We start from the raw sequence: 141,032 nt of genomic DNA, 5'->3' as shown, positions 1-141,032 counted from the left end.
CCCAAAAAGGGATAAAAACTTAATATGGCTGTTAAAAAAATTAAGTTGCAAATATACAATTTACAGAAAAAATGCACATGAACCTCTAACTTAGTTTGGGAGTCAAGACTTCTGCATTGTTTTCTATACTAAATAGAAAAATGATCTTTCAGACCAACAGGGCGACCCTATTTTTTGTTTCTTTCAAATGTAATTGACTGAATAATTTCCTATACCCTTAGTTATTTGTCAGCTTGTTAATAAGTTGAACCCTGGAATTTGCAACAATTGTGTTCCCAACAAACGGGCAAATTTCCACATGCAAACCCGGCGCTTGGAGAAAATGAATCTACAGTATTTACTTTTTTATGTCAACATTAAGCTGAGATTTACTTTCTGTAATCATTAATCCTGAGTTATCACTTGGAACTGTGTTTTTCCAATCGCACAGGTATGAGTTGCCGTACCTCCACAGCACTGAGGTAAAGCTCCTCCTCCCTCCCTCTGAGCCAATCCTGAACTACGGCTTGTGAAGATTTGGAGAGGAATTTACTGTCAAAGCATTCTCACTCTCCCACATATATTCTTGATAATACACCTTCAACCATGGGAAAGGAATGGAGGGCAATGTAATTTATGGCACTCTTGAATGACGTGTTCGAGGCCTTGCATACTTCAGCGGACTTTAATGATAAATAAAATGGCAGGTTTTCAGCCTTTCTTTGGGCTTCGACTGAATTGGACTTTACAGAACAGTCCAGCTGATTAGCTTCACATGCCAGCTACTTTATAGAATACTCAGACTATGCTATCTATGGGTCATGTTTTTATTTTCGGAGCAAAACTTTAGCCGCTTTCAGCCCCTTAAGCTCTTAAAGACCCACTATGATCATCTTTTGATTTATTTTTCAAAGTATTCTCATTGGTCTTTTAATTACGATTTTGCAATTTTTTTGCCAAAATCCAAAAAACTGTTGCTTTCTAGGACAAAGTCTCTGCAGAGCGGCGGCGGTAGTTCAACTCAGTTTTTCTCTGAGTTGTGGGCGGAACTGTTGGCAAGAACCAACCCCGCCCCCTCTTTCCCTCCCCGTTACTGAGAGCTCTCCGTTTTGACGCTCCCGCTAGCTTATAGCCTCCAACACCCGCAACCTAAAATTACCAATGCAACAAAAATGGCGAGCAATACTGGAGCTATCCAGCCGTACAGTTTTAAGCCAGATGCCAGCTCAGATAAGGAAAACGAAGAGGTTTATGGATCTATTTGTCTACAAGTGGATGCATAGGAATAGAGCAGAGCAGGGAACTCTTGTCGCAAATCCAAGCTTCAGCAAGCGCCTTTTCTTTAAACCTTCTCCTGATTCACAACAATTTAAATAAAGGAATACTCAGAAATTCAATTTTTAGCTTAATTTTCTCTATCTATATATATAAATATGTCCTCCATCAGAAAAATGCAACATGTTAAAGACACAAAAAAACAAAATTTTCATTGGAGTGGGTATTTAAGTGAAGTTTACGTGCTCTTTATAATCATTTGGTTTAACAGTAATCATCAGTTATGACACCTTAATTGCTTCTTGTACTGAAAAAGTCTTGCAACAAATTAATGAGGAACTGACACGTTGCCCTGGAGCACTAAACATCCCCCTCTGAGGAAAATCCACGCACAGATCCAAAACAGCCGTTTTCCATAGTTTTTCTAAAAAACATATATAGTTTCTCAAAAATGTCAAAACAACATAAGATGATAGCCATCAGTTGTAATATACATGTCACTGCTGGTGTGAAAAATCTTGATGATCTTTAAGATTTATTGAGCGTCTTTTGGCTTCTGGTTGAAATAGAGGTGAACAAATCAGCGAGACAGCATTTTTCCAAAGCCGTTGTGCACCAGCTTGTAAAAAATGACAAACTCTCATTCCATTTCGTTATTTACAAAAATGTAATAACTTTGAATGCTCCGGGCCACGCAAGCATGACTTTTAAACATATGATAACTGAGAGGGATTAATGATTTTGTGCAGCGGAAAATATCAGCCTCTGAGATTTGGTTTGTACTGTCAATAAAGGGAGCACTAGTTGATTGCAATGGAAGTGGGGCAAATTGAGTTGGGTTTTATCAGAGAAACGAACACTCAGGTGAATAATAGGAGGTGCTTTGGCAGTAAATACCCTTTTTTTTTGCACATTTTGTCCGAAATAGCTAAGTGGCTGGATAGCTCAGTTGGTTAATCGCTGGACCGGCACATCGGAAATCAGTGCCTTGATTCCTAGGGGGCAGAATGAGTCCCACCCCGGGCAAGACACCCCCCAAGATCACTGCCACAAGGTGGCCCGCGCCTGGGTCCCCAATGCCCGAACTCTTCTCCAGCTATGACAAAGAAAATTCACTTCTGCTTTTGCTTTTAAGTAGATCCTACATTTATGTAGTTTTAGAGCCGAAGTGGTTTGTTTGCATATTTGCAACAACAGGCATTAAGGGTTAAAATGTGTCAGGAAAGGCATCCAGTGTAAAAATCTCTGCTAAACCACCTGTGCAGATCAGTGAAAGCTAACTCACTCTGGTGACCCCTTGAAGGGATCTGCCGAAAGGTGAACAACATTTGTCTTAAAAAGCTAAATGAACATCTAATTCAAAATGTAAAAATGGATATTTCAAGGAATTAAGCTTTATTTGTCATATGCAGACTCAATACGAGGGCAACTATATTGGGAAATGCTTAAATGAGAAGAATCGTTTAACTTGCTAAAAAATTGCCTAGTCAAGAGGAACTTGTAGCATGCAACAATAATACCTTTTAAAAATACAAAATTTTTTGAAAATAATAAGATATAATAGGATTCAAATGATAGGTATGATTAGAATACATGGTGCAGGCAGAATTAAATACAAATAATTCTGCGAGTGGCGTTGTATGGCTGACAAGTGCTAGCCGCCCCCGCGCTTATGGCTCCCTTTTTGATTGCCATCACTGGCAGAGCAGCTGCCACCTGGCCCCGCCCTCGCGGCTCACTTAAAGCCACACTGACTCCGTCTACTCTTCTGTTGATATTATCTCCATAGCAACCATTTTATGTTCTGTCGCCTGGGGCTGACGAACAAGTTTATGTAATTTTTAGAAGAATCGAAAAAAAGTAAACCTTTGAATTTCCTTGGCAAGGGAATTTTTTTGTTAGCCATGCCCACATTCCTATTATAGTCCTTTGATGTGTTATATCGTTTCGTTCAGCTTGAGTCAGGGATCTATGTATCACATTTTCACAATATTCCAGTAGAAAATGTGCGAGTAACAGGGAAACAGCACATTTTCGAGCTAGCCACATGTATAAAGGTAAACCCTTGTTTTTCGCGGGGGTTACGTTCCAAAAAGAACCCGTGATAGGCAAAATCCGTGAAGCAGAAACCTTAATTTTTTTTACAATTATTATACAATTAAATACTCTATTATACATTGAAAAGAAAGAACAAACCATTTTACAGGCTCAAGCATTTGTTTCACAAATAAAAGTACTTTAGAAACCTTTTTTCCAACAAATAACTTCTGTACTTTACTGTCAAATAATAATTTTAATCATCAATGTGAACAGAAAGCTTCAAATTGCGGAGATTAGCCCCGCCCACCGCAACCCGAGTAATTGGATTAAAGGGGAGAAAATTTAAAATGATCATGGAAAAAATACAAAGTACAGTCGGACAAATAGTGACTCAGGTGTATTTCACTGCTCTTCAGACTGAGCCGCTACATCCTGACTCCGCTCTGCAGTGTTTTCTTCTTTTGAAGCCCGCGGTGCAGCTGTGTTTTTGTTCGGGAGAAGAACATAGTGATAGGCAGTTGTTGTCGCTCTTTTTTCTATGGGTTTTAGAGAAACTCGAAATTGCAAGATTATTTGCATGTAAATTTGGCGAGCTGTTTTACGTACGTGAACATATTAAACTGCAACGTTATTGACGCACAGGTAGAGAAGAAGCGGAGTGACTTTTTAGCCAATCAGAATGCAGAACACAATGCACGATGCAAATCCGTGAAGTAGCGAAACCGTGAAAAGTAAACCGCGTTATAGCGAGGGATCACTGTGAGTAGTTTAAATCTACTAAAGACGATTATTTTTTAAATTCAAGATGGCGGCCTCTTGTCGAGGTCAAAGGTCAGCAAAACTTTATTTGTGGTTAAAGACTTAACCTGGTTCATTTTCCTACCACTGGAAAACAAAACCTTTCATTGATTAGGGTCATCTTGTTAAGTAATTTCGAGGCCAAATAAAAGTATTAATTTTCAGATTTTGTGGTTTTGGAAAACACAGATATTGCAGATTAAAACTTAAAAAAAACGTTATTAAACCAAGCACATACAGTAGAAGCCTGGTACTGAACAGTGTTGCAGTGGTTGTGTTTAAACTCTCCTTGTTAGAATGAATGACACTAATCAATTTAGCAGTTTCTTGTAAAAACTTGAAAGTCTTTTCACCTGTAAACAGTTGCTCCCTCAAACGCATGAGCGACTGCCAACAATGTCTGAGAACCTTTTTCCTCAAAGGTTTTTTGTTTGACTGGATCCGTTTTTTTTAACTGCGATGAATTTGCAACACAAACAATCAAACTGCCACTTGTTTATGCGCCTACCATTATCTCAGGCTGAGCTGCGGCCTGCCATCGCTCTGGCTATATATCATCCTCTGAGTCTATATGTAGTGTGCGGTTGCGGGGCGTTGGAGACGAAGCATGCAGGGAAATGAGAGGAGATCTGTTGCAGCCCACAGGCCCCTTCCAGCTCTCTGATGTGGCTTCAAGACTTCCCAGGAAATGCAAGGCCTTCTGGGATAGCACTTAAGTATTCTCTTGAGTTTTGCAAGTGAATACATGTGTCTGCATATGAGCGTTCTCTCAGGCACATTGCTCTTCAGCCCTTTCATGTGTATGGATACTGTTAACTAACCGTCTCAAATAGGTGATCTTTCTCAACAAAAGGTTGTGCTTTCTGGTGCGCATGCCTCCAAGCACAGTGACTTTTCCTCTGTTTTCTCATGATTTGCTATCAGTAATATTTAAATAGGGTGTTGGCTCATGACTTGAAGAATGAATCATTACTGTATCTTTGTCATCTGTTGTTGTATTAGCTGTACACTCATGACAGCCTTTACAGATAGCTTAGATGAATAGAAATGTTCTTGGTTTTTTTAAGCTTCCTCGCTTTTTGTTAAGTGAATAAGGCTGCGGAGAGGCCCGGCCTCCCTCATCTGCAGCCTGTTATGGCCCAGCAGGACGATGACATCATAGTGGTCTTGGAGCAGCGGCTTGTAATTGGCTCGCTGTCTTCCTCCAGCGGCACAGGCCAAACAGAACACACAAGTGGATCCAGGCAACGCAAGTCAGATGCACTGGGTTTTTCCAGCGATGGGGCCTTAGCCCAGACGGAGAGCCAAGAGGCCTCATAGAGGGGTGCACCCATCCAACTTTAAATGTCAGAAATGAATGAAGGGACTCAACTCAAAATGAAATCTGATATTAGGCGCCGCGGGCCAGGCGCTTTGATCTACAGCACAATCCACTTTTCAAGTTTTTTTGGATAACGGCGCCTTCTCTACCACAATATCACGCAGCAGAAGCGTTTTTCGTGAGGTTGGTCCACAAGAGCCAACTTCAGCGAGCTCTTCGGCCCACACAATGTTCCATTACTGGGAAATGACTACACCTCTGGGCTGCAGCGGAGCCCCAGCCAGGGACTGTTCGTAGAACTGGAATCAGTGAAGACTTTCTCAGCACTCAGGACATTCACATGTAATGCAGATGCAGCATCTTTAGTCTGAAACTTCCAATCAAATAGAATGATAGCCAGAGGAGGAAACATCTGGAAGGAAAGTGAAATCTCTAGGGGTTCAGACGTGCATCTCGTAGATGAAAAACTGAAAGGCAAAAACAACCAAAGGGATAAGAATGATAGTTTTAGCCTAGTTCATCAGCAATTCACCTCTGGTTTGTGGGCAGGACCTTTTGCGCAAAGCAACCCCCACCCCTTTCCCATCACCCATAACTGAGAGCTCTCTGTTTGCACTCTCCCACCAGCTCGGATGAGGAAAACTAAGACGTACATGGATCTATTTGTCTGCAAGTGGATAAATCAGCATGGAGCGGAGAAAAGACCACCCATTGCTTTTTTATGTCACAAATATGATCTTTTCCAAACATCATTTTTTCATCAGCCACTGATTCACAATGATTTGAGTGAAGAAATAGCAGAAATGCAATTTTAAGGTTAAATTTTTGTAAATATATGTCCTCCATCATCAAAATATCCTATTGAAACATGTTAAAAACACCACGAAACAAAATTTTCATCTGAGTGGGTCTTCAAAGACACACACTTTTCCTGATGATGGAGGACATGTATTAAGAAACTTAAGCTCAAATTTGCAATTCTGAGTATTTTTTTATTCAGATCGTAGTGAATGAAATAATGCTGTTTTAAAAGGTTAGGTGTGACGCAGGGCCTACAGCGTCAAGCCGCAAACTCTCTGCTCCATTCGAACACATCCACTTGTAGGCGACAAGATGTATGTGCGTCCTCATCTGAGCTGGCATCTGACTCAAAACTGTACGGTTGGATGGCTCATATATTGCTCATCATCACTGCTGCACCTGTAATATTAGGTTGGGATTGTTTGGGGCTGTAAGCTAGCGGGAAAGGGTGTCAACAAATGGATGATGGGAAGTAGTGGCAGGCTTAATACACACCAATTGTCCGACACAAAACGCAGAGGTAAATTTCTAATGAACTCCGGCTGCTCTGCAGAAATTATGTCCGAGAAAACGACAGATTTTTGTTTATTGCTAAAAAAAAAGGATAATCATAATTAAAAGACCACTGGGAACACTTTGAGAATAGATCAAAAAAGATTATCGGAGTGGGTCTTTAAACCTGCAGCACAATTGAGTGAGGCATGAGCGGTACAAACTATAGCCTGAACGTTGCATCTGGGTTTACCAGAATGGTTTGATAATCCTCTTCTAATGAAGCACAGTCGTTATCTTTTACAGATGCTGTTCAGTCATGCCACCATGTTTCCTGCTATGTGGCACATGTACACAATAACAGAAGGTACTGATGTTTTGATAACATAGTTAGAAGATCTTTGCCGTTTACTGCCAGTGTGGGAAAACACGCATGCTTTTGAAGACAGGGTGCAGTGCTCAGCGTGTTGGCGCGTGCCCATCCGCCCGCTTCTCTGCCCATTGTTGTTTAACCCTGGCAAATGGCGGAGCCCGACACTTGTGAAAGGTCACACACTGTCAAACATTGAGCTCGTAGGTGGCAAAAACATCACACTTTCAGTTGAGGACAAGATGCAACTCAGCATCTGTGGGCTAAAACAACTGAGTTAGCAGAAACTGTCAGACAAACAGCACTGCTGTCACTGGAAGAGTCTTCGAATGCTTTCGCTCTCAGTGCTCTGTCAGGTCTTGCACTGAGATGTAATGCTGTGCGCCGCAGTAACTCAGCGTAGGTGTTGTGTTACTATGATAAATGGAATGCAGTATTTGCATTATCTTTTGAGCTTTCCTTCCAACATTTCATAGCCTGGAATACAGAATCCCAGCAAGTGATTTAGCAAAGTGAGGAGTCTGCTGTCGTCATAGGGAAGCACATTTTAATTGTTTTCTAAACAGTTGACAAAATGTAAAAATCTACTTTAAGAATACATAAAGGAGAGTAGGTATTTTAAATGAATAAACATTTTTAAATAGGCCACAACACACTGTCAGTGTGACCAAAAGGTTTATCTATCATAAATATGTCTATAAATTGGGGTCTTTTGATGCTTTCTTCCCCAGATGAGAGGTCCACGAGCCCAGATGTTTCTGAAAATGGGCAAATATGAGGAACAAGCAACCTGTCAGCTCTTGGAACAAGCCCAGTCAGACTGCTGTGAGCTCAAAGCTTCGAGGATCTCATGTCCATCAAACATTTATGAGTCATTTCAATCTCAGATATCACGATTAGGTCCACAGCAGTCTCTTTCTAGTAAAGTTGAATTGGATATTAAATACAATCAAGGAATTTAGTTGATTTTTGCAGTTGAGTGTACAGAGTCTGATTTAGCTGAGCAACCAGCCACCTAGAGGTTACCTGCTGAAGTGTCTTTAATCCAGTTTCTTCCACTTCCAGACTATTTTTGAATAGGAAGTCAAAAAAATGTTGACTTCACATATCACAAATCCTCCTTAAAAGGAATTAAAGAATATTTTATAGAGAACAGAAAACAATTCATGCGAAAAGCAATTTAAAGAACTTTATAGACAAAAGACAAATTAAAAGCACAAGAACAAAAATTACAATAAAACACTAAAGTTATTCATTTTTATAAAAATCACTTAAAATTGTACGTGAAAACAGGGAAGAAAAAGCCTTTCTGTCACACACGGAGTTAAAACAATAGTATTTAGCCTGAATTTGAACAAAATCAAAGTAGGAGTTTGTCTAACAACAATGGTTTTTAGTGAAACTGAAATGCTGCTTTACTGTTTTGAGTCCTATATTTTGCCTATAATTCAAAAAAGCAACAACAAAAAAATAAAAATAAAATCAAAGTTAACTAAAAAACAACAAAAATTCTCATTTAAATCAGATGTTCCCTATATAATTAAAGCTTCAGTTTTTGCAATTATTGTTCCTAAACATCCTATTAAAACAGTTTCACCGGGTTACTTCGGCTGGTTTAATCTAATTTATCTGTTCTTTTTTTTTAAATACTGCATTAAAGGTTTTTTTTTTTGCTTTGAGTCTCAAGTGCGGAGTACCTTATGTCGTATTTATGTCCTATAAATGAAATAATCTTCATCAGATGTACTGATTTCGCCCAGTTTTAAGTAGTTTTCCAGCTTTTCCTGCTGTTTACGTATTTTCCGTGACATTCTGAATTGTGCAAGATGAAGTTATGACTTTCTGTTTTCAACATTTTCTTAGTTGGGTAAGCCCACCAGAAAAGACAGTGACAGATTGCCCTGCACCTCACCTCACGGTGTTTAGAGTTTGATTGGCATTAAGCGCAGTCCCTACATGACAACCTCAACATGTTTTTTTTCTTAACCAGTAGCCAGTAGCTAAATATTAATGGGTTCCTGTGTTTACTTAAAATTAAAAAGGAGCAAACATAGAAGCTGTATATAATCTAAATGGTGGAAAAAGGGTTTCTTCCATTATCAGCAGAAGGTTTTTGCTGCATGTTGCTACACTATTGTAAGCTGTGTATCATCAGAGCTACTGTTGATTTCTTTGAAGCATGTTTTTTTTTTAAATTCTATATCCTATATTATTGTTTTTTCCAAGCTCTGTGAAAAATATCATTATCATGTTGTATCCAGAAGTTACCAATTAATTCTTCCTTCAAGGACTGAGGAAAGATAATGTGTGATTAGGCCGACTCGGTTTGATTTTTTTTTAGGAGGTATTGTACTAAAATGGATCCAATTAAAAGAAAACTGGAGGCAGGTGACTAAAATGTAATAATTTAAACAGAAAAAAAATCTTGGCTTTACACCCCAAACACTTAAATGAAACAATAAATGGTAAATACTTATGTAGCGCTTCGCTACCTTTTAATGGCGGCTCAGCTGCTGGACACTGGCACCACCCTAAAACCAGCCTTGTAAGGTGTAGTGTCTTCCCTTAAACACTTCAACACATAGGACGAGAACTGAAACCGTGATATTCCCAGACGAGGTCGACCGCTCTCCCTCTCCACCTTACATTACTGAAGTAAACTGAACTGAAAGAAAAAGCAGAAACAATTGGTGACACAGAAATTGTCAATGAATGTTAAAAAAAACCAAAAACATTGGACCTAAATATGCAAACAACGATCATGGATATAGTTGTTTACAAGTGGATGCATCAGAATGCAGGGAGCTTGTGGCCCACACAGTTTTTCCACGTCACAAATGTAAACAATATTTATCGTCTGCTCGTGAGTCACAACAATTTAAATTAGGAAATGCGTTTATGACGTTCATTTTTATAATATATGCTCTCATCATCAGAGAACTCCCATTTTCAAAACGCCAAAAACCCAGTTTTCATCATAGTAGATTTGTCTTTTTTTTAAGTCTTTGCATGATTCCATTTTTTTTGTATAAACCCCCTCCCACCCTTCCCGCTATCTTTTTAATGATATTACTGACATTAACTAGTGGTAATTTTATTTTCTTTCTATCAAAGGCTACCGCACATGAGGATATAAAGTTCGTTTTGAAAAGGCAAGTGTCTACCTTGATTAGACCCTCAAAAAAAACCTGTTCTCATTAACTTTATTTGTTTCCGCATATTTTACATCCTCTTTTTCTCTCAGCTGATGAGCTAGCTGTCAGGACAGAGAACTTGCCGGAGGGAGGAAATGATCTTAGCGTAAGGGAATGTGTTATCACTTTCTCCTTCTTGTGTATTTTTCCTAATTCAGCTGAAAGTCGTGCATTCTTGCTTCTTATCTGCAAAGACGTGAAGCAAACAACATGGAAAAAAAAAACCTTCTGTTTTTCTGCACGTTTTACATTTACAGACTTCCGCGTGTCACATTAGGACGGTTAGTCCAGACCAGACATGTGCACTGAAATATCAAGTGACATGTCGGCTGTTGTGTGGCTGCGCAGCAAGGAAGCCTATATCATGTTCCACATCCATCAAACACTTCTCTCTGGAGGAAGTGGACCCAGCTGTTGTTGACCATTGATACCTTTGTTGTTCCTCTCTGTTGAACCACAGTAATCTGCTGTCACCGACTTCAGCTGCCAGTTTACTTACTGCCTTCATTCCCCTCAAAAAAAAATTTGTTTTCTTTTTAATTTACAGAATGCTAACCCTACTTATTTCCAGCTCATCCTATTTCACCCTAATGCTAATACTTGAAAGTTAAGTTTTGTGGGAACTACATCCCGAAGCAACTTAGTTGTCTAAGCAACAAACTGAAGTCAGGAAGTGCCACACAATACAAATACGCACAGAGCCTTGCACGTTTGTAACTACAAACGGTGAAGAGAAGGGCCGCACCTTGAAAGCCTCGGCAGCTTTTTATGTCTTGCAAACAGCCGCATGTGTCAGACTTCTCCTCCTACGCAACAAATTTCACACATTCCACAAGAATGTTTGCTTTTTTACCAGGTCAGGAGAATCCAATGCTGCATTGTGTGAAGGGTTTGCTAGCTTTGCTAGTTATCACCGAGACCTTTTTTTAAAATCTTGTGCAATTTGTTCTTGCCAAGTCATCTTTGTTATTTTTCACGCACTTTCATTAGAATGTCTCGCTTCCCCCCCTCTGATGCCTTCATGGACTAATCAAAAAGATTGCTGCCCTCTACCTTCGTTTCCTCCCTTACAGTGGAAATCCTGACCAAGGACTTAAACTCTGGCTGGTATCTCTGAAGATGTGCTTTGGGGTTTCCTGTTACCGATGATTACATAAGTTTGGGAAAGAAATTCTGTTTGTGAAGCAGTCGTCTCATTCTATCCTAAACTGAACAATACACTAAAACAAGCTTGTCTAAAGTGTACCGTCACAGTTTTGAAGTAAAAATCTTTCATTTTTAAAATTTTAGCTTGGGAAACAAATCAAGCACCCTAAAGATTCAATCAGATAAACATGTGGCATTTATTTTGATGATGGAGGACATATATTAATTCAATTAAGCTTTAAATTGCATTTCTGAGTATTTATTTATTCACATTGTTGTAAATCAGGAGGAAAGGAAAAAATTCTGTTGGAAAAGAAACTTAACTGTGACATAGAAACTATGCTTTCTGATGCATTCACTTGTAGAAAATAGTTATCTTCGTTTTTCTCATCCAAGCTGGCGTCTGGCTCCAATAATGTTCGCCATTTTTGTTGCACGAGGTTGGGGGTTTGAAGGGCTGTGAGCAAGCAGGAGAGCACGTAAACAGATAGATGATGGAGAGGGGGCAGGCTTACTTAACATCCAAGGTGAATTTCAGAGGTGAATCTCTGATGAACTACTGCCGCTCTGCAGAAACTCTCCTAGAAAACAACAGTTCCTTTGGCTAAAAACATGATTAAAAGACCTTTGGATCTTTGAAAACAAATCAAAATATGATCCAAGTGGGACTTTTAGTGTATTTTTTTGGGGGTGACACTATTAAACAATATACAGAGGTGTTTCTGTGTCAAGTATTATGTTTGCAAAACAGAATGTAGGTCAGTACAGTCGGATTCTGCTCAGTGCTGAGGTTGCAGACTGATACAGCCTCATCAGCCTTCCTTGGGGACAAGACCTCGGGCCTGGGAAGCAGTGGCCCAGGATCAAGAAGAGCATCGCAGCTTCAAGCAGTAGCAGCCGCACTGGGAACCTCCTTTTTTCCCAGCGTGGTCGCTGCATATGAACAACCGCTCGGATTAGCTCAGTTCCTCCCAGACCTCTGATGGGAAGAACTACATTTTTTTTTTCTAGAAAAAGATTTGTTTCTGGGCGGTGACTATTATTAACAAGCCCGATCGACTGCTAAACAAAGCAGCCCTCGTGGGAATGTTTAGTCAGATGAAATATTCAGTTTCCAGGGGTGTGAAATGATTTTGTCTCATTATATCATGTTGTATCAGGATCAGTCTGATCCACCTCTCATGGCTCGGAGGGGGAGGGAGGGGGGTCTTCTGTAACAAAGCCCTGGTATCTGGTTCTTTAAGCATGCTATTTGATTAAGTCTAATCTCTAGGGTTTGTTTTCAGCTGGCTTTGTTTTTTTCTTCTCTTCTTCTGTGTCTAAATCAACGTTAAGCCTGTTCAACTGGATTTTGATCTCTCTGACTTGAAAAGAGCTGCACCCAATGCGATGTGTAAAGTGAAAGAACAACAGCAAAATTCTTACGAAACGACTTTATCATGACTATTAAAGGCAAATATTATTTCTCAAGAGACTGTGTGACATTTTAGAGGAAGTGTTTCTTCCTCTCGTTTTCTAAATGGATAAGATCTAGGGTAGGGGTCTGCAATCTTTAGTGCTAAAAGAGCCATTTGGAGCAAGAGACGTAAAGTTCCACTTCATTTTTTGGAATAATACACTTTGCGATTGTTTTTGTGGCCATTTAGCTATTCTCTATAAAATGTTGCTTTTAAATATTTGCAATAATTACAATATAACAAGGTTATGTTTTTCTACAAATAACATATTTTACTTTTGACAGAAGCACATCCAAATTCCTTTCAAAATAAAAGCCACCCTGCGTCAAATAAGATTCTGCTGCAGCAGATTTTTTTCAAGGCCAAAGAGCCACAATGGAGGGATAAAGGAGCCACATGTGGCTACAGAGCCTCAGGTTGTAGACCCCTGATCTAGGGCATCACTTTGTCTTCCGTTTTATTTAGTTTAAATGTCTACTATGATAAAGATTGTGTTTTTTAAATATTTTTCTGATGATGGACAAGACATAAAGAACATCAAGCTTAAATTTTTCTTATTTTTTTATTCTTTATTTAAATCGTTAACCAGGAGCAGATGAAAAAAAATGTCAATTGTCAAATGTCAATTGAAAAAAGATTGCATCACCCTGTATTCCATTCTGATGCATTTGTTGTAGACAACTAGATCCACGCACTTCTTTGTTTACCTCGGCTGGAAGGCTCCAATTTTGCTCACTGTTTTTGTTGCTCTGGCCATTTTGTTACATTTCCATATCAGAACGTTTTTCAACCACTGCAGTAAGACCTAGTAACTTTCACTTTGCGTCAAAAATGTTTTTTTGCCACAATTGAAGGGAGATCAAACTGTCCCCACTTTAAAAACGGACTATTTTTCTAAAAACTTTTTTAGATGTTACTCCCTTTTCTTTCAATGGCTCCACATGTGCACGATTTGAACCCAAATTGGAGAGAGGGTTCATTCCAGCTGCCCGCTTTGTAAAATATGTTTCTCTCACAGCTAATCAAAGCTGAAGCTGTGATTACGTCAGATGACTGCAGAGCTATTTGAGTCTGGACTGAGTTCCTTTCCCTTTTTTTTCTTTGAAGACAAGAGCCAGATGTTTGTAGGTGAATGTTTTTTTTTTTGGCCCAGTGAGAAAAAAGGTTGAACATTTATGGGTAGTTGTCTCGAGCTCAAATGGCAGTAGATCTCCAGGGGGTTCAAACAAGTTTGTATTTCTGCTGCTAAAACTAATCGTTTGATCTAAAATCGTTATCTGTGGTCTTTTAACTGCAATTAAGTCGTTTTTAGTCAAATAAAAAAAAACTTGTCATTTTCTAAGACATCTGCAGAGCAATAGGAGTTCTTTCGAAATTCACCTCTGAGTTGTGGGCGGGACTGTTGGCACAGAGTAAGCCCACCCCTATTTCCCAACATCCATCTGTTTACACTCTCTCCCGCTAGCTTACAGCCCTTCACACCCTCAACGTAACCCAAGGCATGCGCGGATCTTGATGCATCAAAACATAAAAGCATTTTATTGTTTGCTCCTCATTCACAACAATTTGAGTACAAAAATACTCAGAAATTCAGTTTTTAGCTTAATTTTCCTAATATATGCACTCCATCATTAGAAAAATATCACAGGAAAAAGTTTAAACACCAACAAGATAATTTTTATTTGAGTGGGTCTTTTTTATAACACAAACTCTAAAAAAAAACAAAAAAAAAACAGTTTACCATGCATGCAAGTTTTGATCTTAACTCAAAGTGCATAAAACATCAGAACGCTTCCATTACCACCATCTTGATCTCCCGTATGAAGTTATCATTGTTGCTTCAACTTTAATGTGTTAGTGCATGTTTCAGCCCTTTTGTAGCAACACTAACTGCTGGGGTCAACCGGGTCAACTGTATTGGATTGTTTTTGCTATTTCATCACCAGCTCAACTGATTTTTGTTAAAAGGCTCCGAGCATGGGTGGTCAACTAAGCAAAAATATTCTGCCATTGAGCTTTAAGACCCACTCTGATGAAAATTGTGTTTTTGGTGTTTTTAGCATAAAAAAATCAAACTTAAATAGACATTTCTGAGTATTTCATTTTTTTAGAATCATGTTGTGCATCATTGAAAAAGACCTTATTTGTGACAACAAGGGATATGAATGGCGGGCCACAAGCTCCCTGCTCCAAGCTTTCAGCAAAGGGGAGGGGAAGGGGGGCGGGGTTGGTCCGCATCAATGGCCCGCCTACAACTCAAAAGGTAAATTTCTAATAAATACTGCCCCTCTGCAGAAAGTTTTCCTCGAAAACGACACAGGTTTTTTCAAATTTGGCTAAGAACAGCATAATTATAATTAAAAGACCACTGGGAACCCTTTAAAAATAGACCAAAAGATGATTGGAGTAAAACTTTAATGCAAAACGAAGGAAGCAAACTTGTCACTACTTGATACTTCACTGCAGATCTACAAACAGGAACATAAAAGCTGGACCTTCTGGTTCAAAAGCTAAAAAAGCAAAATACTTGTTCCAGTTTTCTGGATTTTGAAAAATTGTTAAATTCCATGAAAGTTGTGTGGGTGATCAGGTTTGTTTGAATTATGTAGTCATGTTAAATGGCCTGGCATGATAACAAACAGGAACACCCAGATGGATGCAAACCCTTGATAATGGTCTGGATGCAATCAAATAGGTTGGCTCTGAGCTCCGCTGGACCTCCACTGGACCCACCACCGGACCCACCACCCACTCTATGATCAAAGCTCAGCTGGCCATCAGGGGACCACAAGACAAAAATGCTGTCATCCACCCCTGACCACACCATCACCATGCTAATTCATGTCACAGCACTTCCTGCAGATAGGCATGGTATGCCAATGTTTGTCTTCTTTCTTTCATTCTTGATTCCTCTGGAATGCCAGATTACACAATGTGGAAGCGGAAATGTCGGATTTTAACAGAGTTTATTTGTTGTATTTGCTATGCAAACAGCTGTGGTGAGCTGAATGCCGGCGTCGAGAAAGGCCCAAACAATTGTTCTGTGGTTGCAATTGAAGCAGTCCTTTTGAAATCGTTTGGGCTAAACAAGCTTTGCTTTCTGCATTGCACACACTCTTTCCTTTGTCTTCCGTGCATAACTGGATGAATGTCTCTTCTTGGCCCAGTCAACCTTTATAGTCTCACCTCCATCATCTTTTGATCTATCATACAAGAGTTCCCAGCGGTCTTCTAACAATAATCAAGCTGTTTTTAGCTCACATGAAAACAACCTGTGTTGTTTTCTACGACATGCATTTTGCAGTGTGGCATTTCAATCAAAATTCACCTCTGCCCCGCCCCCTTTCCTTCCCTGGCCAGCATATTTTCTATGTCACAAATACAATCTTTTTCAAACTGCATTTTTTCACCTGCTCATGATTTGAAACATTTTAGATAAAAAACACTGCAATTTAAAGCTTACTTTTGTTTATATATGTCCATCATCAGAAAAATGGCACAACAACATGTTAAAAACACCAAAAACACGATTTTCATCTAGGTGGGACATTGAGTTGTAAGACAAATCTCTGCAGAAGGAAATACATGGCAGAAACAATGTTTCCCAACCACTTCAACTATTAAACTTCCCATTTGTTTTGGTGCCCTCCAACTACTTCACTTATAATGCAAAAAGGTATTAAAGACCCACTTTAATGAAAATTGTGTTTTCAACATGTGAAGTAGTTTTTTTGTGGGAAATGCATAAAGAATATTTAGCTCAAAATTGCATTTCTAAGTATTTCTTTATTCAAATTGTTGGGAGTTAGGAGCAGACAAAAAAGGATGTGTGGAAAAACTTGTAACAGCGACGTAGAAGCTACAATCGGCAGACCACAAGCTCCCTGCTTCCCTGCATCCATGTGCAGACAAATAGATCCATGTACGTCTTTGTTTTCCTCGTCTGAGGTAAATCTGGCTCAAAACTGTACGGCTGGATTGCTCAAATATTGTTCGCCATTTTTGTTCCACTGGTTGGGTTGGAGTTGTGAGAGGCTGTAAACTAACGCGGGAGAGAGTGTAAACAAAAGGATAACGGGAAAATTAGGACAGGATTACGGGATTATAGCATATCAGTGCAGCCTTACTCTGCACGCAACTCAGAGGTGAATTTCTGATGAACTGCCGCTCTGCAGAAACTATGCCCCTTAGAAGACCACTGGGAGCGCATTTAAAATAGATCAAAAGATGACTGGAGTGGGTCTTTAAAGGACATAGAAATCTAAAAGTTTCTCTCCTGTATAAACTGAGCAATAAGGTCAATGAGGTGAATAAAGACTGGATCTGAGGCAGCCTTACAGAGGCCTCTTTATGCCACTGTCAAAGTCAAGGGGGCCCGGAGTTAGCATGCATCACACACAGGAAAACACCAGGCAGCCCCCAGACAGTCCAGACCACAGCAGTCTGCCCCTGAATCACTCCCTGCTCCCTGTTTATAAGGAACATATCACCATGCCCGAACCACTTTCAAAGGGCTTTCCTCCACATTGTGAGGCCTCTCCATTTCCTCCTCTTTCTCAGGAGGGAAATCTAAGTTTGTGAGAGTGGAAAAGTTGCTGTGTTGAAGGGAAGTGAATGGACGAAGAAGGCAATGTTATTTGTGGAGCTGTGAGGCCCATGTTCTTAAAATTAACTCACTGGAAACTGCTCAGCCTTCTGCGACCCTTTAATGCCTAATTTTTCAGTGGGCACAGGGAGCTTTTGAAAGAGGGCAATACAAAGAAAAACTAAACTTTGTTTGATCCAAGGTCACTCAGTGGCCAGCTGCAAGGCTCTCTATCAACCGCTGGGATCTATCTTCCTATTGGACATCCTGTCTCTGATGAATTGTCACTCTTCGAATTTAAGATTGCACAGAGGAAGCTGGCCAATGCCAGGACACACCCAGTGTGATCACTCCAGTTGTCCAGCATCCTTTGCACTCTGCAGAGCTACAGCTGCCACCGGAACTCCTAAACTGGAATTTTTGTGTGTGTGTGTCCTTCCTTCCCTAATCTCTGACCACACACACTTGCTCACTTGTGACAGGCAGCCGCTGCCTTTTGGCTCAGTCCTCCCCTTTGTCTTCTGCACTGCCCTGAGACATCTGCTTGTTGTGAGGCAAATGGGTTGGAAATTTGGGGAACTTCAGAGTCAACTCTTGGAAGAGAACAAGCGGCTCCCTCAGCAGAGTTATGCAACAGGACTCTGAATGTATGCACATGTAAGAACATCAGTCTCTCTTTTGCAGATGCCGGCTGCTCTCTTATAGGCTGAACACTGACATCACTTTGCATACTTGCTCTGCTTTTTTCCTGCAAGGACACAGGAAATACGCAAATCTCCTCCTTTCCAGATATCCAAGTTAAGCTTTTTAGATGTTTGACTTTGAACTTTGGAGGATCTGACCTCATCCACTTAATATCCAAACTTTTTTACATGCAGCTTTAACATTCATTCAATCTTGCCATTTGTCCACCTTGCACATAAAAACATGCTCCTTAAGGATTTCTAGAAAAAAAAATGTTTTTAAATTAACAACCTAAGTTAAAAAAATAATGGAAATATAAATTAAGGTTTTTAACTAGAATAAATGTAAACTAACAGCATTTCTCACCTAACCATTCTGATTCCAATGTGCTGCTCCACTGCTATCACATTTATTATTATTTATTATTGCTAAAGCTGTTTGGATTAACCCTTGAACATTAAATTCAGTGTTAAAAATTCAAAACAGAGTAACCTCAGTAGTGTTTTATTTTGCCATTTCTTGGTAAAATGAAATAAAAAATGTTGTGCATCAAATTTTCTATCATAATTTCTGCTTTTTACTATGATTCTCGTGTTGCTTGATCTAAAAATGGTCAAAAATAAGTCTTTGGAAATATCTTAAAAATATTAAAGGAAAGTCATGGTCTGTTTAGTGCAGAGTTTAAAAGGTTTGTAGCTGCAAAAAAAGAAGCCCCAATTATTAACACTCCACCACCGTGCCTAATAGATAGTATAAGATGTTTATCTAAAAGGGATCTCTGGAAACCATTCTTATTAGCAGAGACGATGCTTTCTCATTTTAGTAAGTTTAAGCCAGGGGTGGGCAAACACTTGACTCATGGGCCACAAAGGGTTCTAAAAAGAGCCAGACCAGAAGCAAATGCATTGAGTGTTTTGGTTATCCACTATATAAGAAAAAGAAATAGAACCAAATCTGGATCAAAACATGAAAATTTTGATTAAAAATTTGTATACATCTTTTCGAACAGAACATTTGGGGGTTTTCATTTCAAAAGGTCTGGCCTTTGTTCTCCTTAAATTGCCAATTGCACCGATGGCTGGATGTCCCTCTGGGAAACATGCAAATTTAGAGAAATGCTGCATTTGTGTTGTATTTGGAACGATCAGAAAAATCACTTTTAGACTCCGAAAAACACACATGAACGTCAGAAAAATGACAAGTCTTCCAACATCATATGTAGGCAGAAAAACATTCTGCCCTTGAAAGGTCAGTATTTGTAGTGCACAAGAATTACAGGGAAATAAAACAATAATAAGGAATATCACAATAATTTATCCCAGTTTGGTGGGCCTCATTGAAAGTTTAACAGGTCGCATATGACCCCTGTGCCATAGTTTACTCACGCCTGGTCTCAGTCATGCATGCTTGTTTGGTCTGTGTTTCATCTATCACTTAACATACAAAGCAATAACTGAAATGTCTAATAAAGAGCTTGTGATTTTCTGGACATTGATAGTCTGACCTTCGAGTGAACTGCCTTCAGCACTTTCTATTTGGTAGAGAAATTCTGTGTAGTAAGGGACCCCAAATTGTGTAAAATTGTCCTTTAGCAATTACATTTCCAGAACATCATTGTGTCTTTTCAACTTTGTGTGTGTTGCATTTTATTTGTATATTCTGACTTTATGTATGTACTCAATTAATCTTTATGTAACTATGTACTCATCAAATCTTGACTTTAATCTTTAATCAGTTGATCTTGACTTTTCTGTTAATAGGGTTACTTTTGGTTTTACAGTAAGTCATACCTGGCAACTGTCCTCCATCACTTGCTACATTATTATTATCTGCGTCCTCTTTTAGCAAAACTGGGGTGACTGTACTGCATTTGAAAAATCATACAAAAACTACAATTTTTGAAATCATTGCTGAAAATAGGGACAAGTATTATGTTACGCAGTGTAACTAATAGATTCCATATGAAACCGATAGTGGTGCTTATATCTAGCTTTCTTCCACAGAGCATGAAATTATGACAGCCCCCTTAAAGTATTCTGTACGAAGCACAAGTATGAGTCTCTTGTTCTGGCACCTTATAGACCCTCTTTTGTTAGAAAGTGCCCTCTTCCCCTTCCCCTTTTCTGTCTGCTGTTTCTTCTAAGTTCATGCTGGAGAATGGGGTAATGTTTTCAGAGGCTCTGCTCGGAGTGAGGGATGCAAGCTGCCGGACGTCAGGCTTGTATATAGATATAATGGAGGGGGGGGGGGGGGTCAGCAGCGACTGAGGCACAAAGTGTTGAATAGAAACCCCCTTGTGCTCACGTCCCAAACCAGGTCCGGATGTCGCTATCTGTCTCGTCATTGTCTTCTCAAATGTTGGCATTTGAGTCTGAATGTTGGCTTTCAGTTTGGCCAAAACATTCCAAAGACACAGTGGGGGAAACACCCTCCTCTTCCTGTGCTGATTTAATGACGCTCCATTTGTTTTCTAATTTTCTGGCCGCATAGTTAAGAGCAAATTAACTCCAGCATTTCTAATCACATCTGATGGATTGATGGTGAGAGTTTCTTGGGGATTGAGGAAACAAGATTTACGCATCCAGAAAACCAGAATATAAAGAGTAAAATAATAGATAAATATTAAGAAAAAACCCACAGCAAGGTTTACAGACCCACCCCTATTGAAATTGTGTTTTTGGTGTTCTTAACCCTTGTGCTATTCTAGGCACTTTAACATTGGGAGTTGGGTCATCTAGACCAACTAGACAGTGCGCTGAACCTTTTTTCTTCGATGATTTGTGATCTTCACTGGTGTCCATGGATTACATGAAATCTTTCCACCTTTATCCACCTTTGTCATGGTAGGGAGAACACGTCAATGTAAGGGTGGGGTCATCTAAGATAGCACAAGGGTTTCCAACTGTGGGTGAGCCTGGTCGGGCCATGTTTACAACATCTCTTGTGGACCCCCTCTTCTCCTGTGTGCCCTCCTCCTGGGCCGGGGCGGCTGGCCCCTGCCTTGCTCCTTCCTGGACCAACCGTGGGCCGAGTGGGTGGCTGCCTGGAGCGTGGAGCGGGTCTTCCTTGGGGGGTCCTGACCCGTACCTGGGGTGGGGCGGGAGGATGCCCAGACCCCTTGGGTGGTGATGAGGCGCTCGTCTGGGGCTGCGGGCACTCTTCTCAGGTGGGGCCCGGCGCTGGGCCCTCCTGGGGGCTGGTCTCCTGGTTGGGCCAGTATTGTGTACATGTTGACATGTGGACATTTTTGCAGCCAACAGGTGAGTTAATAACATTTGAGTGTGTGTGGACAGGCCCCGCCCCTTCTAGATTTGTATTACATCTGAACTAGCTGCCCTAGCTGTCCTCAAAACGCAATTTCAATTTCTATGTATGTGTCAACATTGTAGATCTTGACAAATAAAGTTACTTGACTTGACTTGACATGAATCTGACCGTATTGATAAACATCCAGCAACTTGATTTATGCTGCTTCATGGTTTTACCCCCCCCCCCCCTTATAATCACCCTTCTACCCCCCCCTGTAACATCTCTCTCTCTTCTTCCCTCCTTTCCTTTTCCGTCTGGTCCAACACAAAAATCTTTAAATATGATTTAAATGAATAGAGTTTGGCCTCGATTACAAAAGGGGTTTATTCAGACATACCTCTGGTTTGTCAAAAAATTCAGAACCCCAGTTAAAGTAAAATATGTCCAACACAAGAGGCCTTCAGCTCTCATCTGTTTACTCAGGACAAGTTAAAAAAAAATAAAAAAATAAGATAGCACAAGAGTTAAAGCATCTTTCGGATGATTGAGGACATATAAAGACAATTAAACTCAAAATGGCATTTCTGAGTATTTATTTATTCAAGTCCCTGTGAATCAGAAGCAGAAAAAATGCAGTTTAAAAAAGCTTGTAGCTGTCATGTAGGTCCCACAAGCTCCATACTCTATTCCATTATGATGCATCCACTTGCAGACTACTAGATCCATGTACGTCTTTGTTTTCCTCTTCCGAGCTGGCATCTGGCTCAAATCTGTACGGCTGGATAGCTCTGACACTGCTTGTCATTTTCGTTGCACCGGGAATGTTTGGATGGCGTTGTGAGGGGCTGTAAGCTAGTGGGAGAGAGTGTAAACCAAAGGATAATGGCAAATTAGAACAGGATTACTCTGCAGCAACAGCCTTGCACAATATTAGGCACATTTCTAATGAACTCCTGCCACTCTGCAGAAACTATGTCCTAGAAAACGACACAGTTTTTTTAATTTTGGCTAAAAACCACATAATCATAATTAAAAGACCACTGGTTTAAATGCTTTGCTGGAGTTCTCCTAGAAAGAGTGTGCGTTCTCACTCCTCCGCCCTGCAGAGAGTGACAATGATAAGACAGCTTTGATGTGTGACACTCCAGATAGAGTCACGACCCACGTGGCCGATAACACGACTAGAATAGCACATGAAAGAGTAAGGATATCCAAGTCAACATTTACGTCGCTTACTTTTCGTGTTCGCAAGAGGGTGTTTGGCCTACTTCCAGTGTGGCGTAATCGTTTGGATGTGAGAGCACATATACTCTGCAAACATGTGGCAAACAGAAGCCGCTTTATCTCAGCTCCGGGCTGAGCAACACCAGCTATCAGTCAGTGCTGGGAGGAGTGTTCACCACTATTCACACCACAGCATTCCAGCCATAGCATCCTCTTCTCTACTGTCAGTAAACCCAAACAGCCAGCTTGACTCAGAGCACATGGGCAACCTGTAATCTAGCTTGGCTCTGAATGTGGCATGTAAGAGTAAATCCTTTGTTTACATCTGAGCAAGGCCTCCCTCATGGAGAGACTTACTTAATCTTGCACAGGAAATGCAAAAGATGATTTTGAGCTTGAAACCAAACTCTGGGATTAAAAATTTTAACTATCACCCTCCACCTTTTCTTTCTTCCCTTTGTATTTTCCTCTTGATCTGTTGCAGTCTGCCTGTCTGCGGGCCCCTGTCCTCTGGTGGGTTCAGTGGACTGGTATGCAGCAGGAATCTTTGGATCAAGGTGATTTCACGCTCCTCCACGTTTTCCCATGGCTTTGGGCACTCTCTGTTACCTCTGTGGAGCCCGCAGCGTATGATAGCGGCTGACATGTGTTATCATAAGACACATGCATAACCAGCATTAACAGTACAAGGTTGCTTTATCAATCTAACACCTCTGTTTCCCTCAAGTACCAATGATTTGACTGGCAAGAATTCCTAGTTTCTTTGGTCTCGTTCACACTGACCTTTCAACTTGACAAAATCTTTGCACCAGGGATTTGTCATCCTCTCCATGCACAGATAACGGGATAACCCGACATGAAATCTCAATTCTTCGATGAATCCTCTCAAACATACACCCTTTCCTTTGAAGCAGAACTAATCTTGCTAACCTTGACATTCCCTTAGACAGTTCCCACTCTCACTTCACAGTCTACTCTCACAATGGCTCCACAGTGCTCTTCTTTTTTTTCTTCTTTTTTTTCTCAATGAAACTCCATATCTCATTCAGCTATTTGGTGGCGGCACTGAAAAGAGGAAGTTTCTGAAGTGACTCATTTCAGACACCTTTCTTTAACCAAACTGAACATTTCCTCTGGCAGTAAAACAAAACACTTCTGAAGCTCTAAAGATTAAAAAAAAGTTTTATATCAGTTAGTTCTGTCAACACAGAAATAAAATGACCTTCGTGTATCAAAGACGATAGGAAGTTTGAAACGCTGTGACTTCCTCTCCCATTATAATCCTGTCACTCACAGGGACAAAATAACAAATCATTTAGATCTCTCTGCAGATTTACATTCTCTTCTTATGCATCCCATCATGCCAAAGAACTTCCTTTGTGGAAAACTTTACTCTGGAAAGTGTCATCCACATCCATCAGGATGTTAGCATGATCCTAATGGGTACTAAACGCTGTACCTGATTTTCAAAGTCTAATTTACAAAACACATTTTAGCAACCACATCAGGTAAATTTATTGATACTGTAACAGTAAGTGGAAAAATACTAAGCAAATTATGTTATGAGGCAAACAGTTAGATGTAAAGTTGTATGAAGACAGAACACATCTAATGCCTTAGGCACCACTTGGTGGATACAGGCTGTCCGCAGGGGAAAAATGGGCAAACTTGTACGGGGCACCCAGGTGGGATGCTCAAAATATTAAGATCATGGACCACTCGGTGAGCCCGTGGACTGAAAATGTTCATGCACATTTTTTCTACATGCATGCTGTGGCCGACAGATCATAGCAACACTCACACAACAGAAGAGTAAGTAAAGGTGAAGTAGGTAAGACGCACGCACGTTGTATAGATTTTTCCTTTCTTCAAACCCCCAAATCTTTTGCAAGGGGGTTCATTATTGCTGTTTAAGTGGTAAGTACTAGAAAGGCTACAAGTGAGGAAATTAGACAATCAGAGCCTCGTTTGTGTGGCTATCCTATGGCGTCTTACATGTGGGGTTTGTGTGACTCGTTTGTGTGGCTATCCTATGGCGTCTTACATGTGGGGTTACATGTTACATGTTTGGGTTTGCACAAGATGCAAACCCAACAGTTGCTGCGTTTGCACAAGCATCATTTAACCCCAAAAGGGATACAGTGAGTGCGGAAGATGGATGGATGTTTAGAAATAGGTGCAACATGGTGGTTTGGTGGATTGCACTCTTGAATACTAGTGATAATGTGCTGATTCAAATCCCACCTGAGTCCTTTCTATGTGACAGATATTTTATTTCTATGTTCTCCGCATGCATCAGTGAGTTTCTCTGGGAACTTCCCCTTCCTCCCACGGTCCAAAAACTTGTTTCACAGGTTGACTGATGACACAAAATTGTCCCTTAGCTGGGAGCACGTGTGGGTATGCAGCCCTGCAGTAGACTGACAGTCCGAGGTGTTCCCTTACCTTTCCCCCAAAGTAGCTGGGATAGGCTCCAGCAACTCCGTGACCCTGCAGAGGGTAAAGAGAGAGTAAAAGATAGATGGCTGGATGGATGTTCAGAGATTAAGCAGAAACACGAATTGGTATTGGTTTGGGTATCATATCTGGCACAGTTCTTTTCCTTATAGATACCCAACACGATTTTTTTTTCCTGGGCAGCCAATTTTAAAACCAACAAAAAAAAAAATTCAGAGTTCTTGCATGCCACTGAGATTTAATAAAATACTACATGACATCATATAATTTTTTGCATCAATTGTTATGGTTACCTCTGTTCTTACCCTATTTATTAAAATCTTCCTGTAACAAAATATTTCATTAAGCAAGAACATTTCTGAACACAGGTTTTTTCATATGGAGGATACCAAAAAGATGCTAACATGTAAACTTGACAGCTTTGATAGAGCATAGCTGAAATAATTAAATAAGGGGTTTAGTTTACAATGCAATTTCTCATTGTAATTATCAAAATGGAAACTATCTATAATGCCTTTGCTGCTAGATAGTTTACATTTTTATAGGTTTAATTGTTAAATGATTGTTAAATGATTTTTAAATGATGATTTAAATCATTAATTCATTTTTTAGAATTGTTTGTTCTGCTGCATGGCAACCAAAGACTATAGGTTATTTAAACAGCATATGTGACAGTCTAAAGGTAAATACTATATGGCACTTTCTTACCTTGATTAAGTGCTTTACAATCACAGCCCCATTCAACCATTTACACACTGATGGCGGCTCTGCTGCAAAGTGCCAACCTGTAACCTCCAGAAGCGATGTGGGGTTTAGCGTCTTGCCCAAAAACCCTTACTCACATGGGCAGACAAATTGGGTACCGAACCTGTCATCTACCGATCAGAGGTAGGCCACTCTGCCTCTGGATCACAGCTACCCATATAAATAAAGGTATTCTAAGAGTAACAATTGTATTTTCTAACCTAAGGAGAAGAAACTGTGAATATCTGAAGAATGTCAAATTAATGTATTTATAAAAATGTTGGAATCTCAATAAAACCCACAAATTATCAATGTAAATGGGTAAAAACATAGTTTTATGGAAGATTTTTAGAATAGAGTTGAATCGAACTATAATGCCACAAATGGCAAATTACATAGTTGTCAAAGCTCCATTAAAAACAGCAGATAAATAATAGATAACACTAAAAACACTTACAAAATCAATGAAAACAAAAGTTATTGTCCAGTGCATATGAAGCATTGTAGAGTGTAGTAGCTGACACAAGGAAAGATCTCTGAAAGGGCTCCTACCTGCAGCGAGGTGTTACAGGTGTTATACTGTATTAGTAAATAATAAATAAATTAACCTTTTAAAGGATGTGCAAAATTACCCGTACAGTTTCTCTTCAGAAAAAATAATAAGTAATAAAAGAAAACCCAATACTATACTGTCTACATTTGTAAGTCATATCAGTCATTTTCTTCTGTTTATTTTTAAGATATTTTTTCCACAGATCTCTAATTATCACCAATGTTGCACAAATTTCCTGCAAAGAAACCTGTTGTTTAAATAACATTTTGTTCTGACATTTTCTTTTAAAAAAGTTCAAATGTCATCTCATTTCTCCTGGTCGAACTCTGATTTACAGCCAGGTTTTCACTATGTTGAGACAACTGGAAATTTATATGCCTTACAGCAGATAGTCCCATAACTGATTTATTCCTCAAACTCTTCATAAAAGTCTAAATAATCCATAATTTGTGGTTAAAAATCTTTCATTGTTGTTTGTTTTCTCTATAATTCAAGAACGTTGTTGCACCTTTTAACTCAGCTAAAGCTTTTTTTTCATGTAATATCTGAGAATTTCCAAATGTCCAGCATATTTTGGATCCAGTTTTTATTACACGAGTATTTAAAGAAAACATTTCCTTTCTTTTTTTTTCACAGACAATTTTTGCTGTCATCAGCAAATTCAGTGGTTCCTTTGTTGAAAAATCTGGTTTTAACAAAAGTGTGTATGGCTGAAATCTGAGCTCACTTTTTGAAATTAAAATAAAAAACAAAATTCACAATTAAAGTCAATCAACATTTGGCATAGAAGGTCAGAACATTCCTTCTCACACAGTGGAGCGAATTTTAGATAATTGTTCGATAAAAGAGAAAATTAGCAAAACAAAGACTCATAAAAAAAAAACTAAAACCCTACAATAAAACAAGATTACATGGAGAAGTGTTGGCTTGAAGAAACACCTTCAAATGTCTGGATGACTCTATCCTTTCCGCGTTTTTTGTGAGGTAAAATTATCTTAAAGTAAATGTTTCTAAACAACTAATCAGTTTTCTTTCAATTTTAAATAAAATTGTTAGGATACAATTTAGGGAGCTTAACGTTTTTTTCTTTTCTTATATTAGATAAATGCCAAAGACTAAACTTAAATCTCACATTGAACCGTTTGAACACAGAAGAAGGCGACATCCCAGACTTACCTTCCTACAGCTTTTATATATGGTGGAGTAGTACTGCAACTGGGATTTTACTGCAAATGTGGAGAAATGTGATTGAAAACAATGGATACGCAAATGTATGATCAAGGCTATAAATGGCCTCACATTTACATTTTTTTGGGAGCTCTTAGCAAAAAGGAGTACACTTAAAGTTTATTTTATTAAGTATACCTGAGTATAAGTATACCAAGGGCCATGTAGGTATATGCCAACTGAATACTTCTTCTGACAAAATTTTATATTAAGCTTACAAAAGTACATAATAAAATAATATAATAAAATATCAAATTCAAGTATAATGCATTACTAAGTATACTTGTAGTACACTTAAATAGACTACTTTTTTAAAATTATAGAAAGTATACTATAGACAATGTATGTTTACTGTCGGAAGTGTAAGTGAATACTTCTTCAAACTAAATTGGAACATTTTAAGTTCACAATACATGGATAATATATTAAAAGTAGCCTTCAAGTAGATGAACTCACTCACTACTATTTATACATGCAGTACAGTTAAATAAGGTAGTACACTTAAAGTTTATTTTATTAAGGATAATTGATAAAAACTACAAGTTTAACAAGTACAGGGCTACTATTTATGAGTAGAGTAGGAACTGTAAGTAAATACTTCTTCTGACAAAGTTGGAGCATTTTAACTTTACAACATAAAGAAAGTACATAAAAAGTATACTGCCTACTCTTATAGGCTAAGTTTGTAGTACACTTATAAACTACTTTTGCTACGGTTGTGCTTGGTAAAAAAAACAGCCAATTTTTCTACAACTTAAAACATAAATAAAAAAGTTGGTAGACTTTTATTATTATTTAACAAAAGTGAATATTTACAAACAAACACGTGTGTTCAACTTTTAACTAAGTCTATGTTTGTGCTTATTTTGGAGAAGCTGAAGATTCAGACCGGATGTGTGCCTTTATTTTGAAGGGATCAGCGTCTGCTTTCAGGCAGTCTGGAGGAAGACGCAAGCCGACACGCAGCTGCACTGGAGCAGACTCTGTTGTCTCAGCCTCATGCTTCGCCTTGGGGACTTCTGCTCAATCTGTCCGCTTTGTGAACGGTCGTGACAGTATTTATGTTTTATTTTTAGTGACAAAAGAAGAGGAAAAAAGTGAGCAAGAAGGGGACCGAGTCATGGATCTTTACTGCTTGGAGTCGGATATAGTCGTGAAAGCCCAGCCTGACCCAAACATCCTTTATGATGAGAGAGTTTTGCAAAGTTTATTAACAATTGAGGACAGTTTTTTACCCCAATGCTCGTATTTTCAGCGGGTCCAGAAGGATATTCACCCTTATATGAGACGAATGGTTGCAGGTTGGATGCACGAGGTTTGTGGGGATTTGATCAATAAAAGGGCTAACTTACTTTTTCATTTTGCATATTCGCAAAATCAAGCTAGCTTTAGGTTTACAAATAATCATTTTTTAGTAGAGTTGTCATAAATTTTAAGCTGACAATTGAATGAGAATGACTCACTAAATACGTGGGCAGTCGGAAATTCCTCTACAACAAGAAAAACCGAGCTTCAAAGAAAATACCTAGCTAGCGATTTAGCTTCATTTGCAGCTCCAACATGGATATTTTTGCTTTTTAGCTAGCTCTGCGTATAAAGCGGACGTTTTTCTTAATTTACATGACCAAAAAACTGAGATTTTGGGTTCTCAATAATTATTATTAATTTTTGAAAATCCCTCATGCTCAAAGATAAAGCAGGCAACCGCGTGAATGCTAAGACACTTTCGCTTTTAAACTCAAAATGAGCAAAGTTAGCTAACTTTAGCTAATTTAAAGCGTCGGGAATTGTGTTTGCGACATTTATGAACAATTTTGATATTCTTTAGGTGGTATTTGGTTATTTTTAATCATTTATTTTTTCTTATATGAGGCAAATCCCAACAAGGAAGGGGCTTTGCAGTGAGAATGGGGGGGTGGGGGTTGCTGATCAACTTCCTTTATACTTATTTTCTTAAAGCTTGAAATTAAAACAGAAGGACGTGAAATGCGCTTTAACTCAACCTGAATAAACTTTTATTTGCTTTCTATGTCATTTCAAATATCTTTTCATTGTTTTCCTCTGTTTTTCTTTTTTAGGTGTGTGAGGGAGAGAAGACTAATGAAGATGTCTTTCCTTTAGCTATTAATTATTTGGACAGATTTTTAGCCGTGGTTCCCACAAGAAAGAACTTTTTGCAGCTTCTGGGAGCTGTGTGCATGTTCCTGGCCTCCAAGCTGAAGGACTGCAGGCCCATATCAGCAGAGACACTCTGCATGTACACTGACTTCTCCATTACACCAAGGGAACTGCTGGTAAGGACTTCAGAACTCACATTTGTTCATACGTTGGAGTTTTTGAAGCGGTTTACTATATTTGTGGTGGTGTTTATATCACCAAAGCTTAAGTTAGGCACACAGGAAGTTTTCCATTCTTCTTTTGAGGAACCCTGCTAGGCTACATCCATGCTTTGGATCCATGTGGACAGCAGAGGCACATGATGCCACCTAGTGTCAGTAATGCAGATATTATACAGTACTTACTTTTTTTTTTCTTTTTTTTTAATTCCAAAAAGTTTTTTTTCCTTTTTAAATGACAAAAGTACTTGTTAACTTAAACAGACATGAAACTGTAAAATCTCCTATTTACTTAAGAACAATAGGCAAGTTTCACCTCAAGGTTGTTTAAAGACACATTACTTAACCCTTGTGCTATCTTAGGCACTTTCACGTTAGGAGTTGGGTCATCTAGACCCACTAGACAGTGTTCTGAATCTTTTTTGTTCAATGATTTGTGATCTTCACTGGTGTTCATGGATTAAATGAAATCTTTCCACCTTTATCCACCTTTGTCATGGTAGGGAGAACACATCAATGTAAGGGTGGGGTCATCTAAGATAGCACAAGGGTTAAATGTAAGTTTTTCCTTTAAACTTCCAATTAGGTAATTAGTGATTGAGTGAGAATTTGATAAAACAAAAGATACCTAAACCCAGTTTGCCAGTCTGTAAATTCCACAAACATCTTTTAAGATCCTAACGCTATTACATCTCTTTTTATCAAAAATGTCCAAGTCATTCTGGAAATTCTGATGATTGTGATAAAAATAGACTTCAGGATATTCTCAAAACAATCATAACTCTTTCATCCCCCCTTATGTTATGGTTACTGTATAAAGATGCTTTGGTTTGCATGTATTGAAGACAACCACATTCTCCAATCTTAGATCTTTCTTTTGTTGGTCAACTGTGATTTATAAAATAAATCTGTGATTGAGAATCTGCAGATTACCCCCCCTCCCCCTCACCAGAGATTACATATTATGGATAAACTCATTTTTTGACTTAACAACTTCCTGGCTTCTGCATATGTCTCCTTGCTGCCTGAAGGTGAAGGAAGTAAATGGTTCCATTAAATAGTCCCACACTCCTGGATGTGCTCACAGGATACAGGGAGCAGATGGCAAGAAACAGACAAAACATTACCAGCCCTCCTTGTTTTGAATGTACTTCTGCCTGCTGGGGCTTCAGTTCTTTGGAGAAACCATTCAATGGGGGCGGGGTTCTTATCTTGTCTGGTACCAAATAATTCAAGTTTCAGCTGGTCCAGGTAGGAAAATTAAACTTTCAGTGATGGGTAGTAGCTTAAAATCATGATCAGAGGGCATTAACTCCATCCCATATCAGTTTAATACAAGACTATGCTTTTAAGATTGTTACTCTTCATGCATTTTATGTTTAAATTATTATTTTTTTAAGTTCCTGTGTCCCCAGGCACATTAGAACTTGGGTTTTTTTCCAACTTCCCATTAAAAAAAAACAAAAAAACCCGCCAAAACGTCATGTGAAAATGGAACTTCTGCTTCCCCTTTAGCATATAAATCATGGCAAATTGCTGATAGAGCACTATTAATCCATTAATAACTGCTTATAAGAATATCCTGTGAACAGCAAAGGAGAAATCAGGCCACAAGACTTTTGACTTCCCACTTCAGAGACAGAAGAGATTTGTGGGGGAATTTCTAACTGTAGGTTCAGGTGGAGCATGAAATGAGACCTGTGGATGGAGAACATTGGTGGGAGCAAACATATCTGCAGTGAAACTCCTTCACAGATGCTTCATTGCAAACTGCTAATTAGAAGAACTTGAAGAGTCCCTTCATTATAGGTGGTCCAAGCTTGTAAGACTGGTCCTCAAATCCAATATAAATATTTCCTTCTGCTGTCAAACCTATTTAGTAACCGAATGTGTGTTTGTGATATTAGTATCAAGCAAAATACACACTGGGCATGTGATGCACGTTCAAGAACCCGCCAAACAGGCATTCTTAAACGTGCTTTTAGCATATGTCATTCACACTGGACTGTCGGTTCCCAATACCAGCACATGTAGCCATGGTTGGAAGAGGTTCGGTGTGAAATGTCGAAATGTCGGTGCAAATCTCGCTAATCCTGCTCCGGGGATTCTCTTTCATAGCACAACCCGCAGTTATTAATTTCTCATTTGTTATGAATTGTAAAAATACTGGCACGGTTGGACGGTACCCATATGTCACTTTCAGGTCAGAGTCCTTAATTGGTCAAAGTTCAACTAGTTTTAATATTTCGGCACACATTCAATGGCTGCGCGTTTTGTGGGTAGACTTACCTTGTGGCGGCTGGGTAGCTTGGTTGGTAAGGTAGAAGGCTACGCAGGAATCCAGGGTTCGATTCCCGGAGGGTACTTGGGGGCAATTACCATATCAATGGCGATCAATTGACATCAGTAAGTGGGGGCCCCTGGGCAAGGCTATTAACGATACTGCCTACCAGCATGAATGAGATCCCGGTGATGGTCAGAGGGACCGTAGGCGCGAACTGGCAGCCACGCATTCATCACCAAGTATGAATGAAGAGTGAATGAATAATGGACACGATGGAAGCGCTTTGAGCGTCTGGAAAAGCGCAGATAAATCCAATCCATTATTATTATTATTATTATTTTTATTATTATTTTTAAAAACTGATTAAAAAACATGCATAGCAATGCGGGAACGCTTTTCAACAAGTGTTTATATAGACTTTTCAATGGAAGTGATCATCACTTGAGCCCTGTGTGTATGTAGCCTTAGGGTGTATTCAGACTGGACACATTTGGTCTGCTTAAATAGAACCAGAGTTCGTTTCCTCAGATAATCCGGAACACATTTTCAGTCTGAATACACCGGAACCAGGAACTGCTCTCGGACCCATCTTTTGAGGTGATCTCAGCTCGTTTCCAATTGCTTTCAAATTCCAACTGTAGCATTATGGTTGTAAACAGACTATTGGGGCAGCAATAAGACACAGCAACTTATTGAAATGTGGTAAGATGAACGCAAGCTCATTAAAACAACTTTTAAACGCAAGATTCAGGGCTCAATCCGGACCAAATTAAGTGGACACGGTCTTGACCAACAAACTTTTCCAGTCTGAATACACCCTAAAACCCACATACTTTTTGAATCTCAGCAGCGATGTGAACAAAGTCTTCAAACTGACCTTTCCTGTTCTTTTTTGTTTAGACTGTCTTTAACTGCCAGACCTGAATGTCCATAAAGTCAAGTTAGACATATGGTTTATGTCGATGCTTCTGGTTTGCATCACCTTTAGGCCGGTATTTGGACTCTTTACAGCTCTATGAGCTTGACTGGATTTTTGTATAAGTGCATTCTAACAAAACCTTGATGTTTCTTTACATTATTAATAGAATACGTAACTGCAGCATGTTTTTTTTTATCTGCTTGCAGGAGTTGTATATTTTTATAGCTGCTTTTTCCTCATGTAGTTTGATTCAAATGGTCTGCTGTATCACAGTACAGAAGGATGTCATAAAATTTAAAAAAGTGGTGTAAATGTAGGTTCAGATTAACTATGTTGATCCAGGTAACCAGCAGCAAGTCTGGTTAAAAAAAACAAAGAAACTCAAGAGCAGGGTTTGACAATCTTTCTCTGTAGTTTTATGTTATGACATCATTCAAATATGTTATTGATTTAATTGAAATGTTGATGGTGTGCAACCATTGACTGTAAATGAGAACTGGACCGAGTGGGTGTGACACCACCCATTTTTTATGGGCGGCACCATGTTGGAGCAAGACGTCGACAGCTGGAAGTGATGGGGCAAGTCAGTGTGGGTCAACGTTTCTATGGCAACTGCTTTCGCCAATCAGAAGTGAGCTTGTTGGAAGTCTATGCCCTTTCTACTTGAAAGCTGGCTACAAGAAATCTGTCAGACATTCATCTAAGACCACATGCTGTCGTTGAGGCTTCTGATTGGCCAGTTTATAACTGGAATAACCTAAGCTACAGAAAAAATATAAAATATGAGAAAAAATAAGAACGTAAAGGTAGCACAGCAGTAATGGTTAATTTAAAAAAAAAGAATGACTGAGTAATAGTAGTTTATTTCTCTATAGAAGTCTGGGATTTTTGGCTTCTTGGAGCCAGCGGGTACTTCCTGTTTGGAATGTCGGGGGCTAGGGGTCTCTTAGTCCAGGTCTCATTCAATGTGTAGATTTTAACCTTCGTTCAGAATGTCGAGCCATGATTAGAGAGTCTGTCCCTGCACCTTTAGTAGATTTTATATTCAAATGAAGGCAGACATCTTTATATGCATGTGTATGCATTAATAACCCCATCATATGTTAGTCTTCTATCTTGACCTCAAAGGGCCCAATACCAGGGGTCTCCAATTTCAGGCCTCGGGGACCGGTGTCCCACATGTTTTCCAACCAACCTGCCATTGAAGCTCCTTGTTGGCTACACACAACCGATCCAGTTAATCAGCAGCAAATAAGGCGTGGTTTCTGGAAAACCAGCAGGACACCCCGGCCCCCTGGCCTATACCATGCCAAATCCATTTTTTTAGCTTTTAAGTGTATTGTAATGTTCATTCCTCAGGAAAAGAACCCCCAAAGCTGTATTTTAATACATTCACGCATTTCTGAGTATTCTTCTAAAAACTCTCTGAGCACCAGCCCCTCCCAACCCATGAAAAAGAGCGGGTTCTCACATTGTGATGTAGACCAGTGAGAACAGCCCCTTCCAGGAAGTCTGCGCTGCCAGCACGGACCCTAGGCTGACACACTTTCGGCGCTGAACTTGCCTGTTTGGCAAAAACACTTTCCTTTTATATGCACAAAATGCACATCCATCTTTGCAAAAGTCTGGATGTTTTGTTTTTTTGAGTGAGATGCAGACACGCCGCTGAGGCCGACTATAGGTGGACCTCACACGGCCACACGGAGAGAAAGGTGGTGCCTCAGAGATCGAGTCGTCTTACTTCCGGATTGGAAAAGAACTCAAGAAAATAACATTTAATAAAAGTTTTGTTCTTTTGTGTGCCAAAAGTAAAATATAAATCATATATCTGGATATAGTTTACTATAAAAGTCTGAAGAATAGCATGATGCAGGCCCTTTAAAATAAAGTGTACATTGTATAATGTTATCAGAGTTGACTTTTTATGTTTTAGGTTCACATAAACTATTATTTGAACAACTTTGGATCCTCCCACCTAGTGGTCTTTTCATGTATTGCACTTTGACACTTCACCCTTTTGGACCTAAACTTTTGAAGTTTTATTAAAACACTATTTCTGTAACATGCTGCTGCAGAATTGACGCATGTTGAAGCTGATTGTGCAGCCTTCAATAAAGCTTTTCATTCATGATGCATATGGGACATAGATAACAAAAGTGTTTTTTCAGGTCTTCTACTGTTGCTTTAAAATGCATGTACATTTTTAAATTTGGCTTTTGGAAAAAAAAAATTGAAATTTATTTAGTAGCTTCATAACTAAAGGAAAAGGTGCAGGAAGATATTTCAACTGTTTACTGTTGATTAATCTCTAAAAATGCTCCGGTTTTGTTTGAGCCTTACATCGACTCAAATCCTAAATTTGGGGGGGGGGGTAAAGTTATAGCATTTTTAAATCTGTGGTTTCTAAACAAATTAAAGCTTACAGATTCAAGTTTTTTGCTTTCTCTTTGGAACTAGAGTCAGTCATCTCTGCTCCTTCGTTTGCACTGCAAACTCACTGTATCTATTTGAGGCTTGTGACAGGAAGGAAGGGGCTTGCCGTCTCATTGGCAGGGCCTCTAAGCAGGGCAAAGCTTGTCACATGCCGGCGATATGAACACAAAGGATGCGAGGAATGAGAAAGGCACACAGATAAGATGCAGCGAGGAGAGATAAAATTAAGAAATGTTACTCTTCTTACAGAGCTATTTCCTCTGGGAATAGGGATGGGCTGTGATCTTTTTCACGGTCAATGAAGGCATGGAAGCACGCCATTTAACCCCCTGACGGAGTCGATTTTGCTAAGAGTCACATTTTGAACTGACTGACACATTTTTATGTCATTCCTCTGTTTCCTTTTAGGAGTGGGAGCTGGTGGTGCTGGGGAAGTTGAAGTGGAACATGGCCTCCGTTATCCCCAATGATTTTATAGAGCACATCATGCGCAGGCTGCCTATTCCCAAAGACAAGTTAGCGTTGGTCCGAAAGCACACGCAGACTTTTATCGCTCTTTGTGCTACAGGTAAAAAACAAAAACACAATGATCATATTTAATGTTTTGTCTCTCGGTTTGCAGCTTTTTTATTCTCGCAGCCACCAGAATTTTCCCACACACTCAGGCATTCTCTGACTGTGAGTCATCTATGACCTCTTTCTTCTCTACGGGTTGCTTTATCCACTTTCCAACAACTTTACTAGTTTTTTTTTCCCTTTCTTTATAGCTGCTTTTAAGTGCATGCTCAAGTATCCCAGCTAAGTGCCTGGGAAAACTCCTATCAGTTCTGTATTTAGATTATCCACATAGTCTGCTGATGATTGTATCATACTGTAAGTGCTTGAGTAGACAGTGTACTGAGTGACCCAGGTTTTTCTGGGTGACGGGGAAGCCTCCAGGTTTAGATAGCCAGGGCTGTGATCCAGGGATCTGTCTTCTCCTCCCATCCCGGCTTCACGTCCCAAAAATAATCTCAAGACAAACCCGTGTCCCTTCAGGCCCCCTCTTCTAGGTGAATTTTCATGGTACTCCCATGTGTGTATCTAAGCAAGCCCCTTAATATTTTCATATCCTGAACAGAAGAAAAAAAATGACAGCAGGATCACTTGGGACTCACAATTCACAGGACTTTTATCACAAAGCCACCTTTCATCTCCTAACTCATTTTACTTAATTCAATGAGGGGGGAGCAAAACAAAGGAGCAGTGAAATTCCTTCCAAATAGGAGTATGGTCAGATCAGGCCAATCAGCGCTTGTTTACTCGTCTTTGTTATTAACCAATGGCTCCTTCAAGGAGTTTCAAATCCAGTCTTAAGCTTCAGGCCCACTTTTTTGTGTAGTTGGGTGTGTTTCAGTGGTTGCTCGTGCTATTTGTAAGCAGCTGCTTATATCCGAGCGCAAAGCAGCCACACTTAAGAGGGGGGGGAGGCCTGGTGTGGTTTTGCAGTAATGTAAATGTTTGGAGTTTTATATGGAGTTGAGATGTTATTCTTTTATTGGAGGAGCTCCTCCTATTGACAGCTGGTCCCTTGTGGAGAGCACGGGCGTAGTCGAGCAGATTCTTCCTCCCAGTTTAATCAGAGCTATCGGGACATCAGTTTTGTCTTGCATTGTTTCAAGAATTGCAAATGCTTCCTCAGTTAGAGAACTGGACAAAGACTTTGACACAATAATTTCTTAAAGACCTGCTCCGATCATCTGTTGATTCATTTTCAAAGCGTTTCTCAGTGGTCTTTTAATTACAATTATGCTGTTTTAGCCACACTTTAAAAAGCTGTGTCATTTTTTAGGACATAGTTTCTGTAGAGCGGCAGTAGTTCATTCGAAATTCACCTCTGAGTTGTGGGTGGGACTAATGGTGCAGAGTAAGCCCCTCCTCCGTTCCCATCATCCATTTGTTTACACCAAAAAAAAGTAAAATGTATTAGTGAAATTGTAAACCAATGAGATTGTTAACACCATACAGTGTTTAGTTTGTAGAACGGAGAAGTTCCAACAGATTTGTGCAGATCATTAATATTGTAAAGTCTCTAAATTGTCTTATATTACAAAAATAAATGTTCTGCTTCTGCTGGAGGGCGTTTAAGTTTGGCCACTAGGTGGAGCTCACACCATAGCATTACACTTTCTTCAAGCTGTTTTGAGTAAAAAACTGTCCTTTAATTGTCACTTTAAAAAAAGTTTCCTTAAGAGTTTGGTAGACTCATGCCTGTGAGTTTATAAATCTGTTCATTTAGTCAGCAGTGCATGTTTAGGTCTAACGAGCGTTAGCATTAGCTGTCCTATGGGAAATTCCATTATCCATTAGCATCAAGCTAGTGGACTAGGAAAGACATAGAAGATCGATCTCCACTTTTATGGATAGATGATTGGTTTATTAACTTTGTATCGATTCAGATCAGTTGATCAATTTTATCAACCAAGCCCTAGTATTGAACTTTACTTTTTAATATCCTCATCATTTAAAAAAAATGCGTGAAAATGCTGCAAAGATGATTTTCATCAGTTGGTCTTCAAGATTTTGAAAAATGATCGATTTTAAGGCATAAAGAAGACAAAAAAGTTTTAGAAAAACAAAGAAATTGAATAGAGCTTGAAAGGCATTTCTTTTTTAAATCAATTGAGAAGTTGGCCGTTCATGTTTGAGGGTTGGACTTTTAGATTCAGGAAGTTACAATGTCAAATGGTCAAAGAATTCCTGGCATGCTCCACACTCTGCTTCTCCCAAAATACCTCCAACTATTAGATCATTTGCTTTAAAGTAACGCGCTGTAACAGCAATAAGAGACCATCTAATTTAGCTTCTGCTTTTTATCAATAAGCCACAAGTGTTGAGCCACTTGTTCTTAAATTTGAAATTTCATGCTCCTCGTCCGGGCAGACCTGCTGTTTCTCAAGTCTGTTGGACTTGGATGTAGACTCGGGGGAGTCGGGCCTGGAGCTTATTGCTTAGCGAGTAGGAGGTTTCCTACTCTGCTTTTTAAATCGGAACTGATGATTTTAGGAAAAACACCAGATGGTTTCCACCGTGCAAAAAAATCTGCTGAAATCCCAGACTGTGGGAAAATCAGGTTTGCTGTGGGGCGAGCACACTGGCTCAGATCTTTTCACCTGTTATGCGTCTTACAGTTTTTTCGGTATGCTCATTGTGTTTTAGCTAAAAATATGCTTTCAGTCTGCTGTTTCCGGCTTGATTAAGCCCACATCGATTCTCTTTGCTCACCAGATGACCGGCTCGCCATGAACCCGCCCTCTATGATCGCCACAGGCAGCATGGCCGCCGCCATCTGCGGCCTGCAGATCTACCACACTGACCAGCGGCTGAATCGAGATAACCTGACAGACCTGCTGGCCAAGATCACCAACACCGAGGTGGTGAGTGTCACACTCGCGAGGAGCAAATTGAACGGCAGTCCATCCTCAGAAGAAGTCGCAGCAACATAAAAAGCCTTTTTAGTAAACAAGAATGACGACTTCAGTAGTGGCAGACTGAAGCTATTTACTTTTCATGGAGAGAGAGAGAGAGCAAGCTTTTGGTTTTTGTCTGGAGAGCCAGACTGCTGCTATAAAGAGCAGCGGCAAAGGGAATGTTTCCCACATTCTTGTGGTTGGACACATGCATTTTCTTTGTATAGCTTCCACTTTAGCTGTGTGCCCCTCCTAGTGGAGGGAATAAGTGTACATTAAAGAGAAGAAGTCGATTTTTTTTTTTTTTTAGCAAAGGGAAATAAAAACTTTTGGGGAAATGAAATGTTTTCATCTGCTCTGTTGAGTTTGAGTATTCGTTCTGTGTTGTTGTGCTTTTAGGATCCTTTGAATATCTTGTGATGGATCCTAACAGTTTAGTGTAGAAATCCCCCTGTTGCCTGCTGATTGTGGTTGTGTTGCCATAGCAACCTGGGCCTCACAAACCCGCCGTCACAACAGACTGCAGACCATCAGGTTCCAATTATTCGTACATTTTAAAGGAATGTTGGCCTCTTTGCGAGTTTTGGCTCATTCTTTACACATCGAGGAGGTTTTTTTTTTTTTTTTTTCCAGGGAGGCAGACCTCCCACATCTTCCGTACAGACCTGCTGGGGGTGGCGGGGGCCAGTGCAGACAAAGAGAGGATCCCCTTTCCATAAGTAAAGTTGTCCAAAAACATCCGGTCTCGCAGTCCTCTGCTCTGCTTTACACCCAAACTCGGAGGGTCAGGGAGCAGTGGGTCACAGCCATTTCCTTTAGACCCCCAGATGGGATTGACCGTGCTGTAAACTTTAGTTGGGGGGGGGGGTTGGAAGAAGAACAATTTGTCTCAGATCCACTCATATTCTGTCTGGACCCCAGAGCTTGTTTAGGGGCCCTCCTCTGCTCAAGTCCTGCAGGAGCTGCAGGCACAAACGCATTTCGTGTCGCTGGGTTGCAGTTAAAGCCCACCTTGTGATTCTCTGCTCTGTGTCGGCGGTATTGCTGTGTGCTGGTGCTCATTGTTATGGTCATGATGCAGACAGGAACACCTACCTACTGACACATAATTCCTTGCTGGTATGGCAGGCATGTGATCTGTTAAACAACTTGTGTGTCAAATGCAGCAAAGGACCATCGTTTGTGTTTCTGCTGACAGGTGATTAAAGGTGAACTGACTAACATTTCTGTTTCAAGTGAGGTCTACGTGACAAAAGTCAACAGAATATTTTAAGAGGACTAAATGTTTAAAATCATGGCAGGTTTGAGAAAAATTTGCATTTTAAAGTGTTCTCCTAAATGTTTTTGTGTTCTTGGGATATCTATAATTAGGGATGTCCCAAAAATGATTTCTTTTTTTTTGGGGGGGGGGGGGGGGGCAATCCATTTTAATTTCAAGGACTCCCCATTTAATACTTACACACAAACAAAATCAGTAAATGCAAACTAAATAGATCCAGGTTGTGCTCTACCTTTTGATCTAATTTCAAAGCGTTCCCTGTGGTTCTTTTAATTACGATTGTCGCTTTTAGCCGAAATCCAAATTCCTGTATCAATTTTTAGGACAGTTTCTTCAGAAGATTGATTTGTTTTTGAGACATTAATTTTTTTAATTTATTTTTTAATCACTTTTTATTTCCCAGAGCTTGAACTTTGTAGACGATCCCTTGAGAGCCGCCTCACTGCTGTCTCGCTATTTAAAATTCCCAAAAAAAGAGAGTATTTCAGCCCAGAAGTCAGGATCTTTGAGTAGCTTGTTGACTTTAAGAAACTGTTTTTGTGTTTCCTGCTCAAACTTGTGCTGTAATCTACTGCGTTTTGCAGCCATAACATGTTGTTCCTGACATGCAGACTTCTAGTAGAGTATTTATCTGTAATGATAATAAGCTTAAAAATGCATAGCGCTGATCATAATACTGAAAATAAAATAAAATCAATCCCTGATCGGGATACAACATCCGATTTCAATAAAGTTTGAAATTAATTGACTGGATCGGGACATCCCTAATTACCATAAGAGCCAAACATTTGGGAAGTTTCACAGCTCAGATATTGTTCTATGGCAGAAAAGGTTCCAGTTTTAAATAACATAACGTTTAACACAAGCATATTTGTCATAATGCATGTGGTCCAGTCTGCAAAGAGGTTTAATAAGAGTTTCTGTTCTGCTCCAGGATTGTTTGAGGGCCTGCCAGGAGCAGATAGAGCGTGTTCTGGCCTCCAGCCTGCAGCAGGGCCAGCAGCACCGGCAGGAGAGCGGCGTCAGAGCCGGCAGCAAGGCGAGGGAGCAGCAAGATCAGTCCAGCACCCCCACAGATGTGCGTGACGTCAACTTATGAGCTCCTCACGCCACCCGACTCGCTTGTGCCTGCCGACCAATGAACTGACTGCACCGAGGGGGGGGCACGACATGTCAGTCTCTTCTCGGAGTTGCTCCACACTTGATGGTGTGACAATCTATGAACTTTAGAAACTAAGAAATTTCCCCTTTTTTCCCCCAACTCCATTCACACCTGGATGGTGTAATTCCACCTTTTTGTACGGACCACAAGTAGATCGAACAAGCTATTTAAAATAAAAAATAAGATTCATTCTTGAAAAACTTGATAGTGCCTTAGGTTTCTTGAGTGGAAGCCTGGAAATATGCTCATACTTGAAAGGAAGATTGCATAATTAGATGAAATATTCATATTTTAGTTCATAACACTTAGTAAAATAAGTAATTGATGTACATGTATCTAGAATTTTGTTACTCTTTCACTATCCTTCGTGAGTAATCGTCATCTTGCAGTTTAATTGGAGGTTTCTGTTCTGAAAGTTCTTGCAGCAGCGATTGAGATGGATCTTTGTCCGTGCACAACTTTAACATAAAATCGATTTCCGGCGATGCGTCACGCATCTGCACCTGTAGCACCGCTTATAACTGAGGTCCCGGCTCGGAGTGGGCTGCGCCTGCTCACGGAGGAAAGACGTTCAAGCGGTCTCCATTTAACTGCCAGTTCCAGACAGGAGCGTTTTTGAATTTCTGCAGGCTGTTGTGCTGTTTTCAGTCGGCGTGTTTGTCGGGCTGTTCGAAAGAGATTCTGGGCTCAGTTTATGGAACAAATGGAGGTTTTGGAAAGTTTTTCTTCGCCAAGTTTCAGAGGACAGAGAAGCAAGTTTTTGAGAGGAGTCTAGGAAAGGAAGGTATGTGGAAAGTGGCTGAAAATGCAGAGGTCTGGGGTTAATGAAGGCCTGGAAGCAGAAGTGAGAAGAGCGACTTAAAGCTTTAAGATGTTTCTGCAGTCGTCCTTGAGTGACTCACAGGCGCAGAAAGGATCCCCGATGACTGTCGGGGTGGGTTTGCATGTTCTGCAGTTTTTCTTGTTATCAATTACTTTTTAGAAAGGACGACACGAGCAATATTGATGCACTTTTAAATCACACTCCTTAAGTTTGGTAAGGGGATGGTTGTCAAGAGTTCAGAGGTTTTTATGGGGTCATTCTTTTTTTGTTTTATTCCAACTTTTATTTTAAGTTATTTGCTCGTTTTGTTTGTTTTAATTTCCTTATCTGGGCTGGTTTCCCATGGGGTGTTGCATGTTGTCATCAAAGTTATGCCCAAACTGGTGTATAGACATAGGAGAATCAGCATAAAGGTATAATACATCCATAAACTAAGGCATGCAAAGCCACATGCAGACCATTTATTTAACCCTAAACTTGAATTTTATTATTTTTTTTCCTTTTAGATTTAGTGATCCCACTCCACCAACAATTATTCATATTCTTTGTGTGTGCGTGTGTTTGTGTGTGTGTGTGTGTCTGTGTTGCTTTTTGAGCTGCAGTTTAAAGAGCATTTGTGGGAGTTTTACAAATTTGCATCACGAATTTCTCAATGAGTAAAATGCTTGAAATGTACTTTACATTTTACAACAGAAATGTAGTTTTTGATCTGTATTCTGGCATGTTTGTGCAAAAAAAAAAGCCAAAAATTAGTCTCTTTTTTTTGTTTTGTTTTGTTCCCAAAAAATGCTTTAAACATAAAAAAATGTTTGTGCTTTTAAATGTTCTGTTTATAACTGAGATGTTTCCAAAGTAAGGAAGATAGATTATATTCATTTTCTTGCTGCTATTAAGCTTTTCTCTCTAGTCTTACAAAAAAAAAATGCCTTATTGTCATTCACTTGTGTGCTGCTATATTATGAAATGTGTATGTAACAAGTCTGCTTTTCCATTCTGTTTGTACCAGAGGCAAAGTAACACAGCTTGGTGCGGGACTGGAAGTACTTGTGTTGGCAGATTTTTTTAATTTTATTTTTGAATTAGCATGTTTTTGTTAATGTAATTGTATCTTTTCTCTATCTTTTGTTCTATCATACTCTTGCTGCTTAATTGTACCTCAGGATAATCAAATTGGATTGAGTGAGTGCCCATCTCACCTTTACCTCAACACACTTGGCATCACACACACGTCATCTTCACTCCAGATTTGTTGGACGGGTTTCTTTTTTTCCTTTGTTTTCTGTCTGGATGTTAAGAAATGCCAGTTGACAGATCCCACTAAAATTAAGCGCCTGCAGCCTAAAATGGGCGTTTTCATGTATGGTGCTAAGTACAACATCCTATACTGTACGTTATGTGTATCAGAAAGACAAAAAAAAAAGTTACCTATTGACATGTTTGAATCAGTTCATTAAAAAAATGAAAAGCTTATATTTGAGGTACCAGTATACTCAGTTTTACAATTTCTCAGTTCCATGTGGTTGTTATTCCAATCGTCTCTCCAAGTGCAACCATACAGTGTACCTCCACTATTTGACATCAATAAATTGGCTAAAACCATTTTAAGGCTTTGAGCTTTTCTGATTAGAGGGAAAAAGATCAAATATGTTTTTTAATGTAAAACTTATTTGGAAAAAGCTAAAATAAGAGGAAAAATTGTTTTGAAAACTTAGGATTCGTTTAATATAGCACACTATAAAGGCATTTTTTATTTCTCCATTTTAAAAGTTGTATTGCATCTAAATGTGCAGGAAATATGTCATTTCTATTGCTATTTATTCTGAACTGATATACAGAAAAGGTATCCATCATAAGCAGAAGAATAGTGATGACTGACAATATGGAAAATTAGAAATGGGCTTTGGATAAAATTTAACAACTTAAGTCCAAGCCAACAGAAACAGTAACTTTTAGAAAATTACAAAAATAAATAACAATAATGGTAAAACATGAAACACATAATGCATCTTTTTGACTCCCTTATTTATATATCTTATAATTGCTTTCAATTTTTTTCATGTATTTACCATTTTTTAGTGTAGCTCTTACTCTTGTGGAGATAAAGTGAAGTTTAGCATTTGGAACTTATTCGATCCTGTCAAACTGTATTTCTTATCTCATATAAGGAGGAGCCTTTGGATACTCTTGGGTATTTTTATTTATTTATTTTGAACATGATTTGAATCAACCAAGTCCCCTAATTTTAATCATTTTAATTTATTTACCAGTGATCTAGTCAGCTCTATAGCCTATGAGATGAGCTGGAGATTATTCTGATGGCCTCTGAATTAATCAAAACAGACTTTTAGGGGAAACTCGATTTTACAGAAAAAAGGAAAACAAAGAATAAAGGGTTAAAATTTAAAGGTTTAAAAGAGGAGGAACTTGGTCTGGTACAGTTCAGTGACTAATGGTTATTTTTATTTATTTTTCTAAGGAAGTTTTTTTTTTAATTCTTAAAATAAAGAGTCCATAAAAACTACAGAACTTCTTTTTAAAAAAACTTTATTGAAAACAGAGTTACAGACAAAAGACACAAGTGCTCTGTGACATTTAAATGACAACTATTTAAAACACAAACGGAAAAACAAAAAAAAATAACTTACAAATATGTTAAGGAGGGGAACTGGAAAAAAGTAAATAATAATAAATATGCAAACCTTATTAGCTTTGAGTGAGTAAATGAATTAAAACCTCTATAACATTGATATGAATATTTTATGAAACCAATAAATGTAGAAATTATTTCTGTTTTTCTACATTTGTAAAAGTAAACTTTTTCTTTGTAGTGATACTAGAGTCAAAGAAGTTTATTTTTCAACAAAATCCCGCATTGGATTGCAGTCAGTCTGTGACGCAGGCGTTACGTCACATTACTCAAACGACTCACCCCGGAAGTAGCTCCAACCAACGATGCTGACCTTCAGTTTAACGCTAATACGACAGTATGTGTTTGTTTATATCTTGATTGATTTCATACACCGACAACATTATTATTCTTTCAATAAAAATTGCGTCTTGTTTGTGCGTAGCGGCGTTTTAAAGACGCACTCAGTGTCTCAGCCAGTCTGTTAAGCTATTAGCTATCCACGCACGCAGACAAGTTGTACTAGTAACTTTTTAAAACAGCTGCTACTGTTTGCTTTTTCTAACAACTTGCTTGTTTTACGTTTTTTTTGTCATGTGTTGCCTGCAGTGGAGAGACACAGTACAACAGAGACAAACTACTACAAGGTAAAACTCACTCATCTTTTTTCATGAAAAAATAAAAACCTCTCCAAATTATTTTTAAAGACCCACTCCGATGAAAATCGTTTTTTTAAAACATGGTCTTGAGTCATTTTTCTGATTATGAGACATGTAAAGATAATTTCCTTATGAAATCGTTGTGAAAATGCTGTTAAAAAAACAAAAACGTATTTGTGACGTAGAAAACAGGCTGGGCGGGCTACAAACTCCTTGCTCCGCTCTAGTAATGTTAGGTTGAGGGGTGTGAGGGGCTGTAAGATAGCAGAATAGCATGAAAACTAAGGGATGATGGGAAGGGGGTTGGATTACTCCACGCCAACAGTCCCATCCACAACCTATAGGCAAGTTTTTCATGAAAACTGGAGAGGGACTCTAAGTCCACCTGTCTACACAGTAGTTTCTGCAACAATAGAAAAAACAAAAATCAATGTATACAGAAGTAATCATGTATTTATTTATAAAAATAACTTATTGACAGAAACTTTTTAAAACCTTTTCATTTGTGCTTTTAGTTGTGGCAACTCTTCTGCCTCCATCTAATGCTCTTACTCACACCAGCTACTAGGGGTGTACCGATACGCTAAAATCTCAATTCGTTTTCGATTCAGAATTTCATAGGGCTCTTCATGGATGCTGACAACAAAGCCAAAGTGTTTCCACACAGGAGAGCGTAAAGAGATGGGGGGGGGGGGGGGGGGGGGTGTCCTCATCTCTGGCCTCGCTCCTGCATCAGCCATATGTTGACATTCTTACTGTCCGTCACCTAATAGCGTCTCTGAGGAAACTAACGGCTGACATTATTTCCGCCGCGGTGCAAAGTGAATACAGTGGCGACCTGGGGGTTAGCCCCGCCTATAGCCACTAAGATTCATTGTAAGTGCGAAATCTTGTGTGTTGACTCCTTCACCAACACTGAGAGAGCTATCAAGAGAAGTGAGGTTCATGTTGTTACGCTGTTCGTGTGTGTTCATATAAATGGGTTCTAATGCTGGAAAGGAGATGGAGCAATTTATTTTATTTCTCTCTGCCTCCTGTCTGTAAAACAACAACATGGCTTCTCTCACCACAGTTTTCTGCATCTTTCTTTCCCTTTTTGTGACTCTCTTTTGCCACTCCTGAAAAATTAATCCTCCCATTCCAACCGTCTTGAAGCCACTTCTTAGCCTCTTTTCCACGCTAAGAACTTAAAGTTCTCCACCTTCTTCCCACCTGCTTCCTGTAAGCTCACCGTTCCACTGTAGTTCCTCACATTTACACACAGATTCTCTGTCTTGTTGCAGTTGTCCTTCATCCCCTTCTAAAGCAAACCTCCACCCCTCTGAATGTTCCTCCAGCTGCTCCCTACTCTTACTTATTAAATTCACTATTTTGATTACCAATAGATAATTTGCAAAGCAGCAACTGAATTTTCTCAATTTTGTTTATTATTGTAATAAAATTTGATTAATTTAATGTTGGTAAATATGAGGAGAGCAGTTTTATCAAGTATCAAAGCTCAAACAAGACGATGAAGTAGCAATTTTTGTAGCATAACAAAGTCTACATCAGTAAATTATTTTTTCTTGGAACATAAAATAAAGGAAAGACCATGTAGGTGACAAAAAGGCCATTTTTGTAGCCTTTATTTTTAGACAAAAAGAAGAAATACTATTTTTTTTCAGATTTTTTTTCCTTTATTTATGCTGCTGAGAAGAACTATTTATTTTAAATTTCTTTTATAATAATTTCCCAAGGGAACTGTACATTAAATACAGAGTAAATGACTGCATTGATGTGATGCAAACGGGACCGTTTTAAAAGGCTATACTGTTTCCGTACTTGTCAGTTGAAATACATTTCAAGTTAAACAAAATACAGATTTTTGTTGCAAAGTAAATTTTACCGGAGAATGTTTATTTGTTATCCAAATGAGAGATTATTGAGGTCATATTCTGCTTCGACTGAAATCACAATCCTTTTTTTTTTAGGTCAAGGTGTGGACACCCCTCTGTCAGAGACGGGCGTGCTGCAGGCAGAAGCAGCGGGACAGTATCTTAAAGACATGGCTTACAGTAAAGTGTTTGTCAGTAACTTACAGCGGGCAGTACAGGTAAGACAGAAAAATTTGTGTTTTTAATTATTAAATAATGCAGCCTGTATTTCCACCATACACTGACAAAAAACACATTACATTATGTTCATTTTTGGCTGCTCGGTGAGTTGTGGTTAGCCCTATTGCCTCACAGTGGGAAGGCCCTGGTTCGAGTCCCATCTGGGTCCTTTCTGTGTGGAAAATGAATGTTCTCCTCTTCTTTTCAAAACCATGCTTCACAAGTTATCTGGTGATTGTGATGTTGCTAGTGAACCATCCAGGACGTACTCCACTTTCATCCAATAGTAGGCGGGAACGCTCCAGCGTCCCCGTGACCTGAACAGGAAGATGGGTTTGCAATTAATATGCTCTTGAAATAACGTATTTTCAATAATTTATTAAAGTTTTTTTTTTTTTGTATTTTTGCCTTAAAAAAATCAAGAAAATGTATGTTCAAAAATCACATATTTTTAACACAACTTCCAGACAGCAAAAAAGAAAGAATGGAGCTCTGTATGAAAATAAAAACCATAGTGACATTGCATAATGTAGTGCCTTTTGTTTATTGTCCTTGTTATTATTGTGTGTATATCAGTTGAATTAAGGTTTTAAAAACATGGGAAGAAAGTACTAACTGACACATTTCTTTCTGTATCTTATGCTTTTGATTAAAGATAGATAAGTGTCAATTATGGGAAATCAGTTTAGACATGTGCGTAACTCACTTTCCATTATGACCAAATAGCTTTGTGACTCAGTTAAAGTGTCACCTGCTTGTGAGAGAAAATTAGAAAAACAGGATGCATGAGGTAAATGACGCTGTGTTCACGGCTCTGTGGTTTTTGACTCTCTGATGCAGATGTTTATATTAATGTTTCTGATCCTGCTCCATGGAAGGTTTTTGCTGCTTGTACTCATGGAGTCAGTCATTTCCCAATCATTTTTCCCTATTCCAGACAGCTGAAATTATCCTAAGAAGCAGCACTCAGTGTCCCGACATGGAGCTGACTCTGGAGCCGTTGCTCAGAGAAAGGGTAAGATGTCTTCTGTGCTTTATGTTATTATGTCAGACACAGCAGTAGTTTTTTTTTTTTAAGTACTTTTAAAAATGTTGTCGCATGTGCTACCTGACCCCGCCCTCACTGGCTGAATGCCTGCTAAGTGCCGACCTGGTCAGAGCTGCAGGGGAAAAATTCAAAAACACTTCGTAGCAACCATTTTATTTATAAGAGTCTATGTAATTTTTAGAAGAATTGACAAAATTAAATATTTGGATTTCCTTAGGAACTGAGATTTTTCGTTAATCACGCCCACTTTCCTAATATAGTCATATTGTATGTTATGTCGTTTCGCTCAGCTTAAGGTATTTTCACAATATTCTAGTGAAAACTGTGAAAGCAACAGCGAAACGCCACCTTAGCTAACACAATTCAAAATCTCCAAAATTTAAAACCAACGCTGTTTCCCAAGCAGCTTCCAAATGTTGCTAGAGGAGTCATTTGGGGGGATAAGTCGAAAACCATACGAGTTTACATTTGTAGATGCTCCAAAGGCGACTTTGATCTTTTCTTTTTTAATTAACAGCGACGATGGCCTCTTCCCAAGGTCAAAGGTCAATGAAACTTAGGTTGTAGTTGTAGACTAAACTTGGTGGTGTGTGTTTAAAAAATTCCCGTGTTCTTCCCTCAGTGCAAATATTTGAATATATATATATATATATTTTTAATGGTTTCTCCTGCTGTGATGTCATCACGGGCCAGACTGCATTATGAAGTCGCACCTCCGTCTCTCCTGTTTCTCCAGGGATTTGGTGTTGCTGAAGGACGCCACAAGGAGGATCTAAAGAACATGGCTAACGCTGCTGGTCAGTCGTGTCGGGACTACACGCCCCCAGGAGGAGAGACTTTAGAGCAGGTGTGTCAGATAAGAATTTCCACTAGAATTTCCATTTGAGTTTGACCTTATAGGAGTTGAACGGCGCTCCAGAGCATCCAGATCACATGACCAATTCAAGAAGGCATTCAAACTATTCAGCCGATGTAGTTTTACTTGTGTTTGTCTAAAACCTACGATGAATGAATAAATCAACAAATAGTTAAATAATAAATGACTGAAGAAATGCACAAATGAATGAATATAAAAAAAATAACAAAATGAAAGAATATATAGTAAAAGTAATAAAATGTATGCAAAAGAATTATTGAAAAATATATATTACAATTATTAAACACAAAGTTAATAGAAAATGAATGAATTAACAAAAAGAAAATTAGTAAAAATACCTAATAAATAAAAAAGGTAATGAATAAAATAAATAAATACTTTAAAAAATGAATGAATTAATGGATACAAAATAAAAAATACAATTTATCAAAATAAACAGCTGTGGCGAGGGCTGAAGGGATGTGCCAAAAGTTGAACAACAACATAAAAATAAATAGATTATGATTTTTTGTGTGTGTCGTGGACCCGATTTCTGGTGCAAATTCAGAGCAGATCTTGTGCAACAAGCAACACGGGGCAAGTCGTGTGAAAACTGTCTCAATATTTTGAGACATTTTGTGTGTTTGGAGTGAACAGTGACATGTGAGATGCAGCGGTGACACACACAGACTTCATGGTGGAGGTGGGGTGTCAGTGTTGTGATTCGGACACGACAGGTGTTCCACAGAGCAGGAGGTGGACACATTCCTGTGCCCACTGTCACGGATGCTGACAGGAACTCTGACAAAAAATGCAAACGCTGCCTCCAGGTGGACACAATGAGGAGGGACACAGAAGTTTCGGGCCTGTGATGCTGCCTTATGTGCTCAAGTGGAAAGATCATCTGTGTGGGATCATGAAATGTTGCCTGCATTTGTGTGTTAAAATTGCATTCAAGTTACAAAAATATTTTTGTAATTTTTTACAGTAAGAAACTCTTACTGAATCAGACTTTGTATTTTTGTGTGACTTAATGTTCAGTGTGTTATACAGTATGGAAAAAATAGACACAAAATCTTAAATTTAAACTGTTATAGGTAAAAAAAAAAAAAGCCTCCCTTGTCTCCAAGAACGAAGGGATTTGGTGTAAAATGCTGCCATCTAGTGGTTACCTTTGGTACTGATGGGAAATCTTTTTTGTCCTCCGTAACCTCTACAAACCTAAAACAAAATAATAAGCAAAGAAATAAACGATTATCACGACGGAGTTTTAGGGCCAGTTTAAAAGAAAGAAAATGTTTTTAATTACGACTATTAAGTCGTAAATGTACGAGAAAGAAAGTAATAACTCTTAAAATACGAGATTTTAAGTCATAAGTTTACGAAAAACATAAAAACAAAATAAAAAACTCAAACCGCACAATATTTTCTTTGATATTGGTGGACTTATGCACCATTGAACCACTAAAAAACAGGAAGGTGTTTTTTTTTCATTAAAAAAAAACATTTTTACTTAAATATTATCAGTGAGTTGTTCGTTTTAGTTTGGTAAATTAAATAACTAGTTCAGATCGTAATATTCTTTTTAATTCTTTTTGAAATCCTCACACTTTCTTTAGGAGGATGTTTTCTTACAGTATTTCAAAAAGTCTGAATAAAACTAAAATAAAACTAAAAACAAATTTACACCTATAATAGCTTCTCAATAGACTGCCTTGTTAAAGGCAAAATTAGCTTAAAAAATGCATAAAAATAAATTTACAATGAAGCTCCCAGGATCAATTCTCCATAATGTAAAACGATAATTGTTTCTGCACCGATCAGGTTCCAACCAGCATAATTAGGAAAAAAACTAAAATGTTTGAATTGAAATAAAAACCAAAATATTTTTAAACATTTCAAAATACATCCATATCCATAAAAATGCTGCAAAAGTTACAAAGAGGAATCCAAAGAGGAATGTCCTGAAGTTCTGGAATAACTTGATAAAAAATACAAAAGATTTGAAGAGTGCAGAAAACAAATAAAAAGATTACAAATTTAGAAAAATACATTTACACTCATCAGGATGCAAAAGGTAAATATGCAAGAAACAGAGTCTTTGTGCTCATCTGATCCTCTAATCTCTCAGTTTCGCTGTTTTCTTTCTTTCAGGTGAAACAAAGATTCAAAAAATTCCTCAAAGTCCTTTTCAAGCAGATGCTTGAGGATCACAACCCGTCTGACCCAGACACCGGTCCAGCGGCAACATCAGCCACACCGTTATGCCCCTCTGCTAACAATGGAGCAAATGACGGCCTGCAGGGAGTCGCCATCCACGTCCTGGCGGTGAGTCACGGTGCTTACATCCGAGTGGCCACCAGGCACCTTGTGGAGGACTTAAAGTGCAGCTTACCTGCAGGGCTGAAGGTGTCGCAGCTTTTCTGCCCGTGCCCCAACACGGGCATCAGCCGCTTCATTTTCACCGTCAGCCGCTCCGAGTCCGGGCTGGCACTCACCGACGCCCTCTGCGTTTTCACCAACAGAAAAGAGCACCTAGAAAACCTCACAGTTGCCCAATAAATCAGAGTTTGATGTGTGGACGTGTGCAGCTGACGATAAGCACATTTCAAAAAGAAAATACATTTGAGCCTCAGGCGCAAAAACACATCAAGTAAAGCACGTCTGCTTGATAATCATGTTTTGCAGTGATTTAATGATTGAGCTTTGTGCTGTACTGTGACAGGTTCCACTTTTACAGTGAGGACTGTGTTTAGGGCGAATATTTATCTTGAAGGAAGCATCTCAGTGCTTGATGCACTGATGTGCACATCTTGTGCAATATCATACAAAGTACTGAAAATGAGTTTTTATGTAAAGGTTTTGCATTTATTGAAGAGTAAAGATGCAGATTGCACATTAGAGCATCAGATCTGTGTGGACCTGTTGCAGATTCACAAACGTTTGTTTACTTTATCAAACAGAGAAATCTGTTTCATGTTTTTTGTAAACTGACCGTTGCTTAGAGCAAAGACAGTTTTTTTCTTTCATTGCTTCTGCCTGTCTTCACTACGAGATTCACAATTATGCTCTTAAAGGTTCTTGCTATATGTTGTACAAGAATCAAATATTTAAACAAATCCAAGAGGGCATCCAGCTTTCATTGATTAAAAATGGAAATAAAAACAGTCATCTGTGTATGTTTGTCACTTAACTGTGGTGTAGAAGCGACTTTCCTGTTTAACGTCCCGCTCCAATCATCTTTTGATCTTTTTAAAAGGCATTCAAAATCTTGAATGCCTTTTTAAATCTTGTTCAGGATATGAAGCAGAGTAGCACATGGGAGGACTTCCACTGCCTCCTGTAGTGTAGGTTCCACTGGTAAAACATCCCGGAGTGCCACTATACCCGACTGTCCGGAAGGCCTTTCATAGACTGGCTCAGACTGAAGTTGTCCAGAGAATGGAGGATACCCTCTGGGCTGATAAGCTCCACCTCCTTGAGGAACGCAGGTAACAGTTCCAACAAGCAGACAAACCAACAGCACCCTCATTCTGCTCACTTGCCGCTACTGCTTCTTCTGCGTCTGCTCAAAAGAGAGCTCAAAAAGCTGGGTTTTTTCAACTGTGATGATCCTGTTTTTAGCCAAAATCTAGAATACGGTGTTGTTTTCTAGGACATAGTTTCTGCAGAGCGGCAGTAGTTCATTAGAAATTCCCTTCTGATTTGCAGGGGGGACAAAGACGTACATGTATCTCGTCGCCTTCTAAAGTGGATGCATCGGAATGGAGCGGCACAGGAAGATTGTGGCCCGCTCACAAAAAGCTCCATTTTTTATTTATATCTTTTAATCTGCTCCTGATTCCCTACAATTTGAGTAAAGAGGTACCCAGAAATGGATTTTTCAGTCTAATTTGCCTTATATGTGAACTCCATCATAAGAAAAATGCCACAAGAACATTAAAAACACCTAAATCCCTAAAAGGAATACAGCAGGTTAGGAAAATGGATGGACCTCTAAGCCTCCTTAAAAGCCAATGGGTTTATTTTTGCATCTGATGCGCTTCTATCACCAAAAGATATTGCAGTCTATGCTTTTTGTTTTGCATTTCTATAAAAAATAGCAGTGGGAGAAAAAAGTTTTCTTTGTATGATGTAATAAGCTTGATTTACAATGAGAAAAAGGTGGACAAGAGCGACAAAAACAGCCAAAACATTTTAGCTCCTACATGTAGTATCTTCAGTTATTATGAACGATGAAGATAAAGATTGTTTGAAGCATAAAAAACACAAGAAAATCCAAAACAAATGACTTTTTTAAACTTTATTTGGTCCCAAATTCAAGCAAAACTCTTTCTAAATTAAATTCCAGCTCATACATTCAAAGCAAATCTTTTTTTTCTGTATGTACAACTCCAACATTACCATAAATACTATAAATAAACAGTGAAAGGAAAATATTTCAATAAATAAATACTTTTAGGGACTGCTGTGTGTTTGCTGTTGATGAGAACAACTCAGTCACCTACAAAATTAACATTTATTTTTTGACCCTGTTTGTCCTTTTCTTTCAAGTTATGAGTTCCATCCTACTGGTGGGAAAATTCAGATGTTGTTATAAGACGACTTTCTTCATAATTAATAAAGCAAACTGCTGAAATACTTAAAGAAGGCTAAAATGAAGGCTAATCCTATTGCATTTTTTAATAGTCTCATATTTGTTCATGCCTGCTGGTTTCAGTTCAGCGGTCAAACCCTTCAGTCCTCCAGAGGTAGACTAAATTTGGTTTGTCATTAGACGACATGAATATGGGTTCCTAAGATTGTATAAAACATTTGAACAATGTAAATAAACAGGATATAACACAAATTCATAAAAATATGGGTTGAGTTGCAGAGGATATCAGCTAAATTTGTGGGGGGAAAATAAATGTATCTTAACCATCTTGACATTTAAAGAGCAGAAATTCTTAGGAAGTTGTGGAAACTAGAAGAAGATGGGAAGGTAAGGAGCCCTGGACATGACAAAAGTATCATTTTATTAGCATTTTGAGGACTCATATTGGCATTTTGTGTGTACATTTATGGGCACAAATAAGCATTTTAAGTATCTTCCATTCCTACCACTAATTTGCACCCACAGATACTAATTTCCTTGCACAAAATGCTAATTTCTGTGCACAAATAAGTAATTTGGGCACACAAAATAGTATTTTAGTATCTTTATTTCTCATTTGAAACCCCTAAATACTAATTTGTGGCCAAAAAAAAACTAACATATGCTTACAAAATACTAATGGGGGCCAGAAGAAATGCAAATTTTTTCTTTGTCTTTTTTTTTTGTAAAGTCCTGTCCAGGGCTCTGTAAAAAGGAATTAAGTTTTTGGAAATAAGAGTTTTCAAGAATTGTGCAAAAGGTATCAAGTCAAGTCTAAAAATGTTCATTCAGTGTAAAAACACACTGCAGAAAGATTTAGCACTAACTAAACTATGCAAAGTCAGTGTGAAAGCAAAGCAACAGAAGTGTTACTCTCATGCCAGTTTTTCAAAATAAAGCTTGCTTTATATTTGAATGTTTCACCGGCTTAGCCCATTGTTCCGGTGCCTCGGGGGCTGGACTGTCTGAACGAATTCACGTTCCAGGGGTCGTCATTGAACGGAACCAGCGGTCTCTCCCGGGATAAGTTGCGTCCGTCATCACCGACCTCCATCTCCATCTCTGTCTCCACCTCCACGTCGGCGTCGTCCTGCTCCGCCACAGCCCGAGAGTCGGAGCCCTCCTCCGCCGGTCTGTGGTAGACTCCGTGCGGGTCCGAGGGATCCACGATCCGTTTCCTCTTCTCCCTGTGCGGGATGAGGCGCTCCAGCGGCACCGTGTTCTTCTTGGGTAGGAACAGGGAGGTCTGCGGCACGTTCTGACCTGCGATGTACACCTGTTTGGACCCCTCCAGGTTGAACAAGATGCTGGTCCGAGTGGAGTAGTACACGTCTCGGTTGTTTTCCAGGAGTTTGTGATTGAAGAGGCACTCCTCTCTGAGGCAAATAGGCTAAAAAAGGGGGGAACGGAGAGGAATTTCATTGGATTCAGTGCATTCGAATTAAAAAATAAATTCATGTTTATCTATAGTACATTTTCCATTCATGAAAAGAATTTTACGCATGGAAAAACTGTTTTTGGTTAAAAAAAAAAAACTTTAAACAAAAATGTAAAGTTATTTAAATTGTTTGTATTCGTCTTATTTGGTGCATTCAAAACATTTTTCATGTTTTTTTTTGCGTCGGGTATTTTAAACAAACAGACTTTTTGTGATTTTTAAGTTCATAAACTCTGCAAATGTGGCAGAGATCCGACCAAATCGTTATATTAACTACTTTAAGGCAGAAAGCAGGTAGTCAGACAATTAAACCGGATTTTTTAAAGGACCCGATGCTGCGTTTGTGCGTAAAAATAGTGCGTTTTCACGCACGGTTTAACAGTTCAGACATGTTCTGAAGAAGCTGCTCGGATGATCAATAATACCTATTTTGGATCAATCTTTTAAGTCTACAGGCCCTGTTGAGAAGAATTGTGTGAGGGGGTGCGTAAAACTTCATGGAGTTAAATAATAATAAAAGAAAAGACGATCAAAGATCAAGATTTAGTCGGCATTGACTAATAAAATGAAAAGGATGAACTGTATGCTCACCGAGCTGAATGGATTACCCTCCAGATCCATACACAGGTAACGGTTACTCTTGACTCCAAGGATGGCGACTCGATCCCTCGTTTCAGACTTAAGTAAAATCACACCTGGAAAGATTGAATAAAAAAGATTTAGCGCCAAGTTATTCCAGATAAATCCAAATGAAGACCAGTGCACAGCATTTAAGAAGATACTAGAATAAAAGCCCATCTCACTGTATGATGTTCTGCTCGCAGCTTTGCGCACGGTTCCATCTGATCTGATCTCCAAGTAGAAGTTGCAGACATCCGTGGATGTCTGCAGGTGAATGAATCTCCTCGGGTTTCCCCAGTTGGAGCTAACGAGCGGGGATGGATCTGGGGTTACTTGCCGGACAGAAAACCCCTGTAGAACGGCGAGTACGAGCGCCAGCATGGTAGTGTCCCTCATCACCTGTCCCATGCGAGCTGTTGGGTGCCCGTTGTGCCGAAGTTTGGTGACAGTTCGTATTTAAAGGCCCTGAGTGCCACTCCTGCTCACATCCTTTGGGTTAAAAAAAAAAAAGCAACTCGCCCCCAAAGCCGATGTGCGGGTTGCTGCAGCGGAAGGGCCACTTCCACCTCTGTTTGTGTCCCAATGTTGTTGGTCAGACAACACGACTCCTATTTTTGGGCTCACTTCTTGAGTCAGCCACCTTAAACTGTTCATTTTCTGGTTCTGGTTTTAGTTTGGGAAGGAAAAACATATTTGGCTAAAGTAAAAAGATGACAGAAATATGAATATTTAATAGCTTATACTAAACTCAAACTGTGTTTTTATGTCAATCGGGTCAATATAATTTAAATATAATTCAAACTGCAGGGTTGACTAATTTGCATATGTTTATATTTGGATTTAGTAGTTAAATCTCGGTTTTTAATAACTTTTCCATTCATAAATTTGGTTCAGTTTGATAAATTTATGCACCTGCAAACCGAAGAGATCCACCGTTTCACCAGCAGATGGAGACACTTCCTCACACAGCATTCTTCAACTTAGTGCAACGTTACCTTTAGCCTCCAAATATGATGTTTGCCTCCTTTAGTATTCTGGATTTTAAAAAATGCTGTGTGCTGTATGCAAGTGTTTAAAACAAGAGGGGGAAATCGCAAGAAAATCTTTTTGCAAGTTTTTTTTAAATTGTCGTTTTTGAAATCCGCAATTTAACACAAAGTGAAAAACAGTAACGAACCTCATTAATTAAGTATCCTGCTTTTTTTTGAACAACAAATGCACTTTTATCGAGCAAAAACCTAATTTTAATTTCCTGTTTTTAGTTACTGAATAATGCGCTTTTTATGTATTCAAATATATTATTAGTCAAGCATCCATCCATCCATCTGAAGTTCATTTTTTAAAACTGTCTTTTTTTGAAATCCAGAAATTGACACAAAGCTAAAAAATACTAAAAATCATGCCTGAGTTTTCCTATTACAGGCTAAAGAAAAGTCATTTTTTTTATCAGTTTCTTGGAACTTCTAACATATTACATGCAGATTACAGTTTTGTGTGTTCGTTTGTGCATGTATCGATAAATTATTTTTAAAAGGTGACAAATACACGGCTATAGTGGAAAGTGTTTACTCTTTAAATTGTGTAATGAGCTAAAAAATAATGATGCCTAAAAATATGATCTTGTCTTTTGAAGTAACTGCTATGATAGTGTTTGATTTTAAAAAAAAACAACACAACAGAAACAGTCTGATTAAATGGTGTGCTCTGAGGAACTGAGGAGTAGGAGGCATGTTTAAGCAAATGAGATAATTGATTGTGAAGAGATACTAACCTCTATTATTCTTTATGAGGGAAATACAAGTATTTATATTAAAGACCCACTCAGATAAAAACAGTGTTTATAACGTGGAGGACGTATATAAAGAAAGTTAAGCTCAAAGTTTCATTTCTTAGTATGTGTTTATTCAAATCGTTGTGAATCAGGAGCAGATGAAAAAATGCTGTTTGAAAAAGATCATATTTGTAAAAATATGCTGGGCGGGCCAAAGGCTCCCTGCTCTGCACCATTCTGATGCTTCCACTTCTAGACAAATCTATCCATGTACGTCTTTGTTTTCCCCATCTGAGTTCGAATCTGGTTAAGAACTGGACAGCTGGATAGCTCCAATATTGCTCACCAGTTTTGTGGCACAGCTACTGTTAGGATGGGGGTATGAGGGGCTGTAAGCTAGCAGGAAAGCAGTAAACAGATGAATGTGGGGAAGTGGTGGCGCGGCCGCTCTGCGCCTACAACTCAGAGGTGAATATTTAATTAATTCGTGCCGCTCTGCAGAATCTATGTCCAAGAAAACCAAACCGGTTTTTGGGATTTTGGCTAAAAAAGGCACAATTAAAAACCACTGGGAACAATTTGAAGATAAATCAAAGATTATTGGAATGGGTTTTTATGTTAATAGACAATTTTATCGAAATAAAAGCACAAGAGTCCTTGAGAAATTAATGACACATCATAAAGGGGCATTATTAATGTGTTTCACTGCCTTTATGTCTGTTTGCGTTGCAAATTTCCTGTGGTAATAACACTATATTAAAAATAATGATGCCTAAAAATATGATCTTGTCTTTTGAAGTAACTGCTATGATAGTGTTTGATTTAAAAAAAAAACACAACAGCAGCGGGATAAAAAAAAAAACAACAAAACTTTTATTATAATTAGGAATACAGTAGACTGCTGTGCACAGCACATACGTACAAAAATAAAAGGAAAATTTTACTCAGCATTGTCTTTTTTTCAGAAACAAATAACTTAAGCGAGTTTCTTCTTCTTCATTTACAGTCATCAGCAAACCAAACTAAGGCAGAGGGTGAGGTATATGAGAACAGAGGAGACGAACAGAGTTCCCAACGCCTAACATTATCTTATTTTCATACCTCATACCATTTGGACATGAAAATAGGTTGACATTGAAAGAAATATTTCCTCACCTTGACATTTTTAATGATTAAAATGATGTGGGGAAAAACTAATGACTCAGCAGATGCATTTTGTTTTTGGTCAAAGCTGAAAGGGGTTTGGGTTTAGACACAACCTTTTTCTCTTTTAGGCATCCGTATTTTTGAGTCAACCATCAAAAGCTGAAGATGCTTCATCTTTTTTTCTCAGCTGAGCTCGCCAAAGATGCACATTGTGTTCAGAAAACCTTCAACATACACTTTAAATTTCCTTTTTCTCCACATTTAGCCTTAGTATATGTACTAGTATATATTTATAGAGAGAGAGAGAGAGAGAGAGAGAGAGAGAGAGAGAGAGAGAGAGAGAGAGAGAGAGAGAGAGAGAGAGAGAGAGAGAGAGAGAGAGAGAGAGAGAGAGAGAGAGAGAGAGAGAGAGAGAGAGAGAGAGAGAGAGAGAGAGAGAGAGAGAGAGAGAGATCCATGTATGAGGAAGATGCTGTTGTGATTTTGAAATTTCTGTTCCTCATAACAGGTTTCGGAGGAGCTAGTCAATAACCTTCAACTAAAAATGTTTGAAATGAGAGGAGGAATCTAGAATCCCAAGGTCCCTGTCTGGATTGGGTGAGTTGTGGCATTGAAGGTTGTGGTGGGGGGATTACAGGCTACCAGAGGTAGAAAACAGACGGTGGAGTTCAGGTATGTAAAAAGATGCTTGTCACCCTGGCAGACCCGCATTCCTGCAGAGGGTTCGAAAAAAACAACAAAGACATACGTCTTCCCTGGATTTAAATAGTCGAGCTTCTTGCACAGGAACGGACAGAGGCTGATGATATACTGAGCCGTGCGTCTTTTTTAAGTTAGCAGCTGCAGAAACTATGGGTTGATGCACTCTAGCGGACTCTTGGGAATTTAAAGAATGAGGCAAGGAAAACATTTTAACAATATGCAAAAAGATATTTGTACACACTGACAGCTCAGCTTTGTGGACGGCTGACCAGCTTCAACAAATAAATTCAAGGTTGAGTGAACAGAAATGTATATGCAAAGCACGAAAGTTTAATGCTGTCCATGTAGTCTACTAAATGCCCCGTCCTTTAGTCTTTGGAGGTAAACCAGTGGCTCATCTGTAGTTGCTTTTAAACTTGTTTGCCTTCAGCTTCCACTACTTCACTGCCACTGCAGTGCTGCTGCAGAGCAGACAGACAGGCCCAGGGCTCCCTCAATCCTCCAGCTCATGCAGCGACCCAATGACAAACTGTGGCAAGCCTTTATGTACAATCCTTACCGATCCACTATGCAGAACCCAAAAATCTTCTGATCTTTTAAATGTGCTACTGCGTTTAACCGTTTTGATCTTTGTAGCAGACGGCGGGGTGCTTTGCATCTTCAAAAAGAATAAATAAATAGCAACCCACAAACCTTTTGTGGCTCTGTCATTGTGCAGGAACGATTATCCGCTCAGCTGGTGCTTGTGCAGAAGCAAAGCCATCAAAACCTTTCTCCATGCTGGGGATAGATAAGTATTAAACCCTGTTTGTTCGCTGGATATGTCACGCTGTCAGACTCATGGCCTCCTGCCAGTTTCTATGGCTGACCGTTCTCTGGTCTCAACCACAGGTTTTTTCATTCTTTAATCGATCTAATTACAGTAAAGAAAATAAACCAGAGATAGACCCCCCTCCCTCCTTTGAGGCCCCCCTCTGGAGTGTCAGCCCTATTTCTGACTTCTCTGGGTGTCTCTTACATGCAAGCTTAAGGGGTTCACCAGTGGGAACATCAAGGCACCTTTAAATCGTGCAGCAAAGGTAGTGCATTTAAGTTTCCCCCACTGCAGGACACTGACAATCAAGCACAAAAGCGTGTAGTCTTCAAAAAACATTAAACATTAGCAGATATTTGAGCAGAACTCCATGCATCCCTTAATCTAGTGTTTCTTTGAGGTAATAAAAAGTATTTGTTTCACCCTTAAAAGTTCTGAATATAGCTCATCATCCGTTTCAGCGACCGAAGTTGACGTGTATTTTAGTTACAGCAAGCACCAAGTCAAAGTGAGGCAGGCAGAGGCTTCAACTCTCCCTGTCCAGAAAAACAATCAGCAGCACAGTGTGGCATACATAAACAAAGACAGCTATCCAAATATACATATATAGTGAGCTATACCAGAATAAATATTTCCTTTTGCAGTCCATATGTGTGTATAGTATTACTATAAATTGCTAAAGTAGCTGGAAGAGCATCCATATGTGCAAATCGATGGATTATTGTCAGTCAGTCTCATAACCGCGGGAGGAAATGAGTGACAGTCATGGTGGTGGTCACCTTGTTGCCTCTCTTTGCGCGGCCATGCTTGCTGAGGGCGATGTAGAAGCCCTTGTAAACAAAAGACTCGTAGGCGTTGTAGTTGTTGGGCAGCAACATCTCCTTGAACTTGCACTCGTCCCTGAAGACTTTCTAGAGAAGTTAGGGGGGCAAAAAGGGGGAAAGATGAGGCCAGTACTTATCAAGGCAGGAGGAAGACTTCAATAAATACCCCTGCGACCTTTGCTTTGGAAAACAGTCTGATTAAATGGTTTGCTCTCGAGGAACTGGGGAGTAGGAGGCATGTTTAAGCAAATGAGATAATTGATTGTGAAGAGATACTAACCTCTATTATTCTTTATGAGAGAAATACAAGTATTTATATTAAAGACTCACTCAGATAAAAAACAGTGTTTATAACGTGGAGGACGTATATAAAGAAAGTTAAGCTCAAAGTTTCATTTCTTAGTATGTGTTTATTCAAATCGTTGTGAATCAGGAGCAGATGAAAAAATGCTGTTTGAAAAAGATCATATTTGTAAAAATATGCTGGGCGGGCCAAAAGCTCCCTGCTCTGCACCATTCTGATGCTTCCACTTCTAGACAAATCTATCCATGTACGTCTTTGTTTTCCCCATCTGAGTTCGAATCTGGTTAAGAACTGGACAGCTGGATAGCTCCAATATTGCTCACCAGTTTTGTGGCACAGCTACTGTTAGGATGGGGGTATGAGGGGCTGTAAGCTAGCAGGAAAGCAGTAAACAGATGAATGTGGGGAAGTGGTGGCGCGGCCGCTCTGCGCCTACAACTCAGAGGTGAATATTTAATTAACTCGTGCCGCTCTGCAGAATCTATGTCCAAGAAAACCAAACCGGTTATTGGATTTTGGCTAAAAAAGGCACAATTAAAAACCACTGGGAACAATTTGAAAATAAATTAAAGATTATTGGAATGGGTTTTTATGTTAATAGACAATTTTATCGAAATAAAAGCACAAGAGTCCTTGAAAAATTAATGACACATCATAAAGGGGCATTATTAATGTGTTTCACTGCCTTTATGTCTGTTTGCGTTGCAAATTTCCTGTGGTAATAACACTATATTAAATCCATACATTTTCATCCAAAATTATCCTCACTTTTCACAAAAATCAAAGACGATTCAGCAATTGTCTCCTGCACATCTCAAAACCTCCCTCTGGGACACATGTCTGTGCTCTGGTGACCAGGCCGTGACCAAAAAAGTGATGATTCATGCTTTCACTACTTCAGCCCAATCGATCCTCGTGTTGCTGTTTAGAAACATGCCTTCACCAGAGGAAAATAATCAATTATTGTTTAAAAATGTGGTTATTCAGGGTGTCAGCTGACCTCACTTGTTGACCAAACATTTGCGATAACCTTTCAATGGCCATAATCCATCACCATAATGTGCCAATAATTAAAGGCAGAGGTTCAAAAGAATGCATTCGACTGAAAACTTCTATTTTTAAAACGTTGTTTGGCCAAATTCAGAATTATTTGCAGTAAACAAATAATTGTAATGATCAAGCATGATTCTAATCAAATAAGGTGAAGGGTTTAAAGAAAAATTATGATGAGAAAATAGGTTTCACAAAGAGTCTGCCTTTTATTTGGCATCAAACACTATAAGTCAGAGCTGACCTACTTTAGGCTGTCCTCTCATTGGTTTATGAATTTAGCACCAAAAAGCACGTGAACATGAGCAAAATGAATGATGGGAGTCCATGCAATGACATTATTGATCATGTAAGTGAAAAGCTGTTGTGCAAATGTGGGTATTTGCTTGGATTATGACACAGCAGAAGACTGTTTCTCCAAAGTGCTGCCGCCAAACATATCATCACTGTGTATTAATAACACAACAGCGCTCATAAACCGGTGGATCATGCAGCAGCTCTGTGAACTCGAGCAGGATGTGTGACACACGGGGTTGCGCACCCACGTACCGTTCCGTATAACCTTCCCCTGCTGTTCATTGCGACAAACAGCTGACTCCTCACTCCGAACAGGCTGATCACTCCTCGGTCCACCGTGGAGACCTCAATCAGACCTGGAGGGGAAACGGCGTTAGGGAGGCAAGGACACACGAGTAGAAAACCTGGCCTCTGCAGCAGTAATGGATGTAACCTTGCAGGTGCATTGCGACTTGGATGATGCTCAATCAGAAATCACTGGTTTGTATGTGACAGACGTTTGGGAGTGAAGTTGGGAGGGTGCGCAGAGTGTGCGCTCTGCTGCAGGGGGTAAAAATAAGTCCGCGTCAGGCATTCGTGTCGTGTTTTTGGCTTGGGAGAATTCTTCGCGCTGCACGGATGCAAGGCTGAGAGCAGATTTTGCTTTTGGAAACTTTCAAACATGCCGACATCGCTTATGGCTCGAACTTTCACACATGCAGGCATGCGCACACAGAGCCCCACTCTCTCATGGATGCAAACTCACTGTATGGGTTTTCACTGTGCACACCGCTTATCCTGCCATCCGGAAGCACCTGCAGGTGAAACCCGATGCCCACGTTGCAGTATAATCTCCGCACTCTTTTGATGCCTTGCAAATAGTCACTCTCCCAGCTTAATTCCGATTTGCCCCCGTTTATGCCCAGGTAGGAGCGGGATAAGAGGGTCTCCCACTTCTTTTCCAACAAAGTTGCGTTAGTCCTGCTCGGAACCGGATAAGGAGAAACGATTCCCCACAGAAATGTCCACAGTACAACCAGTGCTGACAGCGTCCGGTGCGTCCTGACCCCGCCGCGCATGATACTGCTGTGGCACCTTGGCGCAACGGCCATTCACTTGAACTTTGGGGCACGTGGTCAAAGTTACCTGCCCTGAAAACGCAACTCTTCCTATTTTCCGTCCTTTGGCATGGTGGTGGCAAAAGCTGGTTTGGGGATCAGTGCAGATCAGGGCTCCATAGCCGGAGATCTGAGCAGCGAAGGAGCAGAGCGCGTCGGAGCTTGGATTGGAGCTGGTGGCGATGACCATCTTTCGCCGCTCCGCGCCTCTGCGCAGGCAACGCTGGCAGTGAAGGGGGGGCGGGGAGGGACAGCACTCACTGCAAAATCAGCTCACCTTGCCCTCGACTTTCACATCCTAAAATGACATCACTGTGACTTCACCGCTGCATACACACCCCCTCCACACCAAAAGAGAGACGATGGGAGGAGGAGAGGATTCCTCCAGGAGCGCAGCAGCAGCAGCACCAGTCCTGACAGGAGTCACGGGGGGAGGAGGGGGGGAGGGCTGCACCTTCACACCAGCGTCAGAACCGCACTAGAAAATTAAGAGGAGGAGTTTCCTGTTGAGCCTTTCAAAATTAAACAACAAGAGATGAATCCCTGAATCCGATGAACTCTTAGTTCTCCTTAAAGACTCACTCCAGTCATCTTTTGATCTATTGTTGAAGCGCTCACAGTGGTTGTTTAATTGTGATTATGCATTTTTTTAATCCAAAAAGTGTAGTAATCTAGGACACAGAGAAATTCACCTTGTGTCGGAGGGACTATTGGCACAGAGTGACCCTGCCCCTACTTCCCATCATCTATCTGTTTACATGCTACCCTGCTAGCTCACAGCCACTCACATCTCCCCAAACTAACAATAGCGGTGCAACAAAATAGAGAACAAAATTGGAGCTAACCAGCCGTACAGTTTTGTGCCAGACTCCAACTCAGACGAGAAAAACAAAAACTCTTGCCCTCCTTCCAGGCAGCTCCATCTCCAACATCCTTCTACCAATATATCCACTATCCCTCCTCTGAACATGTCCAAACCATCTCAGTCTGGCTTCTCTGACTTTGTCGCTGACACAGGCAACATGAGCCGTCCCTCTGATGTACTCGTTCCTTATCCTGTCTAACCTGGTCACTCCTAAGGAGAACCTCAACATCTTCATCTCCGCTACCTCCATATCAGCCTCTTGTGTCTGTCTCACTGCTACCGGATCTAACCCAGCAGAGCTGATGCGCAACGATTTGAGTAAAGAAATAATCAGAAAAACAATTTTGACATACATTTTCTTTACGACATCAGTTGCCTTTCTCTATGAGCGAATTCTGATGTTTCAGTTCCAAAATACGGGTGAAATATTCCAAAAAGTGTCAGTTAGGCCACTGGCCATTCTACATCCAAGAACACATTTACTGGGATCTCATACTGCTTAAAATTGCATGTTACGTTACTTCAAATAAGAAAAGAAATTAATTTAAGTGGAAAATAGACAGAAAAGAAGGAATAGTGGAGGAAAGAGGGAAACTTAGAGAAACATTTACTTTGAAAGTGTTATTTAAAAAAAGGACATAAGTGTAAAAAATGTTTCAGAGTTTAGAGAAAACAGTTGACATTGTTACTGTAAGAACACATTTAATTATGTAAAATAACTCAATAATTTCTTCTAAAAGTGCTCTTTACCAGAATTTGTGCTCGAATAAAAACGTAGCTTCTGAATAACATAACCAATAACCAATCCTTGGTTTTTCAGCGACCTGCAGAGGCATCTTGACTTTCACAGTCCCTTCTCATTCACCTCGCCATTTTATTATGAAAAGGCTCTAACCTATGTTTTCCCTCTTCCTCCAAACACCTGGGCTGGCTTGACCCCGGACTTTCTCACATTGGAGACCTGTGCGAAAGGAGGGGTGCGCATGAGTGTGTACGCGTTTGACTTTCATTGGCGTTGAGCAATCATGGGATGGATGGATGGATACTGTGTCCAGAGCCCAAATCGGGAAAGTGGTCATATGTCCTGGCAGCCTGCAGCCTTATTTAGATAGAAGGTGTAAAAACAGTCCCAGCAGAGCAAATGCCAATCCTGTCTGACACTTCCTTAGTTGTTTGTCCAGAAAGTTTACACAAGCAAATAGTTGGGCTTTTTACTGTAACTAATACACCCGCAACATAAAAGTATAACCTTTGCACTGCAGTGTGGGAACTTTGACCAGTCATGATTGTATGTAAGGGGAATATATATTATCTACTTCGGGGAATAAAAAAAAATCTAAATTGTCTTTACAAACATCTCCTACAATATTTTGGAGAGGTGTATTGAGTGAGCATTTCACTTGCACCTTATTATTTTGCATAATTTTGATGAAATCATTTTAAGTTAAAAGCAATACAGGGATCCCTACCTCTTTACATCCATGGTTGCATCCTGTTCTGCAGGGACATGTTTGTAAAGGAACACTCTGGGGAATTCCAAGCAAGCTCTGAAGCCCCCGAGGATCTTCGTGCTGCCAGGAAACCTCAGACCCATCTTGGCAACCAGGAAGAAAACTGACTGATGTAAAGTGAATCCACCTAAAGCTTGCGGCAGAAAAACAACATCAGCAGTGATGCATTAGCAGCTGCAATCCCCTACTGATGAGATACGAAGCATAGCTTTATAATTAAGGAAACTTTACATCTCACTGTGTAAATCAAAGAAGTGAGGAGAAAATCAGAGGATTTGAAGAAAAGGAAAGTCTTGTGTATTCCTATGTCCACACTGAATAGCAAATTAATGAGACAGGCTCTTGATTTGCTGCATAAGCACATGGCTCTGCAAACCAAGGCAACAGATACCTGAATAGACAAAACTACTGGGTTATTGACAGAGTGCAACATGAATCAATGGAGAATGGGCTCCGTTAATGAGACTGTGCTCAGCTTCTTACATTAACTCAGCTAGTTCTCATATGATGTGGTGCTGAGGATGCTCTTCAGCAAAGAAAAACTTTCAAAAATAAAAGTTTAAAACAAATTTACTTTTTATTTTATTGTTTCTTAGAAAATGAAAACAACATACATTTAACTTAGCACAAAAAAGAGCACATTTGAGTGTTGGAAAAGGATTCTGTATCAATTCTTCTTGATGCTCCATTGATAAGGAATTTCCATTTGTGAGATGAGCAGCTGAGATCAATGTTGGTTGTTTCTATAAAAAGCTTCTTGACCAATCCCAAACAGCGTCTGATGACTTTTACTCTTGTTGTATGTCTCTGGAACATAGTTGTTGCAATTGTCTGATAGGCAGCACCTTCAGTTCATGAGTTCTACTAATGGTCAGAAGGTGTCTGCTCCAAGAACTGGCATGCCATGTTTGACTGGTTACGGTTAGGTGATGGAGAAAAACCCAGGAGCAGGAAGGACCCGAATACATCAAAAGTAATTCTAAAGATTTAATTTAAACCAGGAAGTAGCAACTAAACTCATAAACACATGCAATGCTTGTTCAAGAACGTGTTTTTAGTGTGTTTTGCATTTGGTGTTCGCACTGGACTTTTGCCGCCACCTTCGGTTAGAAGAGGCTGGTGCAAGATGTCGATGTGGTGCAAATCTCGGGAATCTTCCATTATCCGTGCAGGCTTTTTCTTTCACAGCTCCATTCCAAGAAAGAATTGGTGTAGTGTAACTCCGACTAGACATAAACCACAATTATTAATTTCTCCTTCATAATTTTCCAATGGTTGGCACGTCGGTGAATTTAAAGGGGTGGCATCCATACGTCACTACCAAATCTGAGTCCCTGATTGGTCAAAGTTCAACCTGTTTTAACTTTTAACGTTCAATACGTTCGATGGCCAAACGTTTAATACGTAGAGCCCAAAAATGGTCGTAAAAATGTGCGTAGTGACACATTGAGTGCAAAATCCCAAAACTCGCATTGGGTGGATGTGGCAGACCAAAACATGATTGGAGTTGGACTTTAAGCACACCTAAGCAATTTAATGCAACAACTCTGCAACTATTTCTGCATTTTAATGAATAGGCTTCACAGAAACTCTTTGGAGTTCAAAACCATAGTTTTTACACTATAGTCAAGATTTATTTATAGTCTATAGTCATAGACTACAGTCTATAGTCATTATTTTGAAGGATTTACCTCCATCCTTCTACATTCTGTGAATCTCTGGTTTCATATGGTTACCAATGTTAACATGCAAGCTTAGTTGGGTTGTGCAGTTGTGAGTCTGCAGCAGTGTTCCTTTTTCTCTCTGATTTTTGCTGAATGCCTCCCTGGACGTCTTCCAAATGGTTTGATGACGGGCCTTTTTTTGTTTAAAGCGTAAACCTGACTGACTCGAGCAGAAAAATTGCTGTGTCATTGGCTCAGATTTGGAACTGACTGCAAAGTCACTCCTCTCCTTTTCTCCTTGCTCTTTATCTGCCAAATGTATTATTAGCCACATCTTTCTCTGCAAAGCTTACTAGAGAACCTTAATAAAGATATTTATACTTGGAGAGAACTCCCCTGTGGTGCTCTGCTCTTTTTCTTTGCAGCTTCAAATAAGCAGCACAGCAGACTTAATTTCTCTAAGGTAACTCAACAGGGTTTGCTAAATGGTGCTGGGGCACTGTAGTGCTGCACCACCCAGTCACAGTTTCACCAAAATGCCGGGGAAAACCCAATGCATGTTTTGCCTGCTGAAGTATGCGTAAAGTTGCTCAGCAAAAAAAGTTTGATTTTGGGAGGGAGGAGGGCTTCACAGATTCCTTCAGCTATGGATTAACTGCCAAACTACCAATACTTGTAATTTTTACATTTTTTATTTTTTATCGTTACTCATAAAAAATTCAAGAATGACAAATTCTTTAAAATGGGCCCCAAAAAAAAAGGTATAAAATTGATCAATTCTGATCGTTTTTTTTATCCTAATCAAATTAGTTGGAAAAATTATATGATAAAAAGTTTCTTCCCTTTAAAAATGTAATTTATCAGCTTTGCTTTTCGACTACACGTCACAAAATCTTAGGACAGTGACCTGAAAGAAAGTGTGACCCAACATTTCTATTTGAAAACTTTGAAGAAATCTTTGGGCACTGTTTGTTTTTCTTCATTACTGCCAGTGTTTCTGATGTCATGCCGGAGAAATCCCCCCTCCTCAGCTGTTGTTCAAATAATATGTTTTAAACCCCACGCTAATGAAACAGTCATTCAGAGAGCTGCGGGTCCCCCTGTATCCTGTTACTTGCACTTGGGTAATGTGCGCAAAAGCACTTTGTACCGCCAGGTCCAACTGCTCTGAACCCTGAATGATATTTGTGGACTTTATTACAGCATCTGTTTGAACTAAATGGATCCTTTAAGTTTAGAAAAGGCAGCTGACGCGACGATGATAAATTGAGGTTCTTTCTCTTGTCCTTGACACTAGTTTTTGGGTGTTTTGTGTGTCTCAGCTCTAATATATTCACCGGAACAGAAAAAAAAATCAATGAGTTGTGTTAGTGTTCTTGTGTTCTTGTGTTGAGTCTGCTGGTCTTTTTGGTTTCGTTTGAACTCATGAACACCAGGCAAAAATAGCTAATTAATTTACTTGTCAAGAGGGTTCATATATTTACACTTTAATGGATATTAAAGCGTAAATCATTTTTTTTGTATCTCAGGGAGTTTACCCTTCAGTTTGATTTATGGAGCCCTCAATTTGGAACTAAGGATGACCATGTTTGGAGAAAATAACAATACCAGAGACTAAAATACAATAAGATAAATAGACATGCTTGTGTTGTGAAGCTTATAGAGTATTTTAAAGGAACACCTCAGAGACTTCTGGGCAGTATTTATTTCATAAATTCTATATTTTAAATTACAGTTTTTCCCATTTGCTGAAACACGTTTTCTGAAGCACTAAACCATTTTACCCAAATTTTTCATAATATAGGCTAAATATACAAAATACTCTCGAGGTCAAAAGCTCATACTGAGGTCAAAATAAAGACTCTGTCGTCAAAAGTAATGACCACCTAGCAAACACAACAAAACACTGGCCACAAAATGATTTAGAAAGAATAGTGACACCTCACCCCCCCCCCCCCCCAAAAAAAAAAAAAAACAAAACAAAACAAAACAAAAGTCAGAGTAAAATAGTATTCAGGATTTCTTTTTTTATTTTTACCGTAAGACCAGGTTCACAGTGGTGGCACTTCCCCATCTGGTTTCTGTGCGAGTCGGACCAGAGGACTTCATCCACATCACAGGCAATGTTCATCCCAGCTTCACAACAGGACAAAAATAAGCTTGTGTGCCTGATCCAGCCTCGACAAGACACAATTGACATTGTCCACTGTCTCTCGTAAACCTTCCAACGTCAAGCAGAAAAACCTCCTTTAATTGGGATAAGAAATGGAGAACATGGTGGAAGAAAACTAACACATGATTTGTCTTGAACCACCGTCTGATTATCTAACATTGATCCAGACAACAACAAAATCTGTTTGCCAACATCTTGTTGAAGGTCTATATGGATGATGCCGATTAGGCCAATAGGCCAATAAAAAGAAAGCCACCACAGGAAATCCTGAGAAATTAACCAAGAAGAAGGGAATTCACACTCAACCAAGTGTTAAGTTTGTATTTTACATCACTACTGGAATTAAAGCTTAAACTAATTCTGGTTAGATTGAGAATACTTTGCTTCAAACATATTATAGCCTCTTAATTCCTTCTTTGCTGTGAAATTAAAAAAACATGTTTTTTAATTTTAATAAGGAAAAGACAGAAATGATAAGAAACAGAAAATGCCTGTTCGATTTATTTACACTGTTGTTTGAATAGTTTATGGCTCAGAAAAGTCTTAAAACTGCTTTGATGCTTCTGCTTCCCAGAAGAAAATCAATTAAAAATGTTTCAACGGTTCTAAGGTTGATGGAAAACAGACATCTTACAGAGGGCCTCGGGATTTGACATCTATAGATCTTCATTGTATATGCTGAACGTCAGAAATATTAATGGGAAAACACAAACGACAGCACAAATAAAGGTGGAACACGACAAAAAGGAACGTTTTGTATTACCTTGAAGTAAAAAAAGATAGGATGTCACTATTGAAGTAGCTGTGGGAGAATTTTTTTACAAATCAAATTAAATCAAATCAAAATTTATTTCTATAAAGTTAAAGTACCATTAACTGTCACACACCTAGGTGTGTGAAATTTGTTCTCTGCATTTGACCCATCCCCTGGGGGAGCGGTGAGCTGCAGAAACAGCCACGATCCAGAACCATTTGGTGGTTTAGCCCCCGATCCAACCCCTTAACGCTGAGTGTCAAGCGGGGAGTCCCATTTTTAGAGTCTTTGGCATGACTCGGCCTAGGATTTGAACGCATGACCTTCCAGTCACAGGGCGGACACTCTCCCACAAGGCCACTGAGCTTGCTGAACCATAGCCCTTTTACAACTCATGCTACCCAAAGTGCTTTACATGAAAACATAATGGAATTGTAGAAAAACAAACAAAAGGAGAATACATTAAACAAATATTCTGTTTAAAATCCTCACAATGCCACCCCCCCCCCCCCCCACACACACACACACACCCTCCATGGTAAAAAGAATGATAAAATGACACAGACCCCTTAGAAATAAGTCAAAAATTCTTACCCAATTGGCAGATTTTCTTGAAATAAGTGAAAACATTTCATCAATAGAGTAAGAGGAATGGTCTTACCAAGAATTCTCATTTTAAGAGAAATAGCCACAAAGACACCTTTTTTTAAACTGAGATTGTCTATTGAAAAACTTTCTTTATAAGATTATTTTCTTGCAAGACAGAATTTTGTCTTTCTCGAGACAAGGGTCTTTTTACTTTCTCAAGATTCAATGTTGGGAAGCTTTTACTACTATCCTTTTTTAAATATCAAGAAGACAGCAGATGTTTTCTGAGTTTTTAACTAGATTTTTTAGCTTTAGCATGAAATATACAGAATCAGGGTGACTTTGTCGTGTAAATCCTTTAACGCAACAACAACCTATTCACATTTTTTTTGTTTTCAGGAACAGAAAACTGCAAGATGTTGATATTGATCTTCCTTTAAGCTTTGTAATCATGGCATCATCCCAAGAGAGCTGAAAGCTGGGATCAGACAGTTTTGCAAACCTTTACATTGGATGCATGTTAGTGTGAAGAGTGCAAGCCCAGCAAGATTCAGGACTGAGGCAGCATGAGGCATTCAGAATTTAGATTAGAGGTCCACAGAGAAGTTTCTGTGACATAAACCCTGTTATTTGACATCAAAAGCTTATTGAACAGATCTCTTTTTATCGTTTTTTTGAAGGCTGTTGATTATTTTAGACATTTTTAGAGATGTGATCTGGTCTTAAGGGATCACTGTGGTGGCTTTCCTATGTTGGATCCTCTTCTTTGTAACACTTTCCTCTTTCCAGGAAAAAGTTGGCATGCCTAAAGGTAGAGAGAAAAGCTGTGTTTATGTGGGTAACATGCTGAAAAGTCAGATGTTCTGGTTTATGGCTGCAGGAAGAGATAGTGATTAGAGGAAGTGTCAGCTGCTGAGTTGGCTGATGAGTCCCCTGGCTCCTCTTCCCTCTGTCAGGAACCCAACACCAAACCAAAGCCACCAGGACCGAGCAGAAGAATGCGAAGAATTCCTTCAGCACATTTGCTCACTGCTTTGCACGTTCTCACCCCCATGGGATGAAAACCATGCCGCCGGTCATGAGGATACGTCCACCTTGCTAAACTATCAGTAAGCGCAACGGTGGGCGGGAAGCGGCAATGAAACAAGGATCAAGGCAATTTGGCTGATGGATAGAGGAGACCATCAGGAATTGCAGTCTGCTGAGTGAGTGAGTCATCTTGAACAGAGCTTCTGTCATTCTGCCAGCACAACAAAGATCAGATCTTTTATTTTTGTCATGGCCCCTGCTGGAGGAAATCTGAACCCAGGAGGAGGCAATCAAAGGACTGGGCCGGGCTGGAAAGCAATTAATTTAAAAAACAACAAAATAATCAATGAAAAAAATATAAACTTATTAAAAAACCGGGTGGACTCTTCAGGAAGCAGATTTATAAAACACAGATTAACCACTGAACATGTTTTAAACTTAAATCTGGGTTCAGTGAACTGACAAGATTAGAATTTATTTTTAATTTTTACCTTTTTAAGTTAAGATAAAGTTTACCACTTTAAAGACTTTTAAAGGGACTTTAAGGATCCCGGCTTTCAGAAAAACATGTAAACCACTAGAACATATATGTTTTTTTTAATATATATATATATATATTATACATTTAATAGTCCTCTGTAGGTTCCCCTAAAATTTAAAAACTGCATTTTGTGCATAACAGCCCATATTGTTGAGACTGGGCCAAATAGATATTGAATACTTATGTAACAATTGAGTATATTTTTACAAATGTAGTGCCATATTTACAAATGGCAGCCATTTTGGATTTTTCTCGTGGCTAACGATCTTTTCTGAATACAGAATTATACATCCATGAATGCCAAATGTAGTGATTGTACCACAAAATGCACAATTTGTCTGAAAGATCCACCTAATTGGATCTGATAATTCAGCGAGTTCTGTGGACGGACGGACGGACGGACGGATTAAGAAAAAGAAAGAAGCCCAATGCAAGCAGGACAGAAAAGACTTTGACAATTGGCTTCATACTTTAGGATTCAGCAATAAATACACACTAACTCAAAGTAACAGATCTACATGATATGATAGTGAGCAGGGTATGTATATATATATATATATGTATATATAAAAAATCAAGTTTTCTATTCCAATGTACGGTACTGTCATACTGAAGCACCATGGGAACTGATGTCAGTAGGTTTAAAAATTCGACTTGTCAGTGGACAAAAGGAGGGGGAAAAAACCCAAAGTTTGCAAAAAAACATCACAATGAACAGAAATATATGGTTAATTAATGACTGCGTTCCTGTTCTGTGGAAAAGATGTTAGTTCAGCAGTAGCTTTCCTCCTCATTGGGGAAACATCAATCCCCTTTAATGTGGGAATGTCGCCCCCTGGTGTTAAAAATCTGTACAGACAGTTTTTTGTTACAGGGATGAAAAGTTTCTGCATTGCAGCCCAGTGGAACTGCAGGAGCTCAATGACTTAAACCTACTTTTAGTCAAACCTGATGAAGCACAGCTCATTGTGTTCTTCGTTTTCTTTCATGCAAACGAGTAAAAAATATGTAAAAGTATGCACATTAGATATATTGTTAGATGCTCAGCTAAACACATTAAAATAAAAATGTTTCATTTTAAAAAGAACGTAAAGAAAACCTGGTTTAGTTCCCTAGATGATGACGTTTTAGCATCACTATCATGATGCTCAAGTGATCCCTCGGTGCTAAGTGCACAGAGAGCATGCTCCAACGTTGTTGGGAGCTTTGCAGAGGTACTTTTGCAAGTACTTCATGAAGAACATGAAGTCTGAAGTAGCTGATCTGTCAACAAATCAGGGAGCAGTCACAAGACTGTATCATAGGCACGCTGAAACATAAGTCTCACAGTCTTCATGTCGTTGGATCCGTTTGCCAGTGACCTGACTGTTAAAAGGTTGCACTAAGGAGAGACCTTCTCCAACCCTCCAAGAGCCTCACTGGAGAGCAGGAAACAATGCCGTGTTACAGATACTTAGATACTATTTTTAATGATGTTGATGTCTCTTTGATGTCATTTATATCCTGACAACCATCCACACATATGCTTGTTACAGTACCGTATCCTGCACGATTTGTATTCAGGAACATTTTATGTTATTTTACCAGCTGGAATGCCTTTGTTGAATGAAAGAAAATCTGTTTTTTTTAGGTTGCACTATGACAGAAAGCTTCATTTCCGGAAATCTCTTCGTGATTGTCCCTCCCTTGCAATTAGCTGTAGGGCATGTGCTTTAAAAAAAATGTGAAAAAGAAATCGAAAGCCAACAAACTCCGGAAGCCGCTGACCGACAGATGTGTCTGCCCACTCCGAGTTGCAGGCTGGAGCCGTGGCTGCTGTGGCTGCGCTGCGGTCGCCTGCACCCCGTGCTTGAAGACATCTGATTCCAGGTTACATTAAGAACACCACGCTGACACAACTGCAGGGCCGCCGGATATCCGAAATCTCATCAAGACATGCTTAGTTTGAGGGTTTGTAAAAAAGCACTTGCTTATTCGTCAGAGCTTTTGTGTCCATTAGGATCCAAATATACATATGTTTACCAACAGCTGGGAACAAGTCCCCCAATACAATACAATAAAATAAAATAAGAGCAACTCATGCAGCCATGACAACCTTGTGCAAGTCTCAAAATATCCCAGCAGTAAAGAAGCTGTCTATTTTTTCCATCAACATGCGTGGAATGTAAATAACAACATAGAAGTTTCTGCCTGCGGAACAGCCATAAAGGGGCAACACCACTGGACATTGACAGACTCACATAAAGTACCACTCTGAGAGGCTTTACAGTGCATAATGATGGCATTCACATGAGCGGTTGAGGAGGTAGAAGGCCTCCTGACCACTTCCAACTAACAAACACAACCGAAGACCACCGGTGATCTTACCAGGAACAATCACGCTGCCTCTGACTGTACATTTTGTGATGCCACTGCTTATAAACATTTAAACAGGAAGACAAAAAAATCCTAGAAACTAGCTCTCTTTTTACCTGTTTTAACAACTTTCTTATTGAATCGGTTAGTTTAAAAGGGGCCCAAGTCACATTCCAGGAAATTATTTTAATTGCATGGCTTAAAGGGAGGCTACACCAAATGATTAATACTTTACCCAGATTTAGCACTAGTTCATAGCTTACAAAGGCTATAATTTGAAGCACCTCACTTTTATGATTTCAGAGGACTGGCAAACTAAAGTCTCTGGACTTCGGTCCTTCTTGAATTAAACAGGGGCGCTGCCATATTGAATAACTACAGCTGCCATTTATGGGATAAAGCAAAACCCTTGCAAGAGAGGCCCAAGTCCAGGAATTATGCACCTAATGCATTTTAAATTTCAAGCATAGTCAATATATTACAACGGCATTGGGACTTTTTTGCACATAACCAGATAGCTTTTCCCTTGAAGACCATAGAACATATAATATCTCTATTTTGAAAAATTGTGGACTTGGGCCCCTTTTGAACTAACCGATTCAATTGTCTTCAGCTAGTCCAAAACTCTTTTATTCAGAATCAGTAAACACAAACATCACTCCTCTGCGTTACACTGGTTGCTTATGCAATTTCAAATTAATTTTCAAATTTTACTCCTGGTTTTAGAACCCTTGCATGGTCAAACCCCGACGTACATCTCTGACCTTTTAACCCTGTACTGTTCGGCCCTTGAGGTCTGCCAACAAATATCTCCCTTACCATCCAATAAGAACACTTCGCTCGCAAAACGCAGGACTGCTTGTGGTTCCTAGAATTAGTAAAAGTACGGTTGGAGGTAGAGCGTTTAGCCACCAAGCCCCTGCCTTATGGAATAAGCTCCCAGCTCATGTAAGAGAGGCCGATTCAGTTTCTACATTTAAAGTTAGACTGAAAACATTCCTCTTTGGACAGGCTTATTGTCAGACTAGTTAGTATTCAGAGATTATTTAACTTAATGTTAATTTGTTTAAATTAAACTTAATAGTAACTATTTGTTTTAAAAGGCTGCTAGAAGTTGAAGCTGGGGTAACTATGGTGCTCTGGGGTTCTGTCCTCTTTTCTCTTCTACTTCTACCCTTCCTCTCTTCTGCCTCTGTTTGGTGCAGTGCGATTCATGTATTGTCCCTCTTTTCCTCTCCCCTCCTGGGGAGTGGGAGTGCTTCCAGACTCCAGTTGGCTCATCCGTGCTCCAGCTCCTGACCGTCTACCTCGCCTTTTCTCCCGCTCCTACACCTGGCTGTGGATCCTGCCTCTGGCTCATCTCTGGCTCGTCTCTGCTCTGTACCTGACCGAGTACCTCGTCTCTGCTCCTGCTCCTACACCTGGCTCTGGTTCCTGTCTCCGGCTGGACTCGCGCCTTTGACTGTCCCCCCAACCACAGCTGGATGAAGCTCGTCTGCTGGACTTTATATATGTAGTTGTAGATTTAGATAAGTTAATTCTTCTCTAAGAGTTCTGGTAAATCGCCTGTCCGTCCTCGGGGAGGATCCCTCCTTCATATGGGCACCCCTGAGGTTTCTTCTTTTTTTCCGGAATCCGTTTTTTTTGGGAGTTTTTCCTTATCACGAAGGGGGGTCTAAGGGCAGGGATGCCAGTATAGCTTAGTCAGTTTGTTAGTTCATTTTAGTATTTTCCTATTTAACTCTTTGTATTCGTGATCCTTTTGAGTTCATGTTTTACTTCGAAGCCCATCGAGACGACTGTTGTTGTGATTTTGGGCTATACAAATAAAATTGAATTGAATTGAATTGAATCTCTTAAGCGTTCCAAAAACCATTTTAAAACTAGAGGAGATCCCTCCTTTCAAGCTGTCGTTCCTCATCTTTCGAACTCCTTTCTATTGTTGCTGCGTCAGATTGAATCCATTGAGTGTTTGAAATCCCAGGTCAAGACATTTTTATTCAGAAGAGCTTTTTGTTTGTTTTACTCTGTTCTAAAACTATATTTTGACTTTTGGCAGGCCTTGTTAATGCTGGATTTTCTACCTCTCTGTGTTTGGGTTTGATTTTATGCCGTCTTTTTGCACTACACTTTATGATTTTCTCTGTGAAAAGTGCCTTTAAAAAACAAAATTATTCTATTCTATTCTAGAAATCACCTCAAACATGACATTTTTTTGTACTTCCCTTCCTGGTTTATGAATTGTTTAGATTTATAGATTGTTGGTTTTAACTCTTTTTTATAAGCCAAGCATATTTTTATCTACAATTGATAATATTTACATTTCCTCATACTTAAAGTCTTAAATAAAGTAACATTAAATAAATGAGTTTATATAATTAAATAATCAAGTTAGTGTTTCAAAAAACCAAAAAGCTGCACTTCACCTTTAAAGATCATGTTAGTTTGATCAACAGAAACCTGTTAACATTTATTTCAGACATTTGTTAAAACATTCGTTTTTTTCCGCAAATTTGTTACCAGAAAGTTCTAAACATAAATTCAGGAATGGGGTGCACCTGGAGATTTGTTGTGGCACTCCAAAGGGTACTTCAGAGTAACCCTTGTGCTATCTTAAATGACCCCACCCTTACATTGACGTGTTCTCCCTACCATGACAAAGGTGGATGAAGGTGGAAAGATTTCATGTAATCCATGGACACCAGTGAAGATCACAAATCATTGAAGAAAAAAGGTTCAGCGCACTGTCTGGTGGGGTCTAGTTGACCCAACTCCCAATGGTAAAGTGCCTAGGATAGCACAATGGTTAAGAAAGAGACTCAAAATTATAGATTTAGAGTTTAGATTAGCAAAACAAGGTTGAAAACCACTGGATTTTAGAATAGACAACAACTACAGCTGCTCTGTTACAAATACAATGTAAACATCTATATGTGTGACGGAAGCATGATGTTGTGACCGCACTGTTTGCATGACACGAGAGGGTATTTTAGACCCAGCTGTAGGCAGAGCTGGAGGAGTTTAGGAATGTGCAACCACAGGACCTTTTGGCCCCACGGCTGCATGTCTTCCTTCCCTCTCTGGGCCTAAAAACATGGCCTTTCACAGCCCTGAGCATCTGCTCCAGGGCCACTGTGTGACAAACCACAGCGGACAACCACCCACTCACAAGCTGGAAAATGACAACCCTCGATACAGTGGCTGCTCTCTCGAAGAACCACAGTCAAATCTGGGGAGGTTTCGTTTTGACCTCTCTTCAGAACTGTGATTGCTTCTTCCCATGTGTGTGGGCGACTGGGCAGTTGAGGACGTGTCAATTTAGTGTCAATCAGACCCAGGAACTGGAACATCAGAAGTCCTGAATCATCTAGTTTATACTGCCACCTGTTGGATGGTTGGATTCTTTACCCCTTGACAAACAGCTGTCCGTTTAGCACCAACAACAGTCTTTTTTATTATATGTAATCAAAGCTACCCAGAAAATATTCTCATCTATATTAAAAAATAAGATACAATAAACTTTTTTTACATCCTGCTGTGAAGAAATTAAATTGTTACAACTCTGGGGATCAGGCATAAGGGAGCAAAGAAAGGAAAATTTAAAATGTGCAAAAATATTTAAGGAAATAAAAAATATAAAAGAATTATACACCTCAAATACAATTAAATACAATTATAGTATACAACACACATTTCAATTGTATGCAACCATTTTAAAAATCAATATAACAAATAAAAATATTTTTTTTCCTATTCAAATACTGCAAATATACATCATTTTATTGTGTTTACAGGAATTACATTCCATTTAATGTTAGTTCATTATGACACACTTGTTTAGTAATTATGCTCATGATTTTAAAGCCTTAATTTTGTCACCTAATGTCACTAATTCTGTAAAATCCTCCCCAAATTTTTTTAAGTTGACTTAAAAGAATAATGCAATTTTCTTTTTCAATTTTATTGAAGAGTATACAACAGGAGAACAAATACACAATGTGAAATACATTAACAAGATCAAACAGTGAGGGGCTTTATTTAAATAAATACATATAAAGATTCACAAATACTGATTGTTTTAAATTTGAAAACAATCAATATTTTTGAATATTTGTAACCATTCCTGTTAGAAGAGTGTGATATTGATTTTATGTATAAAAATATATCGTTAAGAAATTGAGAAAATATGGTGCTTTATGGTGAAATTACATCTATAAATTATTAATTTTTTATATATGTATTATCTGTACTGCTGGCATAAATTAAGAAAACTAATCTACTTTCATAAACAGTAGATACGATACATTTTTCACTCAAAATAAAAACAATGTTGTGCATTTTTTTCTTTCTTTAATTTATTTACAATGGGTTTACTAAAAAAATTTAAATAAAACATTTTTACTAGTGGTATTTTATTAAAAACAACTAAACTAAAACGTAAAAAAAATAAACTCGAATCAACTTCCGCTTTTTTCATCAACTTCCGCTACCGTCAAATTAATCAACACAGCGTGACGTCACTTCTGGTCAGTTCAGGCGGGCTGCTTAAAACCAGAAGTCGCTTATTTTATTGTCGCTATACAAAACTAGTATACATTAATGTATCAACGTATGAGGAAGTGAAGTAAAGTTTTTTCCTCAGTACGTTAGGTGTTAGGCTTTTGATTTAAATCAGCTTTGCTGCAAAATTACCGGCTAGCTTAAGCTTCATGTGATCGAAGGGTAAAATAGCGGCTAAATCGCCGTTAATGTCCTTATTGATCGTTGGATAAACTAAGGGTATAATTTGTCAAAAATCCTATAAAGGGATGGACCGGCCGTCGAGGTGAGCAAGAAACATTTTCATTAGTTTATCGTTTTTTAATTACTTGTCAAATGTGAATAGAAAAGACGCTCTTAAGTTATTTCTCTACGTTTGCTTATTTGTTACAGAAAGACAAAGGTTGTGAATTATAGTGAAGCCAAGGATTTTGAGGATGGTGAGTTATTTGTGTTTTGTTCATCCAACTTTTATTTTCAAATTTTTTGTCTAATATCATATGTTCAATGATTCACAACAACAATTGTGTTGCTACTCTACGTCTTTCTCTTAATTTAAGTTTTAAGACTTAACTTCAAACTTAGCTTCTCTTCTGTGTGAAAACACCTTCCATGTTTGGTTTAGTTAGTCCAAACATTATAAAAACTAAAGATACATGTCTGCATTCGCTGATAACTATACTATAGTTATTCAAAAGATTCTGTATTTGGAAGAACTAGAGAACGATAGACATAAAGGACCCAGACGCTTAAAGCCTACTCCTTTATACCGATTCAACTTTAATTACCCAAAGTTGCATTTAGTTTTACAGCGTTTACCAGGTAACCCCTTTTGATTAGCCTGTTTCTTTGTTGTGTCAGATGAAGATTTTGCCTCCGTGAAGGCTCCACCTCACAAAAAAGCCAAGGAAGAAGTGAAACAACAACAGAGAAAGTCTTCAAGTCAGGAAGTTGTCTCTGAGTCGTCACAGAAAGAAAAGATCAGGTACACCGTTGGACATTTAGATGTTTTGGGGGATTTTATTGTCACTTATGGATCTTTGGATTATTGTGAGCCTCTCAAGTTATCTCCACCTCTTGAGTAAACATTAGTCCTAAAGACCCACTCAGATGAAAAAGGACTTTTTGGTGTTTTTTACATGTTCTTGTGGCATTTTTCTGATGATGGAGGACAAATATGAAGAAAAGTAAGCTTAAAATTTCATTTCTAAGTATTTCTTTATCTAAATTGTTGTGAATCAGGAGAAAATGATAAAATGCAGTTGTGTAAATATTTCATTTGTTGTGTAAAAAAATACGCTGGGAATTTTGGGATGAAAGTTATGGTATATCTGTGTATTACAATCTGTTTTTCAACTATGTCTGCAGCACAATGGCAAAATAAATAGCCCTCAGTGTTTTATTGTCTTGGATGTCTTTCAAGTCTACGATAAAGTCATGTTGACAATAATTTATTTTAATAAAAGATGACAATTGTATCACTTTTACCCATACAGGTCACATAGCTGAATATTCATCTATTAGTACTTTTTTTTTTTGCTTAATTTCCATATAGTTTAAACAACAAAAAAATGTGTTTTTTTGCTGCCCTTTTCTGACTTTGAGCCCCTGGCCCTCTATGATCCCGTACCTATCCCTGAGCAGCAACAAAATGGTTTGGCACCTGAGAAGTTAAAAATTATTTTAACTAATTTAGTTTTTAACCAATTAACACTTAATATTCTCAGAAAACCACTGGATGAAAAACTTTATGACAGAGACCTTGAGGCAGCCATCACACTGTCCTTGCTCAACAACACAGATGGGCTGAAGGAGTCATCTCCTAAAGGTTTGTTTTGTCTTGAAAAATGCTGAGTTGATTTGTTTTTCTCTGAGAGTGGTAACAAATTCTTTCTGGAAAAAAAAAAATTTCTCCAGCAGATGGAAAGATTCAAATCCCCATGGATGAAAATACGGATCCGACTACTTTGCGCTTTTCTAACTGCAGTGTGGATGGAGCAGTTTTGGGTAAGTATTGTTCTCCCCTCCCAAATCCCCGATCAATATGTTTTTCTTCGTCTAATCGACATTTTCTTTCAGTTTACTCATTTTTTTGTGTTTTTATTGTCGTTTGTGGGTCCCAGGCTTAGACGCAATCTCGTCAGAGATCAGATCATCCGCCTCAAAGAAGACTTCTTCTAAAACAGCTGAAGTGAAAAAATGCAAAGATGACGATGACGACTATCAACCCAAACTTACACCCGGTTAGCACTTTTTTCTTCCAAAGCTCCATAAAAAACTGTTCTCTTGGTTTTCATAAGTGTAACAGCTCTTTGCTTTTCCAGATCCAGAAAGTGATGAAGATTTCAGTGAGCCATCTGAGAGTGAGGATGAAGAATTTACAGTCAAGAAACCCACAAAGACCCAAAAGAAGGACAAAGTCTCCCCAAAAGACAGAATCAAACCAGCTCCCACTTCTAAAAAAGTCAAACAACCGTCAAAGACGAAGCCTGAAGCAGCAGGTTTGTTTCAACGGCTGACGTTTTCCATCCTCTTGATTTTTGTTACTAAGCCTTTTAAAACATTTTAGCTGCTTCCAAACCGGTGAAAAGTCCTCCAACGTCCAAACCGACACCCACCAGACCTCCTTCCACAAAGCCTGCATCCTCTCTGAGCCCAGCAGCGGGGAAAGTACCCAAGTGGAACCCACCAGGTACAGCTTATCAATGCACTTACTCTTTCTGTTATTTAAACTGCTGTAATCAGATTGAAGGCTAATATTTATATTAATACTATATTCCAGCTCAGATTGGTAAAAGCGCCTCATCATCACACAGTCCACCGGTGAAGTCACCCAGCCAGGGGCTGCGACTTGGACTGTCCCGCCTAGTCCGGGTCAAACCGCTCCATCCCAGCGTTGCAAGTCACTAACCCATTAGGGGACAGCGCCTCATGGGTACCAGGGATGGCCATTTTCTCTTAACACAATTTTTAGAGAACATTCTAAAAATCATTTTTGTCTTCCGGTTATTTATGGCACAAGTCTCCAACTTGAACTAAAATTTAAGAGCTTCAGGGAGGGGCTGCTGGGTCGTCCACACAGTCTGGTCCTCAGGAGTTCATCCTCTATTCTTTGTGTGAATTTGAGAAAACCGTTGTTGGTTTGTGAGAAAACTAAAAATTGTTTCTCTTTTAATACAAATGTTTTGCCTGTAATTTTCATATCCTTATAAATTCTTCTGTTTTTCTTTTTACTTATTGTTCGGCAAACTTTGTATATTATGTACATACATCTCAAATAAAATTGGGGAAAAAAAAGGAATCGTTTCGAATGTCATTTAATGCAAATACCAACCATTAAAAAAGCAAACTTTGAACTGAAGTAAAATGTAAGTGTTTTATTTGAGAACAACTGGACACTAAAATGTTTTTTAAACTGCTTTCAGTATGAAATATATACAGTTAACCTCCAAAAACTGTTTTCTGGAGGCAGCAAAGTGTTTCAATATAATATTTGTGAGTAGCAACAACATTTTAAATTTTGACATGTAAAGCTGGTGTTGATGCCTGAAAGTCAGACTGCAATCCATGCATAACCTCAGAACGTTTCCAAAACAGATTGGATATCCGTTTCCTTGGAATGCTGCTCGTGCATCCCACATATACCATGAGAGAAGGTAAATAAATAAATATATATCCTGAATAATAGACAAAAACAATGCATTAATGCCTATAAATATGAGTCAAAAATAAATGCGCATTCTTTGGCTCCAAAATTACCCAAATTTAGCATCAACATGAAAGCAAACACACAAAAGGGATTTTTTTCTTTCGTGGCATATGCTGCCTTTGCCCAGAAGCAGCTGAGATAGGCTCCAGCAACTATGTGGCCCTGAAAATGATTCAGTTGGTTCTGAAGATGGATAGACAATAAATTGATAAAATCTTTCGACATTTTGTCGTGCCTTAAATGTTTTGAAATTTTTACAAAATAAGTTTATAAAGGCATTTTTTATTGCTAAAGCAGAAATAAAACATTAGAAGAATGTTCTGTGTAATGATGAAATCTCTTTGACTTTGTTTTATGTTTAAGTGTGACGTTACAAACGGATAAAAGGATGTACCGGTAAGTAAAACAACTGTCATGTAGTAATAAATCCAAATGATTTTAAAAACTGATAAAGAAAAAAATTTTTGGACCTGTGTGGTGCTTTAAATAGTGCAGTGGGAGTGACTGGTTCAATTCCCGACTCATTAACAAACCGTCGCTATAAAAGCTGACTCTGCGTGAAGATCCTTCATGGACCAGAACCTCCCTGCTCTGATGCAGAAAGAGTAGTGTGGTGGCAGTGTCTCTGCGCTTCCAGTGAGAAAGTGCTGGTTCAATTCCCAGTTAGAATAAGGGTCCTTAGGAAGTAGATGTCATAGTCTGTGTCTTTAAACCTGATTGTTGATTTTTGAAACATGTGGAGCGTGTTCAGCTCAAAGGAGCAAAGCAACACAGTTCTGGTGCAGACGGATTAGCACAGTGGGTAGTGTCTCTGTCCTCTAAAGCAGGAGAGTGCAGGTTCAACTCCCAGCTAGTTGCATCACAATGCTTGTGGTGAGGAAGAGTCAGGGATGCTGGGAAAGGGAGCAGCTTCATCTTTAGTCTGGTTGAGAGATCAATGACTGCCCGTGCTATGAAGATAAATGATGAAGGTTGATGCTAGAAATACACTAACTGGTAATGAGACACCTACTGAGGGTGAGACAGGTACCTAGAAAGACTAGAACCGAATAGGAGGCTAAACCAACTAGATGGTGTATTTTTATTTGGGGGGTAGATTTATTCATCCTAGAAGTAGCAACTAGATCAGAAGTACTTTCATGTTACAACAGTAACAAGTTTACGGTATACTTTATACTTTCTGTCTTGCTAAAAGTTGGTGTTTATCATTTATAAAAATAAATGTTGCTTAATTAAACTTTTATTTTACCTACGAACACTGTTGTCATCCCTCAGCCCTCCCTGTATTGGATGTACTGCGTCTCAGTGCTCTAGACCCTCCACACATCCAAGCTGCATTCTGAATCTATCTAAATGGATGTCTTCTTCTTGGGGATCCTCTACTCCTGGTCCTCCTTCCTTGGTTGGTTGGGGGGGGGGGGGCAAAGATGAAGCCCCCTTCCCTGGCGTCCTGACTCCTCCTAGCCGCAGCTTGAATTGCGAGGTGACTGAACACCTCAATGTCCCTGACTGGGACTTGAACCTGCACTCTCCCGCTTCAAGGACAGAAACACTCCCACTGTGCTAATCCGTCTACACCAGAATTGTGTTGCTTTTTTCCTTTGAGCTGATGGCTGTCCAGGAGCGGCAAAAACAGACAACAAAAAAAAAACAGAGATGGGGAATTGAACCAGCACTTATCTGCTTTGGAGGTCAAGTCACTTCCATCACACTATTCTGTACATCAGTCAGCACTCTGTCGATCACCATTTTTCCTTCATCTGTTGTTTTCTGGGATTTGAACCAGCACCTTCTTGCTCTACTGTCTCCACAGCAGCAGCTCTGGTTCCCTTCATCTCCATCAGTGGATCCTTGAAGCTGAAGTTTGATTGACAGGTGACCTTCACTACTGTGACAACCTCACATCACCAGTTGTTGCTGCTTCACCGGAAGTGGTTTTTTTTCTCCTTGAAAGAGAGTTGGTTAAAATCTTGAAAATGGATCACGGGTGGATGGAGGCTTTGGTGAAGCGTGTGATAGAAACTCATGTGTTTACTTTGTCCGTTCTTTTTCTCCAAGCACAAACTCTTTCTTTTGCTGATGCAGCTGTATTACTTTTTTGATGGTCTTATAATCTTCATACGCCGCCATTAAAATCGCACTCACTGAAGTACGGCGCACTCTTTTTTTCTCTCCACACGTTTCCATGGTGACTCCAGAATTCGGTGATCCATTGAGAATGTCTTTACGTGCTTGTCGTGCACGTGCATTAACCCTTGTGCTATCCTAGACAATTTACCATTGGTAGTTGGGTCATCTAGACCAGTGTTTTTCAACCTTTTTTGAGCCACGGCACACTTTAACCCTGTCAAAAATCCCGCGGCACACCAGCATCCCAAAAGAAAAAGAAGAAATTCATGGTCTGTTTTGATCGACCCCCCCCCCCCCCTCGCAATCTCACGTGGATTTTTGTGATAATTGTGGCAGAAAAAGCAGGAAGTTGCGGCTGTTTTTTTTCTAAGAGATGAACCACCAGCTAAAGACGAGCTTTAGCTGGTATTTTTGTTAGAACTGAGCGACTTTATCAGCAGAATTAAGAACAAGGAAGTGAAGACTTCAACCACTTCTGATTGGTCAGACTGATGACATGTGATTAAGCCTTCAAGATTGATTGGTGGAGACAGTTAAAGGGGCGCGACTTTTCCTTACACAGTTATAGCTGCAGCTAAATCGCGGTACCGTCAACCTTATCAAAATGTATTTTATAGAATTAAATAAACACAAAGAAAAAGTTATTTTGAGATCTTTTATATTCCTAACTACTCAGTGTTTTATCAGGGTCTGTTTGGATGAACAAAGAGCTGATTTCCTGGAGATGGAAAATGTTTTTAGATCAGTTAATGAGGGCAATTTCCCACGGCGCACTTGACCATCTCCCACGGCACACTAGTGTGCCGCGGCACACTAGTGTGCCGCGGCACACTGGTTGAAAAGCACTGATCTAGACCCACTAGACAGTGCTCTGAACCTTTTTTCTTCAATGATTTGTGATCTTCACTGGTGTCCATGGATTACATGAAATCTTTCCACCTTTGTCATGGTAGGAATAACACGTTAATGTAAGGGTGGGGTCATCTAATATAGCACAAGGGTTAACCCAGGGTTACCAAGTTGAGCGTATGATGCTAACTCATATCTGGTCTTTTGGAACCCACATACCCAGAGTAAGCAAGTTCAGGCGGATTTCAGCCAGAGTTCAGGGTTAAAGTCAGGGTAGTTTAAACATGCTTTCTGGAATACCCCCCAGATCATTTACTCATTTATTTCCAGTTTTTAATTAATTAATCTGTTTTTCTGTCTCACGTTTCTGTTTAACCAAAGTAAAAGTTTATTTATCCATTTTAGATCTGATGTTTTCTTCAGGTCCTTCGACAAAATACAACAAATGATAGAAATTCTAAGCAGTTCTGGTTACATCGACAATAAACTTTGTCGTTTGTCGGAAACAGCGTTTAAAGTGACTCCGCCCCTAAAATGCAAAATACAAGTTCTTTTTTAGTGTAAGGTGAAACCAGACATTCAAAAAAATCAATAAAGTTATTAAAAAACACAAAAAGAACAATATGGTCCAGAAAGTGAAAAAACAAAAAACCGAAGAGGTCCAATACAAAAACAGTTCAAATACTTGTTTGAAATTAATCTGCCAAAAGCTTTAAATGTTCTACAATCAAAAATGTCAAAACTTAAGGCAAAAATTGGTATTTTCTTAGCCCTGCAAGGCCTTAAAACCAAACTCTTTTTTATCTCGCTTAATGTTCTTTAGCCTACAGTCTGCTGCTGGTCTGCTGTTCTTCTGGGGGAAGCGAATGATTTCACACCTTAATGGCCAGGTGTGATGAAAGCACGGCAGAGAGAAAACCAGGATTTAAGGCTTTAGACATTATAGGAACTTTCTGGAAATTAGGCAACACGGTTCTGGTGCAATGATGTGTGTGTGTGATGGTGGAGAAAAGGACAGTGTGTGTGTGTGTGTTGGGGGGGGGATTGCCTAATTTTAGGGAAACCGTTCTCCTCCTGTGTTGTTGTAGTGAAACTGATAACTAATATTTGGACAGTTTTTGCTCCTCAGTCTACTGACAAAAAGTCCCACTTTGTCCCAAAATTAAAACTCAAATTATAAATAGACAAAAGAGAAAATTGATTTTTCCTCAAATATTCCTTCCTTAACCAGCATCACTTAATTGCAGGTTTAAACGCACATTTTTACAAAGTGGGTACAATACCAAAAAACAACAAAAACATCCTAAATGGCTCGAGCTTCACAATAAATCTCCACCCCTGCAGAGGTGGAGACACCAACAGAGGAGAATCAACACCTGGATTTGAAGTAAACTCCTCCTCTTTCAGTGTGAATCTAAACCTCACTTACAGGATGAGGTCTGGCAGTCTGAAAATCTTATTGATTGTTTTTATTTTAGGTTGGGCCCTGTTTTACCTGGGCTACCTAAAAAGAGACGTTGATGACTATTCCAAAAAACTCCAGAGGGTCCACCTCAATGACTCCATCAGGGGTCACGGGGTCCTGCAGAGGATGAGCAAGATTGAAGCAGACATCGACAGGCTGAGTGAGTCAAAGGAGGCATTGCTTTTATGGAGGAATTTCAATAAGATTTCAGAAAACAAACAGTCATTTGAACAGCAAATTTAAGATGTAGCAGCAGAAAGATTCAGTTTATTTTATTAAACAAGAAGTACAATTATTGTTTAAAGTTTTTGTCTTTTTAAACTTTAGTTTGATCATTCTATGCCTTAAGCTTCATTTTGATGACAGTTTTAAGATTAATAATACAGACTAAGCACAGAGAAAACTTATCTTTGGACGTTTTAACTGGAAACAAAGCAACAAGAGCAAAACTCCAAATGTTTTCACAGTCAGTCTGCTGCAAAACAACAAGCAGAAAACGGTGATGGAGACGGAACGGAAGGAGGAGAAGAAGGCAGTGAGGAAACTTTACCCAAACTCTCCTCTGTTCCGCAAGTGGGGGGACCATCTGTCTGAAGAGGAGCAGAAAGAAGCCGAGAGTTTGTTTAAGAACTACGGCTACAATGCTTACCTAAGCGACAGGCTGCCGCTCAACAGAGAGATGCCCGACACCAGGCCTTCCAGGTGAGACTCAGTTAAGTTTAAAATAATTTAAAGTAATGGAAGAGATACATAATTAGTTAAGTAACATCTGTGATGCCAACTAACAATATTTTTCCTTTTTTTTTTTAACTCAAAACACATAAGAATCAGAAAGGAGTTAACAAAAGTCAGTCAGTCAATGTCAGTCATATTATATCTGATTACAAGTTCTCACCTTGAAGATCCCAGTCCAACAGGTTTAATGAGGGACGCTGGTCATGGTGGGTGTATAAAATTATATGGGCAAAATGCCTTTAGTTACTTACTTCACTTTGATAGTTTATAGCTAAAATAACTGTGAGCAATTAAAAAAAAAATTCAACCCGATCTATTAAAACGAACATGAACAAAGTCATAAGAATGACATAATTTAGTAAGACCTGCTTTGGTGTCTAGAGAAGGATCTGCTCCAAAACCAAAAGAGCTTCTCGATGTTTTTGTTACTCAGCTCATAAGGAGGCAAAATGCAACTCTCTGGAGTCAGGGGGAGAAGGTGTGGCTCCAGGAAAAAGGATAAATGTAGTTATTATGTTCTTACAACAGATACATATAATTGCATTTAAGTTGCGCAAACCAACCAAACTCTTACGAAATGCATATACTCCAGAGTCACTATGATTTTGAAATGCTCAAACAAAGTAAACTCCTTTATTTAGAAAAGACGGAAAGAAACACTCAATGTAAACTAAATGCGATTTATTACTACACACTTTATTACACAAACTTTGATTTTTAGCAAAGAGTAAAAGTACAACAATGATGAACTGTGTTTCTATTTACCCGCAGAAATTATTTATTTTTAACTCAAGATCTTTCTAGATTCAAAGATTCAAAGATTTTTATTGTCGGTGAATTTCTACAGCGAAATTCCGTTGACATTCAGTCAAAAAGGAGTATCAAGAATAAATAAAAAATATAAGAATGTAAAAAAATCTGTAAATTCTAGTTTGTTCTTCTTGAACCATATCTGTCATGCTGTCAAATTTAATCATCCAGAGTTTATTCATTTTAATATGTTTCATCTCAGATGTGCAGAGAAGAAATATCCAGCAGACCTGCCCTCCCTCAGTGTCATCCTGATCTACCTGGATGAGGCCCTTTCCATCATCCAGAGGGCCGTCCGCAGCATCATCGACAAGACGCCCACCCGCCTGCTGAAAGAAATCATTCTGGTTGATGATCACAGCACCAAAGGTAAACTGAGGCACAGCAAGAACAGTGAAGGCAGGTCTGGACAAGACTTTAGGGAGGATAATCTTTGTAAAATAAAGTTTAGGTGTGAATCCCAGGCAGCCTTCTGTTGAAAAGAAAATAGTTTGAGAGGTGAGAACAACATAATACTCTAAATAACCAGAGTTTTCCATGAGAGGAGGCTGCTTGCTTCTGTTTGGAGATGAGAAAGCAAATACTCATAATTTGACACATTTAGATGCACTTGCTGGCCATTCAATACATTGGAGCCTTTTTGGGTGATATAAAAACATTTACAAGGAAAAATTGATAGCGTTTAGTATTAGATTTTAAAATATAGTGTTTATTATTACTATTTGGAAGAATAAAAAAACAAAGCAAGGAAACCACAGTTTTGAGTTTCTCTACACATTAGTGAAGATGTGAAGTTTTTTTGTTTAATTTTTCCCCCCTAGAGGATTTGATGCAGAAGCTGGACGACTACATCAGCTTCATTCATAAAGAGCGTCCAGGCCTGGTGAAGAAAGTGAGACACTCCGAGCAGCTTGGCCTCACTCAGGCAAGACTGTCAGGATGGAAAGCAGCTACAGGAGACGTGGTGGCCATCTTGGATGCTCACGTAGAAGTCACTGTACAATGGTTGGTTTAAAAGGCTAACTATCAGTTTGGTTTGTAAAAAAGCTTTTTACTGACCTTGTCTTTGCGTTTGCAGGGCAGAGCCTCTGCTGGCTCGGATTAAAGAGGACCGCACGGTGATCCTCTCACCAGTCTTTGACAAAGTCAACTACGATGATTTTGCTGTTGTTCCCTATCCTCCTTCTGCTCACGGCTTTGATTGGGCTTTGTGGTGCATGTACGAATCCTTCAGACCTGAGTGGTACGCTTTAGGGGATACATCACAGCCCGGAAAGTAAGAGTTACTTTAAAAAATAACTCAAACTGAACATCTCTGATTTTAGCTAAAACAATGAGAGGAGTTTCATTGATGTATAAATCTCTATTTGAAGATATTAAACTAATTTAAAGTTAGAAATCCTAAAACTCTGCATGAACTTCTTAAAAACCCACTCCAATTAAAAACATGTTTTTTGGTGTTTTTTTTATTTTTTATCATGATCTTGTGGCATTTTTCTTATAATACAGAACATGTATTAAGAAAATTCATCTTGAAATAGCATGTAAGAGAATTTATGTATTCAAATTGTAAATCAGGAGCAGAAGGTAAAAAGCAGTTTCAAAAAGATCGTATTTGTGATGTAGAACATACGTTGGGCGGGCTACAAGCCCATGAGGAGGGTAAGGGGGGCGGGGTTGCTCCAGCCCGTAAATCACAAGTGAATTTCTAATGAACTCCTGCCGCTCTGCAGACACAACGTCCTAGAAAACGACAGAGGGAACGCTTTGAAAATCGATCAAAAGATGATCAGAGTGGGTTTCTAGCCTTTCTGCTCTGCTACAGTAGCCTGACATTTACATTCTTAGTCATTTGGTTTGCTTTGTGTCCACAGAAGTCCCTCTGTCATGGGGATTCTTGTTGCTGATCGCAAGTTCTTTGGGGAGATCGGAAGTCTGGACGGTGGAATGAAAATTTACGGTGGGGAAAATGTGGAGCTGGGCATCCGGGTGAGATTGCGTTACATTTTTCAACTCCAAATCACATCCTAATCCATAAAACATTGAAGCATACACTTTTTTCATTTAAGGTTTAAAAGTTTTAAAAGCGATCCTATTTTATCTTAATGTTTGTGTGTGTTTTGAACTTTGCTTGAACGTCTGTGGCCCTTTCTTAAAATAGTAAGAAGGACCATTTTTAGCTCATTTTCTTTCTTTTTAGTGTGACGCCTTGAAACACCCTGAGCTGTCATTTAGTGCTTTCTAAACAAACTGAATTGAAACAAAAATAATTCAAGTTAAAATAAAATTAGCTTGAGTGCAGCTGAAGCAAATTTTTAAAGTTTTCCCCAAATCAAATATCTGAGAAAAAAGAAAAAAAATATATAAAAAAGGATTTAATTGAAAAGAACCCCTTAAACAATCTGGCTGTAGAATTTTTTGTAATATAGACACACATGGTTGAATGAAAACACCCTTTACAAAAAATAAATAGACATTAATAGGTAATTTCAATATCACAGTTATTTGTATACAAGTGTTGTATATAAAATCAAACATTTCTTATTGTGTTTTAGATCATAGTAGATTCCCGTCTGAAGACAAAATAAGTCTTCTAGTTTGTACTTCTTTTTTTTAAAGAGTTGGCTGTTTTTCCCTGCAGGTGTGGCTGTGTGGAGGCAGCATAGAGATAATACCGTGCTCTAAAATTGCCCACATTGAACGATACCGCAAGCCCTACCTCCCAGACCTGTCTGACATGATGAAGAGAAACGCACTGAGGGTGGCTGAAGTTTGGATGGATGACTATAAACACAGCATCAACATCGCCTGGAACCTTCCAGTAGAAGTATGATCTGACGTCTCATTATTGCTCACAGGATTCTTAGCTTTTTCTATCTGAATAATCTGATTATGTTTAATACAAAATAGCTGCTTTTGATTATGAGAAATGCTCTCATGAGGTCGACTTGTTCTTGCAGAATCATGGGATTGACATTGGAGATGTGTCGGAGAGAAAGAAGCTCAGAGAGAAGCTGAAGTGCAAACCCTTCCAGTGGTTTCTAGATCATGTGTACACCTCTCTGAAACCCATTCATAACTTGGTTGGTTATGGAGCTGTGAGTAAAGAAAATGCCCACAGGATTAGGAGTCTATTTTTCACTCCAATATTTTTGACTCTAAGGAGCTTGAAACAAAGCAAATGTACTTTTTATATTTAGTTTACACCAAAAAATGGAGGCTGCATGTTGGTGTAGTGGTTAGCACACTTAAGTAACAGTGAGGACGCCCTGGTTTGAATCCCAGCTGGGTCCTTTCTGTGTGGAGTTTGCATGTTCTCCCTGAGCATGTGTGGATTTTCTCTGGGCACTCTGGCTTCTTCCACAGACCAAAAATATGTTTCATACAGGGTGGCTGCTGATCCTTAAAAAGTCTTAGATTTAACTGAACTAAAATAAGGCCTCATAAAGCAATAAACACTCTTTAACCCTTGTGCTATCCTATGACCCCACCCTAACATTGACGTGTTATCCCAACCATGACAAAGGTGGAGAGGCTGTCATGTAATCTATGGACACCAGTAAAGATCACAAATCATTGAAGAAAAGAGGTTCAGCGCACTGTCTAGTGGGTCTAGATGACCCAACTCCCACTGTTAAAGTGCCTAGGATAGCACAAGGGTTAATTAGGCTTCACGTTCAAAAGTCTCACATCTATTTTTGGCCTCTACGTGCAAAACGCGCAGCCATTGAACGCTTGTTGAAGGTAAAACCAGTTTGACCAATCAGGAACTCGGATTTGGTAGAGACATGTGGGCTGGGATTCGAACCAGGGCTGAGGTAAAACCGCTAACCACAACGGCCAACGATGCAGATTTTACTAAAACTATTTGTGAGAACATTTTGGTTTCTATTGACAGCTGATTAATAATCTAAAGCCAGATCTCTGTGTGGACCAAGGCCCAAAACCAGGACACACACCTATAATGTATTCATGCCACTTCTACTCTCCTCAGGTGGGTTCAGACATTGATCCTAAACAAACTATATGTTGGATTTACAGCTGATCAGGATATTCTGTTCTTTTTTAGCACTGTTATTACAAAACCGACGGCAAACTCTACATCGGTGGAATCAAATCTCACAAATACAACAGCGATAGCTGTCTGGTGGACCTCGGTTCTGGGAATCTTCCGGTCCTCTTTGAGTGCAAGGTGGCCCAAGAGAAGAAATTTCATATGTTATGGGATTTTAAACAGGTACTCACTGGTTTATTCTGTCAAAACAGAATGGGAGTCATATTTTAAAGAGACATAACATGTCTGTGTTTCTAATAAAAGGGAGGACAGATCCAGAACAAGCAGACAAAGAGATGTCTGGAGGTCGCTTGGGGTCAAGATGGACACTTCAAACTCGTCATTGACCAGTGCAGCGGTCAAAGCTGGAAGATCCAATATGTCATAGATCACGTTAGCGCGCAGAAAAACTAACTTATTTCTGCAAAAGTGACTCTTTATTGAGTTACACGTCTATATTTGGGCTTTTTAGGAGTTTTTTTTTTATATGAATTTCTTAATTTTCCTCACATTTTGACAATTGAAAAGTAGCTATTATTACCACAAAAAAACACTGTAAATGTTTTTGATTTGATCTCTCCACTCGTTTCTTGCCTTTTATTGGGTTCCACTAAACTATGCTTTTCCAGAGCAACCTCATGTTGGTCATAAACATCTATTAAAGTAACAAAATGTTCACACTACCAGGGTAAAATTCACAAACAAATGTAAATGAATAAAATATGCAGTGGAAACTGATTGTAATTAGGAAAAAACAGCTGATAAAGATAAGTTACTTATAATTTAATAAAATAAAACAACCAAAAGCAAAGTTTTGCATTAGTTTTGTTAAAAACAACATGTAGTTGAGACTGAGCACAAAAACTATGAAATTATGTCAAAGTGAAGCATCAGCAAAATGCTGATGGCTCCTGTTGGGTTAAGAAACTGTTTTCAGCAATAAAATATAATGCAGGATCAGGTATGCATTTCTACTGGTGTTGGTGAAATGTGGGGGGAGCAGTTCCTTCTCGTTTTTTCCAGTTTTTTCTGATGGAAATTATTGCTGTTTAACTCAGTTGTCATCCTGGCTGTGAGGGTCTACCTAAGTCCAGCAGGGGAGCACTTCCATGATAGATCAGTGTTTCTCTAGTCTATATGGTTAAAATAATGAAATTCTGACTGAAACTGTAAGCGTAAAGCAGGGGTCTGCAACCTGAGGCTCCAGAGCCACATGTGGCTCATTGGCTTTAAAGAAAAAATACAAACAGTTTAAATGAATAATGTTTTCCTTTTTTGTATTTCTGGTGTAATTTGTTTAAGTTAACAAGGTTTTATCATTTATGTTTAGATTCTTAGCATGTCAGATAAGGATGCTAAAAGGTTTAATCTCTTATCATACTGAATTACTGTTAGAATATACCGTACTAAAAACACATATATATTTTAAAATTATACTCTTCACCAGTGTTGTCATGTTTACATTTAATAGTAAAAGGAGAAAAAGGATGACGGTGCACCAAATAAAAAATATCATGTTTGACTTTCTTGCATTTTTTTTTCTGAAGTAAATCTGCTACAGGAGGAGGATCTTCATTTTAAATTTTATTTTAAAAGGAACTTGTTTGTCTTGATGTCAAAAGTAAAATAAGTTAAATAAAAAAAAACATAAACTGTTACAATTAATACATTGCAAATCATTTAAAACTACGTTTTATAAATTAATAGATTAATAGCCACAAAAAAATAAATTAAGTGTATTTTCTTAAACATGAAGCGGGACTCTCGCTGGACCAAATGGCTATGTTTGCTTTACAGGTTGCAGATCCCTGGCTTAACCCTTGTGCTATCTTGGATGACCCCACCCTTACATTGACGTGTTCTCCCTACCATGACAAAGGTGGGTAAAGGTGGAAAGATTTCATGTAATCCATGGACACCAGTGAAGATCACAAATCATTGAAGAAAAAAGGTTCAGAGCACTGTCTAGTGGGGTCTAGATGACCCAACTCCCAATGTCAAAGTGCCTAGGATAGCACAAGGATTACAGTAAACAAAACAGCAAATTGATTTGTCCTCCAATTTTGCTTCTTTTACCTGCAGAGGGCTGGTAGTTTAACTGCTTTGTGGGAGGTGCAAGTGTAGACTTTCACAGAAAGTGTTTGTTCGTGCAGGAAGGAGTGGAGACACCAACAAAGGACAAAGAACACCTGGATTTGAAGTAAACTTCCTCCTCTTTCAGTGTGAAGCTAAACCTCACTTACAGGATGAGGTCTGGCAGTCTGAAAGGGCTGCTGATGGTTTTTGTCTTGGTTTGGGCCATGTTTTACCTGGGCTCCATAAAAAGAGAAGTTCATGACTATTCCAGAAACCTCCAGAGGGTTCACCTCAATGACTCCATCAGGGGTCACGGGGTCCTGCAGAGGATGAGCAAGATTGAAGCAGACATCGACAGGCTGAGTGAGTCAAAGGAGGCATTGCTTTTATGGAGGAATTTCAATAAGATTTCAGAAAACAAACAGTCATTTGAACTGCAAATTTAAGATGTAGCAGCAGAAAGATTCAGTTTAATTTTTTAAATAAGTACTATTATGGTTTTAAGCTTTTGTTTTTTTTAACTTTAGTTTGATCATTCTATGCATTAAGGTTTATTTTGATGACAGTTTTAAGATTAATAATACAGACTAAGCACAGAGAAATCTTATTTTTGGACGTTTTAAATTGAAAACAAAGCGACGAGAGCAAAACTCCAAATGTTTTCACAGTCAGTCTGCTGCAAAACAACAAGCAGAAAACGGTGATGGAGACGGAACGGAAGGAGGAGAGGAAGGCAGTGAGGAAACTTTACCCAAACTCTCCTCTGTTCCGCAAGTGGGGGGACCATCTGTCTGAAGAGGAGCAGAAAGAAGCCGAGAGTTTGTTTAAGAACTACGGCTACAATGCTTACCTAAGCGACAGGCTGCCACTCAACAGAGAGATGCCCGACACCAGGCCTTCCAGGTGAGACTCACCTTGAGTAACTTCAGAGTTTCTCTACTGCACCAGTGACTTCACATTTACTCTGACCCACTCTGACAAAAATCATGTTTTGTTTTTTTAACAAGTTCCTGAGACATTATCTGATACGGGAGGACACATATTAGGAAAGATTAGCTAAAAATGGCATCTGTGAATGTTTCTTTAGCTGCATCGATCTGAATCAGGAGCAGACAAAAATGATGATATTTTAAAAAGAGCTTATTTGTGATATTGGGCCATAAGCTCATTGCTCTGAGGTCTCGGCAACAGGGAGGGGAAGAGGGGCAGGGTTGCTCTGCAGCAGCAGTCCTGCTCACAGCTTAGACGTAAATCTTTCTAATAAACTACTGCCGCTCTACAGGAACCATGTCCTAAAAAGAAAAAAAAATCATACAGAGCTGTTGATTTTGCCTAAAAACAGCAACACCACTGGGAACAAATAGAAAATGGATCAAAAGATGATCGGAGTAGAACTTTTTCAAATTATGATTGATTTATGTAAAAAAATACTACAGGAATTAACTGACATTTGTAACACATTTGCAAATTTCTGTGTTCAAAACACAAAAAAAATTTATACATAAAAGTTAACCAATGCCACACCATTAAATTCTCTTAGTAGTTAAAAATCGACAACCAATTTGAAAGTTTGTTTCTATCCGTAAATATTTTATCCGTCCTACAAGTCCTCACCTTAAAGATACCTGCCATTCAGGTTCAAAGAGGGATGCTGTCCCTTCAGGCATTCACATTTAATATGTGTGAACAAACAGAACTGTAAGCAGTTAAACAACATTCCATAGCTTATAACCTTCTGCAGCAGATGAATCCATTTACCCATTAACGAATTTGCATGGGAGACACTGTTTTGGTACCATGAGAAGAATCTGCTCCAAAAACAAAGAGCTCCTCAATCTTTTTACTTTGCAGCTGATAAAGCAAAATGCAGCTTCCTGAAGTCACAGAGCTATCAATTCTAAATTATTATTTGATCAGAGATTCCTGTGGCAGCACAAAAAGGATTTTTACGCTACGTTCACTCCTCCCTCATGTCCATTTGGCCTCTTCTACTGAAAAGTCTACACAAACAAGCAAAAAAATAAAAAATAAAGCACGTTTCGGGCATCCGCTATCAAAACTCTTTATTTTTTCTATGCAAGTTTTTTAGCAACCAATGTCAAGCTCTACTTACAAAATGTGCTGCCATTAAAGTGCGTTGAAACATAAACCAGGTAGAATTTTGACCAATCAGCAACTCAGATCTGGTACTGATGGACGACCTCACTTTTTATTCACAGAAGTGCCGACCGTTTGTGAATAATTGGACCATGGGGGACAAACTAATAATTGCGGTTTGTGTCCGGCCAGAATATTACGATACCAAGTAGTTCATACATCTTAGTAGAGCTGTGAAAGAAAAAGCCTGGAGCAAGATTCATGAGATTTGCATCACTTTTCCATTTCACACCAAGCCTCTTCCAACTGTTTACTCGAGGATATGCGCGTATTGTGTTTGTTGAACAATAGGACAAACTTCTAAAAATGATGTTTCGTCTCAGATGTGCAGAGAAGAAATATCCAGCAGACCTGCCCTCCCTCAGCGTCATCCTGATCTACCTGGATGAGGCCCTTTCCATCATCAAGAGGGCCGTCAGCAGCATCATCGACAAGACGCCCGCCCGCCTGCTGAAAGAAATCATTCTGGTTGATGATCACAGCACCAAAGGTAAACTGAGGCACAGCGAGAACGGTGAAGGCAGGTCTGGACAAGACTTTAGGGAGGATAATCTTTGTAAAATAAAGTTTAGGTGTGAATCCCAGACAGCCTTCTGTTGAAAAGTAAATAGTTTGAGAGGTGAGAACAAACTTCGCAAATACATTCATAGACATGGTTCTTTACAGAAGTGTTGATTCCCCAAATGGGGAAGAGGAAGCCTACAGCACTTTTGTTTGGATTAGAGGTGAGGTTAAATTTACCAAGAACTGAAGCGTGTATTGCAAACCCTTTTATTAGCCATTCAAAATATTGGAGCCATTTTTGGGGTTGGATAGGAACATATATGTGTGTAAAACTGACATAATATTAGGGTTTAACCCTGTAAAGCCCACTATATCAAATATATAAACAGAATTCAGATTTTATGCCACTAAGACGTTTTTAAAACCTTTTGATGATTTCCATAAAAAGGAATTTTTCTATAAGTTTTTTAAATAAGATATACATGCATCAATTATGATACGTTGGGTGATTTGGTAAGTTTGACTCACTACAATGTTAGTTTAGGATAGAAGAATATACATATAAGTAGAAAAAAATTACCTTGTCACCCACTGTTAACCCACTATAAATAGGAATTAAACATAAACTTATTTTTCATCATTTCAATACAGCAAGCAGTCATAAAAAAAGAATAACAATAAATGAGTTATTCTCAGTATAAAGCTTGAAAAAAGGAGTTTAACTTTCCTGTTCTTTTTTTAGGATTTCATTGAGGTGGCCACTTTGAAATGAACAGGAAAAACCTCTCTGCAGCCCCTAGTGGAATGATTATGAACTACAGGGCAGAAAACAACTTGTACAATAGGCTTTTAAGGGAATTGTGGTTAACATTTTGATTATTACAAGATTTTTCGATATTGAAAAGATTTAGAAAAGACTATTCTTTTTCCCCCTAGAGGATTTGATGCAGAAGCTGGATGACTACATCAGCTTCATTCATAAAGAGCGTCCAGGCCTGGTGAAGAAAGTGAGACACTCTGAGCAGCTTGGCCTCACTCAGGCCAGACTGTCAGGATGGAAAGCAGCAACAGGAGACGTGGTGGCCATCTTGGATGCTCACATAGAAGTCAATGTACAATGGTTGGTTTAAAAGGCTAACTATTGATTTGGTTTGTAAAAAAGCTTTTTACTGACCTTGTCTTTGCGTTTGCAGGGCAGAGCCTCTGCTGGCTCGGATTAAAGAGGACCGCACGGTGATCCTCTCACCAGTCTTTGACAAAGTCAACTACGATGATTTTGCTGTTGTTCCCTATCCTCCTCATGCTCACGGTTTTACCTGGGCTTTGTGGTGCATGTACGAATCCTTCAGACCTGAGTGGTACGCTTTAGGAGATACATCACAGCCCGGAAAGTAAGAGTTACTTTGAAAGAGTCACCATAAAACAAACTTTTACAACTCAAGTCTTAGTTTGTTGTTTTTTTTATTAATAAAAAATAAATATTAGTATGTCAGCTACTTTTTGGTGATATTGTCTGTTAATAACTTGGCCAGATTATGGCATCTTAAAGAATTTTCATTGAAAAATACAGCTTGCGTAAAGCCACACACTGTGAGCCCTGGATGTTGAAATGTCCTTATATGTCACCATTTCTGTTCAGACAGTGATGTTTTAATGCTTTCTTTTGTACTTTAGAAGCCCCTCAATCATGGGAATACTTGTTGCTGACCGTAAATTCTTTGGGGAGATTGGCAGCCTTGACGGGGGAATGAAAATTTATGGAGGTGAAAATGTGGAGCTGGGCATCCGGGTAAGATTTGTATTTAAAGTCCCACTTCGTTCATCTTCTGATCTATTGTAAAACTGTCCCTAGTGGGTTTTTTGATTCCGGTGTTGCAGGTTTTTGTCAAAATCAAAAAATCAGCAGATCATTAGAAATTTGCCTCTGAGTTGTGGGCGGGACCAATAGTGAGGAGAACCCCGCCTCTCTTTCTCGCACTAGCTTACAGCCCCTCACACCCCAAACCTAACATTAGTGGTGCAACAAAAATGGTGAGCTATACAGGTCTAGTTGTCTACAAGTGGATGCATCAGAATGGAGCAGACCCGGGAGCTTAAGGCCTGCCCAGCATCTTTTATACATCACAAATAAGCAATTTTGAGCTTAAGTTTTCTTTATACATGTCCATTATCAGGAAAATGCCTCAGGAGCATGTTAAATACAGGATTTTCATTGGAGTGGGTATTCAAAGCTTGGAAGATGAACTTTACACAGAGTCAGAAGTCTGAAGAATTGTTTTCTGACAGTGTGGTTTGAATTTGAATTTAGTGAGTCACAAAGACAAACAAACTTCCTCTCAAGGGTGTTTGTATATTTCTTTAAATCCATATTAGATATTCATCTACATAAAACATTATATTTTCAAATTTACTTAAGCAACGTTATTGATGAACAAAAGCAGAAGAGAGATCTTACTGAAGTACACAGTCCAAAAAATAAAAAATAAAAAAGCAAAAAGGTCTGGATGACATGGAGCTTTTCTTTTTTTCCAACTTCCTACCTTTTTACCCTCTTCTTCATTCTTTTTTTTCTCCCTGCATCTTTTTCAATTACACTTAACTAATCTCTTTCTTTTATATTTTCTGTCTACATCTCTTGTCCTTCTTCCCACTGTTTTCTTTCACATCTTCCTTTTTTTTTTTAAACTCTGCACCTCATTTACATTTTTACAACCTTCTTCTGTAACCGAATTAAACTGAAGTGACATTTCTTACACAATTTGTAAAAATGAGCGTGCAATGCTTTGTTTCTACAAATCTTAGGAGCTGCTTGCTGGAAAAAATGTCTCTTAATGTTTGACGCGTGCTGGAATCGTGTTGTTTTGTACAGGTGTGGCTGTGTGGAGGCAGCATAGAGATAATTCCTTGCTCTAAAGTTTCCCACATTGAAAGATTTAAAAAGCCGTACCTCCCGGATCAGAGAGACGTGATGAGGCGTAACGCACAGAGGGTGGCTGAAGTTTGGATGGACGAGCACAAATCCAGCGTCAACATCATTTGGAATCTCCCGATATCCGTATGATCCCAAGTCTCATGAATGTTTACACTTTCATCCTCCAGATGATGTCATGGCTTCATGACAGGCTGACAGCTCTTGGTCACCATCAAACATGGTCTCATTTTTCTGACAGAACCATGGGATAGATTTTGGTGATGTATCGGAGAGGAAGAAGCTCAGAGAGAGATTGAAATGCAAACCCTTCCAATGGTACCTAGATCATGTGTACCAGTCGCTGCAACCAATCAGTGACGTGATTGCTTATGGTGGTGTAAGTCACAATAAATATATGTTAAAGTTCCACTCCGATCATCTTTGACCTATTTTCAAAGCGTTTCCAGTGGTCCTAATTATATGTATGTAGGTTTTAGGCAAAAATCAAAAAACTTTTTCTAGGACGGTTTCCTCAGAACGGCAGGAGTTCATTAGAAATTCACCTCTGAGTTGTGAGAGCGACTGATGGCATGGAGCAACCCCGCCGCCCCTTTCTGTCACCCACAATTGAGAGCTCTGTTAATTTACAGCCCTTCACACCCAAAGCTAAAATGCAACAAATATGGCGAGGAATAATCAAAGCTATCCAGATGTTCAGTTTGGAGCCAGATGCCAGCTCAGATGAGGAAAACAAAGACATTTATGGATCTATTTGTCAAGAAGTGGATGCATCAGAATAGAGCAGAGCAGGGAGTTTACGGCCCGCCCAGCATAGTTTCTACATCACAAATACGATCTTTTTTTGGACAGGATTTTTTTCATCTGCTCCTGATTCACAACGATTTGAAAAAAGAAAAACTAATGCAATTTCAAGCTTAATTTTCTTTATGCATGTCCTCCATCATGATAAAAATGCTACAAGAACATGTTAAACACACCAAAAAACGTGATTTTCATTGGAGTGGATCTTTAATGTCTCTTTTTGTTAACATGTGACCTTAAAGCTTAAGATTAGCTTAGGATAAAAACCATATTAACAATGTTATAGCATAATTAAAAATACTTTCATCAAGATAAATCTTTAAATGGTTGCGCAATGTTTTTTCTAGCTGACTAACGAGCTGTCGCCAAAGTTCTGTGTGGACCAAGGTCCGGTTCCGGTACACTCACCAATACTGTATCCATGCCACTTTTTGTCCAATCAGGTGCGTTCAGAAATTTACTGCACAAAATCCAATGTTTTTTTTTCTATTTATGAGTGAATCTTTTGTGTGTTGTAGCGGTGTTATTACCACACTGACGGAAAATTGTACATCGGTTCGATTGGTTCCCACAAAACTGCTAATAATAACTGCCTGGTGGACCCCAACGCTGGCATCTACCCACATCTATGTGACTGCAAGATGGCCAGAGAGAAGACATTTCACATGTTATGGGATTTTAATCGGGTATGTATTTAAAAGTTTGACTATGATTTAAAAAATAAAGACGATCCGTGTGAAAGAAACACCCTATATGTTTACACTTGTCTTATCCCAGGGAGGACCTATCAGAAACAGAGGCACAAAGAGATGTCTGGAGGTCACGAAAGGCGAAGATGGATCCTTCAAACTTGTAGTTCAGAAGTGCAGTGGTCAAAGGTGGAAGATACAACATGTGACTGATCGTTTTATGTAACAAAAACCCCCTCTAGTTCTGTTTTCAAACGTCTTGACAACACAACAGTTAAACTTGACAAAATCAAAATTGTCCTAGAAATAAGGTTTTATTGTGATCATTTATATACGTTTTTTTGGTATAAAAAAGTCAGTTGACAAATAATCGATATCAAAGCATAAAATCCACTCAGAAGTTAAATTCTGAATCTCCAACGTACCAAATTTCAGACTTTTCTTTACTTGTGTGAGTTTATTTTACTGAAAGATTCGATAGGGTTTGCCTTAGCTGTCAGTACGAACATCATTCAAGTGGAACAGGATTCTTTGTGGTTTGCCAGTCACGAATGATCTGACACGAAGTCGTCCCATTTGTTCTGCCATACGGCGAGACCTGCGTCCTTCAAATGAGGCGGCATGGAGCTGAACCTGCAGGTGGAGGACATTCATACAACTTCAACATTACGGTGAGCACTTCTGGGAACAAGGATTTGGATTATAATAAAGAAAAACCGGACATTTCGCCTTGATATCACCAGACAATAATTAAATAGAAAATAGAAAACTCTGCAGGTCTTTACCACATTTTAGGTTTTATCCTGACAAAAAATGTTTCAGAACCATTTCTGTCTGTCTTCTTTTATGGACTGGATCTAAGTCTAAAATGAAGGGAATTATTTTTTAGAACTTGCGAAGAAAACTTATTGGGCTGTATAACACTCAATTTGAAGTATTTCCATATAACAGTTTGTGTTTTGAGCTTATTTTTCCTTTTTGATATGCTTGTTTTTAGAGTTTGATTTAATATTTCTTATTAAGTAAAAATGATTTGCTGCATGGATGATAATTTTACTATTTTCTAGTGATTTTCTTCAGTGCCTAGTTTTAGTCTTTCTCTTTTTGCATTACTAACGATTTATACAATATCAGTAAAAATGTATCTTTAGCTACAAAATGAGAAACATTTTATACTATTTACAGATTTAACTTGCAGCACTTAGTTATCATTTAAAAATGTAATGGATTGAATGTGGGAGAAGAAAGAATAAATCCAAGCTTGGGTAGATTTTATAAAAAGTTATTTCATTATTGACAAGCACAGTATGCATCTGTTAATATTTTATATTTGTGGGTCTCTAAACGATTGAAAATGTACTTAAAGAGACATTTTTAATGGATGATAAAATAAATGAACAGAATGGATTTTTTCCAACCTGATGGAGTTCACAGCCAGCTCTTTCAGAGTGCCCAGGTTTGCCTTCAGTCCTCCGATGCCCACAAAGGCTTCATAAAAGTCGTAGGAGAGACCTGTGGTGCCAAACAGAGATGGATCATCCGAGCTGATGACCATTGGATGGCCCTCTGACATCAGCACCGCCGCGGGGTGATTCCTCAGATCAGATACCAGCTTCAACACCTGAAGGACAGAAGACACACAAGTCCAGCCATGTTTCTGGCTTCTATCACCGCTTTGATGCACAAACGTTGATGTACTACCTGATTTGAGATGGGACACAGCTCCACTGCGATGTTGCGTTTCCTGGAGAGCTCTTTGGCAAGAGGGTGGTGCGCCAAAGCGTAGCCATGTCCAATGCGGCTGGTGTTGAACAGAATAGCATCAAGAATATTTTGGTCCACTTCAGTCCCTTCATCATCTGACAGAAACACATCGTTGTTCAATTTTAATCTGTTTGTCACAGCCATTGTTAGAGATTTGAGCTGCCTCACTACCACCACCACCTGTCTCTCCAGCATGAAAGAAGAACGGCAGTTCTTCCCCCAGCTCATTCGGAAGAGAAAGAGCTTCCCTGAAGTACCAAAGAGTCTTTCCAGTGTTCTCCCTGCCAACCTGAAAAACAAAAATTAGAAGAAAAAAAATGCTTAAAAGACAATTATGTTAAGTTAAAAAATGTAAAAAAGTGAATAGAATAACAGACCCACTCTGATGAAAATGGTGTTTTTGCTTTTTTTAACATGGGCTTTTATGAAACTAAGACATGAATGGATTTGCTATTATTTCTTGTTGACTTGTTTGTACATTTATTTAATTTACACTTAATTATCTTGCAAGAAAAACAAGCAATCTGGAAAACTTCACCTGCACCGTTCAGTACCCAGGTATTTATCTCTGATTCACACTGCTTGAATTTTGGGCTAAAAATGTCCTGGATTGATCATAAATCAATGAATTGGATCGTTGTAAATGAATTGATATCAACTATGAATCGTAACTTCAACCATAAATAATAAAATTAAAACCAATTTTTGTTAGAATCAATCATTACACCCTAACATGTAACTTTATATATCATTAAAAAAAGTCAAAATAATAAAATAATATTTTAAAAAAATCTAAAAAGTGTACATGTGCAAAAAACAAAGCCTCTAAGCTAACTGTAAATTGAAGAAGAAGCCAATTCAATACAAATGGATGTGTTTAACTTTGAAGCCACCGAGATTCACTGATTCTAGTCTACAGAGCATCACAGCAGCGGATCTGTCTATGGTAATCATGTGAAGAGATAAAACACACACATTACCCACTCAAAGTCTTTAAAGAATAAAAAACCTCAAATCACAGGAGATTTGAGATCAAATCGATGGCGCACCATGTCAAATCCTGCAACTATGTCTGGGAACTCCTTCTTCAGCTGGATGGCCTCCTGAACAGCTGCTTTCACCTCAGATAGACTCCGAGCTCTGAGAAAAAACAGAAGAACACAAAAGACTGACGTTTTTTAAGTCTCGTTTTAGGTCAACTGTACAAATACTGACATTACACAGTGAGCCAAACTTTGAACTTCACAAATCTAAACCATGAAGAATCCCAACGTCGAGGCTTCTTATTCGTCTCAGTAGGCTTCACCTCTTGACCGAATCCAATGAAATTGGGCTGCGGAGTGTTTACACAATTTCAAAGAGCAGGGATAACAAGCAGACTTTCAAAGTCATCATGAGTTAATTTAGTTCAAGCAGGAGCTTAAAAAAAAAAACATAATTAGTTAATGGAGCGTTTAACACTTCAAATAGGACGAGCCTCACCGCTTCTTGTTTAGGAGCTTTGGTCTAACTGTCAAAGTCTAAAAGTTAGACTCTAACCCGATGATCAGACTTACTACAAATAAATCCAGAAAATTGCCACGTTTATTTCCAATCGTCAACAAGCAACGCGGTGTGCTGACCCCGGTTTGAGGCAATAAAAACAGACCTTAGAGGCTTTTTATGTTGAATGTTGCAATTGTTAGAGGATGGGAGGGTAATTAAAGTCACCATGTTAGATTCCTCCAACAAGGCAGATGTCCACAGCGAATTTCATGGAAATATGTGACAGACACAATAATCAAATGAGATTAACTGCAGGCCTGGGAAACTTCCCATCCGCCGTCTCAAAGCTGCTTTTGTAACACCTCCTATTGGAGCAGCATCATTGTTTTGACATTTAATCAGGACTTGGATTGTTTGTAACCCCTTAACGCCTGCCTCTGCAGGGTTTGCCTATTTTCTCCCACATACAGCCCGTATCCAACCGTAATCGCAATTGTGACTAAAGAACTGCCAATGTAAATATTCCTAACATTGGGTTGTTTTTGTCAATTTTGTCTTATTTTCGGTTGAAACAATGTAATATCTTGACACTGATGTGCTTGCTCTAATTTTCTGATAATGAACAACAACATGCAAACACTGACTGATTACTGAAATATCTTTAAAAAAAATAATCCTCTGAAGTTATGATGGAGACAAAAAATCCTCAGTAAAGAAAACGACAAACGTTTCCTTGTGAAAAACTCGATGCCTTGAACGCTGCTTTTATTTTTCCTGCTGAAAAAAACAAAACACGGGGAAAATGACAGAGATAATAAATTCAATTTTAACAGTTGGATCATTTTTCAAAACTGGAAACAGAGCTTGAGTCACGTGGTTCCCACTTTATCTCCTTTGCAAGGCTTCAAATTTGCAACCGGCACTTTGTTTTTCTATGAGTGTTGATCCACGCTGCGGCGGTTTGTGAGCACATCCATGAATCCAGGTGCGTTTTTACCTGTGCACAGAAATGATGATGCGAGCCCCAAGGAAGTCTGGATAATCTTTGATGAATTTCTGCGTAACTTCTTGAAACATGTTCAGAAACCAGATCTTGTCGTGAATGGTTCCATCCAGCTCATATGTCTGCAAGACAAAAAGTCAGGTTTTCATCCTCTGATGTGGATCTTTTAGAATAAAAAGTGAGGAGGATGACGCCGACCCTGGACAAGCCGCTCCGCAGCTCTGCATACATGACGTTGTCGTCGTGAAGCTCTTTTAAGCCCTGATAGAAGTAGTCCCTTAGTACAGGAGCGTGGGTGATGAGTCCTGCAGCAGCGATGAAGGCTTTCTCAAACTTCTCCCACACGACATCCTGGTTCGGATAGTCCCCATCTGGATCATCGGTAATCAACGTGAGGTGCTCAATTAAACTGGAAAACACCCAAAATCAAACTCTTCAAGCAGGACTCTCGCATCACACTCTCAAGAAAAAACGGATCTACCTGTTATCAAACCCTGCGTTGTCTCCTATTCTGGATCTCAGCGTCTCCAGAAGCTGCCAGTAGAAGCAGTCCCACCGGGGAAAGGGCTGGCGGGCCGAGAAGGCGAACCGGACCGAGTTGTCCCAGGTGAAACAGATGTAACAGTGAGGTCTGTAGGTGACGTTTCTTATGAGCCACTCGACCCCAACCAGGGAAGATCCATGGATGTGGAGGGCTGCGCCTTTTAGTGAGACAACAGAATAGAATAGAATAGAATAGAATAGAATAGAATAGAATAGAATAGAATAGAATAGAATAGAATAGAATAGAATAGAATAGAGCGGGAGAATAAGAGTTAAAATGATGCTCTGACAAAAGAGATCTGATAGGTGGATAAACATGGTCAAATTGCAAGTAAAACCATTCTGACCTCACAAAAAGTATTTTTGTGTGTTTTTACTGAATATTTTATGTACAATCATTAGGAATCTGGTTAAGTTGTGTTTTGGATATGTTTCCTTTGACTTTTGGTGTTGATTTTCTCCTGAGACGCTCTTTCAAAGAGGGAGTGGCCAATGTTGTGCATCTTACTTCCAAACTGTAATCGATTACAGATCATTTGTCATTGTTCGAAAGTAATTGCATACCTTACATTACTACTGTCTCCAAATTGAAATGTGTTACATGAGTTCTATAGTCCGGTCAGGTTTCTTTCTTTCATACTATGGTCCAGATGAATGCTCAATCCTGATTGGCTGCAGGGTTGTCCACTAAAAAGTGATAATGTACACCTAAAAAGAAGTTCCGGTCACAAAACTCAAATATTTTATATTATATAGCTGGCTTAAACACAAGTTAGAAACTGGAACAAACTTTTGCTTCATCATTTGGACAAAAACAAAGGCTAAGAGGTGAACTTTCTCTCTAAAATTAGGATTTTTTTTTTTTTACATGTATTGTTTCGAATACATACCAGAGTGAGGTCAGTGCAGGCCCATTTCCCGTTACCATGACAACAAATTGCACGGAATATCAAATAGTCCGATTTTTGTGAAAGAAAATTTTAACCTAAAAAATTAAAAGTTTAAAGGTATAGTATTTAATTTAATATTTTATTCATTTAGTAAGTGACAATGGTATAACTGACCAACGAGGTGTCCATTATTACAAATAACTGGTCACAATTCCAGCGGCCATAAATTTCTGATAATGGACACCTCAAAGAACATTAGTCCGTACTCAATATGCTCACTGAAGTAGAAAAATGATCTCTCAAGTGAAAATTTAATTGGAAATTGAAAATTGGCGGCTGGCAAGGTGAAAAGCTACCACGCAGAAATCCAGGGTTCAATTCCCAGAGGGGAATGACTGGGGGCAATTACCATATCAATCGCGAGCAATTAACATCACCCAGTGGGGGTCCTTGGGCGAGTCTCTTAACGCTACTGCCTCCCGAGCACGGTTCAGCAGCAGCTCACCACTCCCCCAGGGAATGGGTCAAATGCAGAGAAGAATTTCCCCATTGTGGGATAAATAATCAATTATTATTATTATTTACATTTAAATGAGAGTCAAGATGTGTAATAATGACTATATTGCTTAATTTTGGTCAAATGAAAGCTCTGAAAGTACAATTGAAGAATCAAGACTCAGCTTTAGTCAGTTTGGTTCATAAAAATGAAAATATAAGCGATAAACAGATCCAAACAGAGAACCAGAAACATGCGTTAACAAATAAAGCAGGTTACCATGACAACACCTAGGTTTCAACAAGACAGACAGCTCTGTGTAAAACAAGTCTTGACACACTTAATCTCCAAAGACCTCATGGTTTGGCTTCTTTGACAATTTAATTTTGGGCGGTAAGTCAAGTTACTTTTAAGGCATTTAAGGAGTCAAATATTGCTCTAAAGTAGGGCTGCACGATATGAGGAAAACTTGCGATATGCGATATTAGTGATCCATATTGCGATAACGATAAATTTGCGGTAAATAAACAAATAGAAAAATAAACACAAACATCATTCCCATTTCATTGCAACAGTTTAAAAATTATACTCCAAATGACCCTCATCGACATGGGGGACAAACGTCAGGGTGGCTAACCCTGGTCCTCAAGAGCCTCAACCCTGTCTGTTTTCCAATTCTCCCTAGACTGCTCAATAATCATAACCAAAATCAGGTGTGTTCAGTCAATCAGGATGTGAAATCACTTGAGTCAGCCAATCAACAGCAAGCTGGTTAAGGAGAGCTGGAAAACAGGCAGGGTTGAGGCTCTTCAGGACCAGGGTTAACATAATAGGCCTCCATCTGATTGGTCAACAATGGGAAGGCGTCCATCTGATTGGTCAAAGCATAAAGGGATTTATTTGATTCGTTAAATGCTACAAGCTGCTAGAAGATTGTTTTAACACATTTTGGGTTTGCGATTTATTGCGATATTCGCCGTCTTTTGCGATATGCATATTGCAGAGCTGGATATTGCGATAACGATAAATTTGCGGTATATTGTGCAGGCCTACTCTAAAGTTATTAATAATACTATACTACTTTGTTAGAGCAAATGTTCATATGTAAGTGTACTACATTACTGTTGTAAAAGGTTACTCTTTACACAGGAACATGGGAAAAGACCTGTGCATCAAGTCTTGACGGCACTTACAGAAGTATTTTTAGACGTTGAATTCCATTTTCCATGACTTTAACAGATTTACATGTTATTATGATTAATACTCATAATGTCAATAACCATTTTCATCTTTCAGATGAAGTGTGTGTCTATTTATTTTTGTGTTATTTACCTGTTTACATGATTTAAATTTAGAAGTTTACAGAGGGCATTTGATATGAAGAAACATGCAACATTTCTTATGAATCAAGGTTAATGTTCCAGACAGACCTTTTCTTTATTTTATTCCTGGTCTTCAAATATGAAATTCACTTTCATTTTGGTAAAAAAAAAATGTATTGATGTTTCATCCTGTTCAATTTGAGGAGGTGAAATCTTCTTCCTCTTTCGGCTTCTCCCATCAGGGGTCGCCACAGCGAACAAGTTGCATGGTAAACTTGGCAATGTTTTACGCCGGATGCCCTTCCTGACGCAACCTTCTCAAACCGGGCTTGGAACCGGCACAGGGGTAGAGAAGGGAACAGGGAGCAGCCCGGAGTCGGAGCCTGGTTTCACGGACGGAAGGCGCCGCAAACCAGCACGAGCTAAACCGGCTCCCAATTTGAGGAGGTGAAATATAGCAAAAAAAACTTTCATTAAATGGTTCATTTGCATTTAATATTATGGGACTTGCAGGCCCTTGTACTTTTTTGAGCCTCAGCAAATCTGGTCCTATTTCCAAAAAGTTTGGACACACCTGACCTTAATGGAATAAATCTAGATACTTATTATTCATTTGCCGTTTAAAACCATAAATAAAAATGCCTTTTGACCGTGAAACTAATTTTTTTTCTGTTTTGTTCTTTGTAGTTGAATAAAATAAGTGTTACATTTATTTATTTAGGAATTATAATTTAAAGTACTGTGATAAAAAACCGGTTATATGTGCACACAACACACAGCCCTTGCTGTGGTTCTCTCTCAGCCGACAGTCATTGACCCGACCTGATAGACGTAAGTTTGTGATTGGACATCTTTTTGTTTGCATCAGATGTACATTAAAAGGTAAAGACGGTAGAGATACGACAGGAAGTAAAACTAGAAAAAAATTGCCAGAATTAACAGATTATTTACTTCCTGATCAATTTTATGCCTTTTTACCAACATCTTGTTTGTATGTGCAGTTTTTAACCAATACTGCTATTACTCCCAGTACTTGTTTAGTGTCTTTTATTCTTTAATTAAATCACCAATTGATAAACATGTTTAATGTTTTAAAGACTTATTCCGATTTTTCAATTTTCTGTCTAAATACAAAATTCTATAAATTCCTTTTTATGGGTTCTTTAATTTGTTATAATGTAAAATGATTCGTCTATACATTAAAACCTCCTAAATAATTTCCTCATATGAGTTCTAACACACATTTTATCCAATTTAACATCCATGTGTTTAAAATCCGTACATTATAAGAAGTGCAGGAAAACTACCTTTTGGCATCTTCTGCAGCAGCTTGAACACAGCACTCTGCCGAATGAGCGGCTTTGATTTAAAAAAGTGGAGAGCAGGCGGGAAGAGTGCGGCAGACATCTCCTGCTCTTTCAACAGATGGAGGCGAGCGTCCAGCCTCTGCTCGGCAGCCGTGAGCATCAGCAGTCCTCCGGTCTGTCTGGACGCCTCCTGGCGCATCAGCAGGTCCCTGCGAGCAGGGTCGGGCATCCCGTCGATCTCCCTCACAAACCACAGAAGGGGGACGTATGTAACCAGAACCAGGCAGAGTGAGATCACCATGTCCTTGTGTCCCGCAGAGAAGGTGCTGGATTTCCTCTAGAACATGTCAATCCTCAAGAGCAGGAAATGTTCTCTTCTGGAAGGAAAGACATCAGTGAGATATGGAGACTAAAAGTCGTGCAGCTATTTTGTTTTTTTGTGTTGTAGCTGAACTGGTTTGAGTTCATCAAGAAAACCGCTTCTTGAGACCTCAACTCCTTTATTCACAAACATCTCACAACAAACTGGAGGAAGTCATCTTTGGAAAACAAATAATAAAACAAACAAAAAAAATCAAATGTAGGATACTTACAGCTACGAAGAAGCAGCGTCCGCCCTGCGCCTGAGCTCCTCCGCTTCCCTCAGAAGGTTTAGCATGTCAGCAAAATACTCAGAGCCACTGGATAATTGGGGCATTTTTGTCTGACTAATACCATGTGATAAACTAATGAATGAAGCATGAATGGACAGGGTGGGACAGAAAGAGCAGACCAGACACTAACGACGTATACTTTTATTTTATTTTTTTACACATTTTCAGCAAGACAAGCAAAACAAAAACCCAACAAATATGCATCGTTACATCTGTTAACCTCATATACACACACATATTTCCTGGAATGATAGGATTTTTTTGACTGTTTGGTGAAGTGGGGCATTCAGTTTTGTCTCTAGGATGCTGTTTGTTTGTCTATGATTGGTTGGAGCAGACATCCATTACCTAAACGATGATCCACGCAACTTATAATGTGCTGCAGGAAGCGCTGACACAGAAGCCGTGTTTGTTATAAAGACTGATCCAGTTAGAGGAGCAGCGCGTTAAAACGTCCGGCCAATCGCTCGATCCCTGAAGTATCGCGATGTAAACCGCTCCGGCATCCATCTCAACCTTCTAATACACAGGAAAATACAGCAGAGCACCACACCACAACAACAATATGCTTCTTCAGCTTCAGAAATTTGGTTTTACAGACAGAGGAATGGAGTCTTTCATCAGACAAAATAAAAAATTGCAGAGGTTTTTAGTCCAAAAACTTCCGGTTTGGGTTGGCACCGAAGAGGGCGACTCGGATTTCAGGCATCATCTGAAAACAAAGCAACACGTTCACATCTAACAATCTGTTGACACAGTTTTAATAGAAGCAGTTGTAGCTCGGGGTGCACAGCAGGCAACTCTTTTGTTTTTTATACTTTCAGTAAGGTTACGTTAATCTAATCTTAGCTAAATGTATTTAAATGGTAATTTAATTCAGCAACAACTAAAGTTACCTAATGTAAAAGTCAATTTTCTATTCAGTTAGTTCACAGAGGAGTCATTATTGCAAAGGAATAAAAATACAATTTACAAGTAAAGAAATGTGGCCTCATCCATTTTATCAATCATCAAATATTTCAATATATTGAAACGGTGGTAATACCTTTATAGAGTTAAAGAAACACTCCCTAAATAGGTTCTGTGTTTTATACTGCTGAGTATTAGTGCCATTATAAAAATAAAAATTACAGTCGGGCAAAAAAGTATTTAGTCAGCCAAGTTCTCTGTGCAAGTTCTCCCACTTGCACAACTGGTGCACAATTTCTGTCTAAAAGACAGAATGAGCTTTTGTTGTTGCACGCTGTGCTAAAAGTGTGCTCTAAGCACACCAACTATTCAAACTATTCGAAGAGTAAACCATATGTGTGTTTAGTAAGCCACCAATTGTGCAAGTTCTCCCACTTTAAAAGATGAGAGAAGCCTGTACTTTTAATCATAGGTAAACCTCAACTATGAGAGACAAAATAAAAATAAAAAAATCCAGAAAAATCACATTGTCTGATTTTTAAAAAGTTTATATGTAAATTATGGTGGAAAAGAAGTATTGGTATAAGTATATAAGTGTTTGGTCAATAACAAAAGTTCAGCTCAGTACTTTTTTATATATCCTTTGTTGGCAATGACAGCAGTCTAACGTAGTCTTTACAAGGTTTTCACAAAGAGTTGCTGGAATTTTTGATCTGTATTTCCCAACCTGCTGAGCCATGAGATCCAGTCTGCTCTCCAGGGTGTTCGACACTTTAATCTTTCCGTTTGCGTTATAGATCTCAATACCTCCAGACCTGCAGACAGAGATACAATTATTCAATGGAGAAGATGCCCAAATGTAAAGAAAAATTCCTCACTTATGTTGCATTTCCATTAGTACTGACTCAGCACGGGTTGGACAGGCTCTACTTAAATTTTAGGCGTTTCCACTTGGTGCCATACCGAGCTTTTAACGTCTCACCTTGATCATCTTTTGAACTGATTTAAAACGTTACTTGTGTTTATTTATTTAATTATGATTATGCTTTTATTTTTAGCCAAAATCAAAAAAACCTGCATAGTTGTAAAAGACAAAGTTTCTGCAGGAAGTCATTAGAAATTCATTAGAAGATCATGTCTGATCTTATTCGGGTTGTACTGGAACAGCAGATTGTATGTCAGGATGAAAGCTGTACATGTGACAATAAACTACGATTCGATTCGACTCTTGGCGCAGAGCAACCAGTGATGGAGGCGACCTACAGACCCTCTTGTCAGAAAACAGCAGGATAAAATAGCAGCTGTTTGACTGTTTTAGCTGCTTTCTAAACAAGCTCCGCCCACACAAAGGTGGTACCTAAAATCTAATGAAAGGTGGGAAAAAGGCGAGTCAAGGCGATTCGAGCTGTAACTTTAGTGATGTTGTGATCCGGCTTACACGTCTGAAGGAAGGAAGTTCTCCTGGTCGATGCGAACCTCCAAGCTGTTCTTTACAGCCGCTTTGTAAATGGGGATGTTTTTCTGGATGGAGGCCTGAGAGGAAATTCAACTCAAACTTAGGGTTTCCATTCATTCAGACAAATGTTTTGAATTTACATTACTATGACCTTAAAATGGCTGCTGTGAAACCATCTCCTCACCTGCACAAGCTGAACATCTTGCTTACGGCAGCGAATTGTCACTTTAGGCTCCAACAGCTGATAGAACCCCTGATATAAAAGAAATTATAATATAAAAAAATTCTAATTGCATGATGATTTCTTTTCTGTAATTTGCATTGGAGGGGTTTATACTAATGGACAAAAAGATGTTTTCACAAAAAGTGCAACATATATTTAAATTAAATTATTTAGAACATTAATATTTGACTACACACAGCTTAATATTTTAGGACTTTTTCCTTTAAATTCTTTATAAAACTTTTTTTTTTAATAAAAAAAAATTATATAAAGTATTCATGCATATAAATTAACAAAGATTTAGGCTGTATGGATCTGAATGTGGCAGCTTTAGGTAATACTAACCTGCATGAGCAACCCGTCCATCAGACCTGCATACCTGGACGGGTCTTTGGCGATGTTGGTGAGCCGCTGGCGGGCCTCGTTGAGCATGTCCTGAAGCCAGATATGCCAGACTATTACACATCTTAGTTATTTTAATGTTAGGATAATAGTAGAAAAAAAGCACAAACCGAGATCATATCATCGCGCGCCTTCAGCACCTTCAGTCGAGCCTGATTCATCAGGTTGGACATTTGGCTGTTAGAGAGACAAATAACACACATGTTGGAGCCTTTTAAGTTAGCTGTAGGTGAAAGTGTGGTCAACTGTTTGGAGGCGGGATTCTGATAGGTTACAGCTAGGTGAGGTCTTTAAACAGAGTTACAGAGGCCGCTGTCACGCACACAACCGTTCCTTTGTTCTCAAAGCGGTTGAAGTGACAAAGAAGGAAAGACGTGCTGCGTCCCGTGATGTCTCGCCATGACTCACATTTTCTTCTGTTGCTCTATCTGCTTCTCCTTCTTCTCATAGTACTCCATAATCTTCAGCCTCTGGGTTTGGACAAGACGGCCCTTCTCGATGTTGAACTCCTCCTCTGCCTGCAGGAGGAGAAAACGGTTAACTCCACTAAAAAAAAAAAAGGTTATATAATTTGAATTTTACGATTGAAGGTGTCATTCCAAACTTTTTCTGAGCTTTTTTATGCAACATTTTTAATGGTAAATAAGAGCATCATTGAAAGAAAAGCACGTAATATAATGAAAGGAAATAACCCTTTTTACAAAGAATAAATGGAAAAAATAACTTTTATGTATTTGTAGTAAAAAATCTAACTTGCTAATGTATTTTTAATTTGATAAGTATCTTTTATCACTATATGTAAAAAGTAAATTTTTTATGGGAAGACCTTTTTACACGAATCTTTGAACCTCCTTTTTTTGTAAAAAAAAGATGCAATAAGTTGCACAATACAGGAAATGTAAGAGCTGCCATTACAAATTCTAAAATTTCTGAGTAAGTGACTGATTTCAGATTCAAATCCGAGGTAAAAAACAAACAAAAAAACAAAAAAAGAAATGGCCATATCACAAAACGTCCCATCTATCCATCTAATTTTTAGATTTTAATTTCTTACATTACATGGTGGGAAAAAAAAGGAAGACTCCACATTTTAAGATGAATTTGGGAGAAAGACGTGCCCTTTTTATCAACATGAAGGTCACGAGACAAACCCCCAATCAGCACTGATTGGAATATTTAAAACACATTTTTCTTGTTTCCCGAAAAGAGGGACTTTTTTTTTCTCCAGATAGGTTTTTTGTATTTTGGCCATTGATATATAAATCAGAGGGGTATGTGGCTGTTTGCCAATCCAAGGGTTGAGAGTTCAGTTGCTTTGCTCTACAGCTGATGTGCCCTTGAGCAGGATACCCAAGACGTCATTGCCGAAAATGTAAAAAATACAAAAAGTCTACTTAAAATTATTCAATATTTGTTCTATATTTCAATAAATTTCTTGAAAAAAGAACAGAATAAAGCCTGGCTATGTGTTTAGCTTTTGCTTTTTTTTAACAACTTTGCATTTTAATAATCTGCATCTGCTGGGATGTTTATGTATTTAATTTAAAAAATGAGTTGCATTTTATTCAAGTCATCAGTATAAAGGAATAAACACATCCACCTTCACTCTAAACAACTGAGACTCTGAAGGCCCCTGTGTGGCTGAGCATGTTTTGTACCTTTGCATCGATCTCCTCTGCCTTCTCATTGGCCTCCTGTTCGATAAAGGCCATCATATGCTTGATCTGTGAGGAGACACACAATAAAAGGATGAAACAACAAATGCTGTGTTTATATCAATAAATTCAATATTCTAATACAGTTTTTTCAAACTTTTTCATCATGTTATGTCAAATGTATGCCCTTAGTTTCTCAGAAATGCCAAAAAACAAACATTCAGAAGACTAAAGACGGTTTTGGCGTCTAATTTTTTAAACTTAACAGAGACAAACAAAATTTATACACAGACGTAGAGGTTGAATTAGTATAAAAGTAAAGTTAGGGATACTCAAAGTTTTACATTTTAATGGGATTTTTGCATATACAGGCTGAATGGTACATTAAAAAATGCCATAAGAACCTTTGAGGAAGGCGTGTGTTCTAAGCAATATTTAGAGATCACTTCTCATACGGGTGTGTATTTATGCAGCCGTTCCATCACTTTGGTGAGGAATGTTTTGACAACAACCAAATCTACACTAAGTGGAAAAACACACCCAACGATATATCCTGTTCTAATAATTCAAGAGATTTTAAAACAACGTAGAGTGAATTTCTGTTTAACTCCTGCCGCTATGCAGCAACTACGTCCATGACAACGACACAGGTTTCTTTGATTTTGACTAAAAACGGCAAATTTATAATAAAAAGACGACTGGGACCACTTTCAGAATACAACAAAGATGATCAGAGTGGGACTTTAAATAAAAAAACATTTAAAAAAAAGATTGAGATTGAGAGTTTAAAGTCTTGTCATAATAAACAGATTGTTTAGCTTAAAATTGCCTCAAAGCTAATATAATTGTGGGTTATTAAGTGTTAATAAACAATAAATACATAAATTAATTAATAAATATGTCTTAAACGTAATTTTTTCCTGATTATTGGCTAATTTTGACCACATTTTGTAACCTTCAGACTGGTGTTTGGTTGTAAAGAAGCAAACGGCTCAGTTGGAGTTCTTAAAGTTGAATTTCCCAACAGAAACGGCCTCAGTTCCTCATTGCGCATGTGTTCATGATCATGTGATCACGTGGGAATATGTTCCTGTGTGTCAGACATCGTTTACAAACCAGGTCATTAATTATGTGAAAAATAAATAAATAAATAAAACAAAGGACAGGCAAACGAAAACCGGAAGTGCTGTTTTATATCCCGAACAAAAATCTACAATGATTACTAATGAAAACAGCAACATTTATGCTAGCTCATACTGCTACTCTCAATGTCATCGCTAACACACACTTCGAGAAGAAAAACAACATCCTTTTCCTGCATTTATAACGAGTAAAGGCGATGTTTTATAGGGGTTTAATGGAGGCGTGTTAAAGGTAACAGTCCCTACTTACCTGTTTCTGAACGTCAGCATCGCTGAGCGCCATGGTTGCAGCTGTCAAAGATCCGCCGAGGCCTGCCGGAAACGGGATAAAAACAATCAGCAAAATCTGGAAGTAACTAAACGACACCGTCAATAAGATCAGTAAGATTTAAGTTAGAGACAGAATCGTTAATGAAGTGTTGCAATACCCGAGAATCACGGTTGAGAAGGTTTGAATCAATCGCCGCAGTCGTGACTCGCTAAGATGTCTACGCTGGATCAGCTGATTTACGAGGTCACATGATGTACACTTCCGGTATGTTAGCCAATGGGCTGTGTTCTGACAAAATGATGTACTCTAGAGAAAAAATCCTAGATTCGCTTTTCGTTTCCTTTTATCATTATTATTTTTTACTTTTAAAACGTACTAAAAGTTAGTTCAATAAAGTTCATAGTGTCTGTATCGATAACTGACATCTTAGGTTCTTGTTTTATCAGACAGAACTTTAGATGTCAGTACTACAAGTTAGTTTATACTTTTGACATATATGTTAGTTTCAGGATAAAAAAATAAAAAGCGGTTCAAGTCAGTCAAATCTAGCTTATTTAACACTAAATATGAATTATTCTTTACATAAAACTAAGTAGTTACTGTTTTTCTTCCTACATTTTCATTTAATTTTTATTTTAATTTTTTAATTTTAATTATAGCACCAAAAAATGTAGCGTCTTTAAAAAAAAATTACTACAGCAAAAGAAAAAAAACAATACGATAAAAACTACCATACTTATCCTTAAATTGACTCGTGTACACATAAGAAAATTTTATTTTCGAAAGAAATTGTGTTAATTTTGTAAATATTCCAGTAAAATATCATTTTCTTAATGTACTCCTTTCTCAGTATGGATTCTCTTTGCATGTTTGGGCTTGCTCCCCCACTTGTAGTGAATTTATTCATAAGAAAAACAGTGTAGGTACACTGACCAAAAATATAAACACAACACTTTTTTTATTGCTCCCATTTTTTATGGTATGAACTAAAAGATGTGAAACATTTTCCACATACACAAAATAACCAGTTCTCTGAAATATTCTTCACAAATCTGTCTAAATCTGTGATAGTGAGCGCTTCTCCTTTGCCAAGACAATCCATCCCACCTCACAGGTGTGCCACATCAAGATGCAGATTAGACAGCATGATTATTGCACAGGTGTGCCTTAGACTGGCCACAAGAAAAGGCCACTCTGAAATCTTCTGTTTTATTGAGGGGGTCAGGGGTCTCAGACAACCAGTCAGTTTCTGGTGTGACCACCATTTGCCTCATGAAGTGCGACACATCTCTATCACATAGAGTTGATCAGGTTGTCTATTGTGGCCTGTGGAATGTTGGTCCATTTTTCTTCAATAGCTGTGCGAAGTTGCTGGATATTGGCGGGAACTGGAACACACTGTCGTATACGCTGATCCAGAGCATCCCAAACATGCTCAATGGGTGACATGTCCGGTGAGTATGTTGGCCATGCAAGAACTGGGATGTTTTCAGCTTCCAAGAATTGTGTACAGATCCTTGCAACATGGGGCCGTGCATTATCATGCTGCAACATGAGGTGATGTTGTTGGATGTACGGCACAACAATGGGCCCCAGGATCTCGTCACGGTATCTCTGTGCATTCAAAATGCCATCAATGAAATGCACCTGTGTTCTTCGCCCATAACATATGCCTGCCCATACCATAACCCTTCCACCACCATGGGCTACTCAATCCACAACATTGACATCAGAAAACCACTCACCTACACGACGCCACACACGCTGTCTGCCATCTGCCCTGAACAGTATAAACCGGGATTCATCCGTGAAGAGAACACCTCTCCAACGTGCCAGACGCCATCGCATGTGAGCATTTGCCCACTCAAGTCGGTTACGACGACGAACTGGAGTGAGGTCGAGACCTCAATGAGGTTGACGAGCATGCAGATGAGCTTCCCTGAGACGGTTTCTGACAGTTTGTGCAGAAATTCTGTGGTTATGCAAACCGATTGTTTCAGCAGCTGTCCGACTGGCTAGTCTCAGACGATCTTGGAGGTGGACATGCTGGATGTGGAGGTCCTGGGCTGGTGTGGTTACACGTGGTCTGCGGTTGTGAGGCCGGTTGGATGTGCTGCCAAATTCTCGCAAACGCCTTTGGAGACGGCTTATGGTGGAGAAATGGACATTCAATTCCCTAGCAACAGCTCTGGTGGACATTCCTGCTATCAGCATGCCAATTGCACGCTCCCTCAAAACTTGCGACATCTGTGGCATTGTGCTGTGTGATACAACTGAAGATTTCAGAGTGGCCTCTTCTTGTGGCCAGTCTAAGGCCCACCTGTGCAATAATCATGCTGTCTAATCAGCATCTTGATATGGCACACCTGTGAGGTGGGATGGATTGTCTTGGCAAAGGAGAAGTGCTCACTATCACAGATTTAGATAGATTTGTGAACAATATTTCAGAGAACTGGTTATTTTGTGTATGTGGAAAATGTTTCACATCTTTGAGTTCATACCATAAAAAATGGGAGCAATAACAAAAGTTTGCGTTTATATTTTTGGTCAGTGTATATTTGTTACCTGGGGGGTATTCCAGAAAGCAGGTTATGCTAGCTCCCACGATAAGTTTGAGGCTAAGAAAGTTGATAACCTCAGCTTTCGGTTCCAGAAATGGAGGTATGTTTCAGGGTAGGTCAAGTTACCATGGCAACTCATGCTCTGAACATAACCTGGTCCGGAGCAGGTTTAGTTGAAGCTTAGTTTGTTTACAGAGAGGTGAAGCAGCATGGCGTGTCCATTTGAAGATGATTTAGTTGATGAAAAAGCTCAGATAATACTTTTTCCACCATGAGAGGGTGATAAGACCACAAGATAAACTTTTTTACTTTGATCTAACGTAATTATTTGCTTCAGTTAAGATAAATCATTTTTTTTGTTAGAAATTTTTTTGTTAAAAATTACACGTAGTTTTCAGACAGTTATTTTCCTTTCGTTCAAATTAATTCAATTAAGTAGGTGTAACTTTGATGCTGCTGTTAGATCGGCACCGCAAGGGATTCTGGGATATCATTCCCTTTGCCTGTCTGGACGGATTTGGGTTTAAGTGTGGGTTTTTTACAAAATGTGTTTAGTTGTATAGCTGTTTTACTGTGTTTCACCGTGTTTGGCCGAGCTATTTTATCCTACTATGCTTACGTCTCTGCACCATGAGTGAGAGTAAAGGATAGGATGATAAGTTTATATAGCACCCCTACCACTTAATACTGTTATGACAGTGACGGAAAATTCTTTGATGAGTTTTTGCACTCGGTGCATTTTTTCCCGTTCTTTTTATTGTTGTAAAAATGAGCATATCTGCCGGCTCAAACTTAGACATATGAAAGTTCAAGAAATATAAGTAATTAAGATGGAAAAAAGATTAATGGAGTAATGTGACATTTAGTTAGATAAATACGTAAATTTGAGTTGTATAAACAATTATTGTGTTTGAATAAATTTAACTAAATTATTTGAATTATTTTTCAGCCGTGTTACTTTTTTGATGGACTTATAATTTTTAACCGCCGTCATTAAAATCTCAGACTCCGTCTCACTTCCGTCTCAAGTGTCGCGCTTTCTTTTTTTTTCTCCACGCGTTTCCATGGTGACTCCAGAAATCGGCGATCTATTGAGAATGTCTTTATGTACCGTGCGTTAACCCAGGGTTACCAAGTCGAGCGTAATTACGCCAACTCATATCCGGTCTTTTGGAACCGACATACCCAGAGTAAGCAAGTTCAGGCGGATTTCAGCCAGAGTTCAGGCTCAAAGTCAGGCTAGTTTAAACATGCTTCCTGGAATACCCCCCAGAGCTTTAACCGGGGGCCTGTTTCAGAAAGGAGGTTCAACCAACTCTGAGGTTGAACTTGAACTCTGAGTTGGTCAATCGGGAGATTAACAACTCTGAGTTTTCTGTTTCAGAGAAGCTGATCCGAGTTAGATCAATCAACTCTGAGTGGACTGATTCGGAGGTGAGCGTGCGCACCGCGACTATAAGAAGCCATTATCAATGGAGCGCAGATATCACGAGTCACCATGGCAACCGTGAAAAAAAGAGGTCTGCGTATTTTTCGGCAGCTGAACTTGACGTGCTGCTGCAGAGTTACAGTGAATATGAGCACATATTACGGAAGAAAAGCAACACCGCTGCATCTGCAAAACAGAGACAGTTAGCGTGGAAAACATAGCTGCTCAAGTTAATGCCTAAGTTTGCATTTAAATCATTGTTATAAAATATTGACTGTAATAACTTTTTAAATAGCGTAAGGAGTGAAATAAAAAATGGCGATATTAAGGTGTACTTTTGAAGTGTTATTCCTGGTGTAAATGCATGAAATGCTGCATAGTGTACAGAACCAATCTGGGGAAAAATGCCTTTAACGTCTGTAATGTTTAGAGGACTTTTTTGCTAACCTTCCCCTCTTGCAAACGTTGGTCAGTTTAATATTAATACATGCAATTGTGTTTTTAAAAGTGAACTTTTGTCTACTGTTGAGCCTTTCGCTGCGCGAAGACTTCTCCTTTCTTTTCTCTCGTCTTTCCGACCGTGGTCAGAAGCGCAGGGGAGATTTCCTTCAGGGCCGAAGGGAATTCTCCTTCGGGGTTCACTTCCCGTTGGAAACCCTCAACCTCCAGAGCGGATTAAGAATGACTCCAAAACAGTTATTCTGGGAATGACACCTTCTCTTTATTTAACTAAGTGCTCGGTCCTCCGAACACACAATATATTCCACGCACACACCTGATGTTCATGATAGAGTGAGGTGGAAAAGGATGATTCGCTGTGGCGACCCCTGATGGGAAAAGCCGAAAGAGAAAGAAGACACACCTCTGCTCCGTGCTCACCCCCCCCCCCCCATCTGCACCTGCACTCGCCCCTCCCCTTGTCTCTCGTGGCTCGCACCCCGCTCAGCACACACACACTGCAACACTACCCTTGTATTGATCAAGTGGTATAGGTTTATACGGGATTAAGAAAGTAAGCAGTGCTAGCAAATTGTGTTTCCATAAGATAATTGTTACATTAATCTAATTCAAAGTCCCTGATTTCATTTTCACGTAGATGCAATCCTGCAGGAATTAAAAGAACATGGCAGCAGTTAAAAGTGAAAAAGAAATCGAGTCTTCTCAAAATCCTCGTACGAGGTAAATGTAATTCTCTACAAATTAATGCAGCCTCCTCGTCTATTGGGTCCTCCAAAAAAGGACAAGCCATTCTTGTCACTTAGACCGTCTCTGTGTGACGGACATTTGGGCAATGAAGGTTAAAGCGAAAAATACCGCTTCGTCTTTAAAAAGGGGAGGGGACCAGCAGAAACTTCGAGTTTGGAGAATAAAACCTGCTCCCGACCAGGTTAGGTTCACAGCATAAGTAACCATGGATACGGACTCCGAGTATAAATTACCTCTCTTTCAGAAACGGGTTTGACTTACTCTGCTTTCTCTGGTTTAACAAACCTCCCATTCTGAAACGGAAAACCCAGGGTTTCCCTGATTTCAGGGTTAATGCACTCAGAGTTTACACTTAACCTCCTTTCTGAAACAGGCCCCAGGTGGTGCAAAATTTTGGAACACACTGCCCAGTCATACAAAAAACTGTGCAAATTTTACAGAATTTAAAAATCCTTTGAAATGATTCTTTAGATCCATTGCTGCCAGAGTTTTTTGTTCTAGATTGCTTGATTTTTAATGTGAACATTGACGTTTTGTCTCTACTGTGCTGTATAAGCTATATGCCTTTCTCTTTGTTTGCAATGTCTGCATGTTTCTTTTGTTTTTTTTACCTGCCTTAGAACAACAGACAACAATTAGCTTCTGTGCTAATTCTGGCATAATTATGACCCAGCTATGCTAAAACATTGATTATTATGCATTTTCCTCATTTACATTTAAAACAAATTTGACATTCAACAAATATCCTGTTTTATTCTGTGCTGTCCTTACACAAAGGTTAAATATGTGACCTTATATCAATGTCAATTATGATTAAATGACAATCATCCAGCTGAAACCAATGCTCACTTTACAGAGGCAAAAAAACAAAGAAGAACTTAAGAAAGTGTAAAGTATTTCCTAACATAACTTTTAAATTTAAAAACATTTGTACTGTAGAGTTGACTGTCTTAAATTGCTATATTAACTCTGGAATTTCCATATGGTGGGTCGATGTCTTCCTGTTTTTTAATATCTCATGTATACTATTTCATCTTATCCTAATATAAACCAACACTATAAACCAACACTAACAAAGACTCTTTGGAATGAATTTTTAAAAATAGAATTATCTCCTCTGGTGCATACAGCAATTTGGATTCACTGAGTTTTTTTGTTTTTTTTTACTTTCTTGTCATAGTTTTTAAGAAAAATCAATGGGGATGTTTGTAGTTTTTCTATTATAAAACGTTTATTTTGTTCAACTGTTATTAAACTTTTATATAAAACATGTTTGCTGTTCTAATGTTAAAAAAATCAGAGCAAATGAAGGTTTGGGAAATTCAAAAGCAGTAGCAGAGTTCTGCTAGGTAAAAAAAATAATCAAATCTGTCCCAATGTGCTGCTCTCGCCAGCAGAGGGAGCTAAAAGCTGGAAAGTTCAGCATCAAAAATAGCTCTTCTCCGTGTCTGACAGGCATTTTCCACTCAGGGTCAGATGCTGCTGTTGTGCACTCTGGTAATCTGCTGTTTGGACTGTAAACATAAAAGTCAAAGCAGTGTTTACTTGGATGAAATCATTGCCCCCTAACTTTCCCCCATCCATTGGAAGGCATTCAACTTTTCACTCAATTATTTTCTTGTTTACTTGTTTTCTGTTTGTATGAAAGCAAAGTCAGCACTGACTCCTCTCTGCCAAATGTTCTGTCATGGATTTGGGAGGCGGTATGGGTCAGAGTGGGAGGGAGAGTCAGGTCTGAACAACTTGTCCACGATGCCATTCCTGTGCCAGCTGTAGCACGAACGTCTGCTGATTTGTGGCTTTGTGTCTGAATGCGAACTACACTTTGGTCTGCTCCTCATCTGGGGACCCATCCAAACGCTGACCAGAGAGGACAAAGGTATGCTGGGAACTCACTTCTCTCCTTTAAATTCATTCAACACACAGTTTGGGAAAATATTCAAAGAGTTTACAGAAATCTAAGATAAATAGTTTAAAACCAAAAAGAAAGCAAATTACCTGACAAGAAACATTTTCTGCGACATCAAATCTGACCTTACGAAATCACACTGTCTGTGTTGCGCTTTAGCACAGATAGCGTGGCCTAAATCATGCATTCAATTGAGCATAAGTCTGCTTTTGTTGGAATAGGATTTGTGGGAAGCCAATTACTCAAGTAGGCCATAAAGGAATAGTAACACTTGGTTCTTCTGGGGACAGAAAAACAGGCAAGGCGAGTACTGTTCGTCTTAACGTGCATTTACAAAAGCTTAAAATGTTTTCCTAATGGTCAATCAAATTCAAAATCACCCTTTGCTGCCCCTTGACAAGCTTTTAAGAGGCAACATAAGGGCTCATTGAATCAGTGACGTGTGAGGGGCGTCATTGATTTAGGTTTTGTCCACTCGTCCTGAAAGTAGACTAATGCAGCATAAGGAAGAGTATGAGCTATTTAACCCCTTCATGCCACATATCACTAATTCTCTAATTAGCGCCAGTTAATTTAGCCCTATTTTTAATATATCTGGAAATAGAGTCATGCACCAGAAAATCTTTTAACACAAAATTTACGTGCAAACAAAAGAGCTAGCAAACCAACCAGCACTGCTAGTTCTGTGGGAGGGGTTTTCACAGGTTAGTTAAATGAATGAAACTCAATTTTCAGGAGATAAAGATTGATTTAACCGTAACAGCACATGTTTAAAAAAAATAAAGAAATATGCTCAGAAAAAATAAAAAAAGTAATTTATAAAGTATCCATTCATTTTTTTAATCTGTTACTTTTAAGGGTCACGGGGTTGCTAGTGCCTAACGATAGCCAGCTACTAGCACTTCTTTTGTTGTTGCTGCAATGGCGGTTCTCGGCCACCGTAGGCTAAAGGCGGGGGTGCAACCTCAAGGACAGGAAATTAAAAAACTAATAGATACATTATGGAAATGTACAATAACTAAAAAATATAAGGGTGTTAAAAAAATGTATGTATATATATATATATATATATATATATATATATATATATATATATATATATATATATATATATATATATATATATATATTTTTTTTTTTTTTTTTTTTTTTTTGCATGATTTAAGCCATACTAAGGCAGCTTTTGAAGCATGAACGATGTTCTGAAACCAGAGAGAGGACAGACGGCAGAGAATGTGATACTACGCCTGTGAGTGAGGAGGGAAAATATCTATTTTGGGACTGGCGTAAGGGTGAAGAGCTGCAACAGTCAGCCCCTAACAACAGGGTCACCTTGAGACCAGCAGAACTCCCCCCAAAAAAACAAAAAACGGTCATCTTAGCTCATGAACCAGAGCAGGAATTCAACATTTACTCAGTTTGGATTAAGAGAAAAGTCGGAGAAATGCTGCAATTCTGCTCATGAACTGAACAGTTATCTCCATGTTGTGTCAGTAAAGTCACAGTCTGCTGATTGGCAGATGGAAATGTTCTGTATATGATCCCTAAACATAGAAAGATATGCGAGTTGAGGCTATTGATAGCTGCAACACAGAGTAAGCCAATGAGTCGTTTTTTCCAATGGCAAGAACACTGATGCCAACAAGAACACACACAGGTGAAAATGTCTGAGCTGAGAGTCTGAACAGAAACTAAAACTTCATCTGGAGATGTTTTGAGAGGATTCTGAAATGTTTGGTATGTGCATGATCTAGTGCAGGCATGTCCAAAGTCCGGCCCGTCATAAAATCAATAATATGTGGGAAGCCAATTACTCAAATAGGCCCAGAACATTCTTAAAAAATTTGATCTGGATTGTACTTTAATATAAGATAACCATTTTTTTCATCCCCACGTTGTTAAAATTTGGAATTTGACAGGGTAAAAATGTACTTAGATGTATTTCTGCTTTAAGAAGCAAAAATTTGCAACAGTATTTTCATAAAATAGTTCATTTGCATTAAGTGCTGTTAAAAAAGTTCGAAGAATGCAGGCCGAATGAACACATTTTCACCTTCCCATATCTGGACTCCCCTGATCCAGTGAGGCCCGATTTAAAGTTCTGATCTGAGATTAGTGACTAACTGTCTTATCAACTGTCTCTGCAGCAGCCAGCCTACATCCTGGAGGGAAAGGCCCCAGTCGAGCTCAGCAGAGGGGATGGAGGAGGCTCAGAGGCCAGATCCCTCAGCCCTGCTTCTCTGCCTCTGACCCAGATGGAGAGTTTGGGAGCCTGGCAGAGTGAGAGCTTGTTGGCAGAGTCCTGGTCTACGATGGGTGACGTAGACCCAGAGGATGCCAAGAGCCTGGACAGCAGTGACGGAGCAGCATTAACCGGGGAGGAGAATCATTCCTCCAATTCTGATATTGTCCATCTGGAGCGAGACGAGGTAGAGATGCTCGAAGAGGGGGAGGAGAGACAAAAAAGAAAAGGAGAGGAGGAGGACGACGAGGAGGAGCTGCAGGCTAGTGTGCTGGGTGAGGAGGAGGGGTCTGAACTCCAGGCTCCAGAGACTGTGGAGCTCTTGGTGTCGGCAGAGGAGCCTCGAACGAGTCGGGAGTTCAGGCATGTGGTCCCCCCAATGGCCCTCCCTCCTCTACCCATCGTCAAGCTGGATCCTCCCTCCACCACATCCACCCCGGTTCCATCAACCACAGCCTCTGAAGCAGAGGAGCCTTTTTCCATTCAAAGTCTCCATCCTCCTTCCATTTTGGCACCCATCCTTCCAGAGCCTTCAGAAACGAATCCACAAGAACCAACATTTTCACAGATTCCCTTCACGGATGTGGAAGAACATTTACTTAAAGAAAAGCCACAGCAGAAAGTAGAGCCAATGACTCCTAAGACTAAAGCCCTGAGCTCCTTTGAGCTGCTGTTGGGAGGCGCTGCTTTGGTGGCTGCTGTGGGAGTGCTGGCGTATGGCGCTTTAGCTTACTGCAAGAAGTAATAAACACCTCATTTGAATCTCAAAACAACTCATAATATCATCTATTTCAACAATTTCCAAGTAATTTATTCCAGTTAACCCTCTGGATTCTGTTTTAATTTGATTGAAACGTGTGCTACCTCAGATCCAAGCAGAGCTAACGGCCTTTACTTAACTGATCTTCAATAAACTTTAGCCAGTAAACTGCAAAAAACATAATGTAAAAAATACAGTTACACTATATAAATGTGTCTTTGATTATTTCAATAACATGCAATAAAAGTTTTACTCTGCAATCCACTGAAAATGTCCAACAAACCAGTGGAACATTTAAATCAGAACTAATGCCACAGGGATTTCCTTGTAGCGCTTCTGCTTTACCACACATTTGATTAATATTTTCATAATCTATTTTATGTAAAGAAAGGTTTTGAATGTAGATTGGAACTTGGTAACCCATTTAGCACTGGTTCATTTCATTTTTTTTTTTTGTTAACCAGATTTTCATTTTACTTTTTACATTCAGGTTTCTTTGACTTTTTAGTGCCTTGAGTATAAAACAGTTAAAAGAAAATATATGGTACAGTAGCATCCAACAATGTTGGAACTTCTGATTCATATTTTTATGTTATGCAACACATTCTTATGCATTTCAAGACAATTGACTTAAAATATAATTTTGGGCTTTTTCTGCGAGTGTGTGTGTTTTTAGGACTACAAACGGCATAAATGTTTGTGCACCACCGATCTGTGAGTCTTCCATTTATCTCATTCCCTGTGATTGTTCTAATCATGGTGGAAAAAGACCACTAGATAACAATCAGCAACTTCAAAGATGCTTTGTTTAAAAAGACGCTTTTAAACAAACCTAAAAATGTTGCATTTGGTAAAGAAGTCTGCATAATCTGGTTCATGTTTATCAGAAGTTGCTCGGTTGATTAAATAATTTTTCCTGCAGAATCTGATCACCCACTCTCAAAAATTCCACTTTTGTAGCACAAGAACGATTTTACATTTTAAGGATGTCATAAAATTATGTGAGAAAATTAAACAGGCCACAATATTTAATTTTCCTTTAATGCCTATATGAGTCTCTGTGGGATTAATAGGTTTGATGATGTGCCTGCAGGGTCATAAAATCCTTGTGGATGTAAACAATCTGTTCAGGATAAAAGTTTCAGAAAATAACATTAAACCCAATCACAAATCAAACTGAATCCTGGTCATTTGAAAACCTCAAATTTCTTTGTGGTTTTGCAGTATCATGACCCAAAAAAAATGAAAATGATAATAAATCAAGCTAAAACCAAAATTTCATTTTTAATTTTAATATAGATTTTTTCATAAAACCAGGTAAAATTTTTTGCTTTCAAACAAAAAAAAGGTGTCGTGGAACTGCAAAGCTTGAAAATGTTTAGCAATGCGCTTTATATAATCATTTTTTATGTAAGATATTGTCTTTTAACTTTGAATTTGCAGAGCGATCCACATTTAAGCCAAACACGAGCAGAGATTTTTTTAAAAAGGAGAAAAAAGGGTAATCTTCTATTGTTTTGACTCTGGTGGCTCCTTTCCTGAGGCAGAGTTGTTGATCTTTGATCACAGGATCGCAGGTTTGCCTTCCTGTGTATAGGAAGTGTCCTTGGGCAAGACACTGAACCCCAACACTAGCTAGTTACAGGTTTGCACCATGTCTGGTAGCGGAGCCTCCATCAGTGTGTGTGTGCATGGGTGTAGGAGCTTTGGGCCTTAAGCGAGGCAGAAAAGCATATACGTTTATACCAACCCATTTTATTGTCAGTCTAATGACCATTAGGAGCTGAAATAGCAGCTTATTTGGTTCAAGCTGGACGTTGCTTTAGAAAAAAGCTAAATCAGAGCTCGAAGCTATCACTGTACCAAAAGAAGAAACGGTTAAAAAACAATCAAGGAAAGTTAAAATAATCCAATTGTAGCTTAAATAATGAATGGTTGGCTTATTTGAATTTTACTTTGACCTTAAATTTTGTTCAAAGTAACATTTAAGCTTGGTGTACCGTTTCCTTCCTGCCCTCTAGTGGACAACCCTGTTTATTGCAGTAATCTGAGAACATGCAAATTGTTTAAACTTTAGGAAAATAAAGGATAGATGTGAAGTTCAAATAAAGCACTTTATGATATATAAAACTTGAAATAATAAAAATAAACACTTGTTACAACCGTTCCATCTAAAACCACCTCAAAACACCAAAACAGGTAAAGTCACTTTCTCCAGGCACAGTTTTGTTAAACTGATGCTCTTGTGCAGGACACAATGATTCCACAGATAACGATGATAAATCTGTGGTTACACAGGCATTCATGCCAATAGGTTTAGACAAGTGTGGCTTCAACACTTCTTGATTTTTTCATAAAGTGCCAGTAAATAAAAAAGAACAATGGTGTTGACTATGTTGCGGTTAGCGTGCCGTTCCCACACCGCAGCCAGAATGCACGCAGCTAATAAAAATGAGAAGGGGAAGGAAAGTGCTTCTTTGTTCGGAGGCACACAGCTGCATCACGGCTGCTGTGTTGGAAAATAATACTGCAATACAAAAAAAATGCCATATACAATACATGACGCTTCATATTTTTCCTCTCCACCCCATCAAACGTTTCTCTAGACATAATAATTAGCAGCATTCATCAGCTATTTGAATTACTTATACAGTTTAAAAGTTTTACAACAGAAACAGAGTAAAAAACAAAAAAAAAATGTCTGGACAAAGCAGAAAAGAGAAAGAGGCAGAGAACAGAAAACAGAACAGAACAGAACAGAACAGATAAAAGTGAATGAGAAAAGAAAAGCAAAAGACCAGCGAGCGTAGAACAAAACAAAATAGAACAGAGAACAAAATAAAATGAAAAACAGTATATAGAACTGAAAAGTGAAAAGAAAAAACACAGAACAGAAAATAATAAAACACATCAGAGAACAAAAACAGAAAAAGAAGAAAAGACAGAACAGAACAAGTCATCAACAGAGAATAGAACCAGATCCAAAACAAAGCAGAACATAGAACCCAATATATCAGAACATAGAACAGAACAGAAAACAAAACAATTTACAGAACTGAACAAAAAGAAAAGACCCAAAGCCAAAATACAACAACATGGAATATAATACATGAGAACATAGAACAGAACAGAGCCTGAATAGAACAAGAGACACAAGAGAACAGAACAAAGCAAATAACAGAACAGAAAAAAAGAATAGAACAAAGCAAAAAGAAAGCAGAACACAGAATGTATGACATTAGAACATGGGATAGAACAGAGAGCACAATAGAATAAAAAACACAGTAGAATAGAAATAAATGGAAACAAAATAGAACAGAAGAAATGACATAGAAAAAGGACAAAGAACAGAACCAAACACAAAGCAAAAAAGAAAAAAGAACCAAATGCCATAGAAGAAAGAACAAAAAACTGAACCCAAAAACTGAATTATAAACAACGCAGAAAACAAAATAAAATCAAAAAGAAAACAGACAGCAAACCGGAGAACAAAACAGAACAAAATACCAAACAGAACGGAGAACATAATAAGGAATATATAATAGCAAACACAGGTCAGAACAGAACACAGACCATAAGACAGAACAAAATAGAACAGAGACCAGAGAACTGAGAACAGAGAGGAAAATATTCCACAGAACAGAGAATAGAATGAAGAACAGAACAGGGAATAAAGAAGACAGAAAAAAGGAAAAGAGAACAGGTCAGAGAAAAGAACAGTAAAGAACAGAGAATGGAACAAAGACGGCAACAGACAAAAGTATCAGAAAGGAGAGAACAGGATGGAGAACGGAAAGCAAAGGATAGAAAATCCTAGAACAACAGAATAAGAACCGTATACAACAGAACAGAAAAAAAGCCAAACAGAACAAAAAAACAAACAGAGAGCAGAACAGAGGTCATAAAAAACAACAACAGGAAAAGACTAGAGAAGAAAACTAAATGGCCCAGATTAGATTAGAGTGGAATAATTGCTCACCATGATAAAAAGGTTATGTTAACATTGAAGCTCTTGAATAGTTTTAGGAAGAACGTCATCACCTTTGCTAGCATGAAATAGGTTTTTTAGACTCTTTGCATCAGCTGTTGGGATCTGTAGATCTGCTCTCTAAGTTTCTTAGGCTGTTCCCACACAGACATGTGCAGTATCTCAGATGATCAAACTCTAAAACACACACAGATCATTTCGTTTGTTCACACATGACGGACAACCACCGGCCATCATCTCCAGGGCAGAACAAATGCAACACAAAGGCAGTTCGCAGCCTTCAGGCTTTGCTGCTGCTGACAGCCTGAGGCCTCTAATTTATGAAGCTTCACCCCGAATGGAAACAGGGAGCGAAGGAGCGGGAGAGGAGACAAGGTTTGTGGTTCTGAGCTTTTATCAGTTTGCAGCACAGGCAGGAAACACATGCACTCCCTTGTATGTTTGCATGCTTGCAGACACCACAAACACAATGGTAATTTCCTGCAGCAAGGTGCTTTTTTTTAACGTATTTTTTACAAATATTTTACAAATTCTAACAGGGAAAAACACAAAATCCTCATTTATAAGCATTCAAGCAATAATAAAGAATTCCAGAGTAGAATAATTATACATGAAGGACAGATAATCACGCCAGAAGTTTGTCATATAAAGTTGTTAAATATTTAACATATGGTTTTATTTTACAGCCAAAAAAGTGAGAACCCCACATGGGATTGATAAATCCCACATCAACGAAGTCCAAAGGGGAAGCAGATTATGTAATATGTGTTCATTCCATAATCTGTGCATTTCCATTTTATTGTTTCAATGGATGTTTCCAGCCTGACACTGCATGCACTCACACCTGTAATGAGCTGAAAGGGGAACTGTGGGAACGAGTCAGTTGATATTTAAAACTGTGCCCTTGAGATAAATAACTTCTCAAAAAACTGAAGCTTATTTAAACATGAGGGCTGGCTTTGTGGGGAAAGAGGCACACGTGCTGACTTTAACAGTAGCCTGCTCAGAATTAACTATTAACCTTTACAATCCTGCTTATATGAGGCGGTGTTTGCAACATTTGGGTCTAAATAGTCACAACTTTTATATTGAAGATTGTTGATATAAGACGGAAAACTTTTGCTATAAGAAGCAAGGGCAATAAAAATGATTTGCATTTTTCTGTTTTCAGGACATTTTTTGCAGGATTTCAAAATAAAAGTTTTGAAGCTTGCTGATATAAGAGAAAAATGTTGCGTTAAGACGAACATTTTGACTTTTTCTACTAGGGACAGTAAAAAGTTAATAGCATTTTTCTGTTTTTATGAACTTTTCTGCAGGATTTCAAAATAAAAGTTTACATTTGAAACTGAAAACGACATCAATTCATTTTTGATGCAAAAACAAAAAAAAATACATTTGTTTGTCATGTAAATTTTCTACTGTGCAGTATTTACTGGAGATCTAGAGCATTTTCCTTTTTCACGGATGCATATATGTGCACAAGCCTGATCTCTCTGAAGATGTGTTTAGATATAAAACTTGTGCCCAGTATGCAAATACTTTGGTCAGGTCTAGAATCAGTGGCACTCCAAGCTTCAACAAGTTTGAAAAAAGCTTTTGTTGTTGGTAGATTGGTATCTTCACAGCAAGAGAGAGAGAGATGGTCAGCTCCCAGCTTCCAAAAAAGAAGAAGTATTTGATGTAAACACATTTAAATGGACCGTCCTCTTTGCCTAAATTATATTTGAGCACCTCCAACACCTGTTCACAGGTCTTGGTGCTGGGCCATGTATAAATACCTGTGCACACGGCGTACCTGTGTCAGTGCAGTGGGGTTCACATATTAGGACTAGAAATGTCCTCAGCTGAGGGAAACACTCAGTCATACAAGATGGTGAGTTGTAACAATGATGCGCTTGTATACAAAATGCCTTAATACAGAACATTTGGTCACATTAAGGAAAATGTTGCAGGTTTTTAATGTTTTGGCTTTTTTTCTGCGCTGTCAGATGTCTTTAGACCACGACATCAACCAGCACTTTCAGGACGCAATCGATGTGCTTCAACAGCATTCGCACAGTTCATACTATGATTCAGGTAGAGTTTGCATTTACTTTCTTTCATACATATTTTATATTGGAAACTGAATAATGTTGAACCTAGTTTCATTTTTTTTCTGCTAGATTACACATATTACGAGCATCTGAGTTTACAGCAGTCGTCTCTGCCGTGTCAGATCCGCTGTCTCTTCACACACCCATCGGACGTCCCGGCTCCAGTGTTTGACTGGAGTGACGCAACTGTAAGTACCATAAGGAATATATAGGATGGAAAGTCCGGCTTGTAGCGATGGCGGAGAGTTAAATTTGGATTTGTAATTCTTTCAGCAGCAGTCTTGGAGTCAGGCGATGACGGATGTCCCATCGAGCCACTCAGTGAAGAACGAAACCCCACATTTTTACTCCATCTTACCACCACAGAGAAGCAGTAAAGGTGATTGTATTTGGATTGAAAAGAAAACTCCATCATTATGTTTTACAGCCATAACTAAATCCAACTTCTCTTCTTGCTTTTAGGTCGTAAAAAGCTCAGACTTTATGAATACCTCCATGAAGCCCTAAATGACCCCAGCATGGGCGACTCAATCCAGTGGACGGACAGCGGCAGTGGCACTTTCCACTTTGTCTCCAAAAATAAGGAGAAGCTGGCTGAGTGCTGGGGACAGCGCAAGGGCAACCGTAAGACCATGACTTACCAGAAAATGGCAAGAGCTTTAAGAAACTACAGCCGCACAGGAGAGATAGTCAAAGTGCGCCGTAAGCTCACCTATCAGTTCAACGCCGAAATCCTGCACAAGCTGGGCTCTGCACAGGCACCCATGCACCTGCCCTGCCACCCAGCACCACAGGTCCAAACCCAGCAGCAAAACCCGGCTGAGCAGGGCTACTGTGGTTCTGCGGGCACAGACTGGCCCGGCTGGTACGGACACTATCAGCTCCAGGAAGACTATGACCTGGCGACAAGCTTCACATCACACACGTCAGCCAAACTCTAGGCTGCCGTTCAGAGGATTTTGTTCGACCTGCAAACTTTAGGGCTTGTGTGTTGAAAAATCAGACTGCAGATTCACCTGCAAAAAAACAAACAAAAACAAAATCAGTAAGGACTGCACTTGTTTCAGCAGTTTTTGTAAATATTTTGTACATTTCTATGACTGTAACCACTTTTATAATTGAATGTTTTTCTATTACATTAAAATTTCAAAACAGTTTACTTTTTCTTTCTAGCTGTCTGTTTAAGTGGTGGATCAGTTAGTTTCACCAATTTAAGTTTTTTTTTCTACTGGAAATAAAGTAAAATAACATCTTTCTTTTTTTAAACTTAAAATATGATTTAAGCATTTTTTTAACATGTTTTTCCTATAAGATTTTCTTTTAAAGTAAATGCTTTCCTTACTTTTATGCAGTATCATGAACTCAGTACAACAGATTGTTTTCTATCTGTAGGTTTAGTCACAGTTTATAACGCAAACACTGTAGATTATCGTTTAAACTATTTTATTCAAATGCATTGTAAGGTGTACAGAAAAAAACTAATTACAAGAGGTTTAAACACAGATTTACTGTAAATTGTTTGATAGATTGTGTAAATTAATATAAATACACAAAAAGATCATTTGGATTTTCTGTTTGCTAGATCTATCTAAAAATGTTAATTTTTACTTGCTACTTTAGATATAAACTAAAAACTTTTACTAAAAAGTAAAATCTGGAAATAAATACTGGCATGATTTATCTGTGTTGCTTAGTCTCTTATGGTTTAATATATAATAAATATTTAAAAGTTTAAATATGTTAATGCTATTCTTTTTATAAATAAAGTTTGTATGCTATGGAGTTTGGTATGTTTCTTACATTGTTTGAATATAATACAACTCTTTTGTGACCTTCTGAAGTTATTGAAAAGAAAGAGAGAGAGAGAGAAAAGAAAAATTACCTTCAAAGTATTTGGCAGTGTCTCCAATAAAGTGAATTATTGCAACAGGCATGCAAATTCTAAAATTTAGACACATCCTGAGAGGAAAAACATGCCAGCGAGAGGGTTTTTTCCTGAAAAGAGAGCAGCGTGGGGAGGGAAACCTCGAGACCAAGTCTTATCTGCTTCAGCGGGGAGGATGTGGTCAGTGCTCGGTTGTCTGGTGAGGATGGTGGGGCTTTGTAGGATGGGTGGTCATTGTTTTTGTCAACCCGGGGTAGAGAAAACGTTTTGAATAGAGCCCACTCCCATAGGGGATATAATAAGTCTCCAAGGACCTGAGTGTTCAGAAGTTCGTTGAAATTCTCCCTAACTACAACGGCTGGACTGAAGGAGATCCTCAGCGGTTATGGTAAAAAAAACAGACAGAGATCGTTTAGATGCCATAAAATGTCTTTTAAAGTTGATCTTTTTTTCTTTTAGGATGCTCAGTCTGATTTGGAGGTGATATTAGAGTTTCTGGAGGAATATTATAGACAAACTACTTCAGAAAATGGTAAGACCAAAGAGTATTTAATTTTTCACGTTTTTTCTTTTTTGATTATTTCCTCTTTTTTTTTAGTAGACAAGATGTCCTGGACTACAGGTGATCCTGCAAATGAAACATACAATCAACCGTGGACAGAACATTCTGTAAGCATAAGAATGACTTCAAACTGATCTTTGCATTGTTTGTTACTCTGCTGATGATGTTCCGTTACTGAAAAGTAAAATAATGTCATCAAAGAGCATCAGACCTGCCCCTCAACCTTTCCTGGCACACGACACTCGACCGGCCTTTCACCAAAGTACGACAGCATCAGTGCCTGAGCGTGGGTCAGTGCCAAACTTTGTATCAACAAGACAATCAGCAAAACACAAAGCCACAGCAACAGGGAGTGGTGAGTTCTGCTTTTCTAGTTATTAGATACAGTTATTGCCACAGCTGCTATTAGCCTGGGGAAACAATACCGCAAGAGTAAATAAGAGACCTTCCCTTTACCGTCAAAAGACAATAGAGCTGTGCTCGGCTTAAGTCAATGGCTGATTTTACATATCTATCAGATAACTGCAGTGTTTACAAACTTTAATCTCCTCCATGCCATCTCGAGAGATTTTCAGGGAAATGTTGCAGTTGTGGAAAAGATTTACTGTAACCAGCAGTTACTGGTTTGGCATGGCCTGCAACCTGTATACACTTTGAATCTTCAGCGAATCATTTCCTAACTATTTACTGTTTTTCCTACGGCTGCAGGTAGAAAAGTGCGACTCTTTCACTTCCTGTTTGAGATGCTGGAGGACCCGAGCATGGCTCACTGTTTGTCCTGGGTGCCGGCGGCCACCGGCGTTTTCCGCTTTTCCTCCAGGAATAAGGACCAGGTGGCAGCGCTGTGGGGGCAGAAGAAGGGGAACAAGAGACCCATGACTTACCAGAAAATGTCACGGGCGCTCAGGAACTATGCCCGGTCAGGAGAAATATTTAAAGTAAAGAAGAAACTCACCTATCAGTTTAGTTACAACACCTTGATGTCGCTGCAGATGCGTTACCATAGAGACCAGTAGACTCAATGTAGAGCTTGTGTTGTTTTTCTTCTGAATGTCATGTTTTTCATGTTTTGGTAGTTTTCATCTTTACCATGTTGATTTTTCTAAATGAATTTATCACTAATAATAAAGTGTGTTAAAGAAATGTTGACATTTTTAAGGGTATGTTTTAACCTTCAAATGCAACTTTGTTAATCTACTGTGTTTAACTGTTAATTAAATAATTTTCTAATTCTTCTACTGTTGTCAAAGTGCAGTAAAACACCAAATATGGCAGACACAAAACTGACATATTATCTTAAAACTGATCCTGAAATAATAAAATATAATAAGTGCAAAAAAATTTTTTTTTTGGGATGGAAAGACATGCATTCAATTAAAAAAAGAACGAGTGTTCTTCGTTCTAATTATTTTGATGTATTCAATCTTTTTAAAAACTGGTGTTTTTTTAACTATTTTTTATGTGTTTTTCATGCTAAATTTTTTCTGTCCTTTGTGCTACTATTTCTATAAACTACAAAAGCAAAGAGATATGAATACATAAACTAGAACAATAAAACACCTGTTTTCTATTGAATACACGAAAAAATTAGAATGAAGAACACCTTTGTTTTTGTTTTTTATTGAATGCAATACGCTTGCATTGTTTATTTTATGGGGAATGCAAAAAAAATAAAGAGGCAAAAAGTAGAATAATTTTTGACAAGCATATTCTCGTGCTGCTTTTTGTGTTTTCCTTAGTCAAGAGGTTTGAAAAATGTGTGTATGCTAACTTAGTATACAAAATTACAAGAGTAAAATAAGATATGTCAGACAAGGACTGCACACTAAATCGCAAATTTATCGTTATCGCAATATCAAGCTGTGCAATACACATATCGCAAAAGTCGGTGAAAATTGAAATAAATGGTTACCTTAAATGTTCTAAAACAATCTTATGGCAGCTTGAAGTATTTAACAAATAAAATTAATCCTTTATGCATTTAACCAATTAGATCTGAGCCCTCAAGTTGTTGACCTATCGGATGGAGCTCTTTTATGTTATGTTTGCCTCCTATGTAGACTAGGGTTAAATCTTATTTAAATTAAACTGTTGCAGTGAAATGGAAAATGATGTTTTTGGTTGTTTTGTTATTTATTCATATATCGCAAGTTATATCGTCATCGCAATATTGAAAACTAATATCGCATATCGCGAGTTTTCCTTATATCGTGCAGCCCTATGTCAGACAGTCCCAAAATGTTGTATATAATCTTAAATCCTTTCAACTCATTTCAAATCAACAGCTTTACTCAGTCATTCTGTTTGTCAGAATAACCATTCTTGTTTCTCTACCTTTTTTTAACATGTACTTGCCAATACTAATTTTTTTCATGATTTTTCTCTGTAGTGCACATTATTCAAGTTATACACTAACCAATCAGATGCCTCCATAAAAGAATGTGGTCTTGTGTCAAATGTTTTAAATGTTTGATTAATACTTTTAACTGTGTGGACTTCCATCAAGCTCACTCCTGATTGGCAAGACTGGTTGAAATAGAAATGCTGACTTGACCGACTCGGACCAATCACTGCTTACTGGGATGGTCGACCTCTGATCGGAAGATTGCAGGTTCGATTCCCGCCTTGCCCGCCCATGTGTCAAAGCGTCCTTGGGCAAGACACTGAATCCCTCCTTAACCCTGGTGGAAGGTTGGCACAAGTGTTCGGGAGCAGAGCCACCACCAGTGTGTGAATGGGTCTGTGACTGTAAGACGCTTTGGGCCTTTGAGGAAGATAGAAAAGCACTATTTAAGTATACGCCATTTACATACTTATATCATCTGGTTCCAATATGGTGACGTGCATTTTATGAAAAAATTCGACTGAATTGATTGAGCCATTTTCTATGTGTGATGTCACACTCACACACATATTCAGTCAAAGATTTCTACACATTTCTAATGTATTTTTTTAAACAAAAAAAAGGATGGACAGAAAAATTCCTGCTGAACTTTAAAGTTATTGTGCAAACAAAATGGGTTTTTGGGAAATTATGGTGATGACGCAAAAGAGGTAAGAAAGAGGTAAGAGGTAAGCATAGAAAACGTTCCTGGGATTGCACAAAGATCTAAAATTCTGTTACTTTATATTCTTGAAAAAAAGCAAACTATTAAAGCTCAAATGATTTCAAGTTTAAAATGTTGTATGTAATTGATGAATTATGAGCAAATCTGAAACTCGTTATGGTATTTGACTGTCATACATTTTTTTAACCAATTTTATCAAGTTTTCTGTAAGTTTGGAGACCTGCTTTCTAATAATAAACAGCTTGTTTCTGGGGACAAAAGTCTTAGGGCCTCTTCACAAGTGTGCAATGAACCAGAGGGTGTCAGTGTAGCCCTTTGCAATGCATGTGGCTTCTTTTACTCTTCCCTTGTGCTGTGTGACCTCATGGTAAAACTGGCTGTGGGATGTAAATTTGCTTCTGTCGCAAAGAATACCAAATGGTTTTGTGCTCTTTGTGGAGACCCATGTGATCCTTTCCTAAGCCCGGTCTTTACTGCTGGAGAGTTATAAATGGGTCCACACATTTGAGCGTCTGTTACCAAGCAAGGCCCAAAACTGAACCGTCAAAAACTGTTATTTGAGATGAGGTGCTTTCCTAATTGAAACCCTCCCAATCATATTCAGATCAATCA

General features: G+C 38.8%; 10 protein-coding genes and 3 long non-coding RNA genes across 19 annotated transcripts; 8 read left to right on the top strand and 5 right to left on the bottom strand.

The window, feature by feature from the left end:
* The first annotated feature begins 28,468 nt into the window (after positions 1-28,468).
* On the top strand, positions 28,469-43,880 carry LOC101175697 (G1/S-specific cyclin-D2). The gene is made up of 5 exons (XM_004083082.5): positions 28,469-28,911; positions 29,675-29,890; positions 35,977-36,136; positions 38,836-38,984; positions 41,231-43,880. The coding sequence occupies exons 1-5, from the start codon at positions 28,489-28,491 to the stop codon at positions 41,393-41,395; spliced, it is 1,113 nt and encodes a 370-aa protein (XP_004083130.2). The 5' UTR covers positions 28,469-28,488; the 3' UTR covers positions 41,396-43,880.
* A 1,250-nt stretch (positions 43,881-45,130) lies between these two features.
* Positions 45,131-54,027, top strand: tigarb (TP53 induced glycolysis regulatory phosphatase b). Of its 3 annotated transcripts, none has more exons than XM_011491203.4 (7): positions 45,131-45,265; positions 45,517-45,554; positions 47,537-47,658; positions 48,597-48,674; positions 49,444-49,554; positions 51,718-51,891; positions 53,275-54,027. In XM_011491203.4, exons 1-7 carry the CDS (start codon positions 45,234-45,236, stop codon positions 53,599-53,601), a joined length of 882 nt encoding a protein of 293 aa, XP_011489505.2. In that variant the 5' UTR covers positions 45,131-45,233; the 3' UTR covers positions 53,602-54,027. The 3 variants fall into 3 exon arrangements, with proteins under 3 accessions (XP_011489505.2, XP_078798251.1, XP_004083129.2); XM_078942125.1 differs by lacking the exon at positions 53,275-54,027 and adding an exon at positions 52,823-53,057 and having other exon boundaries at positions 45,133-45,265; XM_004083081.5 differs by lacking the exon at positions 53,275-54,027 and having other exon boundaries at positions 45,136-45,265; positions 51,718-52,730.
* Positions 54,028-54,982: 955 nt separating this feature from the next.
* On the bottom strand, positions 54,983-56,817 carry fgf23 (fibroblast growth factor 23). Its single transcript, XM_020714269.2, has 3 exons — positions 56,441-56,817; positions 56,229-56,332; positions 54,983-55,589 (listed from the first exon to the last, which is right to left on the bottom strand). Exons 1-3 carry the CDS (start codon positions 56,664-56,666, stop codon positions 55,128-55,130), a joined length of 792 nt encoding a protein of 263 aa, XP_020569928.1. The 5' UTR covers positions 56,667-56,817; the 3' UTR covers positions 54,983-55,127.
* A 2,062-nt stretch (positions 56,818-58,879) lies between these two features.
* LOC101161850 (fibroblast growth factor 4) lies at positions 58,880-64,678 on the bottom strand. 2 transcript variants are annotated; one of them, XM_023952193.2, is made up of 3 exons: positions 63,912-64,678; positions 63,419-63,522; positions 58,880-61,602 (listed from the first exon to the last, which is right to left on the bottom strand). In XM_023952193.2, exons 1-3 carry the CDS (start codon positions 64,255-64,257, stop codon positions 61,426-61,428), a joined length of 627 nt encoding a protein of 208 aa, XP_023807961.1. In that variant the 5' UTR covers positions 64,258-64,678; the 3' UTR covers positions 58,880-61,425. The 2 variants fall into 2 exon arrangements, with proteins under 2 accessions (XP_023807961.1, XP_078798252.1); XM_078942126.1 differs by lacking the exon at positions 63,912-64,678 and adding an exon at positions 63,600-63,698 and having other exon boundaries at positions 61,204-61,602.
* A 15,555-nt stretch (positions 64,679-80,233) lies between these two features.
* On the top strand, positions 80,234-83,639 carry rad51ap1 (RAD51 associated protein 1). 2 transcript variants are annotated; one of them, XM_004083079.5, is made up of 9 exons: positions 80,234-80,568; positions 80,676-80,722; positions 81,144-81,267; positions 82,010-82,110; positions 82,203-82,289; positions 82,406-82,525; positions 82,607-82,783; positions 82,852-82,974; positions 83,065-83,639. In XM_004083079.5, exons 1-9 carry the CDS (start codon positions 80,552-80,554, stop codon positions 83,190-83,192), a joined length of 924 nt encoding a protein of 307 aa, XP_004083127.1. In that variant the 5' UTR covers positions 80,234-80,551; the 3' UTR covers positions 83,193-83,639. The 2 variants fall into 2 exon arrangements, with proteins under 2 accessions (XP_004083127.1, XP_020569921.1); XM_020714262.3 differs by having other exon boundaries at positions 80,243-80,568; positions 82,200-82,289.
* A 4,748-nt stretch (positions 83,640-88,387) lies between these two features.
* Positions 88,388-94,581, top strand: LOC101161598 (putative polypeptide N-acetylgalactosaminyltransferase 8). The gene is made up of 11 exons (XM_020714334.3): positions 88,388-88,595; positions 88,903-89,137; positions 90,183-90,349; positions 90,802-90,985; positions 91,059-91,256; positions 91,855-91,969; positions 92,622-92,807; positions 92,941-93,078; positions 93,879-93,974; positions 94,050-94,217; positions 94,299-94,581. Exons 1-11 carry the CDS (start codon positions 88,403-88,405, stop codon positions 94,446-94,448), a joined length of 1,830 nt encoding a protein of 609 aa, XP_020569993.1. The 5' UTR covers positions 88,388-88,402; the 3' UTR covers positions 94,449-94,581.
* A 1,614-nt stretch (positions 94,582-96,195) lies between these two features.
* Positions 96,196-103,419, top strand: LOC101161358 (putative polypeptide N-acetylgalactosaminyltransferase 8). Its single transcript, XM_004083188.5, has 11 exons — positions 96,196-96,473; positions 96,779-97,013; positions 98,591-98,757; positions 99,708-99,891; positions 99,965-100,162; positions 100,446-100,560; positions 101,641-101,826; positions 101,942-102,079; positions 102,852-102,947; positions 103,023-103,190; positions 103,282-103,419. Exons 1-11 carry the CDS (start codon positions 96,281-96,283, stop codon positions 103,417-103,419), a joined length of 1,818 nt encoding a protein of 605 aa, XP_004083236.1. The 5' UTR covers positions 96,196-96,280.
* Positions 103,173-112,667, bottom strand: ada2b (adenosine deaminase 2b). 2 transcript variants are annotated; one of them, XM_011491202.3, is made up of 10 exons: positions 112,597-112,667; positions 112,004-112,380; positions 107,927-108,146; positions 107,644-107,854; positions 107,440-107,567; positions 106,007-106,097; positions 105,138-105,246; positions 104,895-105,052; positions 104,612-104,814; positions 103,173-103,826 (listed from the first exon to the last, which is right to left on the bottom strand). In XM_011491202.3, the coding sequence occupies exons 2-10, from the start codon at positions 112,302-112,304 to the stop codon at positions 103,739-103,741; spliced, it is 1,509 nt and encodes a 502-aa protein (XP_011489504.1). In that variant the 5' UTR covers positions 112,305-112,380; positions 112,597-112,667; the 3' UTR covers positions 103,173-103,738. The 2 variants fall into 2 exon arrangements, with proteins under 2 accessions (XP_011489504.1, XP_078797741.1); XM_078941615.1 differs by lacking the exon at positions 112,597-112,667 and having other exon boundaries at positions 112,004-112,445.
* A 115-nt stretch (positions 112,668-112,782) lies between these two features.
* On the bottom strand, positions 112,783-119,011 carry atp6v1e1b (ATPase H+ transporting V1 subunit E1b). The gene is made up of 10 exons (XM_004083075.5): positions 118,872-119,011; positions 118,694-118,755; positions 117,305-117,370; positions 116,055-116,164; positions 115,757-115,823; positions 115,590-115,679; positions 115,206-115,274; positions 115,004-115,098; positions 114,293-114,380; positions 112,783-113,368 (listed from the first exon to the last, which is right to left on the bottom strand). Exons 2-10 carry the CDS (start codon positions 118,724-118,726, stop codon positions 113,306-113,308), a joined length of 681 nt encoding a protein of 226 aa, XP_004083123.1. The 5' UTR covers positions 118,727-118,755; positions 118,872-119,011; the 3' UTR covers positions 112,783-113,305.
* A 6,352-nt stretch (positions 119,012-125,363) lies between these two features.
* LOC111946941 (uncharacterized) lies at positions 125,364-129,530 on the top strand. Its single transcript, XR_013653483.1, has 2 exons — positions 125,364-125,789; positions 127,967-129,530. It is a non-coding gene; the product is annotated as an uncharacterized LOC111946941 (long non-coding RNA).
* Positions 129,531-134,514: 4,984 nt separating this feature from the next.
* LOC101161109 (transcription factor Spi-C) lies at positions 134,515-136,687 on the top strand. 2 transcript variants are annotated; one of them, XM_004083187.5, is made up of 5 exons: positions 134,515-134,685; positions 134,801-134,888; positions 134,975-135,093; positions 135,182-135,284; positions 135,368-136,687. In XM_004083187.5, exons 1-5 carry the CDS (start codon positions 134,647-134,649, stop codon positions 135,844-135,846), a joined length of 828 nt encoding a protein of 275 aa, XP_004083235.2. In that variant the 5' UTR covers positions 134,515-134,646; the 3' UTR covers positions 135,847-136,687. The 2 variants fall into 2 exon arrangements, with proteins under 2 accessions (XP_004083235.2, XP_011489503.1); XM_011491201.4 differs by having other exon boundaries at positions 135,179-135,284.
* Positions 135,726-138,197, bottom strand: LOC144989343 (uncharacterized). Its single transcript, XR_013653485.1, has 2 exons — positions 138,123-138,197; positions 135,726-135,921 (listed from the first exon to the last, which is right to left on the bottom strand). It is a non-coding gene; the product is annotated as an uncharacterized LOC144989343 (long non-coding RNA).
* On the top strand, positions 137,016-137,694 carry LOC144989342 (uncharacterized). The gene is made up of 4 exons (XR_013653484.1): positions 137,016-137,178; positions 137,250-137,322; positions 137,389-137,459; positions 137,554-137,694. It is a non-coding gene; the product is annotated as an uncharacterized LOC144989342 (long non-coding RNA).
* Positions 138,198-141,032: the final 2,835 nt, after the last annotated feature.

Source organism: Oryzias latipes, chromosome 23, assembly GCF_053564925.1.
Source record: "Oryzias latipes strain Hd-rR chromosome 23, Olatipes_Hd-rR_3.1".
Lineage (NCBI taxonomy): Eukaryota > Metazoa > Chordata > Actinopteri > Beloniformes > Adrianichthyidae > Oryzias > Oryzias latipes.
Note: the sequence above shows the minus strand (reverse complement) of the source record. Positions and strands in the feature narration are given on the sequence as shown.

Coding starts and splice junctions, on each gene's coding strand:
- LOC101175697 (XM_004083082.5), top strand. CDS start 28,489: ATGTGTGCCTTTATTTTGAAGGGATCAGCGTCTGCTTTCAGGCAGTCT. Junction 28,912..29,674: donor TTGCAGGTTGGATGCACGAG/GTTTGTGGGGAT, acceptor TTTCTTTTTTAG/GTGTGTGAGGGAGAGAAGAC. Junction 29,891..35,976: donor TTACACCAAGGGAACTGCTG/GTAAGGACTTCA, acceptor GTTTCCTTTTAG/GAGTGGGAGCTGGTGGTGCT.
- tigarb (XM_011491203.4), top strand. CDS start 45,234: ATGCTGACCTTCAGTTTAACGCTAATACGACA. Junction 45,266..45,516: donor AGTTTAACGCTAATACGACA/GTATGTGTTTGT, acceptor TGTTGCCTGCAG/TGGAGAGACACAGTACAACA. Junction 45,555..47,536: donor CAGAGACAAACTACTACAAG/GTAAAACTCACT, acceptor TTTTTTTTTTAG/GTCAAGGTGTGGACACCCCT.
- fgf23 (XM_020714269.2), bottom strand. CDS start 56,666: ATGGGACAGGTGATGAGGGACACTACCATGCTGGCGCTCGTACTCGCC. Junction 56,333..56,440: donor TGCGAGCAGAACATCATACA/GTGAGATGGGCT, acceptor CAATCTTTCCAG/GTGTGATTTTACTTAAGTCT. Junction 55,590..56,228: donor AGGGTAATCCATTCAGCTCG/GTGAGCATACAG, acceptor CCCCTTTTTTAG/CCTATTTGCCTCAGAGAGGA.
- LOC101161850 (XM_023952193.2), bottom strand. CDS start 64,257: ATGGCCGTTGCGCCAAGGTGCCACAGCAGTATCATGCGCGGCGGGGTC. Junction 63,523..63,911: donor GCACAGTGAAAACCCATACA/GTGAGTTTGCAT, acceptor TTTCCCCTCCAG/GTCTGATTGAGGTCTCCACG. Junction 61,603..63,418: donor GGGGAAGGTTATACGGAACG/GTACGTGGGTGC, acceptor TAACTTCTCTAG/AAAGTCTTCAGGGACGAGTG.
- rad51ap1 (XM_020714262.3), top strand. Junction 82,290..82,405: donor TGTGGATGGAGCAGTTTTGG/GTAAGTATTGTT, acceptor TGTGGGTCCCAG/GCTTAGACGCAATCTCGTCA. Junction 82,784..82,851: donor GACGAAGCCTGAAGCAGCAG/GTTTGTTTCAAC, acceptor AAAACATTTTAG/CTGCTTCCAAACCGGTGAAA.
- LOC101161598 (XM_020714334.3), top strand. CDS start 88,403: ATGAGGTCTGGCAGTCTGAAAATCTTATTGATTGTTTTTATTTTAGGT. Junction 91,257..91,854: donor GATACATCACAGCCCGGAAA/GTAAGAGTTACT, acceptor TTGTGTCCACAG/AAGTCCCTCTGTCATGGGGA. Junction 93,975..94,049: donor GCCACTTCTACTCTCCTCAG/GTGGGTTCAGAC, acceptor GTTCTTTTTTAG/CACTGTTATTACAAAACCGA.
- LOC101161358 (XM_004083188.5), top strand. CDS start 96,281: ATGAGGTCTGGCAGTCTGAAAGGGCTGCTGATGGTTTTTGTCTTGGTT. Junction 102,948..103,022: donor GCCACTTTTTGTCCAATCAG/GTGCGTTCAGAA, acceptor TGTGTGTTGTAG/CGGTGTTATTACCACACTGA. Junction 103,191..103,281: donor TGTTATGGGATTTTAATCGG/GTATGTATTTAA, acceptor GTCTTATCCCAG/GGAGGACCTATCAGAAACAG.
- ada2b (XM_011491202.3), bottom strand. CDS start 112,304: ATGGTGATCTCACTCTGCCTGGTTCTGGTTACATACGTCCCCCTTCTG. Junction 107,568..107,643: donor TGCGGAGCGGCTTGTCCAGG/GTCGGCGTCATC, acceptor TTTGTCTTGCAG/ACATATGAGCTGGATGGAAC. Junction 105,053..105,137: donor CTTTCATGCTGGAGAGACAG/GTGGTGGTGGTA, acceptor TGTTTCTGTCAG/ATGATGAAGGGACTGAAGTG.
- atp6v1e1b (XM_004083075.5), bottom strand. CDS start 118,726: ATGGCGCTCAGCGATGCTGACGTTCAGAAACAG. Junction 117,371..118,693: donor ATGCTGACGTTCAGAAACAG/GTAAGTAGGGAC, acceptor GTCTCCTCACAG/ATCAAGCATATGATGGCCTT. Junction 115,680..115,756: donor CGCGCGATGATATGATCTCG/GTTTGTGCTTTT, acceptor ATCTGGCTTCAG/GACATGCTCAACGAGGCCCG.
- LOC101161109 (XM_011491201.4), top strand. CDS start 134,647: ATGTCCTCAGCTGAGGGAAACACTCAGTCATACAAGATG. Junction 134,686..134,800: donor ACACTCAGTCATACAAGATG/GTGAGTTGTAAC, acceptor CTGCGCTGTCAG/ATGTCTTTAGACCACGACAT. Junction 134,889..134,974: donor CAGTTCATACTATGATTCAG/GTAGAGTTTGCA, acceptor TTTTTCTGCTAG/ATTACACATATTACGAGCAT.